The 144,179-nt window shown below is 43.8% G+C and overlaps 2 protein-coding genes across 2 annotated transcripts; both read right to left on the reverse strand.

Annotated features, from left to right (window-relative positions):
• Positions 1-14,016: 14,016 nt before the first annotated feature.
• On the reverse strand, positions 14,017-88,289 carry pcdh19 (protocadherin 19). The gene is made up of 5 exons (XM_039011756.1): positions 86,143-88,289; positions 82,056-82,392; positions 40,725-40,780; positions 38,416-38,588; positions 14,017-14,606 (listed from the first exon to the last, which is right to left on the reverse strand). The coding sequence occupies exons 1-5, from the start codon at positions 88,287-88,289 to the stop codon at positions 14,017-14,019; spliced, it is 3,303 nt and encodes a 1,100-aa protein (XP_038867684.1).
• Positions 88,290-126,373: 38,084 nt separating this feature from the next.
• On the reverse strand, positions 126,374-139,333 carry LOC120061860 (histidine-rich protein PFHRP-II-like). The gene is made up of 4 exons (XM_039011642.1): positions 139,094-139,333; positions 126,976-127,558; positions 126,625-126,890; positions 126,374-126,541 (listed from the first exon to the last, which is right to left on the reverse strand). Exons 1-4 carry the CDS (start codon positions 139,331-139,333, stop codon positions 126,374-126,376), a joined length of 1,257 nt encoding a protein of 418 aa, XP_038867570.1.
• Between the last annotated feature and the right edge of the window lie 4,846 nt (positions 139,334-144,179).

The raw sequence follows: 144,179 nt of genomic DNA on the forward strand, positions 1-144,179 counted from the left end.
GAGAATGTTGTATGTTCTCATAGGCCCCTATCCAGCCATTTTCGGAAGGTAGTAGCAGCTTTCTCGATGACACCCTCGGGTTCAATTTATTTTCCAACTGATCAAAGAGTATAACCACTTTTCCTATGCACCTCCACGCCTACGTCTCCACCTCCTCATCCCTCAGATTTATGACAGCCGTTATTCAACATAAGAGCTACTCTGCATTCGTTGTCATGTGTTCAGCTCTCACTAAAGTGCTCAAGTACCTGGCCAAAACCACTGTCAACAATCCAAGTTATTTTTTCAACGTGTGGGTGACATTCGGTTCTCCTACACACAATGAGAATAATACCCTCAGCTCGAGCTCACCTTGGGTGTTTTGTCTCCAGGCCACCTGTGGCTCAGCTGTGTGTTCGATTCCTAAAGGGACCAGTAGGGATATGTATGCACTAACTGGATAAGAGTGTCGCTAAATAACTCAAATGTAAAAAATAAGGGCCCTACTTTATCAGGGTCAATTATGTTGGCACTGTTGCATGCATTGTGTACTATGATACAGCACACAACACAGCTTGCTATAAAGATGGAGCACCTACATAACATGCATGGATGGAGGACAATGCTATCCATAACACTAGTCTTCATTGCATAATTACTGTGAGTCATTAAGTTTTGAGTAATATGCTTAATATTGGCATTTACACAATAATAAAATGTTGCAATTAACTGTCTATGGGGCCAATGTCAAAACAACTCGAATCACTGCTGTTATAGAGAAAGAGTGGAATGAACTGATATTCCAGGGAGAAAGTTATTGAATATACTGCATATTTCATAAAATTCTACCCCCATGTTTCAGAGCATACCTTCAGTATCCATGGGAACTGACATTTAAAGTGACATGCTCCTCTGATTTTAACTATCCACAGCACATTTTGGGTCTCACTTTGGACTGTGATTCATCTTTCCGAATTACTGTAGTTCCGGAACAATTGATCCGATCATTTTAAATCCCCTAGTATATTCCACTAAAAGGCTTTGCACAAGAGAGGAAGACAGGGAAACATTTGAGTTTGATCCAAAGACGGATTAAAAAAGTAGATCTCATTAAGTAGTCCTTGTTGAAGGAACTACTTTTGATTGTTTGTATCATACATCAACTGGCCTTCTATTGTCGCTCTTCTTAACTTAAACTCTGACTCCTTCTGGTGGCATTTTCTAAACGACACATAATATTGTATACTACCCGGCAGGTAGCCTAGTCGTTAGAGCGTTGGGCCAGTAACCGAAAGGTTGCTGGATCGAATCCCCGAGCTGACACGGTACAAATTTGTCGTTCTGCCACTGAGCAAGGCAGTTAACCCACTGTTCCCCAGGCGCTAAGGACGTGGATGACGATTAAGGCAGCCCCCCGCACCTCTCTGATGTGGAAGACACATTTCAGTTGAAGGCATTCAGTTGTACAACTGACTAGGTATCCCCCTTTCCTTTCTACCCTCAAAGTGCATTTCGGTTTCAAAACTATACGTCCTACAAACACACATGCTTAGTACTGTTAGAAAGGTGAAAACTGTGGGATTATAATAAAGGTATCAGAAACAATGTGACTACTACAGCGCACAAAATAAAGCAGGCCATAACCCCCTGAAATGTATTGCTTTTGTTTTTGTTCACCCAAAACGTGCAGGCCCTCTACAGGACCCAAAACAACCGCTCAGAGTTTAACAGGTTAAAACTCCATTAGGATCGGAGAGGTCAGAGAGCTTATCTGTGCCAGCGTAAAATAAATCATTGGCGGGCAGGGAGTTAAGGTCAACAAATCATCCCTCCGATAATGCACGTCCATGGAGAGACAATAATGGAGGCTTTGAAACCCCACACTCTTTACTTTCTAGTCCCGGCGATTAGCGCTTTTATCCTCCAGAGGGAGGAGGGTCAACAGCATCTGTTCCCCAGCCCCAGAACCTCGTTTTGGGGCTGCGAGAGATGCCTGGGGGTCAGTGTTTGATTGCTGCTGGAGATAGCAGATTGAGGGCAAGGGGGCTCGTGTCCAGACAGAGGATCCTCAAAGAGCCCTGTTCCTGGGTCAGCGTTATCCGGGAATCTCCAATGGTTAGGATATCATCTGTCTAGCATCAATGCCAATTACAGGGGGGGTGGAGGGTATCTGGTCTCTGGTTCTTGACGCACCATGAATGCAAGGCATTGTTTGTCCTCTTCATTTCAGAAGGCCGATCAAAGTTCGATTGTGCTCACCACAAAAGGAAGCGGCTGGGTCTATTAGATATGTAATGGGTAATGAGTTTCTCACAATCTCACTGATAGCAATGTCCAGCCCACCTCTTTGCTGTATTACAAGCAAAATGCACATCCCTTTCTTTGACATTGTGTATCTCCACAATTACAGGCTCAAATCTTAGCCGTTTATTGTCGGAAAGTAATAGTAACCTCCTCTAGAGGAAAACACACTCTTAAAATGAATGTTTCTTGTCAGATAATCTGCCATTCTTTGGCCTCGTCACCTCCAATTAAATGTGACCATGTAACAGCGGTACTGGAGATTCCTTATCCATTACTCCTGTGTGGTGCTTCTGAGCTCCACAGGCCTCATCCAGGCCCCACGCTGAGCCAAGTCTGAGTCCAATGTAGATGGGCTGTGTGTGGGCCGCATGCAGGTGTGCAGAGCACCGGCGCTGGGTCGATCTGATAACTCTCCTGCCGTGAGGATAATGGCTTCTTTTAAAGGTGTGAATCTTCAGACCAAGACCATTATCTGACTGACACCCCCCCCCTCTTCGTCCTTGCACCTTTCTAACCCCAATCTGAGGTCCTTAGGTCCTGACACTGGGCTGAAGCTAAATAGTGCTAATGCAAAACATGGAGAGTCCAGGAAGAATAAATAAAACCCCTCCCCTTTGTCCTCGCAAATCAGTCCCTTCCCACGCCCCTCGGCCCTCCATTTCAAATCAAATCAAATATAATTGTATTTGTCACATGCGCCGAATACAACACGTGTAGACCTTACCATGAAATGCTTACCAACAATGCAGTTCAAGAAGTAGAGTTAAGATAATATTTACAAAATAAAAAACTAACACAACAAAATAAGAATAACGAGAGTATATACAGGGGGGGGGGGGGGGGTACCGATGCCGAGTCATTGTGTGGGGGTACAGGTTAGTCGAGGTAATTTGTACACGTAGGTAGGGTAAAGTGACTATGCATATATAATAAACAGCGAGTAGCAGCAGTGTAAAAACAAAGGGGGGGTGTCATTGTAATTTGTCCGGGTGGCCATTTGATTAATTGTTCAGCAGTCTTATGGCTTGGGGTAGAAGCTGTTAAGGAGCCAATTGGTCCTAGACTTGGCGCTCTGGTACCGCTTTCCGTGCTGCAGCAGAGAGAACAGTCTGTGACTTAGCTGACTGGAGTCTTTGACAATTTATTTGGCCTTCCTCTGACACTGCCTAGTATATAGGTCCTTGATGACAGGAAGCTTGGCCACAATGATGTACTGAGCCGTACGCACTACCCTCTATAGCGCCATACGGTCAGATGCCGAGCAGTTGCCATACCAGGCGGTGATGTAACTGGTCAGGATGCTATTGATGCTGCAGCTGTAGATCTTTTTTAGTATCTGAGGACTCATGCCAAGTCTTTTCAGTCTCCTGAGGAGGAAAAGGTGTTGTCGTGCCCTCTTCATGACTGTCTTGGTGTGTAAGGACCATGATAGTTTGTTGGTGCTGTGGACACCAAAGAACTTGAAACTTTCGACCCGCTCCACTTTAATCCCGTTGATGTTAATGGGTGCCTGTTCGGCCTTCCTTTTCCTATAGTCCACAATCAGCTCATTTGTCTTGCTCACATTGAGAGAGAGGTTCTTGTCCTGGCACCACATTGCCAGGTCTCTGAGCTTCTCCCTATAGGCTGTCTTGTCGTTGTTGGTGATTAGGCCTACCACTGTTGTGTCGTCAGCAAACTTAATGATGGTGTTAGAGTCGTGTTTGGCCACGCAGTCGTGGGTGAACAGGGAGTACAGGAGGGGACTAAGCACACACCCCCGAGGGGTCCCAGTGTTGAGGATCAGCATGGCAGATGTGTTGTTGCCTACCCTTACCACCTGGGGGCGGCCCATCAGGAAGTCCAGGATCCAGTTGCAGAGGAAGGTGTTTTAGTCAAAGGGTCCTTAGCTTAGTGATGAGCTTTGTGGGCACTATGGTGTTGAACGCTGAGCTGTAGTCAATGAACAGCATTCTCACGTACGTGTTCCTTTTGTCCAATTGAGATTGCATCATCTGTTGCGGCTGTATGTGAATTGGAGTGGGTCTAGGGTTTCCGGGATGATGTTGCTGATGTGAGCCATGACCCGCCTTTCAAAGCACTTCATGGCTACCGATGTGAGTGCTAAGGTGCGATAATCATTTAGGCAGGTTACCTTCGCTTTCTTGGGCACAGGGACTATGGTGGTCTCCCTGAAACATGTAGGTATTACAGACTCGGTCAGGGAGAGGTTGAAAATGTCAGTAAAGACACTTGCCAGTTGGTCCGCGCATGCTTTGAGTACACTTCCTGGTAATTGGTCTGGCCTGCGGCTTTGTGAATGTTGACCTGTTTAAAAGGTCTTGCTCACATCGGCTACGGAGTGCGTGATCACACAGTCGTTCGGAACAGCTGGTGCTCTCATGCATGCTTCAGTGTTGCTTGCCTCGAAGCGAGCATAAAAGGCATTTAGCTCGTCTGGTAGGCTCGCGTCAATGGGCAGTTAGCGGCTGGGTTTCCCTTTGTTGTCCGTAATAGTTTACAAGTCCTGCCGCATCCGATGAGCGTCAGAGCCGGTGTAGTAGGATTCAAACTTTGTCCTGTATTGACGCTTTGCCTGTTTGATGGTTCGTCTGATGGTGTACCGGGATTTCCTATTAGCATCTGGATTAGTGTCCCGCTCCTTGAAAGCAGCAGCTATAGCCTGTAGCTCGCTGCGGATGTTGCCTGTAATCTATGTATTCTGGTTAGGATATGTATGTACCGTCACTGTGGGGACGATGTCGTCAATGCACGTATTGATGAAGCCGGTGACTAAGGTAGTATACTCCTCAATGCCATTGGATGAATCCCGGAACATATTCCAGTCTGTGCTAGCAAAACAGTCCTGTTGAGTAGCATCCGCGTCATCTGACCACTTCTGTATTGAGCGAGTCACTGGTACTTCCTGCTTTAGTTTTTGCTTGTAGCAGGAAGCATGGTCAGATTTGCCAAATGGAGGGCAAGGGAGAGCTTTGTATGCGTCTCTGTTTGTGGAGTAAAGGTGATCTAGAGTGTTTTTTCTCCCTCTGGTTGCACATGTGACATGCTGGTAGAAATGAGGTAAAACGGATTTAAGATTGCCTGCATTAAAGTCCCCGGCCACTAGGAGCGCCGCTTCTGGAAGAGCATGTTCTTGTTTGCTTATGGCCTTATAAAGCTTGTTGAGTGCGGTCTTAGTGCCAGCTTTGGTTTGTGGTGGTAAATAGATAGCTATGACTAATATAGATGAGAACTCTCTTGGTAGTGTGGTCTATAACTTATCATGAGGTACTCCACCTCAGGCGACCAATACTTCGAGACTTCTTTAATATTAGACATCGCGCACCAGCTGTTTTTGACAGACACACACCCCCGCCCCTTGTCTTACCAGACGGAGCTGCTCTGTCCTGCCGATGAATGGAGAACCCAGCCAACACTATATTATCCGTGTCGTTGTTCAGCCACGACTCGGTGAAACATAAGATGTTACAGTTTTTAATGTCCCATTGGTAAGAGTCTTAATCGTAGATCTTCCAGTTGATTTTCTAATGATTGCACGTTGGCCAAAAGATGTATGGTAGTGGAGGTTTACTCACTCGCCTCCGGAATATCACAAGGCACCCCGACCTCTTCCCCCCAGCAAAACGGTATCCACCAAGCACCGCTATTTCTTTGGTCACACAAACGACTGGAGAGGCGTTTTATGCAATGTGTGTATTTGTTTGTATCTGATCTTGAGGCGTGACAAATGCAGTAAATGAAATACCTCCCACATTAAATGTTTAAGTGTTAATATCTTCTAAAACAACATGGGGAATATGTTAATTTGAATTGAATCCTTGTTTTATTACTGAACTATGGAACATGAATTGCATCATTCAAATCAAGAGTGTATCCCGAAGTTGTTGGGTTTATTTGATCCCCTCGCCACACTCAAAGTCACCCTCTGAGTTTCGTTAGTTACACGTGACAACGGAGGGCCCTCCAAACGAGTTGGTAGGGGCGAGGGGCAGGTTTGGGATTCATCGCATTAGCTTTAGATCTGTGATCATTTTTGTGTAATAGAATGGTTGCCAAAAAAGAGCGGGAATGTGGCGTTGTTTTTCTTTGTCCTTGATAAGGACCAACATCTACTGTCCTTCTTTTGGTCATGGCTGAGTTCCTTCTCTCCTGGTCGTGGTTGGTGGAGCTCCAGCTGAGATGTGACTAGAGAATTAAATAAGAGATGTGGGATGGGAAGCGCCTGAAGTAAAGCCGGAGCAACACCTAATGAGTTTGGCAATTGAGAAGTGGAGAAGAAAGCACATTAGACCTTTGATATTTATGGCCCAGACACCTCCCCAAAACAACTTATGGAGCCACTGGTAGTCCACTGTTGACTGGCAGCAGCTTTGGCCTTTAAGTCAGCTTGAATAGCTGATGCATTTCAATGGACTAAATGCCTCCATTGTCCAGAGCTGAAGACAAACGTGAGGTCTACACCCATTTTTGTCTCTACAAAAGCATATATACTGTATTCATGATCCCTAATTCAGTCCATAATTCATGTGTCTGAACTGAGATCTGATGTTGCTTTAGTGGCAACTCAAGCCTTTGCTATTTGATGGTGCTGGACTCTCTGGGCAGACATTTTGTTAGCTTCCAAATTAATCCCCCTGTGAAAGTGTTGTGGGGTTCCTGAACTGGTCCCATGGTCCCATAGGATCCAGTTATTGGAATAGGGGGCCACAATGAGGCCTGTCCCTCTGCAGGAGAAGCAGCTGCAGTTCCTTTTGAAAGAATGAGGTCGGTGCAGAAATGGAGATCGGTGGCCGTGATTGGGGAAGGGAGGAGGGGGAGGCTGGCGCACCCAAAAGGACAGGCGACAAACTGTTTTGTATTGGAGGAATTTTGGGCTGTCGAAGGTGGTGCCCCCCTCTACAGTGCATGGCTGTGTCAGAATTAAATCATTTTAATTGTTCAATGATTTCCCCTCTGGCAATTTCACTAAATGATAATTGAAACATTAATAGGACATTAATAGGACGTGTGTCCCGGTAACCTTTGATATAAATCTCTGCGCCGTAATGGGGGACAATTCACCCTGACCAATGGGAATCAGAAGTAATTAAATATGAGACAAGTGCCATTTGGGGATGGCTTAAATTACAAATACGGCTAACGATTTGCAAATACAGCTAATAAACTCGGGACTCGGTTGATAGAAAAGGGCACTTTTTTCACACACGGCTGTGAGTCTGTGTGTGTGCTATTGTATTGTGCTACATACTGTAGCTTGTTTGTAATGGTAAAAATATACGCTGAGTGTACAAAATAATAGGAAAACCTGCTCTTTCCATGACAGACTAACCAGGTGAATACAATGACCCCCAATAGGGGCCCCAAAAGGTCCACAGACGATGCAATCGCCATCACACTGCACACTGCCCTACCCCATCTGGACAAGAGGAATACCTATGTAAGAATGCTGTTCATTGACTATAGCTCAGCATTCAGCACCATAATACCCTCCAATCTCATAATTAAGCTTGAGGCCCTGTGCAATTGGGTCCTGGACTTCCTGATGGGACACCCACCAGATAGTGAAGGTAGAACACAACATCTCCACTTCGCTGACCCTCAACACTGGGACCCCACAAGGGTGTGTGCTCAGCCCCCTTCTGTACTCCCTGTTCACCCATGACTGTGTGGCCATGCACGCCTCCAACTCAATCATCAAGTTTGCAGAAGACACAACAGTAGTAGGCTTGATTACCAACAATGAGGGCTCTGCCATTAGAAATGGACACTTTGGCCTACAAGGAGGAGGTGAGGGCTCTCAGTGGCTTGTCAGGAAAATAACCTCTCACTCAATGTCAACAAAACAAAGGAGATGATCTTGGACTTCAGGAAACAGCAGAGGGAGCACCCCCCTAACCACATCGACGGGACAGCAGTGGAGAAGGTGGAACGTTTTTTATTACGTTTCTCGGCGTACACGTCACTGACAATCTGAAATGGTCCATCCACACAGATAGTGTGGTGAAGAAGACGCAACAGCGCCTCTTCAACCTCAGGAGGCTAAAGAAATTTGGCTTGTCACCTAAAACCCTAACAAACTTTTACAGATGCAAAATTGAGAGCATCCTGCCGGGCTGTATCACCGCCTGGTATGGCAACTGCATTACCCACAACTGGATAACCCCCCCGGTGATACGTCTGCACAACGTATCACCGGGGGCAAACTACAACACCCCAGGACACCTACAGCACCTGATGTCACAGGAAGGCCAAAAAGATTGTCAAAGACAACAACCACCCAATCCTCTGCCTGTTCACCCTGCTAACATCCAGAAGGCGAGGTCAGTACAGGTGCATCAAAGCTGGGACGAGAGACTGAAAAACAGATTCTATCTCAAAGCCATCAGACTGTTAAACAGCCATCACTAACAGAGAGGCTGCTGCCTACATACAGACTTGAAATCATTGGCCACTTTAATAAATGCAGCACTAGTCACTTTAATAATGCCACTTAATCATGCTTACATATGTTGCATTACTCATCTAATACGTACTGTATATACTGTATTCTGTACCATCTATTGCATCTTAGCCTATGCCGCTCTGTCATTGCTCATCCATACATTTTTATATTTTTATTCCAGACCTTTACTTAGATTTGTGTGTATTAGGTATCTGTTGTGGAATTGTTAGATATTGCTGTGCTGTTGGAACTAGAAGCACATCTGCTAAGCATGTGTACAGTATGTGACTAATAAAATGTGTTTAATATTGATCCCTTATTGATGTCACCTGTAAAATCCACTTCAATCAGTGTTAGATGAAGGGGAGGAGACATGCTAAAGAATGATTTTGAAACCTTGAAACAATTGAGATGGATTGTGTGTGTGTGCCATTCAGAGGGTGAATGGGCAAGACAAAATATTTAACTGCAAGGGGTATGGTAGTCAATGCCAGACACACTGGTTTGAGTGTGTCAAGAACTGCAACACTGCTGGGTTTTTCACACTCAGTTTCCTGCATGTATCAAGAATGGTCCACCACCCAAAGGACATCCAGCCAACTTGACACAACTGTGGGACACCTTGGAGTTAACATAGGCCAGCATCTCTGCGGAACACTTTCAATACCATGCCCAGATGAATTGTGGCTGTTCTGAGGGCAAAATGGGGTGCAACTCAATATTAGGAAGGTGCTCCTAATTTTGTGCACTCAGTGACGTTCACACTTTGACCTTAAAGACAATAGCTGCTTGCTCTAAGTTAAAGGGAATGTTATGGGATACCAGGGTAGACCCTATTAGGCATTGAGTGTATACAGTATGTGTGTGCTACTGTATTGTGGTTTTAGCTGGTTTGTAATGGCAATTATGACGATATGCACTCTCTTTGAAGAGCAGCCTTTGACCGTAGTTACAACCCTTTCCTGCAGTCAAATGACCAAAGTGCCCTCTAGTGGCCTCATGGGTGGAATGTTATTAATATTCCTCATCATTTCATAATTAATACACTTTTTTTACCACCCAAAATCCTGTGTTTCTGTGTCAAATGGTTCTGTTAATATTCAGTTTTCTGTGATGTATAGGAATGCAAACTCAAAATGGAACACATTTCAACTCTATATCTGACATGGTACAGGTGTTTTTTAAGCCCATAAGCATGTGTGAGAGGTGTAGATTTGTTTAAGACTACCAAGAAACACTCTGTTCGATCCTGATTCAGCCCACTGCAGTAAAAGTAAAACCTGGCTAGCTCCAGGTTAAAGACACACTCCAGCTATTTTCCTTTTGAAAAACAATATCCCATGTATAAATAGAGTAATGTACACACACTTATTAAGGGTACGAAAAATATGTTTTGAGCAAAATTATGTTTCCTTAGACACAAGTCCCGAATGGCGCAGCGGTCTAAGGCACTGCATCTCAGTGCAAGAGGCGTCACTACAGCCCTTGGTTCGATTCCAGGCTGTATCACATCCGGCTGTTATTGGTAGTCCCAATTGTGGCGCACAATTGGCCCAGCATAGTCCGGATTTGGCCGAGGTAGGCTGTCATTGTAAATAAGAATTTGTTCTTAACTGACTTGCCTAGTTAATAGAAAATATTTAAAAATAAACTTCATGGAGTAGGCCATTCAATGAGTTGGCCTGATGGTACCCTCTGGTGTCATCAGCCTCCTCCATGCTTGAGGAACAATAGAGGTGCAATAGAGAACAAAGAAGAAAGCCCTCCCACCCTGCTGTCAGAGGACACCAAAAATGTAGATGTCTTTTGTTAAGTAAATCGGTTGATGAATGAGCTGAAAAGGATACTGGAGTAGGACTGTAGATGTGAAGAACCCAGGGGTCTAAACAGTATTAGAACAGCATGAATCATCTAAATGAATAGGGGCAGGGCTACTGCTAGCATGCTACTGCCTGTGACGTAGGGGAGGAAAAGTAAGCTGGAGGAAACCAGATTCTCCTAATAGATTAATGGGACTGTAAGCGAGTACGTTTTAAACTACTTTCATGTTGGCTTGACCAGAGGGTAGAGAGGCAATGGCAAATTAACTAGAGAATATAAAACGACCCCGCTCGCCACACTTATCTGCGAGGGCAGCTGTGTGGCATCAATTTTATCCCCATGCTTTGGGGGTTCTTTTCTTTGTCTCCTCCTCCTCCTCTTCCATTAAGCTGTAGTTGTAGAATGTCTCCTTGTCAATCTGCATTTTCTCATTTGGAGCATCAATCCATTACAACTCACCCAAGGGAGTCATCTGCACCTATGGGGGAGGTGAAGAGTGGAAGCACCATTGAGTGAATATGTCAAGGATAGAGAAAGAGTAGGAGTGGCAGATGAGTGAGGTCCTGACATAGCTTTTCACTTATTTCATAGCTTCAGGCTCTTCAGTGCATCAAAGGCAACTAATCAATTAATAAGGTTTGTAAGGAGAAAATACTGTCAAAAGGATATTATGTTGCTGGGTACGAATGTGCATTACTCACTCACCTAATGCAAAAGGAATGGCAACGCAAGGCTTCACATGCCTCAATGTCTGTTTCGTGACATCTAAGGAGGAGTTGGTGAATGTTAAATGCCTCTAAAATGGCATGGGTGACCCACTCCTGCAAATGAAAAGGGCTCTGCCATTAGAAATGGACACTTTGGCTGGAGCAGTCCCAAAAGACTGGTTTGCTTTGCAAGCTTGAGGTGTATCTACCGTCCGTCGCCTTATAATGGTGGGCCTTCCTCATTTATTTCCTCAAATTATTCAATCAAAATATCAAAAAAATGATGTCACAGAGCACTTATAACGAGAGAGCAGCACCTGCCTGAAATGCTAATTGCGACCAAAGCCTGAACAGAAACTATTAATTTCCATGTTATCATGATAAATATAATAGTCATCACTCTATGCACTAGCATGACATTTTCAAGGAATGCTTCCAGACGATATTAAGATCACATTATAGATTTGAACGAATTATGGTAAGACAAAAGATAATAAAAAAATGGATCATTGCAATATGCTGGGAGGCTGTCACGCTCATTAATTTACAACAATGCGCACACACTCTCTCATATCGTTACAACACACATATATGTCATTATGAGCTATTTGATGGTCATTTTGAGGAGTGTTAATCAAAGACGACTTTCCTTCTCATACTGTACATTCAGGAAAAACAAGGAAACAAAGTGGAGAACATTTAATAGTTTAATAATAAGCTGCTGTATACATTCAGTGATTATTCAGATTTTCATGTTGCCAGAAGCCATGGGGTGAGACCAGCAAAGACATTCAGCTACAAGATCTATTTCGTTGTATGCAAATGTGTCCTTTTTTCATTTACAATTTTCCATGTTGTACATAGTTTAACTGCAAAGCAACTGAAAACCGCATTGCTGATTTGCAATACGGTTCTTCAAAGACCTTAACTTCCTTCAAACATACAATTCCCACCAAATCTGTTTTGGTTGTGATTGTAAGATTTGACTTGTTCTTAATTATATTTTCAAACTCAATTCAAATGAGATGGTACCTGATGACACAACAGCTGAGCATTCCTTCATCCTTAGTCTCTTACTTGAAGTGTCAACAGGGTCCTTACTCTGGTTCGTATCACTAAGGCCAGTTCCGAGGTGAGGAACTTACGGGGAACCTTAGTCCAAAAACAGACACAGAAATAGTTGGAATCATCTCAATAGCTGAAAAAACTATCTTAAACCTCTTCATCTCACTTAAATAAATTAAGCGGTATTTAAGGTTTTGTTTGTGTCCTTTTTGGTTCATTTTGCTATCTCATTCAAAGCTCAACTGGCACACTGCTGTTGCTGCTGAAATTGCTTTTTTTGTTTTTACATTTTCTATTTGCCCACACAAAAACTTCATGGCACAAGAACTGACCAATAAGAAACTCTTTACAACAAGGTAGACTGCAAGTCAACAGTTGCCAGGGGTAACACAGTAAACAAAAGAATCCAAGTTCATTTCAAAAATAAAAAAGAATCATGATCAATAAAAAAGCAAAAATAAATGAATCAACAAAAAGCCAGTTAATTTCAAGTTTAACTTACTGATAAAATAACTAAAATAACTACACAGCATTAAATATTCTCATTATACATTTTTAAATTATTTATAAAATATATTTTGGCATATGTTTTTTTCTTTTTGTGTTTGTGTAACAAACGCTACCGTAGCTTCAGCTGAACACCGATGTTTATTATTATTATTTTTTACTCTTGAAACAAAACATTAAAGGGATTGTCACATAACAACAGGTTATTAAAAATGATACTAGTATACCCTATACAGAGGTTCACATAGCAAGACGTGAGTGACGATCCCTCTATTCTAGCCCCATAGTCAAAACTCAGAAAAAGTACAAGACCAGAGCACAAAGTTCCTAACTGTGCTCCACTGGCTACAATCAAGATTGGGCACAGGAGATTTCTAAAGCAATGTTTTTTCCCCCCTCTCCCATACATCTCGGTCGTGACGGAAGTGCCTGGGCAGATAGCGAGTTCATTTAGCTCCATCGGTGATAAGCCATAAATACTGTTCCCCCCCTTCCATTTCTTTCTCCGTCTTTACGACTGAGCACTGTTCAAGACGCGCATGGAGGCAATGGTTCAAAGAAGAACAATCCTGTGTACGTCTGTCAGTTGCCATCTGTTGCGCTGTGGTGAGCTCACTCTACAAAGGAAACAACAAGTTGATTTGACAGCCCGAGCCAAACTGCAAACCAAATGAAGGCAATCTCAGTTAGTGATACAAAAAAGTTCAAAAGGCATAACTGTACTTTTATATCTGTCAGTGTAGGTGTCCAATCCACAAAAATCCGAACGGTGCCAGCCTCGGCGGGGAAAGAGGCCGAATCCGGCCGAAGGGGCACGATTGGGCGTGTCACACAGTCAACAGTAACCTGCCTGTCCACTGGCTGCAGACGGGGTGAGCAGCAAACAAACGGAAAAACAAACAAGAAAAGTACTGCGACTACAACAAAGCCACATCCAAGGCCTTCACTTTTCTTGAGGAACACAACACAAAGCTCAGCATATTCCAGTACGGTTCCATATCTGGGCTGTGTCAGACCTGGTCGTTAGGTACTGTATACTATGCTCAAGATGTCTCTCTTTCTTTCTTTCTTGCCTCGGCTTGAGTTTCTCCTGCGTACACACAGCTATGGCGGAGTATATATATACGTGTTGGTTTATAGTGTGTGTGTGTGTGTGTGTGTGTGTGTGTGTGTAGGCTCCCCTGAGGCCCGTTAGAGCACAATGTCCTTCAGGCGCTTGCTGCTGGGAGACTCCTTCTCAAGATGGCCGCTGTCGTGGAGGAGCGTGTTGATCTCCCGGACGGCCGGCTCGCTGTCCTTTCCCTCGGGCTGTCGCAGCATGCTGTGGTTGGCGATGCGCTCAGCGTCGCGGCACTTGAGCGTGTTGTAGCCGGATGGCGCTTTGGCCAGCGGGCTTTTCAGGTGCACAGGGGAGGTGATGGGGCTGGCTGCCTCGCGCCCGTTGCCTGCCTCGCGCACAGCGCCGCCGTTGGCCTTGGGGCTGTATGCCTGCGACTCCATCATTGTCCGCTTGTTGCCCTTTAGCTCGCCCCGCTCTGGGTCCTCTGGGCCGTCCTTGCCGAAGGTGGCAAAAGTCCGTTTGATGGTGCCGGTGCCGCAGTCCTCATAGTGGGGCACATCCACGGTGGTGGCCTCGATGGACAGGGCAATGACGTTATTACGTGGGTGGCCATGCTCAGGAGACTTGCCACGGGCTGGGCCGGGCACACGGGGCATCCAGCAGCGGTCCGAATGGCCCAGGATGCGACACTCGTCCTGGCAGTGGAAGCCTTCGCTTGAGTCTGCAGAGAGGGGGAAGAAGGGGGGGGGGGGGGGAAGGAAATCATTAGGTTTGTCTGTTGAACTGGCCTATTTTCCAGCGCTTTAACTCATTCACGCTTTGCTTTCATGGATTTCACCATGGTTTGTTTCTGGTACTTTCATCTTATTGAAAGGTGTCAGAAACCTGAAAAAAAATGAAGAAAAGTTTGTGTCAGCCCCAGTTTATATTTTTCGTGGGTAATTTGCTTTCTCTTTCATGTATGGCGTTTCTGCCATCTACACAAGACTCTTCTCCTGCTGCCTTGCCGTTGCTTCCAGACGACTAGAGATCTGCACGTTTGAGGCACTTTTAATGCGCCAATTAAAGGAAGTATTATTAAATCAAAAGTCAATTTCCAGCTCATGCACCATCAGGTTTTCTATAGCAACACTTGATGAATGCCGGGGTTTAAAAAGTGCAATCAGATATTCCCACGAAGAGAGACAGCAGCCACGTTGCCATATTGGTGCCTAGTTCATCTAGCTCAGTCTCTGTCATCTGGCACCAAGTTATAAATATATAATGATGCTTAAATGCTGAAAAAAATATTTGGCTGAGTCTGCATAACTGCATATCCTTTGTGTCAAATGGAAGGGCTTTCAAGACGATTTTTGTAACATTATAAAAACAATAAAAAAAGCCAAGCGCTCTAGTTTTGAGCTGTCGTCCTCTTTTCTGTCGTTTTGTTATCTAAGTGAAAATTGTCTGTAATTTTGACATGACCTTTCTTTTTTAAGATGTATTTTTTTTTATATCCATATGCCAGTCGAGTGAGTTCTGGATGCTGAGGCCTTTTGAATCCATACATTCATTATTGGCCATCTGGACAGATAACCTAACAAGGGCACATGTAAGATGCCGTGTTTACGAATACCATCAAAGAGTGTGAGCCTCTCACCAAATCACACACCCATCACAAAGCAGGCAAAGGATGGCTTTATACTGACATGTTGAACGCAAGTGAAGAGCAAGTTCTGTTATGAGAATGAAAAGGATGTTTGTGGATAAGTAGCATCTCACTACAATCGCACTCGTGAAAAAAGACTGAATAACATCTACAGTAGAGCTACCATGTTAAAGCCCAAATATACACAGTCATTCATCTTAACCATTCACAATGCCACTGCTGTGCCTCCGAGTTCTCTCTGTTGGCCTCAGCCTTGTAAAAGAAACTGACACGCAGATGTTCAGTGACCACATTTCTAAGCCTCACGATTTGGTCCTCGCCTCCTAAGGGCAAGGGGCCCTCCTCCCACACGAGAGGCCCAAGGTGACAAGAAGGGATTGTGGGTAGGAATTGCCGCGCGCCACACATTTACATCTGGTACTCGCAGCTTGACAGATCACCTATTTAAAATCACTAATTACTGTTTTCTTCCCCTCTTTTCTGCACTCTGAGGAACACCTCTGCTTTGGGCAATCAGATCGATATTTAAAGATCGCGTTCCAGGGTCAAGGCTGCCGGAACTGTCTCCCTCTTAAACTGTGATCCTATGAGATTGAAAGATGACTGAATGGCTGGCTGACTTGCTAACTGGCTGGCTGGGTTCGTGGGCCATTTAAACCATGCTATGGCTGATCTCAGTATAGGATTACGTGGGTTTGCTCAAGGCCAGGGACAGTGGAGCTCAAGAGGCCAAGCGGGCAGCCATGACCATGGGTGACCGACGTCAATTCCATCATGAATGTTTCATGGAAGGGCTGTGCTGAAGGATTACCTTGAGCTTTGCAGTGTGTGTGTGTGTGTGTGTGTGTGAGGGGGGGGGTTTGTGTACCCTGACGCATATTGCCTGTGTCTGCAATATGCACACAGACACCACACACAGACACACACCCTCCCTCCTTCCCTCTCTTCACACGCTTGTCCATACACACTCCCGCCCACACACTCTGATGTGCACAGGGGAACATGGCGAAATTAAAATGGAATAGAAAATAAAGCTCTGGATCGACTCTGGTGGCTCAAATTTAGTATGTAATTACCAGGGCCTGTGAACACACACGACTACATCTTGAAAGGGGCTTTTCATCACCTAAAGTCAATGTTATCACCATGGAAACGAGTGGTTGAGCTTTACCATTATCCATACTGCTCTCTGTGGCAGAGACTGGCTATAGAGCACCTGGCATATTGTACAATCCCAATCTCCTCTTCAGAACTTCTGCTCTCCTATGAGGATCTTCCTCCTTTTCCAGGGAAGCTAGATTTAACTGAAAGATCTCAGGACACAAAGAAGACATATTTAAAGCCTATGCTTTATACTGAGCCATCCATGCAACATGCAGTGAATATACCCTTTCTCACCCACTTCCTTTAGGGGACCTCTGGAGAGAGAGAGCGGTTCTGTTGCAAATGACATCGTTCTGAAAGCCGGAGCGCTATTAACGAAACGTTCACATCCTGACTCCGCTTAGAGGTTCACAACACAAGCAGATGTCATTCTCAAAGGTCCCCCCGAAGACGACAAAACAACATTGAAAATAAAGAAAAATTAAGAAGAACGACGGGTCTTCGGTCGACCCCTGACAAAGCCGAATCTCTTGTGGGGGGGGGGGGGGGGGGGCTAAATCTAATGCTCACAAATGAAGCAATTAAATGCTCTTTATAGCCGGGATCTGAAACGCCACAAGCTGAGAGGAAGAGCAAGGAGGCGGCACCCTCCTGCTGTGAATGCCTATTGAAAGTCATCAGGAAAATAAGCTTGCCAATCAGTTCCATGAAAAAAACTTAAAGTACAGACAGAGCCGTTCGTTCTATATCATTTCCTATCTAGGATTTAATACCTATTAATTACTGAGGGCACTCCATCGGGAGTCGGAAGCTCGCATGTGTTTTCAATCATTCCAGATTTGAAATAGAAATCGAGTTAAATGGAGAGAAGGGGGGGGGGAAATCACAACGATTCAAGTCCCTCAGCACTGCTGACAATTCAGAAATGTTGTGCCTTTTATTCCGCATTGGGGCGTCAACAGAATACCAAAGGCTTTGGGGAGCACTTTAAATATGTATGCCCTTATAAACGTAACACATAGTGTAGGCGAATAATAAATATTGGCACTTCAAAAGCCAAAATCTCCTGGTAGATATCGCCTGTGTTTTACATAGAATAACATTGGTTTACATCAGCATGAAGAAGAGCCCACCTGTTCCCCCTCGTTCCTACTTTCTCTGCTGTATTCATTCACTTGGAGCTCGGCTTATTCAGCCACGTCACTTTCTGCCCCCTTCCTCATTCACGGGAATGTGTCACAGCCTTAGGTCACGGCAGATAGGAAGTCAGCGGGTAGCTCTTTGAGCCTGGCACAGCCATCCCTCAGTGTACCGTTGCTAGCAGACCTTTAATGATCCACCATAGTTGCGCACCCGGAGGTGCTATTTGTTTGTGGCTAATGTAGCAAAAGTGAGAGAGTCGGCTAAATTAGCAAACGGCTGAGGATGAAATTGCCTAACAGTGAGCACAAAAGGGGAGTATTTTGCTCATATGTAGAAAAGACTCTACCCCCAAAACTCAGAGCTTGCGCCAGCAATCTGTTGTCTTGTTTGGCAGGGTAATGTGCTTTCACTTGGAAAACAAACACTGTTTTCCCTCTAAAAAGTACAACAAGAGAACCTCCAGGTAATCCTATAAAATGAGGGGGAAGAATGTAGAGTAATGTCTTAACGAATGAGGCGGCTTTGACTAGAAAGCCAGGGGTGACTCGATGCAGGCCCAAATTCTGGAGGCTACTCACACTCGGTTTCTATTGGGGGGCTTAATTGCAGCCATGGGGCTGTGAGATTCTCTGTATGACATCATTCAGTCAGTTTGGGTTCTCTGAACTATGAGCCCTAAAAATTATTTAGAGCAGTAAGACTCTTTAAAAAGTAGTATTAGAAAAAGGTGGATGAGGATATATTCTTAAAGATAATTGTATATAGTCATATACCCTATGGTTAGGACCATGTACCATTTTATTCCACTTTATTTAGCAATGATTAGTGCTATTGATAATGATTATGATAGCCCAATAATACCGTAACAACACTGTGCTGCCCCAAAATAAAGAACATTGTCAGACGATACCATGTTGAGATCATTCATCAGACGCTACCCTGGCAAACATGATTTGGAGAGATGTTCAACTTTTCATTTATTTCGCCCTCAAAAACTTTACTTTTCTACTGTCACACTGTTTGTTGTTTCACCCCCCCCCCCCGTCATCTTCGATATTGGTCTGTGTCCAATGGCTGAAACAATGAATTTACAGCTTGTTTGTGTGAGAAGAAAAAAGTGATTGGCTCTGGGAGAACGAAAGACCAAACCGCTATTGCTGATATTTTGTTTTGTCTCTTTCACTTCGCTGCAAGAGTGGTGCTGCCTGTAGATGACTGGTACTGAAATCTGAGCAGTTATCCAGCCACTGACCCCTTTAACCTTTAACCTTTTACTGCAGTGGGCTAAATCAAGGTAACACAGAGTGATTCTTTGTAGTCTTAAACAAATCTACTTTGAAACAAAGTATACACTTCACACACATGGTTATGGGCATAAAAAATAAGTCACCTGTACCATGTCAGATATAGAGTTGAAATGTATTCCATTTTGAGTTTATATCCCAATATTACACTATATACATCACAGAAGATTGTCTATGTCAAAAGGTTTTGTTATATTTCAAAGACACATAGACAAAGACATAGACATATTAATGATGAAATTGTGAAAAAATATGAATACCATTCCACCCATGAGGCCAAAGAGGGTGCTTATGGTCATTGACTGCAGGAAAAGGCTACGGACAAGGCTGGTGGCAGGCCGCCTCTCCGAGTGACATCACACCTCATGCACCACAACAAAGCCCACACGTTGCTGCACTTGAGGTGCCAGTCCCTATCTGTGACAGTGGAATTGCTGTTTTGTAATTGCTCTCCATATTCATTTTCCATTCTACCAGCCAGAGACTAAATTACCAAGATTACATCTAATTTGTCCCACAGTCTCTCAATGCTCAACTGCTGATGCAGAAGCTCCCTCAGCAGAAAAATCTGAGAGAGACATTTCAGAAATGGAGAACTAGGAATTTAGTGTCTGTGTGGTTGCTTGGTGCTAGAGCTAAGTTGAATTCTCAGGCAACCCTGGACTCTGCTGAAAACCTGGGTTGTGTATATTAGGCACCAAATGAAAGAAAAGGGACTGAAACAGGGAGGCACTACCTTAAACAATGATATATGCACATTTTCCATTTTTTGCAAAATGTTTAAACCCTGTGCCCCAATGAACACAACCCTGATTAACTTGGTCATGGCTTACCCAGACATAGTGGGTCAGGGGCTTTACAGTCTGGTCATGCTTTAGCTAGCTCTAACGCTATTTGCCATCCACTATTACTGGGCTTGAGCGGGGCCAGGCCTGCCAGTGAGGCAGCCTCCTTCCACTACAACCCACCAGGGAGAGTCCAAGCGCTGCTGTCATCCCAGCCAGCCAATTCAGTCGGCCGGTGCCATTAATCAGCCGTGAGCCCTGGTTCCTGCGGGAGTGCAAGATGGAGTGTGATGGTCTTGTTTTTACAAACATTGGAGGGGCATCCTTACCGTGCCGTGCAAGCCCATCATTCTCCCAGCACCGCCACAGCAGCCGAGGCCTCTCCATCCACTGCCTCCTACTCCCAACAGCATCTGGTTCACTCAACCCCCTTCCTCCTCCCAACCGCGAGTCTATCCCTCCTCCCCATCCACGCTTCTCCCTCCCTCTTCCTTCCTCTCAACTTGTCTCTTGTCTTCTCTCGTCTTACATAAAGCGCATCACTTTTATTAAATCTACCCTTCTTCCCAAAAATCTCTCTCTTTTTTTGGTGTCGTTATCCGACCCCTCCAGACTTCCTTCTCCTCTCTTCCTCTCATCCTCTTTACCGTCAGTCAGATTATTAATTATGGAGGAAATTAGAGTCGCTGGGAAGCCGTGTTAAGACTGTCATACGGATGGGGAACTGAGAGAGCGGGGGGCCCTAAGCTGCCTCCATTTCGGAGCATTAGTAAATTTATCAGGGAAGTGATTTGCTATCTAGTCCATCGAGCGGCTGGGTGTGTGTCTGACAGGCCAGTCTCTTCCGTGAAGGCCCTGGCTGTGTGATTTGTTGGCGGCTAACGTAAACTGACAGGCTTTCTTATATCTCTGGTCAACACCACCAACCACTACCCTTACCGCCTGTTTATTTTACAAGTACCACTGTCATTAATTACTTTAAAAGCTAAACTTTAAATCATGCCAAATTCCAGAGAACGTTTTTCTTCCCTTCTCCAACCACCCCTTCTCCTCCTCCCTCCATTCTCCCCCTCGCTCTCTGTTTTGCTGCCCCATCAACTCCTGGCGCGTGTGCATTCCATCGCAGGTTCCTCTTTTTTTAAAGAATGAATCTCCAAACTGGTGCTGACAAACAATGCGATGGCTTCTAAATTGGTACAAACAGCATATGTTTAACAGCTGTGTAACTGCGACGGGGAGAAGAGAATAGTTTTTTTTTTGCTATGCTGTTTTCATAAATCACTTTGACCAAAACACTGCAGTAGGCAGCGATGACAAAGGCAGAAGTGGCGAGCCAATGGACTGCTTTATATAGTGGTAACGAACGTGAGCTGGTTGTCATTATGAAATATGCCCAAGTGGGCTGGCGGGAAGTTTTTTCCAAGTGCCCTGGCAGGCGACTAATTCTATTTTCCTGGGAGGCACCTTTCCTCACCCTATCAAACAGTGGCTCTATTTAGGAGATATAACCATCAATGGCAACTAGAGGTCACAGAAGCCTGGTTAAAGGTTCTAAAAATGCCATCACTGGCTCCAGGGGCTCAGCCTTTACTGGGAACATGGCGTAGGGAGATAGGGAATGCTCAGAGGGGCAGGTTTCAAAGTGATCATGACTGATCTTGTGTGAGCTAGTGGGATGTAGGATGTAGGCGGCTTGGATCACAGCGTAATAATTCCTAGGATGGGAGGGGTCGGCTCACGCCCGAGGCTCTGATTTGACGACAGCCTGACACACACACTCTGCCAGCTCAGGCCAACATATCAACAAGAGTAGGATCTATCCTGGGAAATCCTCAACGCAGTCTGTACTGCATCCTAGGCGACCGGTAAATTAGATGAAGAGTGACACAGGATACCATTCTAGGGGTGCTGCTCACCCACTAAAGTGTCCTCCTATTGGCAGACCCTCAAATGAACCTGGCTCATTGCAGGGCCACAACAACAGTGGCACGCACCCCCAGAACACTCAATCCCCATTTTCTCCACAGTCCCAATCCCTGACCTGCCATTGGCTCTCTCATTTCCTCTCTCTGTAATGGCATGGGCAGAGGAAGGAATGACATCTTTAAATACATTGTAACAAATGCTGCATTTCTGCTGTGTTTAAGCTTGACCGAGCTAGCGAGCTAATTTGCTTTGGCAAAAACCCTTGAGTCTGAGAAAGGGATCGAGGAGGGACAAACGCAGACAGTAAATTACATCTGTGATGGGGGAACAGGGACGAGCTGGGCTTTTGGGGTTGAGGGATGGAGAGGGGGGAGTAGGCAGAGGCAGGAAGACGCAAATCCCTTCGACGAGGTAAGCAGGATATAATCATCGCTGAGGCTTTCTACCCATCTCCAGGGAAGCAGTCTTAGCTAAGGAGTCCCTTATGGGACAGTTCTCAAATGAGTCTATTTGTGGAATTTGTAGAACCAGAGTTTGAGTCTGAGAATATTCGAAGAGTAGAGTGGGTAAAAGATGCGCTGGGTGCTCTGCCATGTATGACAATAACTTTAAATGAAATCCCAAGTTCAAGAAACAGCAACACTCCAAAAGGTTTCTTTAAAAAAGCCACCCCACTCTCACCCCAGTGCTACCATAAACCAATTCCCCTTACATTTTGTATTTTTATTTCCAAGTGTGGTGTTTTATTCACTCAGGAAACCCAACACAATAGCTCAGTTCCCATCTGACCACGAACCCACCTGGACATCCGGCAGCCCGAGTTCAACAAATCAATGTGTCTTCCTCTAAACAGCTGGGCCCAGCATGCCGAGACATTGAATATACTAACATCGCTAGACTCCATGGCATTCCCTATATAGTGTACTACTTTTGACCAGAGCTCTATGGCTCTGTCTATGAGCCACGGTCAAACGTAGTGCACTAAATAGGGAATAGGGTGCGATTTGGGACTCTACCCATCTCTGTCTCTTCCCAGTGAGACTCGGCACTGCTTGAACAGAGGCCCCTTACATAATTAATGTAATGTGCCTTCTCATTCAGTCATGTTCACTCTGTGTCTGCTGGGACTATGTGTTTTATATTCCGTTTTATCTCTCAGCAGAAAGACGCCAGAGCATTCTCTCTCTCTCTCTCTGTTCCCTCTTTCTTCCCTGTATCTCACTCTCTTTCTCACCCTTCCCCCTTTCTTCCTGTTACTATTTCTCACATTGTCCTTCTTTTCCCTCCATTTCTTTCCACAACCCCCTTTTTTTCATGCTCACTTGAACAATCTATGGAAGTAGAACAATGTGGGCGAGGTTGGTTTGGTTGTGCATGTAGAAACACAGTGAAGCAGGAGGTGGGCCCCCTGGGGAGAGCCTAGTGGTCCGGTAGAAAGGCTTGATAAGAGGTCTGCTGCAGGTCACCCTAACTGTCACAGCTCTGGCTTACTGGAGCAACCCCTAGCCAAAATAAAGTGCAGGTGACACATAGAGGCTAATGTTGCACAGGGGCTTGTTGTGATTTTCTCCAGTCACAAAAAGGCATTTTTGTTTGGTGTCTGGAGGCCTGCTGTTTCTCTGAGGGTCTCCATTATTCACAGCTGAGAGGGCCCTGGCTGTGATGGCACTTAATAGCACCGAGTCCGAGCCCATCTCCACACCACTCTGTTTCTCTAGCCATTGCCTCTACGGCGGAGAGGGGATTGTCAGCAGTACAGCAATCCCGGAGAACTGCGGTGGGTTGGTATCACCCAGACAGACAAATTGGGGGAAGAAAAGAACACCAGTGAAGTAAGAAAGGAAGAGGGAACCAATAGTTATGTATTTTCTCGACTATGGCAGGTGGTGGGGAGGGAGGAGGGGTGGGGGCTTCTTACTGGATGCTTTATGGTTCGTACATTGGGTACGGTTACATGCACACAATAATACGATTATTATGAATACTCAGAAAAATAAACTATTTTGGTTTACATGCTTTGCAAGAAGATTTCCCTAATAATCCTGTTTACATGGGCACATCTAAAATCAGGCAACTTGATGGGACTTTGATAAATTGCCAATCAAAATAAACTTTCTACCACAGCGACCATGTTATTTTTGGGAAGACTAGTTTGATTCTGGGGTCGGACATATAAAGTTTATGTGAAACTATTTCTAAGATGACTACTTTCAGTTTTCCGAACTCACTTCACTCACGCAAAAGAGGGAAGCTCCTTCGGCTGGTGCTGGCACATGTGCAGATGAAATACACAGCTGGAACGGTGATTAAGGTGTTTACGTGTCCTAATAATTTGAAAGATTGCTCAGAAATCCGGGTGTTTTAATCGGCGTATTCTTACTTTGATTATGACTTTACTCCGATTAAGCTAAGCAGAGTAAGTTATTTACATGACTAGTGCCATACTCCTCCTACTGCCATAATCAGTTTAATATTGAATTATTAGTGTGCATGTAAACATACTCATTATGATTAAATGGCCTATATGTGACAAAGAAGCAAGCACTTAGCTTGGCACGCTGCCAACCCCCATGCAAGTTAGAATGCCCCATTTAGGGATGGGGCCACACACACACATAACAAGGTTTGTAGCATGGGGGTGGGGGTAGGATAGGCCCATACATATCCTCAAGGAAACCCGTGTCATAAACTCATAATCTTGTGTGGTGGGATATTACATTAGACGTCTACTGTGAGTGCTGAATGATATCAGTGTCATCTGAGACTTATTAAGTTGTTTAAGATCTCTTTGTGATGCTAATGAGAGCCGAACTGGGAGAAGGTGTCCGTCCCAAATGGCACCATATCCTCTACATAGTGTTCTACTTTTGACAAGAACCCTATGGGCATTGGTCAAAAGTAGTGCACTATATAGGCAATAGGGTGCCATTTGGGACGCAGCCACGGAAACACAAGATTCCCATTATGGTCATGTGTGTCAGTCTTCTCCAGGCCATATTAATAAGGGGCTTAAGTCCCCTATATACGGTGGCTCTTGTGTGTTCATTGTCTGGGGTATGACGATCAGTCTCTCTGCTGTCTATGTGCAGTCTGGCTCAGATTTAATGGGGAATGCATGAGAACAGGACGGCGCATCATAAAAAAAGCAATTTTGTGGGTTTCCTGTCTGCCATTAAACTTAACAGCCAACCTCTCCCATTACTTTTTATCCTCCTTTTTTAAAGGGGTGGAAGAGGAGTAAGGGCTGAAAAATCATAATTGGCTCACCAAGGAGAATTAACTGATTAAATGGAATTTCTTCCTTTCCAAGGGATAGCCTATTTGATTGGCATACCTTGAATATTCTTGGGATTTTAGTTAGTTTTCTCGTGGAGGAATGGAGGTTGCGTGCATTGAGTGGACAAAGATGGTTGGAGAGAAGGAGGCATGTGCAAATGATGGTCTGGGCTGTGTGTGTGTGGTGGAGGGGGAGTCGTCAGTTTCAGCAGGGCACTGGTTTATCAGTAGCGGCCAGAGGCCTTCTGGCAAGGTTGGGGAGGTGAGGGGGGTTACAGGTGTCCACAGGCCATTTTCTGATCCCCTCCCTCTGTCTGTCCCTTTAATCTTTCATCAATAGCTAATAATCTGGACCCACCTGGCCAACAGGCTTGCTATAGCTGCGGTCATTCTGTACCAAGGGAAAGTCCCTCCCTACTCCTTCTACCTACATTTTTTCATCCTGTTTAAACTGGGTGAATTCAATTTAAATGCTGTGAGCTTATCCGGCCGAGGTCATCATTGGGGACAACCAAGTGGACTTCAAACACTAATCAATGAGGATAAGAGAGAGAAAAGAGGTTTGTTTCGCGAAAACACCGTCTGCTATTATGCATGTTTTATAGGTGGGTTGGCTGGGCTGGTGTGCTAGTGTTCCTTCATTGAAAAATGGGGTCTGCATTCCCGAATGATTGAATGTTTAAAGAATAAATAATTTGCTGCTGAATATACATGAAGCAGAGTGAGAGATAAAGGAAATGCCAGCTGCCCAGGGTAGTAAACGTTTGTCACCACCTTAATTACCGTAGAAGGAGAAGGAACTGGCTTCTACCACAAATTCCATATATTTTAAATACACTAAGTGTACAAAACAATAAGACCACCTTCCTAATATTTAGAGGCACAGAAAAGCCTCAATTTGTCGCGGCATGGACTCTACAAGGTGTCGAAAGTATTCCACAGGGATGCTGGCCGATTTTGACGCCAATGCTTCCCACAGTTGTGTCAAGTTGGCTAGATGTCCTTTGGGTGGTGGACCATTCTTGATACACACGGGAAGCACAAGAGAAGGTGAGAGCGAGGGGTATCTCACACAGTTAGAGGAGGAGAAAAGCTTTCTCCTATCTGTCAGGAAGTGTGAGACCCAGTTAAAAGCAGAGATGCACACATTGCAGCAGTGGAGAGATGTGCCTCTCCCTCACTCACTCTCCCTCTTTTCTCTTCTCCTCCCCTGCTGCAGTGATAAATGTCTCTTTGTATTCTGGACAGAAAACTGCAGGGCTACAATGTACTTGTCAGTAGACAGCTCATTTTCTCTCCCTTAAACAGAGCACAGTATATGCTTAATCTTTCCCTTTGGGTGTAGGCAGGAAATAAAACAAACGCCTATTGCCAAGGACTGGAATGCCCAGAAAATCGAACCCCATTCATTGCGTGTGTGTGTGCATGTATGCGTGCGTAAGCATATTATGGGCTTGCCTGTATGCACACATGAGCGTGTGCATATGAGCGTGTGCATGCATGTCTGTGTGAGAGAGTAGCTGTCATGCCCTGACCTTAGAGATCCTTTTTATTCTCTGTTGGTTAGGTCAGGGTGTGACTAGGGTGGGTACTCTAGTTTTTGTATTTCTATGTTGGCCTGGTATGGTTCCCAATCAGAGGCAGCTGTCTATCGTTGTCTCTGATTGGGGATCATATTTAGGCAGCCTTTTTTTCCACCTGTTGTGTGTGGGATCTTGTTTTTGTATTGTAGCCTTTTTGCACTACAAAGCTGCACGTTCGTTTTGTTACTCTTTATTGTTTTGTTGCTGGTTCACATTAATAAACATGAAACACGCCTTCCACGCTGTACCTTGGTCCAATCCATCCAACCAGGAGCGTTACAGTAGCATATTAAATCAGTGCTGCGACTGCATGGCTGTTCATATCTTTGTGCCTCTATACCCTATTGAGATGTTATGACTGTAGTACTGTAAAGAATTCCTACATGGGAGTCTGCAGTGTAGCAAATAGAGTTGATTAGAGCTGGCTCATTGCAGGCTAGCTGCCAGGCTTGGCCCGGTCTAGACCGAGCGCATACAGGCTCGTGTCTGATACCCAGGGATCCCTGTAATACGAGGCCCAGCTTTGCTTTGGCAGCCACGCACGCACACGCAAGCACACAGACACGTGGATTCACAAGCACATACATACACACACACAGCCTCTCCCAGAGATATTTGTCCTGTCTGCTCGGTTATTGCCACACAGACAGCCTCTCCCAGAGATATTTGTCCTGTCTGCTCGGTTATTGCCACACACACAGCCTCTGCCAGAGATATTTGTCCTGTCTGCTCGGTTATTGCCACACACACAGCCAATGCCAGAGATATTTGTCCTGTCTGCTCGGTTATTGCCACACAGACAGCCTCTCCCAGAGATATTTGTCCTGTCTGCTCGGTTATTGCCACACACACAGGTCCCAGTAGTATAGTTCCAAATCATCATCATCAATAAAAAAATGAAATTCTCTCAGACAGTCATTCTAAGATTAGGATTATATGTTATTTCAATCAAGCCAATATACACTGAGTGTACAAAACATTAAGGACATGACATAGACTGACCAGGTGAATCTCGGTGAAAGATATGATCCCTTATTGATGTCACTTGTTAAATCCACAATCAGTGTAGATCAAGGATGACCAACCGGTCACCCCCTTTTTGTAGGCCAATTTCAATCTGGGGGGAACTCAGTCGGGGTCTCAATTTACTGTTGAGAGTTAGAATACATTAGGTGCAATTTATACATTTTGTTGTGCAGTCACTTAATTAGCCCATGTCTGCAAAAAAATAATATTGGTAAATTAGTCTAGCGGACAGCTATAGAAACTTCTAGTAAGCATGATCGAATTACCGATCGGGGTGGGGGCAATTGATGATCAGCTATCATATTAAAAAAACTGCAAACAATTGCCTTCACCCTATGAAAAAATGTGTAGAATCGCAGGAAATGAAGATTAAAACCCCAAAAAGTATCTTCGCTGTCACGAGTGAAGCCGCTAAAATGTTTTGCCCGCAAGGTGTGGGGTGGGGGGGTATGGATGTGGGTACGCAGACCCATGACACACTGTGGCCCCTCATGATAGGATCAGTTCTTTTGTAGACCCCACCACCATCAAATTTGCAAAGGTTGCAAAAGTGTTGATGAAGGGGAGGACACAGGTTAAAGAAGGATTTTTAAGCCTTGAGACAATTGAGACATGGATTGTGCCTTTATGAGGGTGAATAGGCAAGACAAAATATTTCAGTGCAAGGGGTATGGTAGTGCCTTTGAACGAGGTGTGGTAGTAGGTGCCAGGAGCACAGGTTTGTGTCAAGAATTGCAATGCCGCTGAGTTTTTCACACAGTTTTTCAACAGTTTCCCACATGTATCAAGAATGGTCCACCACCCAAAGGACATCTAGCCAACTTGACACAACTATGGGAATCATTGGAGTCAACATGGGCCAGCATCCCTGTGGAACACTTTTGCCACCTTGTAGAATCCATGTCCCAACGAATTGAGGCTGTTCTGAGGACAAAAGCGGGGGGGTGCACATCGCAATATTAGGAAGGTGTTTTGTACATTCAGTGTATAATCATGCCAATTCCAATGTGTTTCGATTAGTGATCCAGGACAGAGCATCCAGTAGGGGTTGAGACCTAGATCTGGAATTTACCCCCAGACAGAGCAGAGATGGTCAGGTCATCTCCACTGGGCTCAGCCCCTGGTTCCAGTCTATGGTTTCCTGGCCATTATTTAGTGTCTGATTAGGCTACAGAGATCTAGCCTGCAGACCTCTAGCGATACCCCCTGAGCCTTGTTAACGGTGGAGACTGTGTTGGAATGTAAATGGGGCTTTGCCAAAGCGAGGAGTCTGGAGGTACTAGGACAGGAGTAAGGGGGAAAGGGGAGTACCCAGTGCTGTCACAGGCTTCCACAGTCGAAAAACACAATCATTCCGAACCACAATAGCCTTCACAAACGGTAGACTGCAGACAGCTAGCACGAGGCCCGGGATGGGCTACTCACATTTCAGTCTGTTTTCTCTCTCCTCCAAGCATAGTTATCTCCTCTCTCGCTCTACCCCGCTCTCTCTCTCTCTCTCTCATTAACCTTTGAACACACACTCATTCGCTTGATCTATCACACAGACACAAACACACAGATACAGACACATGCAAACTTGCCCTCTCACACACACTCACACACACATCCACACATTCTCTCCTTTTCTCTTTTTCCCTCCCTATTAACTCGTCACATGGCCTGTTCTTTAACCTCTCCCCCTCTGTTCAGTACTGCCCTGATCCCCCCCCTGTGCCCTCCTTCATTGGCTACTAGCTGTGTGTTCGACAAACAATTGTGATTCTACTTGGTTTCTGAGGAGATTATTAACACACCTAGCCTAGCATGCCTAGTAGCTACAGCGGGGTCATGAATAAGCAATGGGAAGAGGTATCCAAGAGCCGTATTTTCTCTCTTTCTCCCTCTCTCTCCCCCGCTCCCAATGAATGCAAGGGATTGTGTGGAAAATGAGCTGTCAGTGGAGGAGATACATCAGGCTCATTGGCGAAGCCCTAGGAAATAATGAAGGACTCCACCATTTCTCCCTCACACGTTCAATATGCTCCTATCCATGACAAGTGCAGGGGAGATGAGCTGATTAAACACATTAGGTTTATTGAGGAGGGCTGGAACGTTAGGGTAATGTAAGCCGAAGGTTCAGGGGACGTTGATACAACATTAGCGCAACGTCTTGTGAGTCACAGGATGGAGTGGAGGGGAGGCGGAGAGAAATATTTTGTGCGTGTGTGTGTGCGTGGTGCAGAGCGAGCAGCTATGTCACGGGTATAGAAAGAGAGGAGAGGGCCTCAAGCCCGAGTGGAAGCCGTTATTCTTCCCAACTGAATCTGCAATTACCTACATGGCACACTGACTGACTGAGGGGCCTGCTTGAGGCATATACTGATAATAACACGAATGCACCGGAGCCTGGATTCCCAAAAGCATCTTAAGGTTAAGTTAATCGTTAGAACCTTCGTAGCAGCATCTGTAAGTATCCAAGCTGTTTTCCAAAACCCTTGTTTTTTACAATGCACTTGAAAATGTTCGAAATCTAACGCCTGCCTCAGACCAAATTTAGAACAGCTAATGTAACTTCAGAAGGTATTCACACCCCTTGACTTTTTCCACATTTTGTTGTGTTACAGCCTGAATTGTAAATTGATTTAAATTGAGAATGTGTGTCACTGGCCTACACACAATACCCCATAATGTCAAAGTGGAATACATTTTTTTTGCGAATTTTACAAATTAATTTAAAATGAATAGTCGAAATGTCTTGAGTCAATAAGTTTTCAACCCCTGTAAGGCAAGACTGAATAAATTCAGGAGTAAAAATTGCTTAACAAGTCACATGATAAGCTTCATGGACTCACTCTGTGTGCAATAATTGTTTTTAACATGATTTTTGAGTGACTACCTCATCTCTGTACCTCATCTGATCTCTGTACCCACTCATCTCTGTACCCCACACATACAATTATATGTAAGGTCCCTCAGTAGAGCAGTGCATTTGAAACACAGATTCAACCAAAAAGACCAGGGAGGGGTAAAAATAAAGAAAGCCAAAATTGAATATCCCCTTGAGCATGGTGAAGTTATTAATTACACTTTGGATGGTGTCAATACGCCCAGTCACTACAAAGACACAGGCATCCTTCCTGTGATACAGGCGTCCAATGGTGACTTTAAAACAGTTACAGAGTTGAATGGCTGTGATAGGAGAAAACTGAGGATGGATCAACAACATTGTAGTTAGTCCACAATACTAACCTAATTAACAGAGTGAAAAGAAGGAAACCTGTACAGAATAAAAATATTCCAAAACATGTATCCTGTTTACGAGGCACTAAAGTCATCCTGCAAAAAATGTGGCAAAGCATTTACATTTTTGTCCTGAATACAGTGTTATGTTTGGTACAAATCCAATACAAGACATTACTGAGTACCACTCTCCATATTTTCAAGCATAGTGGTGGTTGCATCGGGTTATGGATATGTTTGTAATTGTTATGGACTGGAGTTTTTCAGGATAAAAAATAAACGTAATGGAGCTAAGCACAGGCAATATCCTAGAGGAAAACCTGGATCAGTCTGCTTTCCACCAGACACTGGGAGATAAATGTACCTTTCAGCAGGACAATAACCTTAAACACCAGGCCAAATCTTGCTTGCCAAGACAATATTGAATGTTCCTGAGTGGCCTAGTTACAGTTTTGACTTAAATCGGCTTGAAAATCTATGGCAAGACTGTCTAGCAATGATCAACAACCAACTTGACAGAGCTTGAACAATTTTTTAAAGAATAATGTTTTTCTGACTGTCTTTCCTCTGGCATTTATGTAATTCTAGTTTCTATATTAATTCAGTTGGCTTGTTGTCAGCCATTTTGTCTACAGTTTTTCAAAAAAGTTAGGACTATGAAAATCAAAATGGACGCTCCCACTTCATGTCTATGTCTGTTAATATAATAACAGACGACATGGACTGTGGACGGGCATAAACAACTGCAAGTTTTCGGAGTTTGATTCAATCAAATGTTAATATTTGGTTGAGCAGCCGTCGGATCCTCTGACACATTCATGGGGGTATTTTGCCTTCTGAGAGGGAGAGAGGGAGAGAGAGAACGAGAAAGAGGAGAGAAAAAAATACTCCTACCTGTCAGAGATTTCTTCTCTTCCCTTTTTATTTTCCCTAGTCAAGTCTGCTTACTAGACTCTCAACTCCTCTCTCTCCCTCTCTCAGGTTGTCAGCACAAACCCTGTTCCTGTTGCTGTCCTGATTCTGACACCTGTCAGCATTTTCATTAGTAGATCAGAGGAGTAGCAAACTCAAAATGTTCCCTGTGTTGAATTTAGGGCATGTTTTGCGGCATAAACACGCAACACTGCTTTACTGTTTCTTTAATTCAACAGGGGAAGGGAAGTGCTTGACTGGCAGGAAGTTGACTTGGCAGATGAGGGTTTTGTGTGTTGAGAGAGAGATGGCGAGACTAGGAGAGCGGTGAAGTTAAGATGGGGGAAGCCTCGTGAAATCAATTAAGAGCAGTGGGACCCTGGTGGATCTGTGCTCCATGGAAGAGCTTCATTCCTGGGCTTCTGCTTCGGGAACACACCCATGGGGCATGGATGGGATTAATGAGTGGAAAACCCCCTCAGGGGTGAAGGATATGGAATATGTGTGGAATGAGACTAATGCCCTGCGACTGCATATGTAGCTGACTTGAGTCTCTCTGGTGCTAAAGACCGGAAAAAATGGTTTTCTGACCAACACTTTTCCCCCTAGAGTCATAATCCAAGAACCAAAGACCTCTGGTAAACTAAACCCTCAAAATGGCCACCAAGAAAAATACACAAAAAGGTAAAAAAGGACATGGAAAAGTCGAGTTTCCGTGCATTGATCATTTTTGCACTTAACTAGAGAATCCGAGAATCTCGAGCCCTTAAAAAACCCATGACTCGTCCGTGTCTGCAAGGAATTAAGTAAGAGCTTCGATAATCAAAGGATGTGGGGGTAAAAAAAATGGCCACTTCTTTTTGTTACCAGAGCCCTGTGCGGCTGTTTGTCCACTTCTCCCGTGAGACAGTAATGGTTCTCTAGAGCCAAAGCTAGCACATTGTATATTTTTTCAACAAAATCCCCTTGACGTTCACAGTCACGCCTATAGAGATAATTTTATACATTTTTCCCCAGCTCCTCTCCCTTCCCTCAACCGTTTATAGCTGGGCGATATCATCCATAGTCACTGCATAAGGGAAAGCATTAATAGTTGACGATATGGGGCCTATATATTTAATGTAATATGATTAAGATATTTTATATATTTCCCTAGTGTAATCCATTGGCAGAGTAGATTTCAGACCAAGTTATTCTTAGGAAGAACAGTATCTTCTTACAATGTTTGGTCTCGTCTTAGTGTCACTCAGGTAGACTCTGTTGATTATGGACAAAATACCTCTCCACTAAGTCAAACTATAGTTTAGCTACTGCTGGATTCCAGAGACACAATCCATTATCAAGTATCACATTTCAAATCGAGAAGGATAAATAGAAACGCAGGAAATGGACAAACAAGTCAGTAACATAATCAAAAAGTGCAAAACGGAAGCCTGTAACAAAGGAAGCCTTTGTATTGTGCGAGAGAAACCCAGAGCCTCGGAGAGAGCTCCATGTCTCATAGGAGTGGATTCCCACACTGAGACTTTTAAGGAGGGGTGGGGGGTTGTGTGTGTGTGTTCCTCTTTGTCAAAGGTAACGGTACGTCCCACTGTGCAAACACCACCTTTACATGGCGCCTGTGAGAATGGTAAACATTTGCACTGTAAAAAGCTTAGGGAACCCACATGAGGGGAGTTTACTGTACTCCAACTATCCCCCTCCATTTCTTCCTGTTTGCGTTTTGCTTCCGAACACAAGAAAACATCACAATAAAATCACTTTTGTATCCAGAGCCTGTGTTTGTGTCCTTTGGGGCAATTGCAGTGTGTTTTTATTTGAATTTTTTGGCTGTAGTACCAGAAGGAGAGGCAAACTGCAGATCTAAGTCATTCCCTATAGAAACATATCTAAATGGCGGGGTGTTTTGCGAACACGACTGTTTGTTTTGTTCACACAGTTCCCTTTGCCAAACAGGGCTACTGCATGGTCGGCGCCCGGCCGGTGCCCGCACACATTCAATTAAGACGGATGTGTCTGAACAAAACCGTGTTTTCACCTCCCTCGGAACCATCGTGGCTCTCACATCTAGTATATGTTGCTGCTGTAACTTAGCTATCCTGATCTGCTCCTACTTCTGTAAATATATAGGATGCATCTCAAATGGCACCCTATTTGGCCAGCAGATAGCCTAGTGGTTAGAGCATTGGGCCAGTAACCAAAATGTGTTGATGTGCCCTTGGGGTTACGCAAGGCACTTAAGCCTAATTGCTCCAGGGCCTCCATTGATAACGGCACTCCCTGAGGGCATCTGAGTTATGCAAGAAAAACATTTCCATTGAAACAGGACACATTTAAGCATCCACCAAATAGTTTTTATATTACTTTTGACCAGGGCCCATGGAGACTCTTTGGTCAAAAATAGTGCATTACGTAGGGAATAGAATGCTATTGGGACACAGGCATATTTCAGCAAAGTATCTTCTCTGCCTTTTCATATTTTCTTAGGGCTGTCACAATACACAAACCACTATTGTCTGACTTGTGTCTCCGTCCCTCAAGTCGATGAGCTTCAGCGAATACGTGACAGCGATTTCAACTAGTTAGCGACAATCGTTATTCGTTGATGCTGGCGGAGTGGAACTAACCTTCCACAGAGTTGCATTATTTTCCAGAGAACGCATAGAGCCACAAATTAATTATCCCTTTCATACCATGACTATAATGTAACACATTTGCCGCGAGAAATTGTATTCAACATCCACTGAAGTAGCTAGCAAGTTTACTTGATGGCGAAGGTAGTTGCCTAGGTAACCAAACCATCAGTCCTAGCTTGCTATTATGAAAATAGAGTCAAACAAATTCGACTTAGCTCAAACATGAAACATGTAAGAATGAAACATTGCCATGGAATTCTACCGTGCAAATGCATGGTGCGTTATAAGTAAATAATGCACGCTCTAGAACGCCCTTCAAGCCAATCGGAAATGGGTATTCAGCAATAGCTAATATCCTCTTGAAAAAGGTAGGAGGATGCAACAAGGGCCTTGTCTGAGGGGTCGCGGAAGAAGTATAGTGTGGCTGTGCCGATTCTGTCGAGCTTATAGCCCCGGCCCCATCGTACTCTTTAACTGTGTAATTAGAATGCTGAGATGGTAATGAAAGGACAATTCCATTTGGCTATGTCGTTACGTTCATGCATGTGTAAGGGTCTTTTGGTCAATTCATTTAATAATTATGAACAAGCCCTCAATACTGACGAACCCTCATGCTGATTTACTGCCACAGACTCCCTTTAAAGACAGACATTGCCTGCATGCCATATGGCACCCTATTTCCTACATAGTGGACTAATTTTGTCCAGGGCCCATATGCCCACTATATAGGGGATAAAGTGCCATTTGGGATTCAAGCTTAGAGAAAAATCAAGCAATTTTGTTCGGTGCTTTTCCCTGCTTCTTTTTCAACAGAGGGAGAAATTGGCCTGTAGCAAGACCATATTATAACTAGGTCTGGAGAAGGAGTGAAATAACAATAAGGATCCAATTGCAAATCCAAATAGATATTTTGTCCTTATCTATTGTCTGCCTGGTAGCGGTAAATAGTCCCCGTCGTTCTGTTGACCAGTAGCGTTTATTTGTTTACATACATTCCAGGAGTTAGCATCCATCTCGCTGAAACAGATCAAATTAAGGCGAGTGTTAATGAAAAAAGAGCTGCATCTCAAAAAAGCCTTTCTCTCTTTCTTTGTCTCCCCCATTCCTCTCTGTCTATCCCTTTCTCTCCACTTGTAATATTCTTCATGTACATCTTTTCTAATTGTCTCAAATAATGACTTTGCTAGACTGTTGGACCTGTCAGTATGCATGTTTTGGAGAGGGTTGTGAAATAATTACGGCCAGCTAACCAAATAGGCAGTGAACTCACTAATTATTGTTCATTACTGTCTGACACTGCCAAGGCAGCAGTCCAAGGCCTTTTCAGGCAGCATTTCGATGCAGGACGTCACAATTGGCATGTCCCAATCCGAAGGAACCGTAAAATGCTGCCTTCAAGGTGCCTTCATTCGGGCGTTTTTGAAGCCGGCATCCCATGTAATCCTTTGCTGGACAGGCTGTACCATAAAATCTTGCGGCGCACCGAAAATTCCAAACAATTCTGAATTAATAGAGGACACAAGTCCCAGCATAGGAGAACATTTTACAGAAGAATAAGGAATAGCTGAGAAATGCAAGTAAACTCAGCAAAAAAATAAATGCCCTTTTTCAGGACCCTGTCTTTCAAAGATAATTCGTAAAAATCCAAATAACTTCACAGATCTTCATTGTAAAGTGATGAAACACTGTTTCTCATGCTTGCTCAATGACCCATAAACAATTATTGAACATTCACCTATGGAAAGGTCGTTAACACTAACAGTTTACAGACGGTAGGCAATTAAGGTCACAGTTATGTAAACTTAGGACACTAAAGAGGTCTTTCTACTGACTCTGAAAAACACCAAAAGAAAGATGCCCAGGGTCCCTGCTCATCTGCGTGAACATGCATTAGGACTGCAGATGTGGCCAGGGAAGTAAATTGCAATGTCCGTACTGTGAGAAGCCTAAGACAGCGCTACATGGAGACAGGACGGACAGCTGATCGTCCTCGCAGTGGCAGACCACGTGTAACAACACCTGCACAGGATCGGTACATCCGAACATCACACTTGCGGGACAGGTACAGGATGGCAACAACAACTGCCTGAGTTACACCAGGAACCCACAATCCCTCCATCAGTGCTCAGACTGTCTGAAATAGGCTGAGAGAGGCTGGACTGAGGGCTTGTAGGCCTGTTGAAAGGCAGGTCCTCACCAGACATCACCGGCAACAACGTCACCTGGACCAGACAGGACTGACATTAAGTGCTCTTCACTGATGTTCCCGTGGAAAAAAACATAAATCCCTCATAAATAATTTGGGTTAAAGTGTGATTGTTTCATTTTTCTTCATCTGTTAGTCCTTCATTCATTAGATTCTCTTTTTCGGAGCAAGGCTAAGAGGAGTGAGCAGGGAGCATTAAAATGGAAGACTCAGAAAATGTGCACATGTAGCTAGAGAGGCTCACTAGAGGGGTTTTGAGAAAATTGGAGGGAAAAATCACAGAGGGTTAGCATACGGTGTGTGTGTGTTTGTTTGTTTGGGGGGAGGGGTAAAGGCTAGGGTTACGGCTAAGAAGTGCCTAACACTGGACGCCACACTTCGACTAGAATTTCAACATATTTCACCAAACCTGTCCTAAATTTTCCTCCATAGCAGAAGCCAATGACCAAGGAGTAGGCGAATTCAAACCAAAGACAGACTGCAACGTGAAGCCTGCTGGGTAATATGCAGATGTGGTTTTCCCTATTGACCAATGGAGTTGTTTGATTGTTTCAAATTGCTAAGATGAAAGGCCTAGTCATCAAGACTGAACAAAGCAAGGCAATTCACTAGCTTCCTGTCTCTTCAGAAAATAAAGCAATTGTTAACTGGAGTAGGAGGCAAGCCAGTGAAATGGCTGCCGTTCATTTTGAGTTCATGCACTGAATCCACTGCTCTATGCTCTCCCAAGTCTGAGCACCCGTGTGTGTTCCCTTTTGAGCTGGATAAACACCCCCATGTGCATACAATGGTAGCACACAGGTCTGTGCCAGTTTCTATCCACCTAATTCTCGGTCTCACTCATTCTTGTTCTCTCACTCTCTCTATCTCCGTCTACAGGCATATCTTTAATTCTCTCTCACTTCAATTTATTTCAATTCAATTTCTTCACAGGTCGGTGCCAGGTCTACCCACTACCTTTTTCTCAAACACACTCACTCTCTCCCTCCCTCTCACACTCATTCCCTCTCTCTCCCTCATCCTCTCTTTCTCTATGACCCTGCTTCACATAAGCTCCCCCTCTCCACTACTCTAAAACCATGGAACCAGGAAACACTAACATGACCACCTCCACTTCCCCTGCCAGGGAATCGGATGTCTTCTTAACCGTTGGAAGTCGGCAAGGAAACATCAACATTAATTCCTCTGCTAAATAATGCATGAGAGTGGTTACAACGCGATATGTAGATTTCAACCCACCTTTGTCAGCCATTCAAGCGCGTCAGAAGTTGGCTGCCACCAAATACTACCAGACAGACATGGCTAGGCCTACAATCAGTCAATAATGTTACCAGAGCATCATATAAAGGGTAGCCTTGACAGGGAGGGATCCCTCTACATTAGCAGCCTTAGTGGAGTTAGCACCGGGACTTCAAATGTGCTAAGGTGTTATTCACAATCAACAGATCTGAGGGGCCTTATCTGAGAGTGGGCACAATGCTACCGGTAAATGTGTTCTGCTTGATGTAAACACACAAATACACACCCAGGAATAGAATTAATTCAAATTCTATACACACACACAGGTCTGAGGCCTTATGTAGGAGTGGGTATAATGGACTGCTAAAGCTGCTCTAGTTGGAGGTGTAAACAGCAACACACAAGCTTCGTTTTACATACACGAGCTTTTACCAAGTATCTGATGGGGTAATTCAAAATCTAACACTAAGGGATGAATGATGAGTAACACAAAAAGCTTTCCACAAACCTTTTCTCCTACCTTGGTCAGGCAGCTGGCAGACGTTGGGGGGTACGGTCATATTGAGCACGTCGTTGACAGCCGTGTCTATGTAGTGGCCTCTCTGGACGTCGTGCTCACTGTCCGTCTGGTCGCTCTCTTCGTGCCCGCTGTCCTTCAGACTATTGCCCTCCAGGTCCTTGAATGTTGATGTGCTACAGAGGGACGGAGGGAGGGAGAGGGGGATGAGAAAGGAGAGAATGTTGATTTACTGTCACATCAACTTCTATCAGATTCTCTCCTCTCTCCTTCATCACGTCTCTCCCTCGATCCATTTCTCTCCTGTGTCCGTCTCTTTTTCACTCTTTCTTTCTTAGTTCTATTTTTTTTTTAATCAAAAAAACATTTTCTTCATATTGTCTCTCTTTCACTATCTCATCCTTGACTCTCGAACATGCGTGTCTCTCCACATCCTTCTCTCTCACACATTTCTCAAGACGAGGAGAGGGATAATGGGAATCTTCAGGACGACTCTTAACTCTGGCCTCAGCTGTCCAGAAGGACACGACTTCACGGTGTTCCACATTTTATTTCTGGAGGGAACAGAACCGTGCTACTTCTGCAGTAAATCGGAGGGTTGTGGTGGTGGAGGCACAGATTAACTCTGTTGGAGATTTTTGGGATTAAGAGGCCATTTTCAAACTCTGCTGATAGTGGAGCAAAGAGGCTGCAGGCTGTTTTAGTCTGTTCTAAAAGGGACCATGTGGATGACGATGCACTGACTTCAAGGGCATCTCTAGGGTGAACCGTTGTGGCTATAAAGGGCCTGTCCGGATATTTACATCCTGTTTTTTGATCATTTAAATGTATGTAATTATATACCCATTGACTAATTAAGAATATCAGACGTAAATGCCTCATGAGCCCTGTCCCTCAGCTTTATAGCAAACCAAGTGTCGGGGCTGCCGTTGTGTTGTTTTTCAAATAACAGAGTGGGCCTTTAAAACGTCATGCAATTACACTCTACTGTTCAACAATCAGATGATAAATCAAGCATTCCAGGAAGGAAAGGAATATAGAAAATGCTATGAGCATGTACGTATGTGCACAGATTGAATCTGTCTTGTTTGGGGTTTAAAGTCAATAGAGGCAGGCAATCAACAGCTTCATAGTGTATGCATGATTTCCGTTCATTTGATTGCCACCCCACTGGAACAAATTGTGCTATACAAACAAGACTGCTATTGAGGGAGGAGGCGAATGTATACATCAAGAACCTCACGTAGGAGAAGAGAGGAGAAAGGAGAAAATAAAAAAATATAAGAGAAGGAAAGAGAAAAGACAAAAAGAAAAGAAACCGTAGCAACAGCAGTTCCCAGCTTTTCTTTGAGAGGCTTGCCTGGGAAAGGGGGAGAGAGGTACTGCAGTGACGGTAATGCTGGCTTTACCTCTCTCTGATGTTATCAGTGTAATTGCACCTGTCCCAGACAACAGGCCCACAGGCTCCTAGGGGATAGCTTTGTAGTGTGCTGCAGAGGCCCCTCGCTTAAATGTGCTTTGTTTACATAAACATAGGGACTTTTTGGGGAGGAAAATTGCCATAATGGCTTTTCAAAAAGCCGGGGACGGCCTCAAACAAAGGGAGGTTGGAATGTTCCGGAGCTGCAGGTAAAAAGTGAGAAATTATAGGCCTGGCCGCAAAAAAAAAAGAAAAAATGCTGCAGGGCGTTATTAGAGTTGTCTACACTACCCCGCCGGAACCACGAGCTCACCTTATATCCTGCTTCAGGTGGACTCAGGAATGCACCATGAGTCCCATACCTCACAAAGATAACCTTTATGCTCTGCTCAATATTCTCAAAATGGGCAACTCAAATTAACTAATTCATGAATTAAGCATTGAGCTGATGTATTTTTTTTACACACTGAGATCCAATTGTGCCACGAACCTCTTGCAATAATGTTCCCGGCCCAAATTCTATTTGATTTCTTTAATCTTATTCATGATGTGTAAGTCGTTTTACGAGCCGTGTTTTAGCAGGAGCTTTTGCATATTGCTCAACGTGTCTTGATTTTATTTTATGGGAATGGATGGAATTATTCATGATAATGTTAAAATATGTGCTTTGAAGATACAGACTTGAAAAATGTACCTAATATAATAGCGAGGGATCATTTTAGAGTCTAATTCCAAATTAGTTTATTGATTGTGTGAATTTGTAGTGAATACACAGAACAAACACTGGTTTTCACAACATGCACACTCATGCATTTGCAGCCCATAGCATCAGACAATTACGGATCACAACGGGGGATAGCGGAAAATATCAAATTGCCTAATCAAGACATACCTTTTGATAAGATGTGCTCGGCTGTTCACATAGCTGGAGTCGATATAATTATCCGTCTGTAACAGAAGATTGGGGGGAGGAGGGAGAAGAGGGGGAGGAAAGTAGAGCAAAAACAGAAGAGATGCATTTAATTTCGTAGGGAACCAAAAAATGTTACAACGGTAATTGCCTTTCAATAGAAATGTTATTTTACACAAAGTGAGCGAGCCTCAGCTTTCAAAGGACCTACACGGAGACAAGGAGAGAGAGAGGGCCGGCTAGGAACTGAGAGAACTAAGGAGAGTGCTGCAGTGAGCAGAGACACTCCTCCATCCCTCCCTCAGTCCTCTACATCCCTACATCAAACCAAAGTCATAAAAATGTGATCATTAGGGATGACAGTGCGTCATGCAGAGAGATAAAATGACAGAGAGAAGGAAGAAAAGTTTTCCTTTTTCTCCTCTCCAAATCTCTCTTTTCTCCTCAACCTTTTTGAGTGGATCTGAATCTATAAATACGTGTAAGAGGAGAAGAAGAAATTGAGAGCGTACCAGGGGGAATTCTTAACTTTTAGCAATTGCAGATTAAAAGCAAGCACGGAGGAATCTGCATGTGATGGATCTCTGACCCGCATAGTTCAAAGGCATTGTGCATCATTCTTGGACAGGGGAGAGAAGGTCCATTGAGATGTCCCCTCGTGTCTGGTGAGCATCTACTCAGTCAAAGGCATCCTGTATTCAACGTAAAAAATAAAATCCCCCAACATTTATAGAAAGACTGTTATAGTAAGTTAGACAGGAGAGTGACAGGGGAGAGAGGGGACATTGAACAGGTAGTCCCTTGTGCCTGGCCAACATCCACTCACACCCAGATAACATGTCAAGAGGGTATCAAAGGCCCTCTCAAAGGACTTCCCCAGCCTGCCCATGAAAACTCCATGATCCGACCCTTTCAACATACTTTGATGAAGGTGTTTTCCTGTGGGAAGAGGGAGAAAAGGACATCACTCCTCTTAAATTCCACTCTCATAGACTCAGATATGCTATCTCAGATAAAGGATAAGGGATAGGGGGATAGTCAATGGCTCACGTCCGGTGATGAAGTGTTACCTCTGACAAAAGAGTCACCCCTATGATAAGCGATGTTAATGCAGGCGGTGGCACGAACTCACTGATTATCAAATGAGGGACAATATTTGCCAGCTCGGTCCTGCTGTTCAGGGGAGTGGGGAGCCGTGTGCGACGGTGAGGAAGTGAGGCAGGGTGACAAAATGTAGCTTGTTAGCTGGTGATGGGGTTGGCTTTTTTGAAAAGTGAAACCCTTCCTCAATACCCACCCTATTTATTCCAACCTGTGTAGGTTGAGGCAGAAACCATAATGCAAAACCACAATGTAAAAGGGAGATAGAGCGAGAGAGAGGCTTTTGATGCTACTTATTGAGACATCCTGACTTTAACACCCTATGAAACAACCCCCCCCCCCTCATTAAAAAGGCAAGAGTGTGTGAGAGAGAGGGGAAAGAGAGGCAGAGGACAGGAATGTAGATGCAACACTTGCCCTTGTGTTCTTGTATGTTGATTTGCACTACACAAGAGCAAGGAGGCAGGCTGAGCATGGTCTAAGAGCAAAATGTATTATATTTAACTAAAATCTGCGCCAGTTCAATTAGTATGATACGTTATTTGACCCGTTTAGTATGACATATAAAGTATTACATTTGACTGCTTTAGTATGATATGTTACATTTGGTATGTTTACATAAGACAGTGAGTTACTTTTTTGTAAGATGGCACCGGCTGATATGGAAGCTCTGCTTCTAGCTCCTAAGCAACTTTGCAGTATTTCATTTTTTTTCGCTTTCAGTTTTACGCGAGGTAGGAACAATTTTTTTTTGCTACATCCACTTAAATGTTGACTATTTTGTGCATGTCCATTACATGAAATCCAAAGAAAAATACATTTAAATTACAGGATATAATGCAACAAAATAGTAAAAACGCCAAGGGGGATGAATACTTTTGCAAGGCACTGTATTACATCGGTAGGCCTAATGTAACTATATGTAACATATCTTTCTAAATGAAGTGGTGTGGATTTTGGTAAAATATAATTAAGTTTTGCTTTGAGACCAGGTTGATGCGGACTTGATGCGGCCTTCCAGAGTCGTGTTAACCTCTGGCAAATAGCACCCTGCTATGGTCTTTGAAACAATGGAACAACATTTTAAAACAGTGAAATGCTTACTTACGGGTACTTTTTCAACTATGCAGAGTTAAAGGTATAGTTAAAGTGACTAGGCAACAGGATAGGTAATAGACAGTAGCAGCAGAGGGTAGCCATTTGATTTGCTATTTAGCACTCTTATGGCTTGGGGGTAGAAGCTGTTTAGGGTCCTGTTGGTTTCAGAATTGGTGCACTGGTACCGCTTGCTGTGCGGTAGCAGAGAGAACAGTCAATGGCTTGGGTGGCAAAAAGTCTTTGGTAATTTTTTAGAGGTCCTGGATGACAAGGAGCTTGGGCCCAGCGATGTACTGGGTCGTACTCATCACCCTCTGTAGCGCCTTGTTGTCGGGTGCCTTGCAGTTGCTGTACCAAGCGTTGATGCAGCCAATCAAGAATTCTCCATGGTGCAGCTGTAGAACTTTTTAAGGATCTGAGGGGCCATGCCTCTCTTGAGGGAGAAGCGGTGCTGTCGTGCCCTCTTCACAACTGTGTGGGTGTGTGTGGAACATGTTATTAATTCCTTGGTGATGTGAACACCGAAGAACTTGAAACTCTCGACCCACTCCACTACAGCCCCATGGATGTGGATTGGGGCATGCTCGCCACTCCGTTTCCTGTAGTCCACGATTAGCTTCTTTGTCTTGATGTTGTTGAGGGAGATGTTGTTGTACTGTTGTGTCGTCAGCAAACTTGATGATGGTATTGGAGTCTTGCGCGGTAGTCATGGGTAAACAGGGTGTATAGGAGGGGACTAAGCACACACCCCTGAGGGGCCCGTGTTGATGGACAGCGTGGCAGATGTGTTGTTGCCTACCCTCACGCCTGGAGGCGGCACATCAGGAAGTCCAGGATTCAGGACTTCCTGATGGGCTGCACCCAGGCGGTGAGAGTAGCCAACAACACATTCGCTATGCTGACCATCAACACAGGGGCCCCTCATGCGTGTGTGCTTACTGTTTATTAATGCTAGGGAAATGCATGTCTGTGTTTGTTTTACTCTTTAGTAGCCCTGCCATTTTCTCTCCTAGCTTCAAGGACAAACACAATGCGTTCAAAAATATAATAATGTCATCAGCACTAGCATTGTTCCCTGAGGAACTCGCAAGCCGAAACTCACCAGCTTTAGCAATGTACTGTACTATAGGTTAAAGAAGTAGTAAGTATTTTTGAAATATCACGTTCCCCCCAACAACTTACATACTAATATATCAGCTATACTGCAATGGTTAAATGTCAAAATTTTGACATATTGTGGTTGAAATATCATGTTCCCCCAGCAATATAAGTCACAGTTGTTATTGTGGTTGAAATATGTTATTTCCTCCACCCCCTCTCTCCAGTAGACTAGGCCCGCCAAAATACCTCAATCACTGACCAAATAAGGCCATTGTTTTGTCGTCTCACCTCCACACCGGCTAATTACATCCGTGACAAGATAATATTGTAATTAGCGACGGCGGCGGGGCAGGCGGCCTCCTGATTGCACCGTCATCTCACAAATTTCAATCTTAGCTCATTGTTATCAAGGAGATCATTTGTAAAGATCATCATTTAAAAGCTATTTTAATTAACATTTTATTAGCCGCCCTTAACTCATCTGTAATTATTGTTGATAGTTATTTTGTGGTTGGATGTGTATACACTGTACATAGACATATATTGTATCATGTTTTTTTGGGGGTGGAGCGTGCCACCTGTGCTCCACTTTGGTCCCAGTGAGCACTCATTATAATGCCTGGATCACAGAAATATAATGAATTTATTATATTTCTATGGCCAGGATTTCCATCTAGCCCGGGCATTCAGTGAGCGGCTAATGAATGTGCATGGCGGGAGTAACAAGGGGAAAACTTAGTATACATTTCCTGATGAATCTCACTTTGGCTCAAGCCCTGTAATTGGTTTGGAATAGTAAGCTCAGCGTTGAGTGTAGTCAGTCACCCTGGGAGTAGCGATGGTGGGAGGGATGATGCTTAAGCACTATAGTGCTTTAGTAGTCTACACACTGGGCTACGTCATCAGGACTGCATTTCCCCAAATGCACTGCTCCGTATTCACCACAGGTCATCCTATTGTAATCCCTTAAAGATACCCTAATGCCCCCTTATATTCGTCTAGGTTTTCTGCCCTTATAATGATTTGACCTGCCATTCAACTGTACAGTAGAGTAGCTTCAATGGACCTGTGTTCCGCCAAGGGACTCTAGTCATCAGTAAAATCAGAGCAGCAATAAAGCGAGCACATTTTCTCTATTATCACATAGTCAATGGCAATGAGCAAACACAAATCAGAAAAGGGCACAAACTTGCCTATTGCGTTCATGAGGAGGCACTCTGGAGAGGGCTTTTCTGAGGGAGAATACGGCCAGATAAATTAGCAGGGCGGCTTCCTGTAAAGAAATGCCCTCCGCCTTTATCTATCTGACCAACTTTAAAAAGCGGAGGAGGAAATGTCGATATTTCTTGCGCTGAGATCGAGTTTCAGGCCGATGGAGGACGAGGAGAGACTTTCTTAACTATCGGTAGGCCACCGCAAATGGCTACTTAATCAAGTTGGACAATGTGTTGTTGTGATCTGAGTGGCCCCAGTTTGACAGCCAGAGTCACTCTATCCCTATAATTATTGTTCCGTTTCATCTGGAGAAGAGGAGGAGAGGAGGGTTAAAGCGTTTACGGGAGTATAAAAGACGATGGGTTGAATGAAAGTGGTCAACGAGGGAGGGTACAAGGGAGGGGGGAGATAGGTGAGACTTCTCTTTCTACTCACCCTCTAGCCCCAGCCTTAAGGCCTCCCCTTTCCCCTTCTCTCTTCCTCCCTCTTTTTCTCCCATGAAATTGGCACTAGTGGGATCCTCCTCGGTGACACTCTTTCTGCCACAGCAGAGAGAGGAAAAGCAATCTCCTCGCTTAGTCTCTGCCATGAGATTTGATTTACCTTCCTACCTAGCGTGACAATAGGTATTCATTGTATATGGGAGTGGAGGGGCACCCAGTGTGTGATTGTTTGTGTGTGTGTAGGAGAGGACGGGTTGGGAGCAGACACAAGCACCTAGCAAGTTCTGGAGTTGTCGGGAAAATAGAATAAAAAAAATTGAGGAAAAGCTTGACACAACGTCACAATTTTGCTTTCTTAAAAAAAAATCTCCACCGAGGCCCGATATATCAACCAATACAATTCAACTTGCATTTACAGAGGAGGGATGCAAAAAAAAAGCAAATGACTAACGCTTAAAACTCAAATGATTAATTATCGAAAATAAGGTCTGGAAAGAGGAACGCTCAATGCCCGTCGTTGATGCAGGCCTCTAATCATGTCAAGTTGTTCTGCAGAAACACTCAGCTGAGGCTGCATCAATTAATTGAGCCACAAAGCCTCTGGCTACACCATTCCCTCTGTAATCTACAAAATATGAAAATAGTCCACAATATCATCAACATCGGAAAAAAACACAAAGTCCCACGATTAAAACAGACTGAATTTTCATGCCTGATTTGGTCTTTCACACTCTGTTTGCAGTCTTGAAGTCATCTTATAGCTGGGCTTACTCATACGGTCCCTTGACTCCTGGGAAGGAAATGTTACCCATAATGAGCCATGTTGTTTCTATACTCTTCCCCAGGAAGGGGTCAGATAGTAGGGCTCAGTGAGCGAGAGGGAGGGGGGGCAGGAGGAAAGCTTAGTGTCTGAAGAAGCAGCTGTTTACACACGTATGTATTCCTCCTTGTATAATGTTTCAGTGAAGCTGCAGAGGAGATGCTGTGTGTGTGTGTGTGTGTGTGTGTGTGTGTGTGTGTGTGTCCTATCATCGCACACCCCGCTCTTGCACATTCCGATCGCGAGTAGAAACGCTCACCCATAAGCCTCTCACACTCTCTCTGTCATCACATCTTTCTCTCTTTCCAAAAAATGCTGCTCTGACAAACTCTGATTTGCACGCCTGTGCTGGTGCCCCTGCCACAACTGCTACTGCTAACATTGGCCGCCACACCAGACCTGCCACTGTATAACCCGCTTCGCGCTGTGTGGCACTACCCGTGACAGCACACCAGATCAGCACAGTACCTGCTAGCATTGGGATTTATGCAGCATTTACCAACGGGAGAGGGTAGAAATGCTCAACTAGCCTGTATGGGGTTGACAATATCCCCACATTCACCACTCTCCTCCTATTTCCCAACACACACACCTATAGAATGTCCTATAGATCCTCTACATCTGCTAGATTATAGATGTCCCTTTTCCCAGCCAGGAGGCTCAACCAGTAAACAGGGGTGAAAAAGCGCCCAAGGTACCACACCCATGGAACTAGTGGATGAGACTACACATTCCATTTCTGTAGCCCTCCCCATGATGAATACGAGGGAGTACCATTTAATATCAATCGGCACCCTACAAACTCTAATTACGGCCGATCCATCGTCACAAGTGGGCACGTGTAATGTTCTCGGCATCATTTCACTTCATCACCTGTCAATTCAGCCCCCAAACTCAATTTGCCCCAATTTGGAATCAAACTTATTATGAAAGTGAGTGACTTTTTGCGAGTAGTGAATGTAATAACGGCTTTCTGAAAGCAGAACTAAGCAATGCATTTTCCCCATTCTTAATGTCTGCAGGCACTGTGGTCGTGCTACTATGTTCACACAGAGCCTGTGTCCCAAACGGCACTCTATTCCCTACATAGTGCACTACATTTGACCTGGGCCCATAGGGCTCTGGCCATAAGTTATGTACTATGCAGGGTATAGGTTGCCATTTGGGACACAATCACAGAAACATTAATAGCAGACAGAGTGAATCAAACGCTATCACACGACTGCCCTTGACCACGTGTTGGTGTCGTCGGCACTGTTTGAACCCGACTATACAACCCGTCCGCCGAGGGAGGAAACACAAATGTCAACACAATGCTCCTACTTCCTGATTCCAGTCTTTCTCTCGTTCAGTCTCTTTCTCTCGGCCTTCCCGTGTGAAACGGAAATAGTTGCCCATTCTGTTCATAAACAATTGCCATCTGCTTGTTTTAATAAACGGAGGAAAAGATAACGGTGTGTGGATACTTTTTGAGTACTTTTTTCCTGCCTTGGCACCTGTAGTTACAAAAAGCGAGAGAGGAGGAGGCTCTCATGCCCTTGAGTTTTGAACCAGCAATAATGTAATAGCCTCCGTAGCCAATCCCAGGATATAACATCCCAGTCAGGCCTTATAGGCATCGTCTCCTTCGGCTCCATTTGTGTGCGAGTGAGTGGAGATGTGACTAATTATACATACATTAACAGCATTCATAATTCATGAGGTCGTCAAACGTTAACGCTACTCTCCCTCCTTTTTCCGTGTGATTAAAATATTTTAAATAATAGGCCCACGTCGAGATGTCTGTTGCTGCATTCTGGAGGAAGGGGCTGAGAGTGTTGGTTTTAGCCCGGGTCTTGTTGTTGTTGTCTTACTAGAGAGAAGCATTGTTCTAGCCCACCGCACCCCCTGTTTCTAAGTGTCAGTCAGAGAGAGTCGGAGAGGAGCGGAATAGCACCTGTGTTGTGCTTTGTCAGTGTATCTGCCTTTGTGGTAAAATGCAAATGAGACAGAGACAATGTATCCACTGAGAGTAGCAGGCTATCAGTGTAACATCCCGCTCAGTAGATTCACACCACTGACATAGAGAGAAGGGAGTATGGGGAACTGTGGTCACATCTCACAACTGTGTGTGTCGTGTGTGTCATGACGATATGTGTGTGCCTGTTTGTGTATGTCGGTGTGTATGTCGCGTTTTTTTTTAAAGCTATCTATCTGCCCGTCTGCTTTGAGTGAAATCCTGAAGGAATGCGTCAAGATTAAGATTTGGGGTTTTACATACTTAAAAGGGGAGGGAGAAACTCTTGGCTATCACATACTAGCTTTTTCAAAGGGATAAATAGGCTTACTTTTCTCTTAAGCCTGCGAAACCTAATCAAACCCACATGGCAGGAACTTCCCCTGAGGCAGTCCCAGGGGATTTTCCTTCATTTGGATGTCAGGATAAAAAAAGAAGAAGAAAAAGATACTTTTCACACCCTCATCCCAAACTGGGAAAGTCTGCTCGGATGTCAACTGGGACAGGTGGACATTTGCGTCGAAATTCCCTGAACAGGCCCTGGAATTCCAGAATGATCATTCAAAGGAAGTCAGAACATCTAATCAGAATGACGAACCCACGCAGATTTCCTCAGTTTTCCATTCTTCCGGTGGTAGGCGTGAAACTGGTGTGGTTACTTACCAATTTAGCTTTCCAAGTTGATTAACCTAGTGAGGATTTCGGCGGGCTTCATCTCAATTGTGGATTTTCTCTGTTCACCAGTGTAAAAGGGGAGATGGGAGACTGTAATTTAATGTTCTTATCATTCCCACCGCTCCTGGTGAACATTACGTCCCTGTCACTAATCCCAAGTCTCCAATAGGAGCCCCTTTGCAGTATCTCCCACATTCTTAGGTCTAATAATCCTACATACTTAAAAGTGGCACTGGAAGTAGGCTGAGCTTTCATGATTAACACAGTCAGAAGACATTCAAACTGTGCTCATTTACACTCTAATGTAAATATACAGTAGAGTAGAAAAATACCTATTGTAGGATACAGTTGTACTAATACAGAATACTACCGTAAAACTTCAATGAAACGCCAAGTGTCAAATGGCATATATAATTATGAAAAATATATAAAAATAGCCTCCTGTCCCTTTAAATAGCCAGGCAACAGCACATATAGTAAGGTTATTTATACAGGTTTTTCTCATTGAGATAACATCTCTTTTCCAAGAGAGACCTGGTCCAATAGCAGCAGGGGGAACAACGTTTCAGACGAAACAACTTACATACACTAACACAACATTAAACAAAACTATAAACACACATACAGGACAACAAAACATTTTACGTAAAAAAAAACAGAACGTCTGGACTAAAAACAGCTGTTCTAAAAACAATTACACTCTTATATGATATATACATCAATCAAGTGTTTAAACTCCACTAGATCATCAAATTTTAAAATGTTCAGGAGAGAATTCCAGGACCACGGAGCTAAGTAACTAAAACTATTTATACCATGACCTGTTCTAATTTTTTGGTACTGTTAGAAGCAAATGAGAATGGGACCGTAATTGATATTTATTTACAGACCTGACTAAAAATGAACAGAGATAAAATGGCATTTTACCCAATATGGCCTTATAAATCAGTGTATACCAGTGTTTAAGCCAACTCAAGGTCAATGACGACCAGCCAACAGCGCTGTAGAGATCACAATGATGTGTTAGACGTTTTTGATTTGTAATGAACCTGAGGGCTGCATGATACACTGAATCAAGTGCTCTCAGGGTAGTGGTTGAGGCCTGCATATATATAACATCACTATTTCATCAAATAAACACCGGGACTAAATTAACTGTTTATGAGGTTAGCATGAATCATTTACAAGTTTCATTGTTTGATTTGTTACATGAAATAATTCAGTAATGACTAAAAAAATATATGTTAATCACTACTTTTTATCACCAGTAAGAAACTGCTAGCCATTGGCTGCTAACAGCTGAGAACTGCTGGCTAACTGGCAAGAATGAAAACAGCCAACAACTTCGTAAGTACAGACCCTGTAACGCTCGTCGGAAGGATGAGACCAAGGTGCAGCGTGATACGTGTTCATGCTTCTTTATTAAATACGAACACCAAACAAAACAAAAGAGAACAACAAACGTCACGTTTCATAGGCTACGCAGAGCTAACAAAAAACAACATCCCACAACCTAAAGTGGCAAAACAGGCTGCCTAAGTATGATACAGAGACAACGATAGACAGCTGTCCCTGATTGAGAACCAAAACATAGAATCACAAATCATAGAAATAAAGAACATAGAATGCCTACCCCAAATCACACCCTGACCAAACCAAATAGAGACATAAAAAGGCTCCCTAAGGTCAGGGCGTGACAGACGCCCCCCCTAAAGGTGCGGACTCCGGCCGCAAAACCTGAACCTATAGGGGAGGGTCTGGGTGGGCATCTATCCGCGTTGGCGGCTCTGGTGCGGGACGTAGACACCGCTCCACCTCTGGCTCACCACACTTTGGTGGCGCCTCTGGTGCGGGGACCCGAGGCTCCGTGCCATGGATCATCACTGGAGGCTTCGTGCCATGGATCATCACTGGAGGCTTTGTGCCATGGATCATCACTGGAGGCTTCGTGCCTTGGATCATCACTGGACCGTGGAGACGCACTGGAGGTCTGGAAGGCAGAGCTGGCACAACCCGTCCTGGCTGGATGCTCACCCTAGCCCGGCAACTGTGGGGCGTTGGCACAGGACGTACTGGGCTGTGAGAGAGCACCGGAGACACTGTGCGTAGAGACGGCGCAGGATATACTGGGCCGAGGAGGCGCACTGGAGGTCTGGAGAGCAGAGCTGGCACAACCCGTCCTGGCTGGATGCTCACCCTAGCCCGGCAACTGCGGGGTGCTGGCACAGGACATACTGGGCTGTGGACACGCACCGGAGACACAGTGCGCAGAGCCGGCGCAGGATATCCTGGACCGAAGAGACGCACTGGAGGCCAGATGCGCTGAGCCGGCACCATCCGTCCTGGCTGGATGCCCACTCTAGCCCGGCCGATGCGCGGAGCTGGAATATAGCGCACCGGACTATGAGTGCGCACTGGAGACACACTGCGCAGAGCCACATAACATGGGGCCTGACTAGTCACACTGTCTCCACGGTAAGCACGAGGAGTTGGCTCAGGTCTCCAACCTGACTCAGCCAATCTCCTCGTGTGCCCCCCAAATGTTTTTTTCTCGGGCTTCCGTGCTAGCCGTGTCCCCTCATAATGCTGGGCCCCCTTTCTAGCTGCCTCCACCTTCCTAGCTGCTTCCACCTGTTCCCATTGGAGGCAATCCTTCCCCGCCAGGATCTCCTCCCATGTCCAGGATCCTTTGCCGTCCAGGATGTCCTCCCATGTCCAGTCCTCCTTACCACGCTGCTTGGTCCGTTTGTGGTAGTATGTTCTGTAACGCTCGTCGGAAGGATGAGACCAAGGTGCAGCTTGGTACTTGTTCATGCTTCTTTATTAAATACGAACACCAGACAAAACAAAAAAAGAATAACGAACGTCACTTTTCATAGGCTACACAGAGCTAACAAAAAACAACATCCCACAACCTAAAGTGGCAAAACAGGCTGCCTAAGTATGATTAAGAGACAACGATAGACAGCTGTCCCTGATTGAGAACCATACCCGGCCAACACATAGAATCACAAATCATAGAAATAAAGAACATAGAATGCCAACCCCAAATCACACCCTGACCAAACCAAGTAGAAACATAAAAAGGCTCTCTAAGATCAGGGTGTGACAGACCCCTATAAATCGTCAGATTGCCCTCTAGTGGTGGAAGTAAGAACTGCTGAAAATGCACAGTCGAAGAGGAGAATATTTATTCTGCCAAGGAAAAGTTTATAAATGTGAGACAGTTTGTAAATTAAATGAAGAAATTGATAAAAATGCTGGAATTAAACAATTAACTACGCAAATGAGCAAAAGCTGTGTGCATTAAGAAAATAGTTGCCTGTCTCTAATAAGTGCCTGTTGTGTTCAGTGATTTAGGTTTCACGGTAAGTACAGTATAGTAATACGATTCACAGTACAGCTGTGCCACAGGATTGCAAACGACCCAAAAATTGAATGTGTACATTATTTAATTATAGGATAAATACTTCCCTATGACATAACATTCGATGTCTCCGGGTCCTATCGGGCGTAGGGAGAGCTATCAATCCAAGACAGTGAACATTGTTGTGAACGCTTGACACAACAAAGTGAAGTAATGAAATGGTTCATTTGGGGGGGGGGCTATATTCCCCCCCCAAATATCTAGCAGGCAGGCGACTGCTATGTTTGGTTGTCTCTTCAGATTCCACCCCCCCCTCTCTATCTCTCTCACTCGCTCTCCCGTCCTCGTCAGACTGACAAGGTATCTTTCCAGACATTTTTGTTGGATTAAAAGCCAATTCATGCTTGATCTGAAAATGTGGTCTGAAGCACCGTATGGATGGTTTCACGCAATTGCGGAGCCTCCGGAGGCATACAGAGGCCAAATTGAGCTCCGTACCGCATCGTCGAAAGTCTCTCAATTTTTTTAACTATGCGGTAGGTGATGGTGGGAGGTTCTGTATCTAGAAGAGACAGAGGTTCTGTATCAACACAAACAACTTCCTTCACAACGGCTCTTTGCTGCTCTTCGAAGCGCAAAAAGTATGTTTGCTCAGACTTCTGTCGGAGGCTGCATCACGGGAAATGATGTATGGCAGACGTCGGATTGACCATGCGGCGCCTTTAAGATTTGCGGCAGCTCATTACAGACTGGGGCTCGGCGAGCGGATGCACTCACTCTGAGATGGATTGAGTGGGTCTCGTTATTGACATACGTTAATCTGACACTTGCTGAAGGATGAGTCACACACACACTGGCTAAGGGAGTAACAGTCCACATACAAACACACTCTCTCTGCCTCCAGAGGTTGCGGCTGATTTGGATACAGGAGGAACTTCATCAGTGCTTATTAATCCTTCTATCCCTGAATACTCACTTAAACAAACCACATTTACACAATGGGCTTGGGCTGGCCACTCTGACAGGAGGGGTGGTGGGGTTGGACTTGATCTAAGGCACGTGTGCAGGTGCTAAGAGCTTCACACACACGTCTACACCTACAGTACACAGTTCCCATTCACTCACTCACTCCCATTCCAAAGAAAACACACACACACACACACACACACACTAGCTGTACCACACCACTACGGATGCTCTTTCGTGTCACAGAAGTGAAAGCCAATATATGTGCTCAAAGCACTGGGTGAATGGTGGATATGATAGGGCAGGCTCACTAACTGGTGAAACATAGATGGGGGGGAGGGGGTGGGGGGGTTTAATAGACAGATGGGCATGTATCGGTGGCTGCTAACCACAGCAAGGCTGCTCCAATCACGGCTCCCATCCAGTAATGGAAGGCCCTAGTTAGCTTTGAGTCCACCTGTTGCCGACGGGGCACATCCGGTCCTAATTTTTTGTATTGGTCTTTCTAGGCAGCTGTCAGCTAGCGGTGGGATTGATGGGAGCCACGTTACCACCTCAAGCACGTCACACATCTGTACAGCCAGGAGTAGCAGCTTGGTCAACAGGGGCCATCGGGTCATCATAGTCATACCAACAACATTCTATCTCTCACAACTCGACGGTGAGTGTAATTCACACTGTCATGTTTGTTTTAGTTCAACCACCTTATTTCAATAAGCAAATGTCATTTTTTCCCCCGGGGAAGCTAATGAATGTAAGTGATAGAATAGAGGAGTCTGCCAATGTTGCCCAATAACATGGCTATAGGAGTGCAAATATATACATAGGAACATGCATGCACTTCGAGAGAAACATACACACACATACACAACCAACACACACACTCTCAGTGGTGGGGTGGGGGTTCAGCAGGGGCCTGCTGTCATCTCCAGTCAGGGAGCGAACGGTGAGCAGCGGAGCAGCTTGAGAGCGCGGCCAGGGCCGAGAGCGGGCCAGATGCAGCGGGTTTGACCCACTAATTCAAGGGGGGGGGGGGGATTTCAAACCGCTGATACACACAGGGATTAGCCTAGCCTGCACTGTCTTGATTTAATTTGTACTAGGCCCTGTCTTTTGGGGGCAAACAGGTTTTTACAGAGAGAGAGGAAAGCCAGGGCCACTGATAAACAACAACAACAGACGGGCCGTCTCTCCGGTGCTCCCAAACCCCGTGTCTCCATGCTGCAGGGAGGCAGGAGTCACCAGGACACGGTGTGCTGATGCCCCTGGCATGCCTGATAGCATCTTGTTTACGGCTTGAATAGGCCTGCTGCCTGTGCTTTGACATAATGAAATCGCTCGCCCGCCTTTAATACACACCTTGGCTTCCTTGAAACGAAAAGCTCAAACCCTTTTGTTCTGCCGGTGTAAACAACTTGTCGTAATTGTTGTTGACTTATCAGCTGAGCTGTCTGTGTGTGTGTGAAATTGTGCGTGTGTGTGTGTAATTGCGCGTGTGTGCGCACTTACACTGCACACAAACATTCTCAGTGGTTATCTGATGAAAACATATCTTGGGGGTTGATGTTTATCCATTCTGATGCAGATTGGCTGAAGTTAGTCTTTGTCTCAATGCGGTAGCTATGGCAGGATAATGTAATTCATCTTATCCTTATTCATGGCTTCCTGATTAACAGGCAATTTTATTCGCTGCAGGCTGATGTAGTTTGATATCCTATAGCGGATAGAAGAAACATTCTGTTTACCCCGTAGATATCGAAATGTGCTTTTATTTGTAATCTTGGGAATTAATTAAATGAAAAGAGGTAGGAATCTGCACACAATATAATAATTTTACATTCCCCTTTGTCCACGACTGGTGAAGTCGACAGAAGACGACTTACAATGTTAAGCAGAAGAGAGAGAAAAAAGGATACTGTGGAGCTGAACTGCGGGCCTAGTAAAATGAAAACCGAGCAGCCGGAGAGTAACAACAGAGAGTAGGCAGAGTACGTGGGCTATTCCAGTGAATAAGTAGACATACTAGCGCCTGACCATCTACAATAGTGTGCTGTGAAAAATATGCCAATGCTGTGTAGCCATCTAGTCTGTTAAAACCCAAAGGCATGATGGTCTAAAAGCCTCCTTTATGTCTTCTCGCTCAGGTGACAGGCTCCATGAGAGCGAGCTAATGTACCATGCACGGGGGAAAGTTGTTTTATTACAAGGCAGATCTAAACAACATTAAAGGAAAGAGAGAGAAAACCTTGGGAGAGCTACAAATGCATTTGGAGGGTCCTTCTGACAGAAAAAGAAAACACTTTCGGAGTTCCTTCATTCGAGACTATCAAGCGGCACTCAGAAAATAGATGCTTTTTCATCCTTCCCTGCTCCTATCGGAAGATATTACGGTGGGAAATGTCAAAGAAAGAAAGAGAAAAAAAGGGGAAGAGAAGTATCCTGGTTCTATTTTTTTGATCGCAAGTAGAATAATTGGGCCTCAGACTCTTTACATGAGTAGCACGCCAGCCAAAAGAGGGCTCCGACTGTCCCCGTTCATTCATGTGGGACGCTTTGAAAATATTGCTTCCTGTACTAACCTGCTCACTGTGAGATGCAACAGATCTGACACCTGCGGTAGGCGCTACTCTGACCCTATGTTGATGGGCAATTTCACAAATCTTTGAAAATGCCTCTTTCGTACCATCCCATTCTTAAAACATCTATGGCGTGGTGGTGAGGTAGTAGAGATGAAAAAGACAACGATCTGACTCGGTAATAAGGTCATTAGAATGAGCATTACAAAACAATGTTTTCACATTCCCTCTCCGTGTCTGTGTCTCTCTCGTTATTTGGCAGTACATTTTCCCCTCATTTGCATCTAGTATTGTAATGCATGTACCCAGGCTAATTCGGGCCCTATTACTAATAGCTAATAGCATGATCCTTATTGTTGTTCTAACTACCCATGTTAATGATTGTAACTCTAATTACTGTTGCTGTATTACCCAACTTAACCTATTCCGGGGTGTAGATCACCCGCATTGACGGCAGTTCTGTCCCAAATAGCACCCTTTATATTGCAATACTTTTGACGGGTGCCCATAGGGCTATGTAGGGAATAGGGTGCCATTTTGGACGTAGACCATGACAAAGCCGCTGAGGAATCGCAGATTTGTCCCTTCGTTCAAACCTAATTAGCAGTGTGGTTTACGAGAGAGAGACCGAAATGGTGGCACACCGTAAACAAGTATCCACACACAGGAGCACCTTCTATTTCTATCCCGTCTCTTGCGCCCTCTTTGCCCTCCCTCTACCCCAACCCTCTCCTCACCCAAGACCCAGAGGCTCTCAGGCTGTACCCACGAGGGATCCAGTCCAGCACCTGCTTCGCACTTTCAGAGCATCTAAAATAACACATCAGGTGGCAAGTGCTAGATTGGTGCCAATTCCCTTGGCAACTGTGTGACAGCCAGTCAGCCAACCAAAAAACAACACTTCATTAGCAAGGTAGTGAGACAAACAGGCTTAAATTGGAAGAAGACTGCTATCACTCCTATTCCTGCTCCATTTCCTTAAAACAACTCTTCTTTGTTCCTAGATAACACCCAGATCTGTGCGATAGCAACTTCACAGCAGCTATAGTTCACTGGATGTGCTGTGCTTATTAGTGTAGGCTGTAAAAGTAGAGAAATAACAAGATAAACTTTCTGCAAATGTGCTAATTTCAGAATGCCTTTTTGATCCTGTTTGCCTCTGACATGGAAGTATTTAAGCATTCCCATTTGGCTTAAATCCATATTTTCCTTTCCATAAACACTCAGGCAGTCATGTCAAATCGAGTAACTAAGTGCATGTGTTGAATGTGATTATAAAGGCGTAAACCGTACGGCTTAAACAGATCAGCTGGACACGCCATTCTGCTGCTAAATTTAACCGATTTTTCTTACTGCTGTGCTTATTAGCGGCGTAAAATAACACACCACCACCTGGTACCATCTTTTTTAAATAGGGGAGAACAATTAAAAGAAAAACCTCAAAGCCATGAACAAAGAAGAAGATAATCAAGGACCTCAGTCACCCAAGCCACAGACTGTTCACTCGGCTACCGTCTGAAAGACTGAGACAGTACAGGTGCATCGGAGCTAAGACAGAGAGACTAAAAAACTGATTCTATTACCGGGCCATCAGACTGTTGAATAGCCATCACTAGCCGTTTACCAGGTGATGCACACTCACTCACACAAAACACACACACAAGCTATCACACACACACCTCATGCACGCACGCACGCACACACACACACTGTACACAGCCAATGCTGCTGTCCCATGTTAGAGAGACGTGACACCACAGGACACTTCCTGTTTCACACTGTTTATTTAAATAATGTATTATAAAAGGCACGAACCATACAGCTTAAACAGAACAGCTGGACACGCCATTCTGCTGCAAAATTGAATAGATTTGACTTACTGCGTTAGTTGTGTGTCAGCATGCGTGTGTCTGTGTACACGCGTGTTTACATGACTGTGCTTATATTAAAATCCATATAACTTTAAACTTCATAGGTAAAAAAAACCTCAAAATTGTGAATATCACGATTATCATTCATATTACTTGTCAGATGGCATAAATAAAACTGCCAACAAACTATTACGTAGCTATCTCACCATATTTGCAAAGTCGCTGTTAGAATGTTAAATCCCAAATGATACCCTATTAACGATATAGTGCGCTACTTTCAACCAGAGCTCTATGGGCCATGGTTAAAAGTAGTGCACTAAATAGGGTGTAATTTGGGAGGCAACCAAAGTGTTGAGGGAGGCAGTGATAAGCAGCCCCTTATCCGTTTAAAGACACCACCCGGTAATCCAGCCGATGGGAAACTGCAGCTTTAAAAGACTTAGTCTGGATTAGGCCTAGTCCTTCCAAATTAAACCAAAAATCTGCTTTCTAGCCGTTGCTCTTGCAAGCTGCTGCTTTCCCTTGATGGCCTTTGTCCCACCAACCAACCACAACAAGGAAATCGGAAAAGGATTAGGGCTATTATTAGAATATTAAGAATATTCAAATGATATTGCTCTGTTGTCTAACGCTGGCCCCGGACACCCAGGTACTAGGAGGGTCGGCCAAGCCTTGTCCCATCCTAACCCTACCCCTCAGTATTGACATGTATTGTCACAGGAAAATAATCCTGCAGCAACAGTATTTTAGTGTCTTGCCCATGAAGTTGCTTGATTGGTGGTTAGGCTATTAGCTGGCCAAAAGCAGGCTACATGAAAAGTGCAATATTCTCAATATAACCATGTGGTAGTGTGGGTTTTCTATGAATTTATGTAAATGACAAAACTCATCTGCATTTCCTGCGGTGCAGGATAATTCTAAGGAACAAAAGAGTGATCAAATTAAGATCCAACATCTGTACATCAACCATGGCTGTGCAGTAGGAAAACAGCAGAAAGCAATGATTTGTAATATATCTCTTCCCACTGCTGGAAAAAAAAAAGTGAGAGCAATGTGCAAAATCCTTACTCATGGACTTGTAAAAACCCTGGAGAACACAATGTCTTGACTCATGTCATGACATGCCCAAAATGTAATTATTAGAATCTGATGTGGCTCAGATTAAGACAGTTGTGAGTAAAAACCACATGAACCCCCTTTCCCCTTAACTACAATACAGCTGTACGTGTGTGTGCTCACTCGTGTGTGCGCATGTTGTGTGTGTGTGTGTGTGTGCTATTAATGGCCCTGTCAGGCTGCTTTAGGATAATGATCCCTCAGCGTTAGTGGGTGTGATCAGAGCACCTGAACACAACTCCATGGTGACCCTTCTCCCATAGGGAATATTCAATCCCAGTTGTTATTACAGCAAGCGAAACAAGTCACAATTTCCACTGCCTCCACCAGGGCGGCGCCACTTCTTCCCCCACTCCTTCTCCCGTAAGGCAGGTCTGGCAACAGCTGGCGATCAGTTGGGAGTAGGGGAGCTTAAGGCTCCTGCTATAAGCACTGCACTCAGAACACCCCAGAATGACCCAGTGTGTCAGAGCCCCGGTGCTTTCATTCATTAACTAGGCCACTTGTGCAGCGGGATGTCAAACTTTGGACGTGAGAGGAAACTAAAAGCTTTACTTCTATTGTGTTTCCACCGACACTGGCAGCTGGACCCACGAACATCGTTTTCTGACTGAGTAATGGTGGTATAGTGATGAACTCACAATCATAGCTACTATCATTATTAATTGTTTTCTTTTGAGTGCTCAGCTAAGAGTATATAGCCCTATTTAATATACACTACCGTTCAAAAGTTTGGGGTCACTTAGAAATGTCCTTGTTTTTGAAAGAAGCACATTTTTTGTCCATTAAAATAACATCAAACTGATCAGAAATACAGTGTAGACATTGTTGATGTTGTAAATGACTATTGTAGCTGGAAATTACAGATTTTTTATGGAATATCTACATAGCTGTACAGAGGCTATGTATATATAAACTCAACAAAAGAATAAACGTCCTCTCCCTGTCAACTGCGTTTATTTTCAGCAAATTTAACATATGTAGGGGGGATTGGAGGGACGCCATGTGCGACTGACGTGTTCTCCGTTTGCTCCCGTGGTATTTTTAAAGTTTATGTGAATTTTGCAGCAGAACCGTATTTATTTTCATATATTATTTTGGTGATCCCTTCCCGTAAAAACCAAGACTACTTTACTTCCAAATATCAGCATGTCGACGAAACATAAGGCCAAAAGCATGACTTTGAGAAAACCCGGCCTACAAGACACACTCTCATCACCGCCCTCCCCTGAGCCTGACGGCCCGGGGACTGATACTTTACCCGGGGGGGCGGCTTGGCCTGGCGGCGCTGAAGTGAACATTCTCGAGGCCATCAAACTACTACGCTCTGAGATAGTTGAAATGAAAACGGAGGTGGTTGCTACGATTGAGGCCCGAATAAAGGAGGTTTCTGATACTTTAAAAGCAGATCTAACCATCCTGCGGAACGAGACGGTGCCGGCAATCGCATCACTCAAAACAACAATGGAGTCGCACACTACAACGATTGCAGCACTGGAGACCTTCGCTACAAATGTCTCCGACTTAACTACATCCCTGGAGGCTGACGTGAAACGCCTAGCTGCGGATTTGAAAAAGGTGAAGGAGAGCTGTGTAAATTTGGAGGGATTCTCTCGCCGCAATAACCTGAGACTTGTATCAGTCCCAGAGTCAGCGGAAATGCCTCGCGCCACGGATTTCGTTTCTGGGCTGCTGAAGGATGTTCTTGCCTTAGATGAAAAGCCCCTGATTGATCGTGCCCACCGGTCGCTGCGCCCAAAGCCCCGGGATGGGGAGAGGCCCCGTGACATAATTCTTCGAGTGCACTTTTTCCATGAGAAGATGGAGATTCTCCGACGAGCCCGCAATACCACTCTGAGCTTTCAAGGACAGAGCTTCTCCATCTACCAGGACTACTCCCCCACTGTTTCCAGGCAGCGCGCAGCTTTCGGACAGGCCAAACGACTACTTCGGGACCATCCAGGTGTGAAGTACGGACTGCGATTCCCGGCCCGTTTATGGCTATCTCATGATGGTAAAGACTACACATTTGAATCTCCGGATGAGGCTCTCTCTCACATTCAACGTCACATCAAGAAGTCTTGAACTTGCTCATAGTTCAGCAACTGTTGCTTGCGAACTGTGGATAGTAAGTAACCCACCTGTGGTACAATTATGTTTAGCTACAACATGCTAATTTTGTATAGTTGGGGAGTTGGCGTACCCATTCAGGCTTATTTGATGTGATCTAATGTTTTGATCATCTAGTGTGCTTGCCTTACAAGCATTCAGTCATTTTAATTTCATTGTATTGCGGTTTTACTATACTCCTGTGTTTTCTAGGCTGTCTTGCTCACCTATTCAGTTTGTTTACATAGTGTCTCAGTGACTCAAAATATTCTTGGTTATTTGCTTACTGCATCCGTTTGCATTGACCCAGTAAACAGTAAATGCTTCCCGAGGCGACACGTTTTTTGGGGTCTTCACTTAAATTTTAAAAGTTCTGAGCGTCATTTATGCCCAGCAAGCGTTCAACGTTGCGCACACGTAGTTTTTTGGTCTTGGTTGTAAGCTGTCTCAGCATTCAACTAGACAACTATTATAATAATAATAATTATTATTATTTTTGATTGTCTTACTACGATTTCCTTACTTCAAATTAGGTTTTCGGCTGAGAGCCTTTATACATTCTATTTATTTTCTTTATTTTCTCTCTCAAATGCCTGTTATAAGACTGGGAATATAATTATATACATCTACAAGTGGTGCTTTTGTAATTTCGTCTGCACAAGGGATTCACTTTAATTTTTTTTATTTAAAAAATGATTATCTCTTTTTGCTGTTTGATCCACTAACAAAACACGACTTTAAAGAGCGGGACTGTGGGTTTAGGTTTAAGACCGCACTCTCACAGACATACTGTGCGAAGAGAACATGTTCTATTTAGGCTTGTACCTCGTTTGGGGAGGTACTGTCTGGGATGGGGGGAGGGGGTGGGGGGAGGGGTTGAATTGTTCAGTTCTAATGTTGTCATTCTGTCTTTTTTGTGTTTTTTTCTGTACTTTTTCCAAACATCTACCACCGTACATTATTACTCTGAGACAAGTTATTCTGGGGTTTTTGGGCGCTCATTGCTTTTCCATTCTATGCTCTAATGACAGGGTTGTATAACGGGAATGCCCAGAGGGGCCGAAACAATGCGATCAAGTACATTTCGTGGAACACCAAAGGGGTTAATAACCCAGTGAAGCGTAAGAGGGTGTTGACACACTTAAAGGGTTTGAATGCAAATGTTGCATTTCTACAAGAGACTCACTTGAGGACTGGTGAGCACTTTAGGATGCGTAGGGACTGGGTTGGTCAAGTGTTCCACTCTAACTTTCATAGTAAATCAAGAGGGGCTGCCATTTTGGTTGATAAAGCCACTACCTTTGTAGCTTCTGAGGTTATCGCTGATCCTAAGGGACGATACGTCATAGTAACCGGTAAACTGTTTTCTACCCCTCTTGTTTTGGCTAGTGTTTATGCTCCCAATTGGGATGACACAAGTTTCATTTCTTCCTTTTTGTCTGCTATACCCAATTTAGATTCTCATTTGTTGATTTTAGGGGGGGATTTCAACTGCAAAATGTCCCCAGTTCTTGACAAGTCCTCACGAACAACTACAGGCCCATCTAAATGTGCCCTACTTATTCAAGCCTTTCTTCAGAAATATGCCATGTTTGAGGCCTGGCGTTTCCTACATCCTACAGATAGACAGTATTCCTTTTACAGGACGTTTTCTGGTCTGCTTTGCCCATTCTTGTCTCGACTATTTGCAGAGTGCCTTAATACCTCAAAGCTACCGCCTAGTCTTTATCAGGCTTCAATTTCATTACTATTAAAGAAAAACAAAGACCCCCTGGAATGTGGATCCTATCGCCCAATCTCGCTTTTAAACTGTGATTACAAAATCCTAGCCAAGCTTTTAGCCATCCGTATGGAAGGCTCGCTGCATCAAGTAATACACTCTGACCAGACTGGCTTTGTGAGAAATAGGCATTTGTTTTTCAATATTAGGCGCCTTATGAATATACTGTACTCCCCTGCGTCGGAGGACCCAGAGGTGGTGGTCTCACTTGATGCAGAAAAAGCGTTTTACCGCGTTGAGTGGGATTACCTAACAGCTACCCTTTATAGATTTGGCTTTGGCCCCAAATTCATTGCGTGGATAAAGATTCTTTATTTTTCCCCCATGGCTTCGGTACGGACTAACAACTTGTCCTCTGACTATTTTCCCTTGCACCGCGGATCCAGACAGGGCTGTCCACTCTCCCCCTTGTTGTTTGCTTTGGCAATCGAACCTCTCGCCATTGCACTACGCTCTAATGATGCCATTCAAGGAATAATCCGGACGGGCTCAGAGCAGAAAGTCTCGCTATATGCGGATGACCTCCTTTTGTTTATCTCTAACCCTGATACCTCATTGCCACGCGCCTTATCTGTTCTTAAAAGGTTTGGATCAATCTCAGGGTACAAGCTGAATCTAGGCAAGAGTGAGCTTTTTCCTGTAAACAAGGCTGCTTTAAAGTGCTCTTTTACAAGTTCTCAGTTTAGGATTGTCCGGGATCAATTCACCTACTTGGGAGTTAAAGTGACAAGGAAATATTCAAATCTGTTTCAGGAAAACTTGGTTGCTCTAGCAGACAGTTTGAAACAATCTTTTACTTTTTGGAATGCGCTACCTCTTTCTCTTATCGGAAGGATTAATGTCATTAAAATGAGTGTGTTGCCCAAATTTCTATATTTATTTCAATGTTTACCCATTTTTATTCCAAAATCTTTTTTTATTTCACTGGATCAAACATTCATGCATTTTATTTGGGATGGCAAGGTACCACGGATTGGTAGAAAACATTTACAGAAGCCTAAGTCATTGGGGGGTTTAGCTCTACCAAATTTTCAGACATACTATTGGGCTGCAAATTTCAGAGCCCTTCTGTACTGGCTGCAGACTGATCCTACTGGCCCTAGACCAATCTGGGTCCAGATGGAGTCTGAATCGTGTAAACCTGCTGCACTTTCTTCTGTGTTGTGCTCGTCTCTCCCAGTGTCCCTAGGCAAAAGGTGTGTCAACCCAATTGTAAAGCAGTCTCTTAAAATTTGGAATCAGTTCCGTTTAGCCTTTGGCCTCCGAGGCTTTTCTCTATCAGGCCCAATCAATCAGAACATTTTATTTCCTCCATCTTTGAATGATGGGGCTTTTGGCATCTGGCACTCACTAGGCCTCTCCTCACTAGCCCAATTATTCTTTGATGATACATTTGCCTCTTTTGCTCAGCTACAGGAAAGGTTCAACCTCCCCCAATCCCACTTTTTCCGCTATCTCCAGACTAGGAACTTTGTCAGAGCTAACACACCTGAATTTCCCCATAGGCCTGTGAATACAGCTATAGAGAGCATCCTGGAGCTGAACAAGCTTCCTAGGGGCGCAATTTCAGATGTATATGCAATCATTCATGACTTACAGAACCCTTCTTTGGTGCCTTTAAAGACTCGATGGGAAAAGGATTTGGGGGAGGAACTTGGGGAAGACACCTGGGAATCTGTGCTGCGCAGGGTGCATTCGTCCTCTTTTAGCACTAGACACAGCCTCATTCAATTCAAGGTGGTTCACCGTATCCACTGGTCTGGGGCCAGACTTGGAAGAATATTCTCTGATTTTGATCCTACCTGTGTCAGATGTAAAATTGAACCAGCCACACTGTTGCATATGTTCTGGGGCTGTCATAAACTGTCAGGTTTCTGGGAATTAATATTTAAATGTTTCTCTGATATATATAACACTGTTATAGATCCCTCTCCCCTTACAGCCCTTTTTGGAGTACTGCCCATAGGCACCCCCCTGTCAAGAATCCAGTCGGACACTGTTGCTTATACAACTCTTTTAGCTAGACGGCTAATACTACAGAACTGGAAGATGGCAGCTCCCCCATCTTATAAATATTGGGTGAGAGATGTGTTGTGCTCTCTGAAACTAGAAAAAATTTAATTCAATTCACGTGGGAACCCCAAACTGTTTATAGAGGCTTGGGCTCCATTCCGGTCTTACTTTAAACAGTCCATCCTCTGATGGCATTCCTATTAAAACCAAAATAAGTCTGTATTTGACCCCCCTGTGACTTAGAGGTTGGATGAGCATTTCTCTGTGTTTTTTTCTGGGGTGGGGGTGGGGGGCATTAAGGTTGATGTGCTTATTGATTGTGACCTGCGGATGCCTTGTTCATCTTGCCCGGGCAGAGACTAAGGTGTGAGCTTGTTTTTCCCAGTTATTTTTATTTTTTAATTCTGTTCACGCCTACATAAAATGATTATTATTCATTTTTTATTTTAAAGCATTGTAAACTTTTTATTTTTGGTCCAGTGGATGGTTGGTCTGTGGCCTTGACTGTCTGTGAGTGGTTGCATTTCTCCACCCCATCCCTTGACTGTTTACAGGAACAATGGTGAGGTGTTTGCTCTGTCCCTATACTATAGATTGCCCTTTAACCTTTTGTAGCCTTCTGCCTGGTGTGTTTAACTTGTCTAAAGTATGGTATCTTTAAAGTTATTTTTTTTATATGTATTATTTGTATTTTTTCTAGTTGAGTATATTATTTATATTGCTTTGTCTTGTCTGTGTGTGTGTAAAACTTAATAAACAGAGTTTTCAAAAAAAATAAATAACATATGTAAATATTTGTATGAACATGACAAGATTCAACAACTGAGACATAAACTGAACAAGTTCCACAGACATTTTTTTTTCTGAGTTTAAATATATATATATAGGCAGACATTCTTGTCTTTCCAAGTTGACTGCTATCAGTCAACCAAATAAATGACTCCTCCGTGTCCCAGGAAACTGTCTGTCTGTAGCCTAATCCAAGCAAAACAAATCGGAGGGAAACAACCCCACCTGAATCGTTTTCAGGGAAAACCGGATAATCAAAATGCAAAACAGTCGAAACACTGGAGATCTAGTGCAAATCCCTATACCTATAACATCTGCATTCATCTTCATAAACTTTGTAGTCATCTGTTTTTTTTTAAATGTAGTATAATATAGTATCCCAGACCCTACCAGTCAATGTACTACATCTATTATCTGAAGTCTCTTTATGGCCAGCAGAATAGAGGATTGCCTGCTCTGGGGCCTTCCAGGCATCATGAATACAAAAGCACTAGAGGCATTGTGACACATTGACACATTAGGGGTCCCACCATCTCTTTAGACAGGGGGACAAAGGGAGGGGAGGAGAGCGAAGGGGGAAAGAAATGAAGGGAATGTGGGTAGGGGCAGGGGCAAGAGGAAGATGAGAAAGGGAGATAAAGCCCTGAGAAGTAAAGACAGAGGCATTGGCGACATGGGATGGAGAAAAGAGGGGAATGAGGGTAGGAGGAGGAAGGGGAGGAAATGAAAGAGAGGGTAGGGCAGGGGAAGATAAGATACGCACAAGAGAAAGAGATGAGACCCAGAGACAGACAGATAAAGAGGCATTGTGACATGGGGTAAAGAGATGCATGTGGGGGTTATCTCTGAAAGGCCTGTGAGTCCTATTGCCGGTCATAGCCCATTAACCCGGCGCGGGGAGAGAGTGCTACAGCTCATTACATGCTCTGACTCCTGTTCTGGGGATGAACAATGCACAATTACGCCGGCCTGCTGTTTCCACAGCCCTACCGCTGTGGCTATAGCATGCCAACAGGCTTCTGTGTTCATTAAACTACCCCTATAGCTACTAGCTATGCTAATGCTAAATCTATGAAGAGGTACAAATGGCTTACTATGAAACGAGGGGACGTATGGTATACCATTCAAATAGATAATAAAGTAATACATGAAGGAATGTGTTGTGTTTTATCATGTGGTTGTTCATATGATTTCTTTCATTTTTCTGGGTCAGCTCGATCTTTAAAGATGCACTATGCAGAAATCGCTCCACCATTTCCTGGTTGCTAAAATTCTAATAGTTTGCGACAAAACAAGCAAGTATAGTACCATCTAAACCCCTGTGCAATATATTTTCCATAACCCAAAATAAGTGTATTTTCAGCTGTTTGAAGCTGGTGAACAAAAACCGAAAGTAAAAGACGAATAAACTAAACTTAAGAATGGGAAGCATGGAAATAGCGCACATAGAACAGATCTACAGCTTCATAGACTTGCTTTCAACGAGAATGACAGATCTATAACTCCCATTTCTATGTGAATTTGGTCTGGTCACCCAAAAAGCTACATATTTCAGCTTTAATAGATATCAAATTCAGACATTAAAGTAAGATGACATGTGAGGAGTAAATGTGAGCCTAATTCCTTTATTTTCAATTGACTTAGGGAATGGACAGCCAAATGACATCTATCTCTTATTATATGCAGATTCAATGACATTAACATGGGCCCAGTCATGCTTAAAGTGTATGACTATAATATAACGATACACATAATTTATCACGTTATCCTCTACAGTGCTATTTTCCTAGCACTGCTGAGAATAACAAGACAAATCCATTTCACCAGCAAATTGGTTCATCTCTCTCTCTTTTTTTCTCCTCATTCTTTCTCTCCTGTACCATCCAACAATTACACATGCAGAAGTTGACATTTAATCGGATGGTGGGGAAATGCTAACTAACTAGCATCCTCCCTACTTCCTCTTTGTTTTAGGTCATTCTCTACTAGTTGTCTGAGTTGGATGCCTGGAAAAATAATGTTTCCAATTACCCTCCTTCACAATGAGCATTGTTGGGTTCTCACCACGGTCCTCCCCCATCACTCAATCACTTTAACCACCACACAGTATCACCACTTCAAGCTGAGGTCGTGAGAAACCTTGTCAGCCAGCGCGGTGGGAAGTCTGGTGGTGTAACTAGCAATTCAGCTAAGCGTGTGGGACACCGAAAGAAGAGCCACACATAGTTATCCATCAATTTTAATTAATACCTTTCCCACTCCTGCATTTGGGACTAAATAGATTTGTGTGCACTCGAATAATAGCGGTCATTATATAAAGTCGAAAATAACTATGTTTTTCCACGATGGGAATGGTTAGGTTTTGTTGTTCCTCACACTTTGGTAGAGAATTTACAAAGATTTCCCCAAAGAGGAAGTCCCTTGTCAGTCTTATCACCAACAGGGACAAACATATTGGAGGGATGGCTACTTCCCCAAATCCCAAACAAAACACCCATCACTCAATATTTGTCAGCCTATATTATGAGGGGCAATGGAGCTAGCAAGATATCACGTCCCTGACCAAGGCCCTTCACCCCCGATTGCTCAGTTTGACCGGGCAGCCAGCTCTAGGATGAGTCTTGGTGGTTCCAAACTTCTTCCATTTGAGAATGATGGAAGCCACTGTGTTCTTGGGGACGTTCAATGCTGCAGAAATGTTTTGGAACACTTCCCCAGATCTGTGGCTCGACACAATCCTGTCTAGGAGCTCTACGGACAGTTCCTTTGACATCATCGCTTGGTTTTTGCTCTGACATGCACTGTCAACTGTGGAACCTTATATAGACAGGTATGTGCCTCTCAAAATCATGTCCAATCAACTGAATTTACCACAGGTGGACTCCAATCAAGTTGTAGAAATAGCTCAACGATGATCAATGGAAACAGGATGGACATGAGCTCAATTTCGAGTCTCATAGCAAAGGGTCTGAATACTTATGTAAATAAGGTGTTTCTGTTTTTTATTTTTAATATATTTGCAAACCTTTCTAAAAAGCCTTTTTTCGCTTTGTCATTATGGGGTATTGTGTATATATAGCTGAGGATGTTTTTTAATTTAATCAATTTTAGAATAAGCCTGTGATGTAACAAAATGTGGAAAAAGTCAAGGGGTCTGAATACTTTCCGAAGGCACTGTTTAATCAAACACTGGCAGTAGAATGGCCTTATTGATGAGCTCAGTGACTTTCAACGTGGCACCATCATAGGATGCCACCAACAAGTCAGTTCGTCAATTTTCTGCCCTGCTAGAGCTGCCCCGGGTCAACTGTAAGTGCTGTTATTGTGAAGTGGAAACGTCTAGGAGCAACAATGGTTAAGCCGCGAAGTGGTAAGCCACACAAGCACACAGAACGGGAATGCTGAGTGCTGAAGCACGTAGCGTGTAAAGCGTCGGCTCGAGTGGTGTAAAGCTCACCGCCATTGGACTATAGAGCAGTGGAAACACATTCTCTGAAGTGATGAATCACGCTTCATCATCTAGCAGTCCGACGGACGAATCAGGGTTCGGCAGATGGCAGGAGAACGCTACTTGCCCCAATGCATATTGCCAACAATAAAGTTTGGTGGAGGAGGAATAATTGTCTTGGCTGTTTTTCATGGTTCGGGCAAGGCCCCTTGGTTCCAGTGAAGGGAAATCTTGATTCTATGCTTCCAACTTTGTGGCAACAGTTTGGGGAAGGCCCTTTCCTGTTTCAACGTGACAATGCCTCGTGCACAAAGCAAGGTCCATACAGAAATGGTTTGTCAAGATCGGTGTGGAAGAACTTGACTGGCCTGCACGGAGCCCTGACCTCAACCCAATCAAATACATTTGGGATTAATTGGAACACTGACTGTGAGCCAGGTCTAATTGCCCAACATCAGTGCCCGACCTCACTAATGCTCTTGTGGCTGAATGGAAGCAAGTCCCTACAATTATGTTCCCACATCTAGTGGAAAGCCTTCCCAAAAGAGTGGAGGCTATTATAGCAGCAAATGGGGGACCAACTCCATATTAATGCCCATGATTTTGGAATGAGATCAACGAGCAGGTGTCCACATACTTTTGGCCATGCAGTGTACCTTGATTTCAACTGAGTGTAAGCTACTATGTGAAAGTCAATAGCCTTTCCTCCCTAACCCATGGCATTAACAAGTGGTTTAGCTTGTGTCGAAGAATGTAGGCCGACCTTTCCTATCCCATTAATTGAACTGCAGGCGTAAAAAAGGAAGCTGGCAGCCAAATCTGTGTTAATGAGAGAAGAGGCTAAGAGAGGCAAAAATAATTTAATGAAGTTATCTTTTCCTCCCTCTCTCCTGCAGCGTTTGACACCAAACACTTCTTCCCTGAGACCAGTGGTATTTTATTAGGTGTTCTTCCGCAGCCACCTTCCTTTGAATCGTTTCCCACCAAAGACAGTAAGAAAACTCGCACATGAATTGTGTATGATATGAAAAAAGTGTGTTACGTTTCTTGCAACCCTCAGGGATGGTTTCCAAAGGCTTGTCTTAAAAATAAGAGGAGATGTGAAGCCTGCTGTATATTGAATTTCTCTCACACCGACAGACATCCACGGGAGATGCTACACTTAAAATCTCACCCAAGATTAAGATGAGAGTAGCCCTTTCCTGCAGTCAAATGACCCAGTGGCCTCATGGGTGGAAGGATATTAATATATTTCAGTCTTCTGTGATGTATATAAAGTGTAATATTGGGAACTCAAAATTGAAAACATTTCAAGTCGATGACATGTTACGGTGCCTTATTTTCTAAGGCCATAACCATGTGTATGAGGTATATACTTTGGTTCAAGATTACCAAGAAACACTCTGTGTGACCCTGATTTAGCCCACTGCAGTAAAAGGTTATTATTTTAAGATATTTAATGTATATGAATTTGTGCAAATCATCTCTTTTTTTCTAACCGTGGCAAACTGTGTTGGAATACCTGGCCTGGTTTCATGCAAGACATAGTGGGCTGTATCTTTGATTGCCCACTATTTATACAGTACCTCAATGACCTTCAACATCAATGTACCTCAAACTGCCAATATTACCAACATTGGATGCAGTTGGCCTACATATGCAGAATACATATGCTTAAATGTATTGTTCCATAACAGACAGTGGAGTAGATTGAAAATGCTAGCGTTGGATCTGCTAAATCAATGTACCTTAAACTGCAAACATTACTGACAGTTAGTGGTAGTACAGATCCTGACTAAACATGCTCAAAGGTATAATTCCACAACATGCAGTAGTAACGTGCAAATGCTGGAGGTATAGGCCTATCCACTATAGTCCAAGGGATTGCAGCAAACCGAGTGTGGCATATTTGTGTCACAGGCTTTAAAAAAATAAAACAGTGGCTGCAGGAAAGTCCTTTAAACGGGTAATTACGTCCGAGGCTCGGCATCGCTGGAAGGGCTTAACAAGGTGCATAATGATCGGGGATAAACCTCACCCTTCTCTCGCCCTTTCTCCCTCTCTCCATTTCACTCACTTCATTTATTTGTGGTGGTTTCGGTCTCGCCTTCTCTCATTTACCCCTCTACAACCTTCAGTCCAGACCCAAGGTCATTATCTCTTTATGGCCTTTCTGGGATCTATGGAAAAGCTTGGCTGGTTTATGTTGCTAATGTACGGCTTGTAATGCTCTGATTCCATTGTGAAACTAATTTTGTTTGCGCACAAAATGTGTTTTGTTGTCAGTAATGGATCACGGTAAATATAAGTTCAGCTTTAATTGAGAAGTAAGTGTAATATATTTCACATTGCTCTGCATTTATAATTGAGGTGGTTGTTTTTGTTCTGCTGGTCATGACTGCTGGATGATGTATTGAAAAGTGAGATAGGAATTCAATAGGTGAATTGCATTTTGGGATGTGTGGTAGGATGTATATTCGTTCATATTATTTTGTTTTACAAGGGGGGGGGTTTCGGGTACAGATTTATAAGACGATAGTATTTATTTATTAGCATCATATTGCAAGAACACCACAAGATTGTGTAGCATGCCTATTGTTAAATTACTGGGAATATAACCCTCGAAGGGAATTCATGTGCTTTCTTTTCAACGTTCTATTTTTAAAGTTTGACTCGGCTCAAAGCACATTGGTGCTTACCTTTTCGTACCATCTAAGGTTTACAGTCTGGACATGCCATTGCTGCGAGGCAAATTGTACACATGCAAAAATAAACATTCTGGTGAATGACTACAGTATCTTCATGATATGGATATTTTGTTTAGCAGACATAGTGCACGCTGAACCAACACTAAGAGAGCCATTTTCTTTCCCTCCTGCTATATAGTTTCACTTGGGTTATATTTTGAACAAAGGATGAGGCTTTCAGTATAATAACTGTAGCTGTACTTCACAATAGAATTACATTTCAGAGGGAAGAAGAGGAAGAGAGTGTTTTGGAGTCAGACTAATACAGGTTATGGAAAATCGTTCGGGGTCCTATAAATAGACGTACAGATAAAGCTGAGGTTCTCTCTTTCTCTCTCTCCCTCCCTCTTTGGAGACTGTGTTGCTCTCTCTCTCTTCTTTCCTCCCTCCTCTCATCATAATTCCAGCCTTTTTCCATGTCCACAGTATCCCTGGCCCTGATGCACAGACAGAGTGGCTGCTCAGCTATCACATGTGGTTACAGGCGGGCTTCAGTGACATGCATATGACAGGCCCTCTCACTCATGTACTGTATGTTTTGACACCTCAGCTGTTGCCTGCAACCCCCGATCCCGAGAAGAAGGCAGAAGCCTGGCGCTTGAGGAGGCTACCATTGGCTACTAATGTGACATATTTATTGTACATCCTCCACATACGAAGCAAGGAATAGTGTTTCAAGGCTATATATACACTGAACTGGCATTGGCTTGTCAATCACGTTAACTATTGCACTCTATAGTGTTGACCAGAACCGTCCTGTGCTGGCATGGATATTTTCTTTTCATATTGTTATTTGCAGCAAGTTGCCAGGAATTATGGTGGATGCGCAATCAGGCCAGTCCAGTACAGGTCAACTTGGCTAGACTATGTAGTAGGAACAGGGTAGGCATATCCCTGTGAATTAAATCATCCCATGGGTTAATGTTACTCATCCATAAAGGCTCAAGTGCAACCCATTTCAGTGTTCATCACAGCATAATTTCAGTCACCGAAAATGAAATGGCCCGACGTGACTATTGGTTGACACATATACAGTACCACTCAAAAGTTTGGACACACCTACTCATTCAAGAGATTTTCTTTATTTTTTACTATTTTCTACATTGTGGAATAATATTGAAGACATCAAAACTATGAAATAACACTTATAGAATCATGTAGTAACAAAAAAAGTGTTAAACAACCCAAAATATATTTTATATTTGAGATTCTTCAAAGTAGCCAGCCTTTGCCTAGATGACAGCTTTGCACACTCTTGGCATTCTCTCAACCAGCTTCATGAGGTAGTCACCTGGAATGCATTCGAGGTAGTCACCTGGAATGCATTTCAATTAACAGGTGTGCCTTGTTAAAAGTTAATTTGTGACTGACCAACTCAAATCGGTCTTATGTGTCAAAATTTGAATTTTTTTTAACATTTTTTTTTTTACATTGGATTAAAGTAGACTCAGAGCTCCAAAATGGTATATCATACACAACAGTTGAGGAACAATGGGAAAATAATTTTGCTTTGAAAGTTGATAAACTTGTAAACTCACTTTTGAGAAAGTGCCTACTGAAGAGCTCTTCTTTGTCTACACCCATTCAGCATTGTTCACACCCTCTTAAGCTTAAGCCCCAACCATCTCTTTAAGGGTTAATCCGAGCGTTCTGTACTAACAACAGCAGTCAAGCACTCAAGCTAACTTGCTAGCTACTTCCAGACACAAATGAGAGAATAGCTCACTGAACGTTACTCGCCCTAGCAGAGCTGGTTAGGCTGTTATGTTATCCGGAGTGTTGGTGACTGCAACTGTGCTGTCAGATTGTCCGTTCGTAAATTCAGAGCGGTTCACCCTCGGAGCGTTCAGAGCGCACAATAGATGCTCTGGCCGCTAAGTAGGGTTGATCCAAACATTCTGACCTCACAACGGCAGTCAAGCACCCAAGACGACTGGCTAACATTGCTAGCTACGTCCAGACACATAATGAGAGAACACACCACTCTGACCATTTTACTCACCCTAGCAGAGCTGGTTAGACTGTTTTCATGTTATCCAGAGCGTTGGTGACTGTAACTGTACTGCTGGCAACAATTTAAATTGTGCTTTTTTGCTGACACCGGCCATATTCAACAGGTGTTGAGGATTCGTAAATTCATTAGTTATTCTGCGCTCTGGCACACTCAGACAAGTCTTTTATTAAGACATGTAGCTAGCTAGGTAGGTAACAATTAACCATTATCCCAACTCGTGACGTTACTACCCTGCTAACCAACCAGGTTTAATGTTAGCTAGCTAACATTAGGCTATAAATAGTCAAGCAAATGTCTCTCAGATGCGAAAAATAAGATCATACACGTAACGTTAGCTAGCGAGCCAGGCATCTAACGTTAGCTAGCTAACAGTACACTTTAAGTTGAAATGAAACCATTTTCTGTCAAAATTAGAAACGTGTAATATCTGAAAATTTTGCTAGCTAGACTATCTTACCCATACACATCATGGATGGATGTGTCTCCTGTCGGATGCCGTGGTTTCTTAGTTTGAAGATGTAATCCGGAGACAGGTCAATCAGGAACATTTCAAGAACTTTTAATGTTTATTTAAGTGCAGTAGCAAAAACCATCAAACGCGTGATGAAACTGGCTTTCATGAGGACCACCACAGGAAAAGAAGACCCAGAGTTACCTCTGTTGGAGAGGATACATTCATTAGAGTTAACTCCATCTCAACATCAAATGTTCAGAGGAGACTGCTTGATTCAGGCCTTCATGGTCAAATTTCTGCAAAGACACCACTACTAAAGGACACCAATGAGAAGAAGAGACTTACTTGGGCCAAGAAACACGAGCAATGGACATTAGACCGGTGAAAATCTGTCCTTTGGTCTGATGAGTCCAAATTTGAGATTTTTGGTTCCAACCGCCATGCCTTTGTGAGACAGAGTAGGTGAACGGATGATCTCGGCATGTGTGTTTCCCACCGTGAAGAATTGAGGAGGAGGTGTGATGGTGTGGGGGTGCTTTGCTGGTGACACTGTCTGTGATTTATATAGAATTCAAGGCACACTTAACCAGCATGGCTACCACAGCATTCTGCAGGGATATGCCATCCCAACTGGTTTGTGCTTTGTTTTTAAACAAGACAATGTCCCAAAACACACCTCCAGGCTGTGTAAGGTCTATTTGACCAAGAAGGAGAGTGATGGAGTGCTGCATCAGATGACCTGGCCTCCACAATCCCCCGACCTCAACCCAATTGAGATGGTTTGGGATAAGTTGTGCCGCAGAGTGATGGAAAAGCAGCCAACAACTGCTCAGCATATGTGGGAACTCCTTCAAGACTGTTGGAAAAGCATTCCAGGTGAAGCTGGTTGAGAGAATACCAAGAGCGTGCTAAGCTGTCACTGTGGCAAAGGGTGGCTACTTTGAAGAATCTAAAATCTCAAATATATTTTGATTTGTTTAACACTGTTTTGGTTACTAAATGATTCCATATGTGTTATGTCAAAGTTTTGATGTCTTCACTATTATTCTACAATGTAGAAAATAGTGAAAATTAAGAAAATCCCTTGAATGAGTAGGTGTGTCCAAACTTTTGACTGGTACTGTACATGACTGTGCATGAATGTTGAAATATTTGTCTGTTTCGCTGTCTGACTAACTGACTGTCAGACTGACTGATGGTTTTGCAAGAACGTTCCCAAATCCATGGCTCACTCACAAATCAAACCTTTCTCGCTATAATTCCTGCGCTCATCTGCCAGTTACTCAATCAGGGGCTTCAGATAAGATGCTTCACATCCCTCTGAAGAGGAGACATTAAAGCACGCAAAGGTTCGCCCCCAACTCCTTCAACAGATAAAACACACTAGCATTTCAACAGTTCAACTTCAAGCAGCCAAGAATCTGTCAGTTGCCACTCTGTAAAATCTTTGTTTCGCTTTTTCACCACCTGATTATTCTCTTTTCTTCTTCCTGAGCTTCGAAAATCCCCTTTTGAAATTGTTTAAATGGTACTCCCTCATCAGAGCTTTTTCCTGGAGCCTGACAGATTTCTTCTCAGCATAAAGCCCCTCAACGAGACAGCATGCTTTGACCTTTACTTTATCGTATGGATTTAGGGATGATTAATTGGATTAGGCTGATGAAATTTAGAGAAATACAAACGCCCTAGTCTGTTGCCTCGATGGGCGTCATAGAAAATGTAAAAGTCTGTAATTCGCAACATATTAGCCCGCCATATGTGTTGTCACATGTATTAGTCAGTGGCTTAAAGAGGAAGGCAACCAGATTAGAGAAGACAGACATTTTTCTCAGAGAAAGCTAAGTGAGATGGAGGGAGGGAAACAGGGGGCTTGGATCGTCAAATTACAATGGAAACATCACAAGACCAAAGACTAAACGTAGAGCGGCTTGAGTTTGTGTTGTGCCAGTCAAACCAGACCCAACACTCTAGTAAGAGGCAATAGGTCAGGCACAATCTGATTAGCAATAACTCAAGATGATGATCAAGACTGCTAACTGAAATTAGCATACTGACTAAGTAGCATTTGATCCAGCATCCAAGCCTGAATGACCAGAGACACGACAATGTGCTTGGAATTGAGTTTTTTTTCTTGATTCCTCTATGGCTTTCATCGGTAATGTCATTATATTTTTCATGGCAGAGCTGCAGTCTTTGTCTGTGTCTCAAATGACACCCTAATTCCTTTAAAGTTCACTACTTCTGACCAGGGCACATAGGCCTCTGGTCAAAAGTAGTGCACTGTATAGGCAATAGGGTGCCATTTAGGACACAACCAAAGACCGCAGCTCTGCCATAAAAAAAGATAATGACGTTACCGATGAGAACAATAGAGGAATCAAGAAAAGGCCCTGAATTCCAAACACATTGTCGTGTCTCTGGTCATTCAGGCTCGGACGCTGGATCAAATGCTGCTTAGTAAGTTTGCTAATTGCAGTTAGCAAGCTATATGTTTCAAGGAGACATGATGACAACCCATTAGAAGTGAGGAAGAGGGAGGGGGGTGGGGGTGGAAGGTGATTGGCAGGCACAGCGGATGTGTAGTATGTGTTGACAGCATGACATCGACTTTGCATCCTCAATATGGCATGTTGGAATGTGTTCTGTGCATATTGTCCTGATGTGAAGGGATTGCATGGGGGGTGGGATGATGTGCAGGCATGTAGAATATGGAACCCAGTACCACTCCCCATCGCCTCTCTTGCAGCAATATGTAGGCTATCTTAGAAGACAGTTAGTGATTGACAAATTGCGGTAGCTAGCAACCTTGGGTTTTGTTTACAGCGTGGAGTTCTGTTGTTGACTGGGAGAGGAACAAATTCAAGACACAGTAAAAGAAATGCCTTTTGTTTTGCCAAATGCTCCAAGTGCCTAAACTCGTCACACTGCAGAAAGCCCGAAATTGAACTGTACGCCATATGCCACATGCTTGCCATCTTTCAGGTAACAGAATGGGAGCATCTGGATGTGAATTTACCTCAATTAGCATTGAACTAAACTTGGCAAAAAAAATATAGAACTGGAGAATAAAGGTCTGCTAGTTTCTCCACAGAAAGTCTCACACTAACACCAGGGAGCACAAAGACTGCCTCCCTTTTTTCTATTTCATTGAACACCATAATGAAACCCAATAAAAAAAAAAAAGATCCAATCTGTTTCCCGCATAAGGATGAGCGTAAACTGAATCAATACCAGAGATAAGTTATTTTCTTCCTGCTATATTCATTATCTGGAATCACAGGTGTAGATATAATAAAGCCACAGTAGTACACGTTACACGTTATAGCCAAAGGCCATTCCTTACTGTCTAATTGTCTCCCCCACCAACTGATCTGCTACAATTAAGCCATGGAAGAAGAAGAAATTAAACCAGCGACCTGTTGTCTTTTAATCTGCAACCACAACCACAGGCAGGTCAACCAAACATCTCTCAGCTGGTAATACATAGGTTATTCCTGTTTAACTACCATTTCACCATGTCGTTTCTTAGTACACCTAGCTTGAAATATAATACGATTAAAAATCTCTCTCTCTGAAGTAGGATAATACAACCCATGGCAACAGCCTTGGTTTCTCTAATGACTGCCTCGCCTGGTTCACTAACTACTTCTCTGATAGAGTTCAGTGTGTCAAATCGGAGGGCCTGTTGTCCGGACCTCTGGCAGTCTCTATGGGGGTGCCACAGGGTTCAATTCCCTGGCCGACTCTCTTCTCTGTATATATCAATGATGTCGCTCTTGCTGCGGGTGATTCTTTGATCCACAAATACGCAGACAACACCATTCTCTATATATCTGGCCCTTCTTTGGACACCGTGTTAACAAACCTCCAAACGAGCTTCAACGCCATACAACACTCCATCCGTGGACTCCAACTGCTCTTAAATGCTAGTAAAACGAAATGCATGCTCTCCAACCGATCGCTGCCCGCCCGACTAGCATCACCACTCTGGACAGTTCTGAATTAGAATATGTGGACAACTATAACTACCTAGGTGTCTGGCTAGACTGTAAACTCTCCTTCCAGACTCACATTAAGCATCTCCAATCCAAAGTTAAATCTAGAATTGGCTTCCCATTTCGCAACAAAGCCTCCTTCACTCATGCTGCCAATCTTACCCTTGTAAAACTGACTATCCTACCAATCCTTTACTTCGGCGATGTCATTTACAAATTAGCCTCCGACACTCTACTCAGCGAATTGGATGCAGTCTATCACAGTGCCATCTATTTTGTCACCAAAGCCCCATATACTACCCACCACTGCGACCTGTATGCTCTCGTTGGCTGGTCTGTATGCTCTCGTTGGCTGGTCCTCGCTACATATTCGTTGCCAAACCCACTAGCTCCAGGTCATCTATAAGTCTTTGCTAGGTAGAACTCCGACTTATCTCAGCTCACTGGTCACCACAGCAATACCCACACGTAGCACGTGCTCCATTAGGTATATTTCACTGATCATCCCCAAAGCCAACACCTCCTTTGGCCGCCTTTCCTTCCAGTTCTCTGATGCCAATGACTGGAACGAATTGCAAAAATCACTGAAGTTGGAGACTTATATCTCCCTCACTAAATTTAAGTGTCAGCTGTCAGAGCAGCTTGCCGATCGCTGCAGCTGTACACAGCCCATCTGTAAATAGCCCATCCAACCAACTACCTACCTCATCCCCATATTTGTTTTTCTGCTCTTCTGCACATCAGTATTTCTACTTGCACATCTTCATCTGCACATATATCACTCCAGTGTAAATTGCTAAATTGAAATTACTTCGCCACTATTGGCCAATTTATTGCCTTACCTTTTTACTTCATTTGCACACACTGTATACAGATTTTTCTATTGTGTTATTGACTGTACGTTTGTTTATCCCATGTGTAACTCTGTCGTTGTTTTTATCACACTGTTTTGCTTTATCTTGGCCAGGTGGCAGTTGTAAATGAGAACTTGTTCTCAACTGGCCTACCTGGTTAAATAAAGGTGGAAAAATACAAACGACTTAGTACATGTGAGACCCATATACACCAATAACACAAATCCTATAACATTAATGAATCTCCTAAACTCAAATCCTCATTATTACATATGAAGTCTTTCACTCTCCTGTTTTCGATTATTCTTTTTTTTCTGTTAAGTCAAATCCTAATGCCATTATTCCATGTGGCTCGGCTTAGAGTTCATACAATAAGTTGGAAATAAACAAATATGATGCCCTCGTGTAAAATTGTAAAATGGTGGTTGACTCACAGATGATTACAGGAGCGCCCTCGGGCCAGGGTGAAGATGAACGTTTTTGAGGATAAAGCATGAACCTTACTAATCACAAAAGTGCCCCTGTGTCCTAGCTAGACCTTGTGAAAATGTGGACTTGTGGAGTCAAGTGGGCTTGCTCACCGTTACAAAGCTATTATTGGTCATTTCACAGATGCACTGTTTGTTTGCGCTCTACATTAATGGCTATGCAATTGCACTTGACAACAGTTTTTGTAATTTAACAGCAATGTGTGAATATTTAGCTACTGTCTTCTAAATGTCAGAATGGAGAATAAATATTTGGCTTTAGCTGCAGCCTGCTCGAGGGGGAGAATGCAAACACACACATGCACATACTCCCTCTCGCCTCTCTCTCTTTCTTCACCCAGCTCATCTATCTTTCTTCCTCTTTCCCTCTCTCCCTCTCTCCCATTGACTAACAGTCAGCACCTCCTCTCTCCGTCTGTCCACAGGAAATATGCACAGGGTCGCGGTCAAAGGGATGTTTGTCAACGTCATGTGGAAGGCGGAGCTGCGACAGAGCTTGCATGTTAAGCAGACCCTCTGCCTTTATCAAGCCAATCACAAACGCTAAAAAAAATTACAAATGCGGTGGAGCCCAGACACCTGGCATTAAGACACTCTCCCTTCCTCCTTTCCTCCATCCCCTAACGCATCCCTATCAGACACCTCCAAGCTTTGCATATCAGAATCTCAGACCTTATTTGTCTCCCTCTCTTCTCTTTTTCATTAACAGAAACAAATAAAGGCCTCCCTAATCCCACAGAAAATGTGTTTTTTTTTATTGGATGCTTAAGCCTTCAAGACAGGCTACTCCACCTGGATTTTACAACCACACAGTCATTTCTTTGTGCCTGCCGGACTGAAGTTTTTTTCCTGTGTTTTGCTCATGGAGAGGTCTGTGACCTGAATGCTACCTGCGGGTACATAAAGGCCTGGGCACGGCATGGCGGCATGCACTTGTTCCCCCCTACCAGCGCTTGAATTTACAGGACCTCTCTTTCTCTCCTTCTTCCTCTCCCTCCCTCTCACTCCCCTTCTCTCTGGCTCCATCCGTCCCAGACAGTCTGCAGTAAATCAGCGTGGCTGTAAGTGGGGCCTCATCGACCCCGCGGGATCCGATAGGAGCTCAGATCCTCAGTGGATCAGCCAATCAATGGCTCAATAACTGTTCTTATGTTTCTGGTTTTGTTTTTAGGCATTTCCACCCTTCTCACTGAATGCCAAACGAGGATTGGAGTCATCAAATGTGTGATGGGTGGGGTTGCTTTATTTGGGACTGAACAGGATTGTGAGAACCCCCTGCCCCCCTGAGGGCCGTAGAAGTAGGTCAAGCTAGAGAGGATGTCCAAGGAATCCAATAGACTAGGGCATAGAGGCAAAAATCTATACTCTAAAGACCAGCTAGTCGGTGTACACTCTTGTCAGCTTAAATAGCCCACTCGAGCGAGGCCTTTGCTGTCTTCAGCCATACATCGCTACGTCAATACAATCAACCCTATGCATAGTGAGTTGACTATAGCTCTATAATAGCTGGCTGCGTGGGGTGCAAAGCTGCAGCCTTGGCCTTGACTGCATGACTAACACTGGAGCCTATTGGGCCGTTCGCACTGTTTGCACATGGAGCATTTAAGCAATGATTATTCTTCCTTCTACCACATGTGGGGGAGCTGATTAGCTGGGTCAATGCGTCTGGCAGGTGTTCAAACTCCTGTTCTTTTGCAATAGCTCAGCTCACATAAAACAAGGCAGGTAGGTGGAAGCCAAATAATCAATTTTGTCATGCCTCCAAATTCGCGCTTGGCACGGCTCGCTCTTATCCACAGGTCAATCCCTGTACCTGGGTAAACCTCTGAAATGCCGTGATTTATTTCTCTCAAATGCCGCTTCTAACGCACAAGACCACACATGGCTGATCAGATTCGATTTCAAACGAGTAGGAAATGTACCGTTACACTGAGGGTATAGAAGTGTGATCTGGTACGTTTCTGTTGAGGAACATACCTGGTCAACGTGACCATTCATTCACATGCACCAAGTGAACCCACAGCGACTGTACTCCCTACTATTTTATACCCCAAAATGACTATACTCCCACTGGAAGCTGAATCACAATGCAGTCATGACTAGTGAGACTAAGTCAGAGTTGACCGGACATGTCTTAACCATCACTCTCCCCTGTCCCATACACCCAGCCCCGTACATCCACCCTCTGTCCCTCCTCTTCCCAAGGGCATTGGCACAGATTGGCACAGCAGCAACAAGCCGCAGGGACAGATCAGAGCGAACTAAGCGTGGTCTCACCTCAGGCAGTGGCATGCCGTTGATGATGAGGTCAGGCTGCTGGGGGCCCTGCCCGCTGGCGAAGGAGTGCTGCTGATAACTGCCGTGGTTGGGTGCAGCATTGCGTGAGTTCTGGTTGTCCACGTTGATGAAGGTGCTCTCGGAGCGCCTGCAGCCCAGCGGCAGGCTCTGCTGGTGGTAGTCGAAGTAGTTGAGGGAGGAGGTGAGAGACGAGCAACTCACCACGTTCATCTTGTCCGTCTCCTCCACGTCGCGCGGCACGAGGCGGATGTCGTTCTTGCTCAGCTTCTTCTTCTTGCTCGACTTCTTCTGGCTGCCGTACGAGTACTCCGCCACCCTGCGCAAGTAGAAGAAACTGAACAGACTCAATAAAGCAGTGCTCTGTTGTATCTGCCCACAGGCAAACGCCGTTCAGTCAGAGGCGCCCCGCCCGGCCATGCCAGGGTGCTGACCGAAAGGTCCCGTGGTGGTGGCCAGCTCATTGGTGGGCATTCGGGGTAGAGAGAGAGAGGAGCCATGCTCAAGTGACCCCAAGCCTGACCGCCTTCCCCATGCCACCAATGGAGCCATCAACCCTCATTTGTTTGCGTTTGCATGCTCGGCACAGTCCACATGTCTCACAAACAACAAGCACACACAATGCAAACATGCCAAACCACAAAAGCACACACACACACAGCAACAACAAGACAACACTGAAGAGCACCAACCAAATTTTGCAATCAAATTTAAAGCACAGCCCCACTGCTAACATGAATTCCCCTTTTTCTTTCATTACCAAGCCATGCCCACTGGCAATATGGAGTACAGGAAAACTGTAAAATCAAATTCATTTAGAAACTAGTGTCTGTGGCCGTTCCCTGACTGGAGCAGAGCATTTTGATTCTAATCAGCCCAAATGAGAAAGCCGGAGATTCTTTATTGAAAGGATGCTGCTGATGCTCGGGCTGGATGAAGACAATTTTCATTCTCCATCCAGGCTTGCAAATTCTTATGAGGGGAAGTTTTATTTTAAGCAGAATCCCTCCTGACCCGAGCGTATTCCTCTGAGTTTTTAACATGTCGAACATTTGCATGGACTCCCACTCTCCAATAATCTATTTTTAGCCCTGGTTGGATGGATTGTGTTATTTACTCTTGTTTCTACCCTGCATCTAATAAAACTTGAGGCCCTGGCTGCATATGCTGAAATGTACATGTAGGACTCCCCCTGTCCTTAGTATTTATTGGATGGGTTCTCCTTTTCATTTAAGATGCTTTCTGGGTCTGTTCCTCCTTGCCTTCATTCTGGAAAATAAAAATGTCAATAGCAGCCTCTATCTTTTTCGGGGCATCTCAAAACTGTTATTTCTCTCTCGCGCGCGCACGTGTGCTCTCTCGTCTGAGTAGGGGCGAGAAGAGACTGTGAGGGTCAAAAAAGAGAGCCCATCGTTCTCTCTAGTACTCCTGGGCCCAAAATCAAAAAATGGACAGGAGAAATCCTCCCGACTCAAAGAAAATTAGCAATAAATTGCAGATAAGCACTGCATAGGTTTGAGGTGGTAGCTAGCTACTCAGGAGCACTGCACATCAATATAGATTAAAGTACCCAGCAGGAAGAGGATTTTTATGCCACAAGACAATATTTTTTTAAGGTGAAGGTTAGGTGGTGTTGGGCAGATATTATTTGATTTAGCCTAATTTTTTGTTTGATTGTTTTCTTGTGTATTTTTATTACAGAAATAGAGCATTGTGGGTCACATCCAAATGAAAGAGTGTGCTGGGAAATCTAGTAGGCTATGTTTTTCCCATGTGACAATGACAGACATCTTTGAAAAAAACAAGATATAAAATGCCCTAAATCCCCTTAAAATTGGCTTAATAAAATAACTTATGTCCAGAGTCCTTTGCCTCACTCTCTAAGAGCATTGGTTTTTCAGAAAACAAACAGACGTTTTTATTCCAATGTCATTATTTACTGTCTGTGTGCTGTTTGTGTTGACAACAATGTGACTTTGAAACTAGAAGCTATGTGACATAACAAGTGAGGCCCTAGGGTTGCTATCCATACCGTACATAGAATATTGAATGTAAAAGTGATCTTCTACTATGAGAAACCCTGATCAAATCTACATCTCTGAAGAATAAGGGTTGGGGAAACATGATGTGGATATCTCACTAACCCTCACTTGATATTGCAAATCCATGAGTGCTTTAGATTTTAAATCAACAGTGACCAATATTAACCATAATCCATGATCATGTGTGCCTGAGAAGGTCCACACTTTTTTTGAAAAATAAAGTTGTCTGCACACCTTATGTGATTCTAGGTGAATAAAGGAGAAGAAACTCAATATTTGACAAGAAACTGCAACACAATGGCATTCTTGTAGGCTATGCTTCACAGCAGGGGTTCCCAACCTTTTTTTCCCCAAAGGTCCCCTCAATAATTATTGTTTATTGATATAGCCTATATTAAATGTAACACTAATTTGATTTGGTTCAATTTCAGGAACATAGGAAAACTTTGTTTTGAAGCTCATTTCCTGCAATTCTACGTAGTTTAACATGACCCATGACATATTTTAAGAAGGCTATTTAATGATTATAATAATAACATATAAGGAAAATAAAGTATAGACCCGATTTCCACAAATATTATTCTGTAAACAGATATGTTTTATAATTATAATTTATATGAACCCTCAACTTAATTTTCTGTATTCTCTTTGACAGAAAGTGATTTGATCAATTGGTAGTGACAGAGTCACACATTGTATAAAATTACTTCCCAAGCAAAGTCCCATTTCTTTGACTCCTGGACTTTAGAAGGTCATAGATCAGCTTCTGATTGTCATAGAGACAAACCAATACTCCCATGTGCATCAGAGTCCCATCTTCCTCTGGCATTTTACAGCTTGTTTCTAGCCTAAAGCATTGCAGATTTATGCGTCGTTTTCGATCAAGGATGGTCAAGGAAGGTCCCGAGCATCCCATGAAACGTTGGCGCCACGTTTTGGGGGGCACACCCCCTGAGTTGGGAACCCCTGCTTCACAGTGTGTTTAATGGATCTCAACCCAACATTTTCGTCAATAGTCTTTTATCCGCTAGAGATTACTGAGAGATGTGCATTTGCCATACTTTATGGAAGAACCATACACGGTCAGCCAATTGCCACACGTTTGAAACGGCCTGATGTAGCAGCACAAGTAAAATATGAAATATGATAATAGCTTCAGGTTTAAATCCACAAATGCAATTTATATGGACATTTTAAGTGGTAATGTAGCACAGTGGTAGGTGGTCGAGCACAAGGAAATCAAAGTGGGAGCTGATGCTTTACAGATTGATGAAGAGAAGCATATTTTTATTATGATGATCAAGATGATAATGTGCTACATAATAGTGTCTGTCTCCTTCTGAGGCATAGTCATACATAGAGTAGAGGCATAGTGGGTTCAAAGGTGGATGACTTATTAGTTTTAGTAGTATTAGTAGTAGATCCCTCTAGCATTAATTGTATTATTATTATTAGGCTATCATTATTGAGTGTATCATTATGATTAGTAACAGTAGTAATATTATTTATATAATTAACATAGTAATAATGATAATGATGATTATTATGTCATCGTTCTTACAGAATGGTAGGGTATGCTGTCTCCTTTAGAACCTTTGGGAATAATATGCGCCATAAATTCGATAGCTGTAAAATGCAGCTAATTGACCTAATCTAGCCAAGATTATTAGTCCTAGGTAATGGTGAGGATTTGCAAAAAAGGAGTAAGGCAAGGACGCTTGGTCTAGGAGTCCATAAGCCATTTTTGCTTACCAATTCTGAGCACCTGCATTCCTTAGTAGCGCCTAACATTCGGGCCCCTGGACATGCACTAGAAATACAGCTACGTGCACTCAATACCAGCCTGAACTCACTCACACACACACACACACACACACACACACACACAATTATGCGCACCACTGAATGGATACCAAAATGTGTAAATGTAGGCCTATATGGAGGAATAAAATAATCAATAGGCCTATAACCATGACTGACTGAAACACCAAACTAATGAGATGGATATGAAGGGCTGTTTTCAGTACCTGCAGTTGTACGTTCGGATCTCCTTGTTATCCCTTTTGCACTTGACTGCCACAAAAATCATAGTGACAAACAGGATAGCAGCAATAGAGCCCAGGGCAATGATGAAGATCAACGACAGGTTTACGGGTCCAATAGATTCCTGAGCGTTCAGGTCCGGTGAGAGGTAAACAACAATGTATGCCGAGGCCGACAACGACGGTTTCCCGTGGTCGCGTGCCACCACTGTGATCTCGTAGGTCGACTTGACCTGCTCTCCGAACATCTTGGTGGACCGCACCTCTCCATTCACTTGGTCTATCTCGAAGAAAAGCCTGTCCCCTTCCGAGATGGTATAGGTCAGCCTTCCATTCTCCCCCTCGTCATAGTCGTCGGCCTTGACTTGGGTCACCAGGTAACCCACTCCTGCGTTTCTTGGAATGGATACCTCCGCGGTACCATTTACCAGGGATGGAGTGGTCATAACAGGTGTATTGTCATTCACATCCAAAACGACAATGCGCACCGTCGCGTTACTGGATAAGGACGGATTCCCCTGGTCCCTGGCCAAAACTTTGAAGTCAAAAGTCCTAGTGTACTCGTGGTCGAATGATCTCATGGAATAAATACGCCCTGAAGGATTTATGCTGACATATGTGTTTACGTCCATGTGTTTAATCTCACTGGGCACGATGGTGTATGAAACTGTGCCATTCATGCCCAAATCGGGATCTACAGCTGACACAGCCAGCAAACATGAGCCAGGCAGGTTGTTTTCTAGGACCATCTCTTGGTAATGTGGTTTTAGAAAGTGGGGAGGGTTATCATTTTCATCTGTGACTTTCACTACAAACGATTTAGTGGCGCGTAAAGGGGGGGTGCCACTGTCCTCTGCTTGGATAGTTAGATTGTACGTGTCCCTCTGCTCTCTGTCTAGCCTGCCATCGACAAGGATGGTTGAGAAGCTCTCGTATTCCTGGAGCCTGAAAGGGACGTTGCCTTGTAGTCTACACTGCACCTTGCCATTCGCGCCCGCGTCCTTGTCTGAGACCCTCACTAATGCAATAACGTATCCACGAGGCGCGTTCTCACTAACTTCAATCAGCTCCGTGTTCACCGACAATAAACTAATGACAGGTGGGTTATCGTTCGCATCCATCACATTGACAGTGACTTTACAATGAGCCGGAATCGAATTGGGACCTAAATCTTTGGCTTGGACATCAATCTCGTAAATATGGGTTGCTTCATAATCCAAAGGGCCATTTACAGTGATAATACCGGTTCTAGGGTCAATTTTAAATACGTCTCTCGTTTTCTCGGTGACGTAACTGTTAAACGAGTACACAACCTCACCATTAGTTCCCTCGTCAGGGTCTGTTGCATTCAAGTCAATTACAAGTGTATTAATCGGAGAATTCTCCATCACGTTCACTGTATACACAGGCTGGTCAAAAACTGGATTATTATCATTCGAATCTATTACTTTAACATTGAGCTGGACTGCGCCAATCTTTGGGGGGTCTCCACCGTCTTCTGCACTGATTTCGTATGAATAGTGAGACTGGGTCTCCCGATCTAAAGATTTTTGAACTACGAGCTCTGCAATCTTGGACCCGTCCCCCCTAGTCTTAATCTCCAGCCCGAAGAGCTCATTCGGGGTGATCGAATATGATTGCACACCGAAGATCCCCGAGTCCGGATCGCTTGCCCCCTCTAGGGGGAACCTGGTACCAGGGGAGGCGTTCTCTGAGATTTCAATGTCAATGTGGTTTGTGGGGAATCTGGGCGCATTATCGTTCAAATCCACAATTTCAACTTTAATGACACATATCTCCATAGAGTTTGACATCACCTCCAGAGAGACAGTGCACTTTGTCGTCTGTCGACAAGCCACGTCCCGGTCTATTTTCTGATGTGTGAGGAGAAGTCCAGCCGGGCTGAGTTCCACCCATCGCGGCTCTGAATTCGAGATGACCCGCAAGTACGGCGCCCGCGGTGCAATGGCAAATCCTTGCGTTTGTGCGTCCTTTGTCACGTTTCCAATGATATACCCAGCTTTCTGCTCTTCGTTTATCGAGTATTTCAAATTAATAACAGAATCAACCCCAGTCCAGCATAAAATAACTATCCAAATAATTTGTATAAAATCCATCTCCCTGGCGTACATTGTACCTGTTGATTTTCCTTATATTTAATTGGGACCTTGTATGATCACGCACACATATGCATGTCAGAGATAACGGGCAAAATCATCCAGTTATCTCATCGAAAAGTTATCCAGGGAATACGTTTTGATAAAAGAAAAGGTTCGTATATGATATAAATGTTACTTGATTATATCGATATGGTCTACTTCATTGTACTCTTCTGATAAAAACCACATTCTCCAATCTGCTGCAACGCGTGAGGTTTTGGGGAGGATAGAGCTTGGAAAACATTCTGAATGATCTCAGAACACTGATTTACCCATATCAGGCAGTTCATATCAAGCAACAACTATAGCGATTGACACGATAAACCCAACCATTTCGATGCAGGGTGAAAAACCATGCAAAAAATAATAATCAAAAAGGGAGGAACAATCCGATGAACAGGTATATCAAAGGATAACGTTCAATGGAGATAAAATAATTGGCTAAACATTTTCCAGTTAAATTCTTCCCAGCGTCATGATTCCAGTACCAAAACCGCAAGGCGCATTTTAGACAAACTGGATTTTACGCATACGTTCCATCCATTCATATTGACGATTTTTTTTCAAGTTGTAATGACTTTTCCTCTTCACTGGGCAATTATATCACACCACATATCCGATTGAAACGTAAAAATGAATCCGTATTGAGAAAACCCCTGAATAGCCAAAGTCCAGTTATCGAACGTAGACCAAGGATGCTGTTGCCGGAACTAGTCTTATAATGCTATTAGTGAAGACCACAGTTACCTTTTTATTTCCAGGCAAGCATTTAGAGGTTTTACTTTCTCTCTCAAAGTCTTGTAGCTTATTTTACTAATTAATTTCCTTGGATCTCACACATGGAGACACCGAACACATTCCGCGGCGAGATATTGTCCATATCAAATCCATTGTGAAAATATATAGAGATAAAAGGATGTTATACCGTCACAATAAGAAGCAATTCGTTTCAAGCTTGCAGCAGAGCAAAATGCATGAGCTAAAAAGCACCACTCGTTGTCAGTAGGCTGCTAGTTGACTCCAATACGCGCTCCCGGCTCCGCTCGCATCAACAGTACACACTGCCCCAATGCACAGCTCAGCGCCTAGCGCTCAGTCTCAGGACCCGCAATCCCCTCAACCAATCAGAGGTTACACAGGAGGTTTGGATTTGCTGGTGGGTGGGGCAAACTACAGCAACGAAAACTCGGCCAACTACCTGCACACTTCTACAGCTGTAGATGGAATGGGTTAAGTAGTGTGGATATAAATAGGCTACATTTGTTTACTTATCACTCGATGTTTATTATGTATTTAAAGAGATTGAACAGGATCCAAGCCTAGTACCGTAGTTATAATTAACTAACACAGACACACACACGCACGCACACACATATATATATATAGCCTAACGGTTAGACCTCTTGGTATGTTTACTAGATTTAATATTTCAGGTTCTCTTTGTGTTTCTTGTCATTGCAATGCAATCGGAGTGTTTACATGCTTTCTTTTGAAATACCGTGTGTGTATTCAGGCTTTTCCCAAAATGTAGCTGCATTTTCTATTGGGATCTGAGTCCAATCCTTCAATGATGCTATGGCTTTATGTATCGAAATAATATTTGATTTACACGTGATTGCTGATGACATCCGGATGATATAAGCTTTATTTACATAATGGACGTAGCATGTAGCCTATTTTGTTAAAGTGGGTAGATTTGATCATGAAACGCTGTAAAGCGGTTCATTTTGGCGGCTTCACACTGCTTTAGATGCGCGAAATGTAACACCAACCTTTCTTGAGGATCAGGTAGGTGTAGTTTGCCATGTAAAACGAGGACAATTTGTTAACGATATAATGAGGATAAGTGTCATGTTGCATGTTATTTGTGGAACATCGTGTCCGTATTGCCGGACAATGAAACAAATGTGCTTCTAGTTGCAGCCTGCAAACTCCCCCTCTTTCTCACACTCATTCAGTCAGAGTGCGCGCCACACGCACGCACACACACAGACACACACACTGCATTCCTTAGATGTGAATAAAACGACATGGTCACTAAAATGTATAATTAGGCCTACAACAACAAAACAATGCGATTGCTTTGATGTAGCAGCATGGCATGCTCTAATTAAAATAATTTGCAATTATTGTTTATGATACTGCAGTCCTTCTTTCTCTTGAAAGGAACACTTTTGATGTTTCATACCAGTCTATCTCTGATAAGACTAGGCTACTTCGATCTGCTTTTGGGTGCAAACAGCAATATAACTTCCCACGTCATTGCGTGGAAATGTAGGCTATCCTACTACCTGAGTGGCAATAGTTGATTGTTGTATTAATAGCACAGAAAGCATACATATCTTTGTTTGCGTCATGTCTATACAAATTGGCCAGGTCTTATTCGTAAAATGACAATTTGTTTGAGGATACGATAGACTGCGTGCTATCCGTTGACACAAATGTAGGTTATTTACTTGAATTGGTCATGCAGCCTATATATTTTTTGGGGGGCGGGGGGGGGGGACGAGTAGGCCCAGCATGTCTGTTGTAAGGCATATTTGTCCCTCGTGTGTTTTGCTGCCTTCTCACTTCTCCCCTCTGGTAAACATGGTTGCAGACAACCCAGACCATATCGAGTGCTAACCGGTTTCAAAGTCACAAGGGTGACACCTAGCGTCCTTTTGCTGCTTGGCTCGGTTATTGACATTGACCCAACTACATTTATGTCAAACATTTTGCCTATTGTTAAATTGCGGCATAATTTTCTCATTGTCGCAGACCAACTTGCTCTGAGATATGCGGTTATTTTTGCTTTTCAGTGTTTTATTCAGTTTGGAGGTAATTTGTTTCATTTATTGTTTGTATTAGGCCTACAGGTGTTTATTGTTTTGTCATGATGGTTTTTCATTATCGACATATTTGTCCACAAGTTATGCTTGAAAAGACATGTTTTGTATTCCTCATATCTTACTTGAGATGTTCTGAAAATTAAAAATAGCCAAACATCAAAATACTATTAAACCATCTTTCTGGAATACAACACACCCCAACAGTTGTGGCTATTTTACATTTATTTTCATATTTATTATTCTCAAGCCTCAAACAGCCATCCGATTCCAGAGTGGGATAACTGTTATATTCGAATTACAGGCTGTACATTCCATTGTGGAAGTTGCCAAAACACTGGTTGCATGTGAAATACAGTATGAATCACAGTACCTGTCACAGTCATATGCCATGTGAAAAAAAGAGCCTCTACTAACACACTAATCCCTATAGATCTGTAACATTATGTGGATATAGAAAGTGCTTGATGGATAGATTTTAATTGGAGTTATTTTACATAAAAAAACTGCCAACTGTAGGCTACTCTTTTCTCTTTTAGTCTTTATAAGCAAAACAAGCTTTCAGAAAAAAGTACCTTCAGATAGTATTCATACCCATTGACTTAGACAGCCATTTTCAAATCTTGCCATAGATTTTCAAGACTATTTCAATCAAAACTGTAACTAGGCCACTCAGGAACATTCCATGTCGTCTTGGTAAGCGACTGCAGTGTACGGTTGAAGTCGGAAGTTTACATACACTTTAGCCAAATACATTTAAACTGAGTTTTTCACAATTCCTGACGTTTAATCCTCGTTAAAAAAAACCTGTCTTAGGTCAGTTAGGATCACCACTTTATTTTAAGAATGTGAAATGTCAGAGTAATAGTAGAGAGAATGATTTATTTCAGCTTTTATTTCTTTCATCACATTGCAAGGCATTGAACAACTTCCCTGTTCTTTGTGGTATGAATCTGTGTTTGAAAGTCCCTGCTCGACTGAGGGACCTTACAGATAATTGTATGTGTTGGGTACAGAGATGAGGTAGTCATTAAAAAATCATGTTAATCACTATTATTGCACACAGAGTGAGTCCATACCAACTTACTATGTGAGTTAGTAGCCCTTTCCTGCAGTTAATCACCAAAAATGAACTATTTGGCCTCAAGGGTGGCTTTTTATTAATATGTTTCATAATTAATAAAGATTGATCAAGAAAAACTACTAAAATCCAGTATTTCTTTGTCAGTCTTCTGTGATGCATATAAAGTGTAATTTTGGGATGCAAACTCTAAATTGAATACATTTCAACTCTATAGCTGCCATGTTACAGGTGTCTTCTTTTCTCAAGCCCATAACCATTTGTGTGAGGTGTATGCTTTTGTTTCAAAGTAGATTTGATTAAGACTACCAATAATCACTCTTTGTGACCGTGATGGCTAAGGGCTGTTCTTAGAAACGATGCAACGCTGAGTGCCTGGATACAGCCCTTAGTCGTAGCATATTGGCCATATACCAAAAAAAGAAACAAGGTGCCTTATTGCTTTATAAACTGGTTACCAATGTAATTAGAGCAGTAAAAATAAATGTTTCGCCATACCCGTGGTATACAGTCTGATATACCATGTCTGTCAGCCAATCAGCATTCAGGGCTCAAACCATCCAGTTCATAATATGGTACATTGCTGGTGCTTTTACAAGACATAAGACACTGGGTGGATACTGAAGCTAGATACAATACATTTTTAATGGACACGGAATTTAAACAACCATAGGTGATGGTGGGGCTTTTTAACTCAAGGTTTTTATTTAAAACATGTTGCATAGTAAAGGTCTGCATATCAGCCAGAGGATTTTATACTGTATAATATTCCATTTGAAATTGTGCACAGGTTGATAAACAAAGTTGCTGTGTCATAGGAGAGTGGAAGGGAAACAAATCAATAATTTCAGTAGGCTAGCCACTCTGTCTCCATGAAAGTGGTGGCATATAACATAGGTGATGAGTAATAGAGGGGAGGAGACTACCGAACAAATTATATTCATTTGTTTGTCCTTTTGATTTTAATGATTTGAGTGCTTTTTTTAGTGGTTGTAAACATAACTCTTTACATTTTCTATGCTAAGTATCGTTGTATCTGTATAACTTGGTCAAAGCAATATATTGATTTCAGACACTAATCTACTAATCTACTGTATATCCTTCTCTATCATCTAAGAGGAGATGATGGCGATTGACTAGGCTACTTCTCCCTTCATTATTAGTATGACTTTTTATTGTTTCAAAGTATAATTACCCAGAAACCTCCAGCTCTCATGAACAAAGTGGCCATGAAAATGTGTTTCTCCACAGCCACAAATATTGGACCACATGTGGAGCACAGTTGGCACACCCCTACAGTGCATGTGTGGGGGGGGGGGGGGGGGTGTTACTTGTTTGCAGTTAAAGGAACCATACCTGATGGTCTTGGGTTCTGTTTACCTATGAGTCATGACGCACACCTAGATTTAATTAATTTGTGCTAATAATAGATTGGAATACATACCTTGAGTCCCATTCAGGCTTTCATAGAGATAGATATGGGTCTTTGTCGCTCTCTGTTGTATTAAAAAACACATTTAGAAATGTGTACTCTCTCTCTATCATACTTCAAAATGTGCTCTACCTTTGACAGACAGACTACAAGGGTTTGGTTGAGCTTGCGATATGTAGTGATGCATACGAATTGGGTTTTAATCCATCTTGGCTCTATTATTTTTAATGGAACAGAAATGACCATCAAAGGGAGCGAGGTACACTTGCTGTTGTGCGGAGACTTGAGACAGTCAGATGGGTTCTGCTGTGACGATAGACTGAAGTGGGGAGATGAGATGGCTCGCTGTCAGAAAATGCAGAGACTTGACTGCACCTCGACGCTTTGAAGCCGGGGAGAAGAAAAGTTTGCTAATCAGAGATGACAAAGGCTTGTTACGGTCCTTCTCAAAGGGTTGGAAGTGTTTGAGGCAGCTCAGAACTTTTTCTTTGTACTTTTATAGTGTACCACCATTGTTGACATTTGTTACTTGCTCTCTGCACTGTTATCACCTCTTTCTAACCCTATGTGAAGTAAAGCATTGTGGAGGAGCATGATGACGGACAGATGGTAGCAAAAGCTAGGCTAGTTAGGGTGAAGGGGAGCATATCTATACTTTTTTTGCCCGGAAGACTTGAACCTCCACAGTTTCAAAGTACAGAGAGAATGATTGATTTTGTCTCTCTAAAAAAAATTTCTCTCCACCAAGACATGTCTGCATGGCACACGCTTCTGTAGGCTGACTCCTCTGTCCCTGCTGCTTGGTTCGAAAGGAATAGCTGAGTCCCTCTGACGCTGCGTTGGCACTATCCTCACCCCTCGCCGCACAGCCCACCCCACCTGTCCATGCCGGTCTGCCCGCTGAAGCTTGGCCTGCACTCAGACACACGCCTTACAGGTAGCTAGCGGAAGACAGAGACCGACAGTGGAGCGTTGATTCGGAACGAGCAAGATGGTTGTGCTTGTTTTGGCTTTTAGAACGAGCTTATTATTAGTCTTCATCCACATGGCATAGCGAGAAATGTATTCCCCCTCACTGCCCTGGCCAGATGTTGAAGGCAAACGAAGTGACAGGCTTATTCTGTCTACGGGCCCTGTCCATTAATAATATGATGCCTTCCACTCCACGCTATGGCGACTGTGATGATACATCCGTTAATATCTCCTCTACTCTTTTTATCAGAGGGCACAGTTTTAAAAGCACTGGTATAAGTTGGAGAAAAATGTTTTTTTCTTATGCTAATATAACCAAGCATGTTGTTGGTTTGCCACAGTCCTAGAAGCACTGCTAGGTGGATTCCAGTCGGAAACTATATACACTGAGTATTCGAAACATTAAGAACACCTGTCTTTCCATGACATAGACTGACCAGGTGAAAGCTATGATCCCTTATTGATGTCACTTGTTAAATCCACTTCAATCAGTGTGGATGAAGGGGAGGAGACGTGGTTAAAGAACGATTTTTAAAACTTGAGACAATTGAGACATGGATTGTGTATGTGTGCCATTCAGAGGGTGAATGGGCCATACAAAAGAATTTAAGTGCCTTTGAACGGGTTATGGTAGTAGGTGCCAGGCGCACCGATTTGTGTCAAGAACTGCAACGCTGCTGGGTTTTCACTCTCAACAGTCCATGCCCCGAAGAATTGAGCCTGTTCTGAGGGCACAATGGGGGTGGTGCAATTCAATATTAGGAAGGTGTTCCTAATGTTAGGTATACTCAGTGTATGTCAGCATAACAGTGATGTTGTTTGGCCACAGACTCCAGTTAGATAACAAAATACTTTTATTTTTCTCAATATGTCACTATACCTGGGATGTTGTCCTTTGTCAATTTTCTGATGTTTTCTTTTAGTATTATGAGGTTGACAATAAGCCATGGTCTGGATGGAAGCTCGTTGATGATGAAAGGCACATGGAGTTCATCCTGGCTTGGTGTCCCTCACCCAACGGTAATACCACCCTTCTCTCACTTCTCTGTGTGGCACTCAGGGTGGGAATGAAGTGGATGTATTTGTGTTTGATGGCATGTGTATTTGTGTTTGATGGCATGTGACTATTACATTCAGAGTAGTATATGTGATGCAATCTATTTCTGGTCTTTGCACCGTATTCCCTATTTTCCAGGGGTTTGTTAGCATCCCATCCCACTGGGCAAAAACTGGTAGCATCACCATTGTTTCCATGTAATACATTATTTATTTATTTTTTACTTTGAATTCATGTTTGTTGACATCTCAGCCAAATGTACATCAAAACTATATGTTGAAATGACGTCTAATGCCCAGTGGGATGGCTGGCGTTGACACACAATGTGGTTTTCTCTGCCCGTCATTGGCACGGCAACCAGCAAATTTGCATTTCAGTTTGATTTGGATGTTTCTCTTATCAAATATGTCATGGATTTCTGGAACCGTTTTCTCGCAGATTTAATGATCCAAATGTTATCCCCTCTATCCCCTATTGTTTTGGCACAGGATGGGAATTATGTGCAGATGGTATTTGTATGGGAATGGCTCTATTGCTCTTTAGATTGGGAATGAGATCCAAATGAATAAAGAAATATTGTTGAGTCTGTGTGTTTGAAATGTCCAGGAGGGTTGGTAGGGTTCCTGGTCATCAAACGCTTCCATGATTAAATACTGTATCTGGTTTGTCGATATTTAAGCAGTTAATAATTAGTCACCGAAAAATCTATTTGCTTCTGAAATGAAACATGTTTAAGAGAGATATGTTCTATTTGTGCATGATTCATCAGAATATTTATGCGTTAGATGACAATTAACAAAACTATGCAGTCTGCCTAATGGTTATGGCTTAATGTTCTCCTACAACTGCTAAACTTAGAAGATGTTGGACTAATTAACCACTATTATATCTAACCTCCTCCCCCAAATATTTGAATTAGCTCTTTCTTGTAGTCAATGTGCAAGTATTTGGCCTTGAAAGTTTACCAACTGAAAATATTGGATTTCATAACTTATTCATCTGACCAAAGACAGGTTAGAGTATAATGAATTATGTGTTTTGGCATATCGATTCACTTAAAATAAACTATTTTCATTGAAGACATTTAGTTTTCTCATCGATGTATCCCTTTTTCCTCTAACTGTTTCAGCTGGGCCCTTATTTTAGTACACATTGCAAAAAGGGAATTATAAGCAAGCCAAAATATCGTACTCTAATAAGATGATTAAGGAAAAATATATTAAAATAAGATAGTTGTTTTTAGGTTAAAATAACCAAAATTATCTGCCATTGACGTTAGATAATTTAGCTTGGTAAGAAAAAAACAACAAACACATTTTAAGTTAAATATCACTCAATATAAGATATTTCATCTGGCTTAGATTAAATTTTTTTGCAGTGCAGGTCAATAATGCCATGAATCAGGACCCAACTCAGAATGAGTTTGCCCTATTGATGTCTGCTAGCCCTGAATAGACCCCGTGTTATTGCTTTGCCTGTGTGTTTGAACCCTGATATTTTGCATTCCTCCAACCGGTTCCGTAGCATTTAGCACAATAGGCCCAATCACACACACAATGCAGTCCCAGAGATTTTGATTTTGATCAGATTACCCCTATGTGCAAAATCAGTAGGCTTTGTTGTGAGGGACACGGCACCTGAAAAGAAAGCCACACAAACACAACGTCCTGAATGCACAACGACCCGGCTCTATAGTCATATAGGGTGCGTTGTTCACCTGGTGCACGCACAATTAAATTTGCTTTGTGCTCTGTGTGTATATTCAGTGTCACCCTCCCTGAGTAATTGGGTAACATGGAGCATGGTAACACCTAAAACAGAATCGGGCCTGGGTGGGGCATGCCTCTCTGTCTGATAGCATCTCCACGACCCACCACGGGAGCGCTTATCTCCGCATCCCCTCGGGTGTGTTTTACAGCTTTTTTTCTAGTCAAGACAAATTAGCGCTTTCGCTATCAATTGTGTTCCTCTTAGATGCAGAAAGGCGGATGTTGGTAGCATAGAGATACATGTCATAATATTGCATTATTTTGAAATCTATGGAAGGTAGATACTATTATAGTCTCTCTATGTATCTGTACTGATCCATGAGCTCATGCTTCATTTAAAAGGCCACACAAGTTAAAGGCCATAGACAGGAAATGAAGGATAAAGAGGTCATTGACATGAGCCTAACTACAGTACAAGAGCAAAGTATACTGACTAGTGGCTATATCCGCCAGCATGTGTAAGTGTGTTTGTGAATTGATATGTATTTACGGCACCGGGGGACTTAAGTCTGAGAAACATATTGACTGTGTTTATTTTCCTCCCTAAATCTGTCTATCTAATCTAATATCTAAATATCTCGTTTATGAGCAGCTGCTGTGGCTGATTTATATCCTCAGTAATACTCTAAATCCCTCTCTAGTCTCAGTTGGCTATTGTGTGGCTTATCAGGAGTACAAGAGGTTATAGTGACAGGGGATAACCCACCCCTCCCTCTTTGACACCGGGGATTGTTAGTGTTTTGTTGAGAGTGGAAACCAGGGAAAAGCTTTGTTGATATTTTCTTGCCTCATAATACTTCTGATGAACTTTCACCTTTCCACTGTCCACAGCACTGTGGTTAACACAAGTGGGGGGGGGGCCCACGCCCCCCGCTTTTGGGCCACACATGTGTTTAGCACTTTTGATAAATGCGGCCGCGAGGAGGCCCTCGTGTGTATTGCTTTCCGTAATGTGCCACCGGGCTAGGCGGTAATGCGCTATGATTGTGCCAGGTTTAAATGTTTCACTTCATCACCTTTGCCGTCAGACTCCAGCAGGGCTCGAATGTACACTTCTGACAGGCTCCGTACGGCAGGTTTAATCGGAACCCCTGTTTATTTCTATAGCCCCTTATAGCCTCATCAACCAACCACGCATCTTCACTTCTCTGCTAAGAGCCTATTGGTGCTCTAAGCAATGTAGACCTCCCACACTGTGGCAATAATGGATGGTTCACTGAGTATTGGTTATGGGAGATGTGTGTGTGCACAGAAAATAATGTCATGTTATTTTATCCCCATAAAACCTGACAAACCACCCCAGAGACTGATCTGGCTTAGCATTCAGTGGCGGTGGTGGGGATTGTTTGCGCTGCTAACTTGGCCTCGTAACAGCGTTAGCCCCAGCAGCACTGCAGTCTTTGGGAGGGCTGGACAGTCCCATTTTGTCTTCCCTGAAGGAGGGTTATTAATTGTCCCTATGTTGTATGTCGTCTGCCTGCAGAGATGCCGCCTGCGTTTCCCTGACATTCTGAATTCCGAGCGTGTATCCCAGAATGCAATTAGTCTTCCGCCATTGGATAGAGAGACACACACGTCTGCTAGCCTGGCACCCGGCGCTGGAATTAAGGTAAGTGAGGAGAGAAGAAAGAAATTAGTATGGAAATTTGCCCCCTGAAATGCAGCTGGCGAATAAAAGGTGGTTTAGGGAGCAAGCCGAGAAGGTGGAAGTTCCCTTTGCAGATATCTGAGGTGTAGAAAACAGGAGGATACAGGGAGATTGCTTTCCTTGGGAGACCCATTTTTCCTCCCTTGAAGTGCTGGGGGATTAAGGAAATAGCATATGAAAGGCATGGCATTCTGTTTAGTGTAACCTAATTGCACATGCAATATATTGAAAAAGTCTGGGGCGGCCAGATTGTATTTTACATCATTGTTTTTTTTAGATGTGTCGGGGCTCAGCTTAGCTCTAATATACGTATGCTTCGGTCTGAACTCAGATGATCCACACAGTTTTATCTACACTGCAATTGCATCCTTGACCTCATTTCTGTTTGCTTCTGTTTACATAGGGATGTATATGGCCAGGCCAGATGAGGTAGAACAGATACAATGACTGTATTTGATACGTTAAAGAGACAAACATCCCATTTTTGCATGCATAGTTCAACAATAGGTCAGAATGCCACAAAGTCAACCCTGCTCTCCTAGATTGTTCTACCTCTTTATCCCCTGTTTTCTCTCCCAGTCGCATTTTAGTTCGCCCACGGTGTGATGCTCTGCATCCTTGAGGCATTTTCTAAACGGCTAAACTCACTAATACCCATCTCCCTGGTTTTGGGCCCTCTGGAAATTGCTGGGTCCATTCCTATTGGCTTCAATATCTGAGGAAAACACAGTACCGCCGACGCTCTCGTTCTCTGTGGCCGACGTGAGTAAGACATTTAAGTGTGTTAACCCTCGCAAGGCTGCCGGCCCAGACGGCATTCCTACTCATGTCCTCAGAGCATGTGCAGACCAGCTGGCTGGAGTGTTTACGGACATATTCAATCTCTCCCTATCCCTTTGAGTGCTTTGAGAGGCTAGTTAAGCGATAGTGCAGTCGCCATCATACTACACACTGCCGTATCCCATCTGGACAAAAGGAACACGTAGGTAAGAATGCTGTTCATCAACTACAGCTCAGCCTTCAACACCATAGTAGCCTCGAAGCTCATCACTAAGCTCAGGCCCTGAGTCTCAGAGGTGAAAAAGTATTAAATTGTCAAACTTGAGTAAAAGTAAAGATACTGTAACAGAAAATGACTCTAGGAAAGTCACACAGTAAAATATTACTTGAGTAGAAGACTAAACGTAATTTGGTTTTAAATATACTTTAGTATCAAACAATTTTCTTAATTTTTTACGGATAGACAGGCACACTCCAACACTCAGACATAATTTACAAACAAAGCTTTTTTTTGTGAGTCCTCCAGATCAGTCAGTAGGGATGACCAGGGATGTTCTCTGGTTAAGTGTGTGAATTGGACCATTTTCCTGTTCTGCTAAGCATTCAAATGTAAGGAGTACTTTTGTGTGTTAGGGACAATGTATGGAGTAAAAAGTACATTATTTACTTTAGTAATGCAGTGAAGTGTATTGAAGTAAAAGTATATATTTTTGAAAATATAAATAGTAAAGTACAGGTACCCCAAAAAACTACTTAAGTAGTACTTTAAAGTACTTTTACTGAAGTACTTTACACCACTGCTGGGTCTGAACCCCGCCCTATGCAACTGGGTCCTGGACTTCCTGACGTGCCGTCCCCAGGTGGTGAAAGTAGTCAACAACTCCTCCGCTACACTGATCCTCAACACAGGGGCCCCACAAGAGTGCATGCTCAGCCCTCTCTTGTTCGCCCTGTTCACCCATTACTATGTGGCCATGCACGTCTCCAACTCAATCATCCTGTTTGCAGATGACTCTCCAGTGGTAGGCCTGACTACCAACTACGATGAGACAGCCTACAGGGAGGAGGTGAGGGCTCTGGCAGAGTGATGGCAGGAAAATAACCTCTCCCTCAACGTCAAAAAAATTAAGAAGCTGATTGTGGACTTCAGGAAACAGCAGAGGAAGCACGCCCCCATCCACGTTGATGGGGCGACAGTGGAGAGGGTAAAAAGCATCAAGTTCCTCGACATGCAGAGTGACGGCAACCTGAAATGATCCATCCACACAGACAGTGTATTGAAGAAGGCTCAACAGCGCATGTTCAACCTCAGGAGGCTTTTGAAATTTGGCTTGGCCTCTAAGACCCTCACAAACTTCTACAGATGCACCATTGAGAGCATCCTGTTGGGTTGTATCACCACCTGGTAGGGCAACTGCACCGCCCACTACCACAAGGCTCTCCAGAGGGTGGTGCATACAGCCCAACGCATCATCGGGGGCACACTGCCTGCTCTACAGTGTCACAGGAAGGCCAAGAAGATAATCAAGGACCTCAGCCACCCGAGCCACGGGCTGCTAACCCCACTACCATCTAGAAGGCGGAGACAGTACACGTGCATCAAAGCTGGGAATGAAAAACAGCTTCTATCTCCAGGCCATCAGACTGTTAAACAGTCACCACTAGCCGGACTCCACCCAGTACACTTCCCTGAACTTCAGTCACTGTTTCTAGATGGCTACCATGCGGTACTCAACCCTGCACCTTAGAGACTGTTGCCATATGTACATAGTCCTTGAACACTGGTCACTTTACTAATGTTTACATACTGTTTTACCCACTTCATATGTCTATAATGTATTTTAGTCAAGGCCTATACTATAAAACTACTGCTGTACACACCTTTTCTATTCACACGATGCTCGTTTTAATATTTCTTACTTCCTTTCTGTACATTTTTGGGATTTGTATGTATTGTCTGTTATTACTGCACTGTTGGAGATAGGAACATAAGCATTCATTTTAATTCCAAAACGCTATGTATCATTTTTCAGAAATGTTGATAAATTAGCTTTTATTGTCGGAGATTGGTGTGTTTTTTCACTATCTAATCATGGCATGGGGTTTTTCAATGACAGACATGTAATTGTTTGAAATCTATCACTTGATGGTTTCATTTCAGAGAGACTAATATATATTAACGCTATATATAGTACCAGTCAAAGGTTTGGACACACCTACTCATTCAAGGCTTTTCTTTATTTATACTGTTTTGTACATTTTAGAATAATAGTGAAGACATCAAAACAATGAAAAAAACACATATGAAATCATGTAGTAACCAGAAAAGTGTTAAACAAATCAAAATATATTTTATATTTGAGATTTTTCAAAGTAGCCACCCTTTGCCTTGATGACAGCTTTGCACACTCTTGGCATTCTCTCAACCAGCTTCACCTGGAATGCTTTTCCAACAATCTTGAAGGAGTTCCCACATATGCTGAGCACTTGTTGGGTGCTTTTCCTTCACTCTGTGGTCCAACTCATCCCAAACCATCTCAATTGGGTTGAGGTCAGGTTATTGTGGAGTCCAGGTCATCTGTTGTATCATTCTCCTTCTCTTGGTCAAATAGCCCTTACACAGTCTGGAGGTGTGCTGGGTCATTGTCCTGTTGAAAAAGAAACAATAGTCCCACTAAGCGCAAACCAGATGGGATGATGTATCGCTGCAGAATGCTGTTGTTGCCATGCTGGTTAAGTGTGCCTTGAATTCTAAATAAATCACCGACAGTGTCACCAGCAAAGCACCCCCACACCATCACACCTCCTCCGCCATGCTTCACAGTGGGAACCACACATGCGGAGATCATCCGTTCACCTAAGGACAGATTTCCACCGGTCTAATGTCCATTGCTCTTGTTTCTTGGCCCAAGTAAGTCTCTTCTTATTATTATTATTATTGGTTTCTTTGCAACAATTCGACCATGAAGACCTGATTCACGCAGTCTCCTCTGAACAGTTGATGTTGAGATGATTCTGTTACTTGAACTCTATGAAGCATTGATTTGGGCTGCAATTTCTGAGGCTAGTACAGTAACTGTACATATCCTCTGCAGCAGAGGTAACTCTGGGTCTTCCTTTCCTGTGGCGGTCCTCATGAGAGCCAGTTTCATCATAGCACTTTATGTTTTTTTGTTTACCTCATTTTTTCTCCCCAATTGGTAGTAGTTACAGTCTTGTCTCATCGCTGCAACTCCCGTACGGACTCAGGAGAGGCGAAGGTCGAGAGCAATGTGTCCTCCGAAACACAACCCAACCAAGCCGCACTGCTTCTTGACACAATGCACATCCAACCCGGAAGCCAGCCGCACCAATGTGTCGGAGGAAACACCGTACACCTGGTGACCTGGTCAGCGTACACTGTGCCCGGCCCACCACAGGAGTCGCTAGTGCGTGATGAGACAAGGATATCCCTGCCGGCCAAACCCTCCCTAACCCAGATGACGCTGGGCCAATTGTGCGCCGCCCCATGGGCCTCCCGGTCGGGGCTGGCTGCGACAGCGCCTGGGCTCAAACCCAGAATCTCTGATGGCACAGCTAGCACGATGCAGTGCCTTCCGCCACCCGGGAGGCCCAGAGCGCTTGATGGTTTTTGTGACTGTACTCGAAGAAACTTTAAGCATTCTTGAAATTTTCCGCATTGACTGACCTTCATGTCTTATAGTAATGATGCACTGTCGTTTCTCTTTGCTTATTTGAGCTGTTCTTACCATAATATGGACTTAGCCCTTTTGGTAAAATACCATCTTCTGTATTCCACCCCTACCTTGTCACAACACAACTGATTGGCTCAAACGCATTAAGGAAAGAAATTTCACAAATTAACTTTTAACAAGACACACCTGTTAATTGAAATGCATTCCAGGTGACTACCTCATGAATCTGGTTGAGAGAATGCAAAGCTGTCAAGGCAAATGGTCGTTACTTTGAAGAATCTCATATAAAATATATTTTCATTTGTTTTACAGTTTTGGGGTTACTACATGATTCCATATGTGTTATTTCATAGTTTTATTTCTACATTGTAAAATAATAGTGAAGACAAAAGTAAAAAATAAAAACCCTGGAATGATTAGGTATGTCCAAACTGGTACTGTATATCTGCCCCAGAGAAATAAGTAGTACTGCTAGGTTTTACAGTCAAAGTAACTACATTTATAAAGCATGTACAAATGATACATTGGTGACATAAAAAAAGTTAATGAATCAATACAGTAATATGAGATCTGTATGTAAACATTACATTTACATTTAACATTTAGAAGATACAGTTCGTGCATTGAGATTAAGATAGCTAGTTGACACAACCACATATCATAATCAAATATACCATTCCCAAGTTTAAGAACTAGACATTGAAATGGGTTTAGAATATTTATTGAGGAAATGGAATGGATGTGAGAATGAGGATGGACCGAATGAAGGCGACCGATGGCTGCAGATGAAGGACCCAGGTTTTTTTATTTATTATATTTTTTAGGGGCCAGGGGGTTGATTTTGTAGAGTTAGGCTTGGAATCTCAAGTAGACAGCATTGTCAGGCTGTGGTGACAATCCCCACAGGAGAAGCTTGGAAGAACCTAAACGACAAAAGATGGGATACGAACCTTGATAAGGCTCGTAGCACACAGTGCCGTGCAACGCAACATGCATTGCAGAACAAAGAGGAGGAATGTTCATTTGGACAGGTTAAAGTAGGGCGGCAGTGGTGCTCAGGAGAGTGAGGACAGGCGTGGAGGCTTATGAGCAACAACTTGCAGCTGATGCTTGTTGTGGAGATGCAATCAAGACAACTAGTTAAAGTGTTGCAAACAGGTGTGGAGGCTGATTGCCAATTAGTAGCAGCTTGTTGAGTTGCTAGGGAGCTGCATTCAAGGCAACTAGTTAAAGTGTTTTAAGTCTGGTCCTCTCCTGAATTTTTGTACATTCCATTCCAGCTAAACAGTGGATATATCGTGTTTTGCAAAAAAACTAATTTTAATACACATCTAAACTCTATTAATAAAAAAATCTGAGAACAGTTATATATTACACACACATGAACGTATCCATAAGGAATGATTTTTTGTGAAAAATTGGTGGATATAGCATTTTGGAAATAAACTCTTCGTCTACTAGCTAGTAGTCAGTTAGCCATTGCTAGGCCCATCTGCTAGGCCCATTTCCCGGCTAGCCGTAGAGGACCATCAGCCACTCATTGGGCTACAATACCTGGACCCCCGCCGACCCATCACGACTGGACTGCCGACGTAATTCCGGCCGAGGGGGTTTTTCAACTTACTCCTCCGTCGCGATGTCCCCTGTGTGCCCTCCCGCTAGCCGTGGCCCGCTAGCTGTCTAGAGCACATCGGACTGCTAGCTTAAGAGGCCCATCGGACAAATTCTTTGGCCACTATACCTATTTTGCCAATTGGCCTGGTTTACCCTGTTGATCCGTTCTCTGAACCGGAACCCCCCAACAAGAAGCTAGTCAGCTAGCCACTGCTAGCGGTCATCGGCTACTTTTAGCCCGGACAACTCTCGCCAGTCTGCACAGCGCGACTCAAACCAGAGCAAATCTGACTTATTTTTCTCCATATCTCCGCAAGCTCTGAACCTTTTTTTTTTCTCACCTGGATCATCGCAGCTAGCTAGCTGCTATCCGAGTGGCCACTCCTGGCTAACGTCTCTGTCCCGAAGCAATAACCAATTAGCCTGGAGCTAGCCTTGCTAGGTCCATCTGCTAGTCTGCTAGCTGTCTAGAGCACATCAGACTGTTAGCAGCACGAGGGGGCCACAACAGACCTTCTTCCGTCACAACGTCCCTCAAAGGCCCTTCTACTAGCTTGTTAGCCCCGGCCCGCTAGCTGCCCGAATCCACTTACAGGACTCCTATGATCACTTGGCTACGCATGCCTCTCCCTAACATCAATATGCCTTGTCCATTGCTGTTTTGGTTTGTAATTATTGCCTTATTTCACTGTAGAGCTTCTAGCCCTGCTCAATACGCCTTAGTTAACACTTTAGTTCCACCTCCCACACATGCGGTGACATCACCTGGTTTAAATGATATTTCTAGAGACAATATCTCTTTCATCGTCACTCTATGCACAGGTTTATCCCCACTGTATTCACATCCTACCGTACCTTTGTCTGTACATTATGCTTTGAATCTATTCTACCGTGCCCAGAAATCTGATCCTTTTACTCTCTGTTCTGAACGTACTAGACGGCCAGTTCTTTTGGCATTTAGCCGTACCCTTATCCTACTCTGTTTCTTTGGTGATGTGGAGGTTAAACAAGGCCCTGCAGTGCCTAGCTCCACTCCCATTCCCCAGGCGCTCTCATTTGTTGACTTCTGTAACCGTAAAAGCCTTGGTTTCATGCATGTTAACATTAGAAGCCTCCTCCCTAAGTTTGTTTTATTCACTGCCCTAGCACACTCTGCCAACCCGATGTCCTAGCCGTGTCTGAATCCTGGCTAAGGAAGACCACCAAACACCCTGACATTTCCATCCCTAACTATAACATTTTCCGACAAGACAGAACTGCCAAAGGGGGCCGGAGTTGCAATCTACTGCAGGGATAGCCTGCAGAGTTCTGTCTTACTATCCAGGTCTGTACCCAAAAATTTGAGCTTGCCGCTTGCTATAGACCACCTTCTGCCCCAGCTGTGCCCTGGACACTACATGCGAATTGATTGCCCCCATCTATCTTCAGAGCTCGTGCTGTTAGGTGACCTAAACTGGGACATGCTTAACACCCCGGCAGTCCTACAATCTAAGCTTGATGCTCTCAATCTCACACAAATGATCAATGAACCCACCAGGTACAACCCCAAATCCGTAAACATGGGCATGGGAATCCTGGAATGATATTGACCTCATTCCGTCAGTATAGGATAACTGGTTATTCTTTAAAAGTGCTTTCCTCACCATCTTAAATAAGCATGGCCAATTCAAAAAATCTAGAACCAGGAACAGATATAGCCCGTGGTTCACTCTAGACCTGTGTGCCCCTGACCAGCACAAAAACATCCTGTGGTGTACTGCATTAGCATCGAATAGCCTCGCGATATGCAACTTTTCAGGGAAGTTAGGAACAAATATACACAGGCAGTTAGGAAAGCAAAGGCTAGCTTTTTCAAACAGAAATTTGCATTCTGTAGCACAAACTTCAAAAAGTTCCGGTACACTGTAAAGTCCATGGAGAATAAGAGCACCTCCTCCCAGCTGCCCATTGCACTTAAGCTAGGAAACACTGTCACCACCGATATAAACCGTGATAATTGAGAATTTCAACAAGCATTTTTCTACGGCTGGCCAAGCTTTCCACCTGGCTACCCCTACCCTGGTCAGCAGCCCTGCACCCCTCACTGCAACTTGCCCAAGCCTCTCCCATTTCTCCTTCACCTAAATCCAGATAGCTGATTTCCTGAAAGAGCTGCAAAATCTGGACCCCTACAAATCTGCAGGGCTAGACAATCTGGACCCTTTCTTCCTAAAATTATCTGCCGAAATTGTTGCAACCCCTATTACTAGTTTATTCAAACTCTCTTTCGTATCGTCTGAGATCCCCAAAGATTGGAAAGCTGCCGCGGTCATCCCCCTCTTCAAAGGGGGAGACACTCTAGACCCAAACTGCTACAGACCTATATCTATCCTACACTGCCTTTCTAAGGTCTTCGAAAGCCAAGTTAACAAACGGATCACTGACCATTTCGAATCCCACCGTACCTTCTCCGCTATGCAATCTTTTTTCAGAGCTGGTCATGGGTGCACCTCAGCCACGCTCAAGGTCCTAAACGACATCATAACCACCATCGATAAGAGACAATACTGTGCAGATGTATTCATCGACCTGGCCAAGGCTTTCGACTATGTCAATCACCACATTCTTATCGGCAGACTCAACAGCATTGGCTTCTCAAATGACTGCCTCGCCTGGTTCACCAACTACTTCTCTGACAGAGGTCAGTGTGTCAAATCGGAGGGCCTGTTGTCCGGACCTCTGGCAGTCTCTATGGGGGTGCCACAGGGTTCAATCCTCGGGCCGACTCTTTTCTCTGTATACATCAATGATGTCGCTCTTGGTGCTGGTGATTCTCTGATCCACCTCTACGCAGACGACACCATTCTCTATACTTCTGGTCCTTCTTTGGACACTGTGTTAACCAACCTCCGGATGAGCTTCAATGCCATACAACTCTCCTTCCGTGGCCTCCAACTGCTCTTAAACGCAAGCAAAACTAAATGCATGCTCTTCAACCGATTGCTGCCCACACCTACCTACCCGTCCAGCATCACTACTCTGGACGGTTCTGACTTAGAATATGTGGACTACTACAAATACCTAGGTGTTTGGTTGGACTGTAATCTCTCCTTCCAGACTCACATTAAGCATCTCCAATCCAAAATTAAATCTAGAATCGGCTTCCTATTTCGAAACAAAGCATCCTTCACTCATGCTGCCAAACATACCCTCGTAAAACTGACTATCCTACCGATCCTTGACTTCAGCGATGTCATTTACAAAATAGCCTCCAACACTCAACTCAACAAATTGGATGCAGTCTGTCACCAAAGCCCCATATACTACCTATTACTGAGACTTGTATGCTCTCGTTGGCTGGCCCTCGCTTCATATCCGTCACCAAACCCACTGGCTCCAGGTCATCTATAAGTCGTTGCTAGGTAAAGCCACGCCTTATCTCAGCTCACTGGACACCATAGCAGCACCCACACGCAGCACGCGCTCCAGCAGGTATATTTCACTGGTCACCCCCAAAGCCAATTCCTCCTTCGGCCGCCTTTCCTTACAGTTCTCTGCTGCCAATGACTGGAACGAACTGCAAAAATCACTGAAGCTGGAGACTCATATCTCCCTCACTAGCTTTAAGCACCAGCTGTCAGAGCAGCTCACAGATCACTGCACCTGTACATAGCCAATCTGTAAAAAGCCCATCCAACTACCTCATCGCCATGTTGTTATTTATTTTTCACCTTTGCACCCTAGTACCGCTACTTGCACACTCATCTTCTGCACATCTATCACCCAAGTGTTTAATTTGCCATACTGTAATAATTTCGCTACTATGGCCTATTTATTGCCTTACCTCCTCACGCCATTTGCACACTGTATATAGACTTTCTCTATTGTATTATTGACTGTATGTTTGTTTATTCCATGTGTAACTCTGTGTTGTTGTTTATGTCGCACTGCTTTGCTTTACCTTGGCCAGGTCACAGTTCTAAAGGAGAACTTGTTCTCAACTAGCCTACCTGGTTAAATAAAGGAGAAATAAAAAAAATAACAAATCTAGCCTCACCAGGTAGACGGCAGCAGCACTGCTTATTGAGCCAGGAGGAAAGCTATCCTCGGCAGGGGAATGGCACCAAAATCATGTGTTTAATGTATTTGATACCATTCCACTCTAGCCATTACCACGAGCCCACCAACCTCCTGTGATCCCCAGGGCTATGAGGATTCCTTGCGTCAGCTAATGTTTACTAAGCTCTGAGGGACCGGGGAGAGCGGGGCAGTGTCACAGCGTTTCACAATCCAGTGGCCCCGTGCGTGGAGGCAGGGAAGAAGAATTCTCCTTGTGTCAGCAGTTGTTTCGTTCATGGGTAATTTCCCATAACCTAGGCTAGAGTAACACTGGAGACTTGAGGGAGAGGGACCCACACTCCAATACTCTCACCTTTCACTCTGTCACTCTCTCTCTGTAAAAGATGCTCTATGATTATGTAACGGCAGATTTCCTCCTCTTCGTCTGAAGAGGAGGTGTAGCAGGGATCGGACCAAGACGCAGAGTGGTAAGTGTCCATGTTTTAATATAATCCACTGAACACATGAAGGAGTACAGGAGCTCTTGAGCACCGAGCGTGCCCAACCTTACCTGGTTGAATGCTCCCCGTAGCCCGGCCAGTGCGGCGAGGTGGAATAGCCCGCACTGGGCTGTGCTGGCGAACCGGGGACACCATGCGTAAGGCTGGTGCCATGTACGCCGGCCCGAGGAGACGCACTGGAGACCAGATGCGTTGAGCCGGCTTCATGGCACCTGGCTCGATGCCCAACCTAGCCCGGCCGATACGAGGAGCTGGAATGTATCGCACCGGGCTAAGCACGCGTACTGGGGACACCGTGCGCTCCACCGCATAACACGGTGCCTGACCAGTACGACGCCCTCTCTCTCCACGGTAAGCGCGGGGAGTTGGCTCAGGTCTCCTACCTGGCTTAGCCACACTCCCCGTGTGCCCCCCCCAAATTTTTGGGGCTGACTCTCGGGCTTCCAACCTCGTCGCCGTGCTGCCTCCTCATACCAGCGCCTCTCTGCCTTCGCTGCCTCCAACTCTGCCCTGGGACGGCGATATTCCCCTGGCTGAGTCCAGGGTCCTTTGCCGTCCAGAATCTCCTCCCAAGTCCATGAATCCTGTGTCTTCTGCCGCTGCTGCTGCTGTCCTTTACCACTCTGCTTGGTCCTTGGTTGGTCGGTGTTTCTGTAATGGCTGATTTCCTCCTCTTCGTCTGATGTAGCAGGGATCGGACCAAGACGCAGAGTGGTAAGTGTCCATGTTTTAATATAATCCACTGAACACGACAAAAAATACAAAATAACAAAGTAACCTAACCGAAACAGTCCCGTGTGGCATGAACACAGACACAGGAAACAAACACCCACAAACCAACAGTGAAAACAGGCAACCTAAATATGGTTCCCAATCAGAGACAATGCAAAACACCTGTCTCTGATTGAGAACCATGTCAGGCCAATTGACAAACCTAAACATAGAAACACATAACATAGACTGCCCACCCCAACTCACGCCCTGACCAAACTAACTAAAGACAAAACAAAGGAAAATAAAGGTCAGAACATGACAGGTTCTGTAACGGCAGATTTCTTCGTCTGAAGAGGAGGTGTAGCAGGGATCGGACCAAGACGCAGCGTAGTTAGTGTTCATCATGTTTAATAACGACAAAACCGTGAACACTACAAAATACAAAATAACAAATGTGGCAAAACCGAAACAGTCCTATCTGGTGCATAGAACACAAAGACATAAGACAACCACCCACCAAACCCAACACAAAACAGGCTACCTAAATATGGTTCCCAATCAGAGACAATGACTAACACCTGCCTCTGATTGAGAACCATATCAGGCCAAACATAAAAACGGAAAACTAGACACACAACATAGAATGCCCACTCAGCTCACGTCCTGACCAACACTAAAACAAAGAAAACACAAAAGAACTATGGTCAGAACGTGACAGATTAGGTTTAAACCCTTATTGGGATTTCAACTGCATTCTCCCCCATAGTCACTTAACCATGCATTTGCAATTCCAGTCATTTATAAGAACTATACAAGTCAGGCTGTGTTTATATAGCCACTGTAAGCATTTCTTTAAGCAGCTCTCAAATCTTTTGCTCACGGTTTTTGTTTCACAGTTCCAAAATATACAGGTTAGGCTGGCTGTCTGCACATTACAGAACTGTAGCAGGCAGGGCTGGGAGGTAAGCAAGGGCATTGTTGACTCTGCTGCTCTGCTTCAATTTAATATGAAGTAGTTTGTTTACATCTCAGTGGATCACAAGGGCTGTTAATGTTTTCTACCCCAAATTATAAGCAATATCAACCCACAAACTACAATTGGGTTTGCATTAAAGTATATTTGTATTGCAAACACTAAGAAATTGTGTATTCTCATGGACATTGTTCAGAAATGTGGTGGGTACTCTCTTCGTTCGCTGGACTTTATCCTGCTAACTGTTCCAATTGTCCGAACTGAATTTGGTAAAAGGGCTTTTATGTACTCTGCGCCATCGTCTTGGAACACCTTACAAAATACTTTTAAACTGGAAGAACTTGTCCCGATTGGTGTTTTTAAATCACTGATGAAGGATTTTGAGGCGGATTCCCTGACCTGTCAATGTTTTTAATTTGCTGTTTTTGATTTTGTTATACTCTTGTGAATTCAATGGTTTTTACTAGTTTACTTGTAGTTTTTCATGTTGTCTGTAATTTTTGTAATGACTTGGTGCTGCCTATCTTGGCCAAGACGCTCTTGAAAAAGAGATTTTAAATCTCAATGAGCCCTTCCTGGTTAAATAAAGTTTAAATTAAAAAAAAGACAAACACACTACAGAAAATCTTTCATTATGGAAGTGAATGGGCTTTATCACATACTGTACATACAGGGTTGCGTGTTTCTGCAACACATGAGTTACTAGTCCACGGCCCCCATCCACTTCTACACTAGCCACCTCATTAAGTTTGGCCAATGGGCAATTTAACCCGAATGGAAACAACTGTTCCCCTATGGCCTCTCCCCTGCAGCCACTCAATACACATTTATGCCGCTGTCAGGGTGCTAAGCTGAATGGGCCCGGCTGCTCTGATTAGTATGAGAGAACGCTTGTAAACGTGGGGACCGACGCAACTAGCAACCACCGGCACACTCGTAAGCTACAGAGGTGACGCGCGAGTGACCTTGGTCGTAGATCCTGCGAATACTCCTTTGCTTTTCTCCTCTACTCTGCCTTAGCCCTGATATCTTCCCTTCCCATAAGAGAGGACTCAGGAGCAAGGCACATCTTAAGCTGGATTTCAAGGGAGAACTTTCTTTATCGAAACCCTGTGGATTTACCAGATTTGAAAATACATTGTGTTCCTGGTGTGTTAACCCAGCGGATGCATTCATTGTTTTGTGTAATGTCTGTCTTTTTCTCACAGAGGACATGGAAATGTACAGTAATGTTTTACCAGTGGACTCAAACAGGTGCACAGTAGCCCACGAAGTCGTGCGAGATAAATAATGATTGTGATATATTGGCGTAAGAGCAAAAAGGAGTACACTCGTATAGCGATCCTGGCATAATGTACGTGATGCAGTATAGAGTAGAGAGACACTTTCCGTGTTTTCATGGCCTTTGAGAATCCGCCGTGGGGACAAAATCATTGATTAGACACCCTATGGCATCTTATTTCTCATTAACTGTTGTAAAAAAAAAATTGCTTCCATAAAAGTGTGAGGGGAAATTCAGGGGAAAGACGATACGTGTAAATTGAATCTAGGCCCTAGCTAGGGAATTGTGAATATGTGTGGGAACGGCTGTGAATAATAAGTAAAATTTTGTTAGTTTTGTTTTGGCTTGGCTAGCTAATTCGATTTCTATGATGCAAGAACTCACGATAAACAGCATCGGCTTTTTGGGCAACTGCTCTGGTTCCTAGAGGGAAGTGGACTGTGGTGTGTAAGGATGTAGAGGCTCGCCTCATAGGGGGATTTTCTGGACTACTGCTGAGGTGTGGTGGTCCTACCCTTACACAAAAACAACATGAAAAAATCATGTAAAAAAAACCACAAGGTGTGAGCTTTTTTATTTAGGTAAAAAAGAAATACATTCACATGGGAAAGTTTAACGAGTCAAACAGGTGGTTTGTGGGAAACGTGAAGCTTCACATGTCAATTTTTCAGGTGTCTTTCCCTCGTGGAAAAAACAAACCCCACAAGTGAAAAAAATTATAATAACTTTCAGCTACATCTGGTCTTCCATCCAGGGACCGACCAGGATCAACGCTGTTAGCTTTAGTAACCAGCAATGGGATGCAGCGTTCGATGTTGCTGGAATCAATGTGCCAAAAATTGCAACTAGAAAAAAGGCAGCGAAGGCAAAGGCCATGATAACATAACCAAAAAGATGGAGTTTTTGAAAAATACATTATCATAAAAAATGTATCACGAAATAACATTTTTGCATCCATTTACAATTAAATTTGCTCTTGCATTTAAAAATTATTTACTTGCAATATTTTGTTTTGCTATCAATACTTCTGGGTTTGCTTGCAATACTCAGCATTTTGTTCTCGACTTCAGAAGTTTTGCTTGTGTTTAATTAATAGTACAAAAGTAACTCACTCACTAGAGGATTGCACCACTGAGTGTACAAAACATGATGTACTCCTGCTCTTTCCATGACATAGTCTGATCAAGGTGAAAGCTATGATCCCTTATTGATGTCACCAGTTAAATCCACTTCTAACAGTGTAGATGAAGAGGACGAGACAATTGAGACATGGTTTGTGTATGTGTGCCATTCAGAGGGTGAATGGGCAAGACAAAAGATTTCAGTGCCTTTGAACAGGGTATGGTAGTAGGTGCCAAGCGCACCGGTTTGTGTCAAGAACTGCAACGCTGCTGGGTTTTTCACGCTCAACAGTTTATTTTGTGCATGAAGAATGGTCCACCACCCAAAGGACATTCAGCCAACTTAACACAACTATTGGAAGCATTGGAGTCAACGTGGGCCAGCAATGTCCCAACGAAATTGAGGCTGTTCTGAGGGCGCGGGTGCAATTTAATATTAGGAAAGTGTTCTTAAGTTACACAGTTTACAGTAACAACACTATTACTCTATTAAAGTTGTTTAAAGCAGCAATCCTTAATTGAAACATTAACAATGTGTTTTCCCTGCCACAGTTTTGAGAAAAAGCTGAGGGATGGGGCTGGAGAAATGCAACCACTCTCAAACCCATAGACTACAATATGGATGCAAGGACTGACCATCCATGATATCATAATGATAGTTTTAATCATGTTTTTAGGCTATACCGTGTTTGTTTACATTCACTGTTTTACAAACATTGAAGTAAATGTGGAGTTTTCTTACATGTGAAACTGCAAATTTCATTTTCACTTTCACTTGTGGAATTGCAAGTTCAAGTGAAAAACAATCAAATGTGAAAGTTTTTCACATATGAACCTGCAAATTAGATTATTTTTTTTGTTGACGTGGTTGATTTATGTGATTTTGCAATTCCATATGTGAAAGGGAGATTTTCACATGTGAAAGTTTTTAGCATGTGAAAATGCACATTTTATATGTGAAACTGCAATTGACATGTGAGGTGGAAACATGTTATTCTTCTCATATGTGAAAAGGTTGTGTTAACATGTGAAGTCTAAATTTAATACGGTTCCACTTGTGAGATTTAAGCTCAACATGTGAAAACAGCTATTTCACATGTGAAAATGTGTTTTTGACTTGTTTTTATAGTCGTTGAAACATCACCCAGTTGGGTGCTACATTTCAGCAGTGGACAATCCAACCTACCTATGGAGGAGGAGCTGTGAACATCAAAGATGACGAGATGCCCGATGAAGACCTCCGTGGCCTAGTTGCCAGATGTTTGTATCTGTACTCCCTCTGCTCAAAATACTACCTTTCCAAAGCCTATAAAGCTGTGGAAGACGATCACCCAAGAACTGCCAGATCCCTAAATTTGCTTTGTAAAATGTATTTTTGTTTAAAGTAACTGATAAACGAATAATAATAATAATAATTATTATTGTGGGTGTGTTGTGTACTGTTTGTGTTTAAGCCTACATGTACGTGTGTGTGTGTGTGTGTGTGTGTACGCTTGTGAGCAAATGTCTATCTGTGTGTCTATGGTCAATGTGTAATGCAGAGATTCCGCATGAAGGCATCCCTCCCTGTGTCAGATATGGTGAAAAGGTAGCCGCCATCAGGGTTGGGTACAGTAGGTTACTTTCTAAATGTAATCCATTACAGTTACTAGTTACCTGTTCAACATTGTAATCAGTAACATAACTTTTGGATTACCCAAACTCAGTAACGTGATCTGATTACTTTCCCCTTAAGAGGGATTAGAAGAAGACAAAAAGGATCCATCAAATGCATTATGTGTGTGATCACAGTGGTGTCTTAACTTGTGGAACAAACTTAAACTTGCATCTTTTTTTCCAATGCTGAATTGAATAGGGGAGAGTGGGGGTATGTTGAGCAATTATTTTTTACATTCAGCATCACTACGTCAAGGGAAATATAGTATTCTTTCTAACAAAGATATCTACATATATTTCAGGATGTTGTGTATCCCTGGAAATAATCAGAATTAATGTAAACATAGCAGTTTTTTAAACAAAGGAATAGGGTAAGTTGAGCTTTGAGACACGGTAAGTTGAGCCACCTTGGGGTAAGTGGTTGATGGTGTCCTGTGACGGTAGGTCAAAGTTTAATTAACGTAATAAGAAATACAGGTAACCGAGGGCCTCCCGGGTGGCGCAGTGGTCTAGAGCACTGCAGCGCTAGCTGCGCCACCAGAGTCGGGGTTCGCGCCCAGGCTCTGTCGCAGCCGGCCGCGACCGGGAGGTCCGTGGGGCGACGCACAATTGGCTTAGCGTCGTCCGGGTTATCCTTGTCTCATCGCGCTCCAGCGACTCCTGTGGCGGGCCGGGCGCAGTGCTCGCTAACCGAGGGGGGCGGGTGCACGGTGTTTCCTCTGACACATTGGTGCGGCTGGCTTCCGGGTTGGAGGCGCGCTGTGTTAAGAAGCAGTGCGGCTTGGTTGGGTTGTGCTTCGGAGGACGCATGGCTTTCGACCTTCGTCTCTCCCGAGCCCGTACGGGAGTTGTAGCGATGAGACAAGATAGTAATTACTAGCGATTGGATACCACGAAAATTGGGGAGAAAAGGGGATAAAATTTATAAAAATAAAAAATAAAAATAAAAGAAATACAGGTAACCAAAATAAAGGAAACACCAACGTAAAGTGCTACCACGAGCCAGAACAGCTTCGATGCATCTTGGCAAAGATTATACAAGTGTCTGGAACTATTGGAGTTACGTGATACCATTCTTTCATGAGAAATTCAAGCATTTGGTGTTTTGATGATGATGGTGGTGGAAAAGGCGCACCACCAAAATCAATTGTGTTCAATTGGGTTGAGATCTGGTGACTGAGACGGCCATGGTTTACATCCTTTTCATTCTCATCAAACCATTCAGTGACCACCCATGCCGTGTGAATGGGGGCATTGTCATCCTGTGGGGGAATAGCCATGGTATCCACAATAATGGCCTGCCCAGCATTTTATACATGACCCGAAGCATGATGGGATGTTAATAGCTTGATTAACTCAGGAACCACACCCGTGTGAAAGCACCTGCTTTCAATGTACTTTGTATCCTTCATTTACGGAAGTGTTTCTATTATTTTGGCAGTTATCTGTAGATCTCTCTGATCAATGTCACTTACCCTTCCATTTCTTGACCAGTTGTCCGGGACAGGGATATTGTTTCGATGTGCAAATTCGTAGGTGTGCGTCTGCTTGTGTGCGTCTGCTACTCTATCATAGCCTCTCTTTTGCATAGGTACATGTTTGTTTTCTTTTTTGTCAATGTACCTCTTCTTTGTAATTCAGTTTATTTGTTCATCCCTTGTTGCTGATCAAATGGACTTATTCCCTTCCCCTTAATAAGGGGTCCCTGCTTGTTGTACTTTTGTATACACTTGGCATGATGATGTCTTCTCTAACAATACAAATGAGTTCATATGCATGACACATTGTATAAATACTATGCATAATATGCATAAGAAATGACAAAATGAAATCAGAATTTGTATGGGATGTGGTGGCCAATGACTCAACTTACCTGGGCATTGGCTCAACTTACCTCAAGGCAGACTTTGACTATATTAGACCACACAGCTACAAGGATGCACTTTCATGCTAGGTTTAGGACCGCATATTGTAGCTTATAGAGACCCCAACTTATGTAAAAAACTATCTACAGTACTTTAGTTTAGATACAAGCATCGTGAAACCTATAGCATTTCTTTGGTACAGTTTTTTGGACCTAACTTGCTTACCACTTTTTACATGTGGTTTCTTCCTTCAGACACCATGAAATCATGACCTCTTCCTAAATATTTGGTATCATGATTAATTATTTTGTGTATGGTTTTCAGGAAACAAAGGGTGGCTCAATTAACCCTTTGGCTCAATTTACCCCACTCTCCCCTATCATTGTGGAAACAAAGGTGTCATAAATTCATAAAAATCCTTTCTGAATTTAAGGTAATCCAAGAAGTAATCAGTTACTCTCCAACCCTGCCTGCCATGTATTCAGGGGGATGGCTAATTGGCTAGCGTAGCATGGTGGGCTCCCTGATTGGCCTTACCTTGAACGCTTCTACCGCAGAGCGCATTGGAAAACTACAATATGTGCAGACAAATGGAGAGGGATTCATTCCTAACTGCCACCTCAGTGGTGGGAAGGGAATTATTTCTGTCAACAGCATTGTAAACAAGGTATGCGTGGAAACATAATCCACCCGATGCCTGCAAATGACAGGATATGAATTTTTTTGGGGGGGGACTAACTGTAATTTTTTATATTCCTATAAAACGACCAACTTGCCGAAGTTGATGCTTGTGCCCATCCCCTGCAATTCAACCCCACTACTCAGTCAGTCCCTCAATGTTAGATAAGAATGTAATATGATATTTCACCTCGGCAAGAGAGATATGAAAGATATAAAAACGTATTAGGAGTGGGCACTATGAAGATTAGCGTATGGAAACGGATGTGTGCCTGCATTTTCAATCCACTCACGCTTAACCGTTATCAAGTTTCCTAACCTGCCACCATGCAAAATAATGATTCTTTAGCCTTGTTCACACGGCAGGTCTCAATGATCAAATCCATTTTCGACTACCCAAACAGCAAGTTAAAAGTGACCAAATCGGATAGTGTGTTCAGACAGCCGTCATTTACTGACAAGGCTATGTTAGTTGTCATAGTAACGACGGGTGTATGTGCAGTGGTGTAGGCTGATTGGTGGTGGTGCTCATGTTTCCTAGTCATGTAGCAAGCTAAGATGCCAACAATGCCCGCCATGGACGTTTCACAGTTTCTTTGAATGTTCAAAATCATAGGGTAAGAACACTTTTAAAGCCTCAAAACAAGTCCTAGCTAGGTAGCTGTTTAGCTTTTATGAATTGAATTGAATTGATTTTGGGTAACAGACATATACAACAAAATGTACAATGTGGACCCAGAGTATATCACTTGAAAGTATTCAGTATAACACTCGTTTCCCAAGTGGCCCTCGATGGTAAAAACAATAACACATATAATGATTAAAATGCAAGACAAAATAAACAAATTTATTGACATCGTAAAAAGTTTGCAGTATTCACTGCACTTTTCCCTAATCTTAAAAATCAACCATATTAATTTCACATTAAAACAATCTATTAATTGCACATCATACCGATCCTTCAAATAAATACACCTGACCAGCAGTAGCGCAAGGGGCAAGGGGCAGTGGAGTGGCTTCTCTTACTCAGACAAACTTGTCCAAATGAAAACCTTTGCCTGCTTTTTAAAGCAAATTTTACTTTTTATTTGCTTGATCTCAAGGGGGAGGCTATTCCGTATTCAAATGCCTGTATAGAAAAACGTGCTCCTCGCAGTACTCCTCGCAGTACTCTTGGGATTTTACAAGACATAACACTAGCTCTGGTATTGTGACTGTGTTGGTTATAGACCATATCAATGTGTTTTTTCATGTAACCAGGGGCACAATCATTTAAGATGTCAAATATATGATTAAGTTTAAGTTGGTCCCCTCTGGACTCCAAAGGCAACAAGCCCACCGGGAACTCCTGTACCCCTATGTGGGTCCTAGGGGGGACATTCAGCATATACCTGATGATAACATTATTTTGCATGACCTGCATTCTCGTTAAGCTTTTTTGATTGCCCACTATACCAAGCAGAGCAGGCATAATCAAAATGACACTGAATCAAAGTTGAGAAAAGCAGTTTCCTAACTTTGATGTTAAAATATCTAGAGTTACAATATAAAAATGTACATTTGTTTGCCATTTTCGAAACAATTTTAGCAGCAATCAGGTCTCCAGAAAGGGATTGATTTAGGGACACACCGAGATAAGTTACACTTGTTTTAGATTCAATCTCCTTGCCTGCACAGTTTACCTGTATCTTGTTTCAAACAAAATTGATTCAGTTTTTCCCAAATGTAGCGACAAGTTGTTGTCAGTCTCTAACTAAATGCAATTCCTTACTCAGGGTCTCCTCTATGTAAACTGTATCCTTCCCTAATACCAGTATGGCACTTTACTGTATCTGGCATTTGATTAACGTATATAAAAAAATAAGAGGGGCCCTAAAATTGATCCCTGCGTTACTCTTTATTTGGCCTCTGACAGAACATCACTGTCACGTTCTGACCTTAGTTCCTTTTTTATGTCTCTATTTTGGTTTGGTCAGGGCGTGAGTTGGGGTGGGCATTCTATGTTTTGTTCTATGTTTTGTACTTCTATGTGTTTGGCCTGGTATGCTTCCCAATCAGAGGCAGCTGTCAATCATTGTCTCTGATTGAGAACCATACTTAGGTAGCCTGTTCCCACCTGTGTTTGTGGGTAGTTGTTTTCTGTTTAGTGTTTTTCACCTTTCAGGACTGTTTCGGTTTTTCCCTTTTGTTATTTTTGTATTTAGTGTTCAGTGTAAATAAACAAACATGAACACCTACCACACTGCGCTTTGGTCCACTCCTTCTTCCCAGGACGATCATGACAGTCACCAACATTACATACTCGTGTTCTGTTGGTCAGAGAAGACCAAAACCAATTTACTGCCACATCATTTAGACCCATGCATTTCAGTTTCATCAGGAGAACAGTGTCAAAAGCTCTCTGCAAGTCTAACATGACCCTACGTGTATAGATCCCCTTCTCACTTTCCTGCTTCAATGTGGTCAAAAAGGTGGATAAGGCAAGTATTACTGGAATGAGTTGTTATGAAGCCAGATTGGAGTTCATAAAGAAGTTTGTGCTCTAGAAGGTATCCCTGAAGTTGATTAAAAACTACTCTTTCAACATCTTTGGATGAGGTTCTGAAGATCGACACAGGCCTGTAGTTTTCTACATTTGTTTTACTGCTCTTCTTGTGGAGCGGAACCACCCGGGTTGTATTGAGATCATTGGGAAATGTACCACTACCAATAGATATGTTTTCAGTCTGCGTTATCATTTTAGCAGTGACACAAGCACTATCCTTTATGAATCTTGCAGGAAGGTTATCCAGTTGCTTTGTTTGCGCTCATTAAGTTGCTTTGTTTGTGCTCATTAAGCATCGTATATTGGAAATGTTGTTACAATGCACAGCTCAAACAAATCCTTTGATACCTTTGCTATGCTAAAAGTTCTTAATGGCCAGTGTCCAGAGCAGGTCGGTAACTTCTTAACCAGAGATGAGGCTATAGCAGTAAAATATTTTTTTTTTTAAATGAACTGCTACATTTTCTACAGTTTATGAGGCTGATATAAGTTTTCAATTACAGCATCTATGTAAGGTTGGGATTTGGCCTTATCCATTTTGTATCTTGCCTGGTTTCTACAGTTAATATAACCATCATAATCTTGTTTTAGATTTGCCCTTCTTAATTTGGCCAGGTAGCGATCCCTTTTCTTTATGAGGTCTAAGATCTCGGAAGTGATCCATTTCCCTGACCGCCGTTTGATTCAAATTTGTTTCATCGGAGCCAGAGTCGAGTGCAGACAGAAACAGATCAATCAACATCATCATAGTTTAATACATGAGACCAATGCTAAATTCCAAGTACTTCTACAAAACGTTCATTTGAGTATTTTTTCATAGGCCGTCCCTTCATGTAGTTATTACCTGGCTCAAGTAGCATTTTGGATTTCTTACGGGTACGGTAGGTTACCATATGATCACAAAAAACGATATTTAAGACTCCTGACTGACAGACGTTCTCTTGGTCTGATACACTAATCAAATCCAAAGTTGATTTGCTGTCAATACACACCCAGGTTGGCTCAACAGTCAGTTGTTTTAGTCCAAATAACTGATTCAAGTTATACAGGGCATTTGCTAGTGTACTTTTCTTAGGTGGTAACTGCACATTTGTATTAAAATCTCCAAGCAGAATACATTCCCTATCTGCAAATACATTGTGATCACAGCAATTCAATTCAAGTAAATCGTATAAATGATTTGACTTAGGAGGCCGATATCACACACCAACAAGTATAGGACCACATTTAGGAAGAAGTATATCTATCCATGCAACCTCAAGACCATCCATTTTCAGATCTGAACAAGGGTTAAAATGCCCATCGTTCCTAGTAAAAGCACACACGCTGCCACCGTTTTGGTCAATTCTATGAATGCTATAACCCGGAAGCTCAACCTCATCGTCCTCAATTGACCTATTGAGCCATGTCTCAGTCACAGCAACTACTGCAGCCCGTGTGTTGGAAGCCAGGAGTTTTAATTTGTCTAATTTCGGCAGCAGGTTCCTTGAGTTCACATGGATAAAGTGAAGTCCTCTCCGATTGAAACATGTCATTTTCTGTGCCCACTGCTGATACATCGACTATCTCATCTAGATTACACTCATCATCCCTGCTTGTGTCCAGCATCCCAATGTTTGGCACTGCATTTAAACAGCATACATTGCAAACAAGCAAAATGTTACTTTGAGACTTTACAGCTTCATCATATGACAAGGGTTGGCAGCTCCACACTTTATGTGAACAAACAAATCACAAATGTTGCAAGCCACAGCTTTCTAGCACATTCACTAATTTGTTTGTAAACAACTAACAAGCTAGTCAGCTACCACATGTTCTTGTCAAACTGCCAACGTAGTAGCTAGCAAGCAACAAAATATGCCAAATAACAGTAAAATCCGCTTGAGGAAAAACAAAGAGGTGGGACCAAGTCACTATTTTTCTGAACTCTGCGACCTCACAGCGAACACAGGAGTCCAGGTGACCCTACAGAAGGTCCCCACCAGCCGTCAGTAAAGAGCCACTCATGTTGTGGTTGTGAAGAGGTTGTCATGGTAATAACAGGTGTCAATTTTCATTACCTGCGATCCAACGCCTCTCTGACTTCCAAATGATTCCCCGATTAAGAAGAAAGATTTAAATGAGGGCGCTCCTTGAATTTGACATCCTAATTAATTAGGCCTTCCTCGATGAAGAATTGACTCACGTTTCATGTCACCTTGGAACTCTCTTATGTGTTTTGTATTACATAATTAGTCCAGAGAGCCTCCCATATTAAAAAAAATATATAAACTTGCATATAGTTTGTCTCCCAAGATAATAGCTAGTATAGAGTACTTTTGAAAGAGTAAGTCCCCATTCAATAATTAGCAGATATAGGCTGAGCAAGTTCACTCAGAATGTTTACTTTACTCTGTATTGTAAGGATAGGTGGTTTCGAGTCAGTATCCAATGACAATGTGCGCTAGACGAACAGCTTGCGGGGTGTGTCAGTTCAAACATGGTTAACATCCAATATAGCATAAACATTCTGAGAGAACATGCAGTACGGTTTCATTTATCTATAATTCATTGAATTGGAGCCTATGTTCGAAAACAGGCCTTGGTTTTGAATAGAGTTTTCGCCGCGATCACTCTGGAGACCTCTTTCTCAAAGCTACAGATACAGGTCACGTTTTGCACATGTGTTATTTTACAAAACAAATTATACGTAGCTACTGCTCACACTTGATGTAGCCAAGGTCTATGCCTCATATTTCTGGACAGCTGAAATAAAAAGCCAGCAGCAATTTGAACAAACATTCAAGGCCATTATGAAGGCTACAACCTTCTCTGTCGTAGTGGATATTGCAGTTGCACAAGCAGGACGCAGTCCCTTCACATTACATTTGAGCAAAAACAAATCAGCATTTTGTGTGATGATGTAGGCTAATCTTTGTAGTTGCTGCCATATCGTAGTCACTACCCAGAAAAAGAGCACTACTGCTTTGTTTGCCTGCCTGCCTCGTGCTTAGCCAATGTTTGCAATGATGATGAAAAAATAACATTAAATCGCTAATTAGACTGCTTGTTTGTGTCTTGCTTGTGTTTGATATGCTGCATGTAACTCCCCACTTTAGTTTTGCAGTGGGACAAAAAACTATCTGCGAGTTCTTACAAACATTTTGATCATGTCTTTCGTGTATAACACAAAATCGCACTTATGCCTAGCCTACAGTGGTGTGTATTCATGGGTGCCAAGGAAAGCCAGGCTTCTCCTAAAAATGGACAAAAAATAATCATAATTTATCTTTCGTCTTTCGGTGTTTCATAATTTTCTTTCAAGTCACGAGAGGCTGAATGTATCTCACCGGAGCGAGCGAAACAGCGCCCCTCTGTCGCTGTTTGTGTAGCCCATCTATCTTTTTATTTCTATTTATTTAACTAGGCAAGTCAGTTAAGAACAAATTCTTATTTACAATGACGGCCTACCCCGGCCAAACCCTCCCCTAACCCGGGCGATGCTGGGCCAATTGTGCACCGCCCTATGGGACTCCCGATCAATATCTGATGCTGTTTGGTCAAAAAGAGTGATATTGTTTCCGCCGGTAGCATTTGATGTGAGGAAAAGTTTGCAACTGCAGCCCGCAATTCAGGGCGTTCCTGCATGTGGGCATTCATGCATCTGCAGGAACCCTTCTTTGTACTTCTATTGTTCAATTTTTAAGCTATGACTCCAGTAAATAGGCGGGAGGCAGGGGCGCTCCATTTCAGTAGATGGCGGTAATGCACCATAATGTTGGATGCCAACCGCTGATAAACTCCACAGAAGACGACAACGGTAGCTAGCTACAGCTAGTACACACTGGTAGAGTGTTCTTCCTGTCGGGCACTGTTTTCCAGCAGTTCTGTTAACGAGGGCAGGTGGGAACGAAGGACACTGTGTGCTAGCTTTGCCAGCTAAGGATGACTCAGGTACACAGCAGGAGGGAGGCGGGGACGACACCGTTTGCTAGTACTGCTAGCTAGCACACAGTGTCGCCCCCGCCTGCAGTAGCTAGTAATAGGTGGGGGCGACACTGGTAGACCGTGTCCTTCGCCACCGCCTGTCGGGCACAGTTTTCTCCGGTTCACAGTAGGCGGGAGCGACACTGTGTGATAGTTTAACGAGCAAGCTAGCACACAGTGTTGTGTGCCCGACAGCCAGCTTGCTAGCTAGTTAGCACACGATGTTGCCCCAGCCTTCCGCCTGCTGTATTAGCGGGATGCGGGGGTGACCGGTAGACAGTGTCCTTGGCCTGACCTGTTGGGCACAGTTCTCTTGGGTACACAGCAGGCGTGAGGCAGGGGCGACACCGTATTTTAACTAACTAGCAAGCTGGCTGTCGGGCACTGTCGGGCACTGTTTTCCTGCAGTTCTGTTAATGATGATGAGGGCAGGTTTTTGGCAGGCGGGAGCGAAGGACACTGTCTACCGTTAGCTAGCAAAGAGGACTCCAGTATACAGCAGGCGGTGGCGAAAAAACTCAGATAATACTTTTATTTCCCTTGTGGCCCACATTCAAAAGCATCACACAAGCATGAAGATGTTCAAGGGGGGGGGGGGGGGTATTCATGAAGGAACCGTTGGGATACTCGAGGGCGGGAGTTCCTGCAACGCAAAAATGTCCACACGCAGGAATACCACAAATTGCGGGATGCAGTTGTAGACTATTGAATGCAAGGGAAGCCAGCAAGCATTTGATCTCACTTGATAAAAAAATAAAAAAATAATAGTAGCCAATCAGCGTCGAGCTGCACTGAGTGAGCTCAACTGTGAATGGCCCTGGCGCACCAAAAGAATGTCAAGGGAATCCAGTTTGGATTTGGCTTCACACCAATCACATCACATTAAAAGCCAAACATTGTTGACAGAAAAAAACTCATTGTTGAATTTCGTTGTTTTGTTGTCCTCCGGTGGCTAGCTAGGAAAAACTGTCCCTTTCCTAAATTATCCATGGATGGAGATAGGGATTTGGAATTGTGGTTTTCCATAATACTTCGTATTGGCCAATGATTATAACGGCGATTCTGATCCAACTATAATTCATACATTGTGCCCCAGGCATGAGAGGATGGAAGTTCAATATTTAGCTAATGTTAACTAGCTGGTTCATCAAAAGCAAGTTAGGCTAGCGAGCAAGCATTTTAGCCAGGTAGCCTAGGACAACTTAAACTAAAATCATGTACTGTATGACAGGAAAGATAGGAGGATGGGATTGGCATTTTTTTACACGTAGGGTGAGTCAACATTTATTTTCTACTTAAACACACACACAGAAATCAGTACCATGGACAGCCACATGATATTTAGCTTATGTTGATTGGACTAAATTGTTTTTGGTATCTTTTAGTTGTCACTATATTAGACTAAGCATAGGCGATTTGATGAAGTTGAAATGGTGCTAGAATAGTGGAGGAAGTTCCTGTTTTCTTAGCGACTTGCGGTAACTCTCCGGTGTTCTTAATCAGTAGTTGTTTAATAGTCCCAAAATGTTGGAAACATTAACTTGATTGACCATGCTGTAGGTCATGTAACTGTTTTTTACATGCAATATGCTTTGTGGACTCCACCGGACAGATGTTGCTCTTCGGTATTGTGATGAAACAAAGGTGTGGGTGAATTTATTCTTATTGTCTCGGCCTTAGGCTTATATATTACGGTGGCAAGGCATATGAACTAACAGGTTGTAGAGCAATTAACGCAATTATCACAACACATTATTACTATCACAACATACAGTATTATGGCTTTTTTTCCTGGCTTGGCATCCCCTGTGATTTGTGCAGGCTACAACAGACAAAGGCACTGAGCAGCAGCTACGTAGGCAGCGTAGTATACAGCAGCTACGTAGGCAGCGCAGTGTACAGCAGCTACGTAGGCAGCGCAGTGTGCAGCAGCTACGTAGTGTGCAGCAGCGTAGTGTACAGCAGCTACGTAGGCAACAGTGTGCAGCAGCTACGTAGGCAGCGTAGTGTACAGCAGCTACGTAGGCAGCGTAGTGCACAGCAGCTACATAGGCAACAGTGTGCAGCAGCTACGTAGGCAGCGTAGTGTACAGCAGCTACGTAGGCAGCGTAGTGTGCAGCAGCTACGTAGGCAGCGTAGTGTGCAGCAGCTACGTAGGCAGCGTAGTGTGCAGCAGCTACGTAGGCAGCGTAGTGTACAGCAGCTACGTAGGCAGCGTAGTGTACAGCAGCTACGTAGGCAGCGTAGTGTACAGCAGCTACGTAGGCAGCGTAGTGTACAGCAGCTACGTAGGCAGCGTAGTGTACAGCAGCTACGTAGGCAGCGTAGTGTACAGAAGCTACATAGGCAGCGTAGTGTACAGCAGCTACGTAGGCAGCGTAGTGTACAGCAGCTACATAGGCAGCGTAGTGTACAGCAGCTACGTAGGCAACAGTGTGCAGCAGCTACGTAGGCAGCGTAGTGTGCAGCAGCTACGTAGGCAGCGTAGTGTGCAGCAGCTACGTAGGCAGCGTAGTGTGCAGCAGCTACGTAGGCAGCGTAGTGTGCAGCAGCTACGTAGGCAGCGTAGTGTGCAGCAGCTACGTAGGCAGCGTAGTGTGCAGCAGCTACGTAGGCAGCGTAGTGTACAGCAGCTACGTAGGCAGCGTAGTGCACAGCAGCTACGTAGGCAGCGTAGTGTACATCAGCTACGTAGGCAGCGTAGTGTGCAGCAGCTACGTAGGCAGCGTAGTGTGCAGCAGCTACGTAGGCAGCGTAGTGTGCAGCAGCTACGTAGGCAGCAGCTACGTAGGCAGCGTAGTGTTCATCAGCTACGTAGGCATGGTAGTGTGCAGCAGCTACGTAGGCAGCGTAGTGTACAGCAGCTACGTAGGCAGCGTAGTGTACAGCAGCTACGTAGGCAGCGTAGTGTGCATCAGCTACGTAGGCAGCGTAGTGTGCAGCAGCTACGTAGGCAGCGTAGTGTACAGCAGCTCTGGGAAAGAATATCCTGCACAGAAATCTGTTCTTTGAAACGGGAACAACTCAGGTTTACAGAAAATCCAGAACTGCAGCCACTCCATAGCAAATGTACTGCAAGCAATTCTATAGGGATGGACTGTGAGTGTGTTTATCAATACTATTTGCTGTAACTGATTCGTTTTGTACGTACAATTTCAGTAAATTTTGATCGCCTGACCACTACTTGAATAGTATTCAAACTCCACCAAGGACATCTATTTCACCAGTACCGTGAAATCTTAATGAGATTTTCATTATTCAAATCAGTTGTGGTGAATTAAAAGTGGTCTTTGATCCATTGCTATCTTTTGAATATTCAGCAGTTCCCACTCACCTATTTCAGTCTAGCGCTGAGGCAATTTCATTTATTACAATCAATTACAGGTTAATTGGGAATTATTCACTGTGAGAGAGAAAATGGAGAGAGAAAAATATGAAATTATGATTTTCACTCCACTGGGAAATTGTGCCCTTTATGAGCGGTTATTTTGCTCAAAGAGATACAAATAAGTGTGTGTGTGTATGTGAGAGCATGCACAATCGTGCGTGTGTGCCTGTGTGTGTGAATGTGGGCAAACACACACAATCTATTTATTATGCGTCATCTCATGTCAGTGTAAGTGAGTGTATCGCACTGTAACTGATTTGTTATGAATCAAATATTCATAGAATGACTATCCAGATGACTTGATGAATGACATCCTTCATTAAAATGTTTCTAAGCTGACGAGGAAAGGGGAACCTTTCACATCAGACAGAGATGGACTGGTTTGCATAGTTTCTCCCTCCCTATCATGAGCATCAGCTGCTGTGAGTAATGCCTGTGGTATATACGTGTGGGTCTGGCTTATAGCGAAGGCGGACACACACTTATAATTTTTCCACTTGGCAGAGTGATTAATGTGTGTGATGTGTTTAATCTGGGTTACCTAGAAAGCAACAGACAGCGCTAGATGGAGCCGAGCTTGAGTCGGTCCCCATTTCATGCCTTCCTGCCTTCCCAGGCGTATACTTGCTTCCATCTTGTTTTGATCATTATGCCATGTATTATTAAATGGATGCCTCTCAAGGTCACCTGAAGCCGATCCATACTCTACTGGCCCCTGAGGTTTCAAACCTTGGCCATGTTCATTGTAATCTGGAGATCTATACACATTACACACAACACAGCTCTTTGTGTGTGTGTACTTACATGTGTGCACGTGAGTGTAAGCACGCCTGTCTTCCTATAGACAGAAATAAATGGACGATGGCAAGCATCTCCAGCTGTTTGTGCATGGAATGATTGTCAGTAAAACTCCCAGTTCAGTGAATTGAGGTTGAGCTACAAACTGCTTAGCAAATTGTCAGGCAAACCTTCAAAGATAATTATTGGCCCTGAGGGCTAGGTACTGGGGAAGCTTCACCACTGTCAGTTTTCTCCGGCAGAGCTGCGGGTTCTAGACGACGCTTCACTTAAGTGTGATGATAGCCTGAGGGGAATATGTCCAGGCAGGCCCTAGGTTGTATCCCAAATAGCACACTATTACCTTTACAGTGCACTACTTTTGACGCAATTGTAGTGTACAAGTATTAGAATCCCAGGAGCTCAAGCGACAACTCAAGGCTTCAATAGCCAGAGACATACACCCAACAGGCAGGCATGTGCACAGATAGGGCTGGACCTGTGCAGAGCACATGCCTCTTTGACCTTCCACCCTCCAAAAAGTGTCCTTTTCGGTGGTGGTATAATTTCCTCCCAAAATGTTTTTGACATTGTTGTTCTGAACCAACTGCCCGCAACTCGTCGTCAAATTCTTATCAATGCTTCAGAACCAAAAAACTGCTCGTCTTGATTGTTGACCAATGACCAGTCATCAGCGTTGGCGTGTTCGCATATACAGATTAGTGACCAGGAAGAACTTATTTCACATCCACATCCTACACAGAGTAGGCCTATGTTTATCATCCATATTAAATACAGTTTAGCAATCTACTACTGACTCATCTTTGCCAGAACAATAAGCTACCTGGCTATTTCATTGCTAATTTTCATATTTCAGATGTAACATCGCACTTGCTTCAATATTATGGGATGAAGATGTAACATTCTAGCACATTTATGATATTTGTAAGGAAGAACAGGGCAACCTGGCTGGCAACGAGCACTCTGCAGGCAGGCTATCCTCCAAAGTGATGTTGCAGTGTAGACAGAACATGCTTTCCATACAATCCTGCAACCTCTGCTACAAGTACCCAGTATAATTCTGCTTTCTCTGCACTCCAGAGAAGTGACATTATACAGAATATCCCAAGTTGATATTGGCCGTTAAAATGAACAACTTTCAACTCCAAATGCAGGTGTAAAAGGAAGTATAATTCTGTAGCGTATCTTGTGCTTTGAAAATGCATCACTGTTTATGACTGTAATGACAGGCGAATGTGTGCGCGCATGTTCGTGTTTGCACACGTACATGAGCGAGCGCGGCTGTTGCACGTTTTGTACCACTCCTTTTTGGGGGTCGCGGGTCAAAAAGTTTGAAAACCAATGGGATACATGATAGTGGCAACAAATAGAGTTGGGTTGGCTATACACTGAACAAAAATATAAACGCAACATGTAAAGTTTGGTCACATGTTTCATGAGCTGAAATAAAACATCCCAGAAATGTATTATTTTCACAAAAAGCTTATTTCTATCAACTTTTGGGCACAAATTTGTTTACATCCCTGTTAATGAGCATTTCCCCATTTGTCAAGATAATCCATCCACCTGACATGTGTGGCATATCAAGAAGCTGATTAAACAGCATGGTCATTACACAGGTGCACCTTGTGCTGGGGACAACAAAAGTTCACTTTCAATTGTGCAGTTGTCACACAACACAATGCCACAGATGTCTCAAGTTTTGAGGGAGCATGCAATTGGCATGTTGACGACAGGAATGTCCACCAGAGCCAGAGAATTGAATGTTCATTTTTTTCGAGCATAAGCTGTCGTTTTAGAGAATTTGGCAGTATGTCCAACCGGCCCAGGACCTCCACAAGCGGCTTCTTAACCTGTGGGATCGTCTGAGACGGGGACTGGGGGGGGGGGGGGGCCTATGCCCTCCCAGGCCCCCCATGGCTGCGCCCATTCCCAGTCATGTGAAATGCATAGGTTAGGTCCGAGTCTTGGTGGTTCCAAACTTCTTCCATTTAAAAATGGAGGCCATTGTGTTCTTGGTTTGTGGCACCTTAATTGGCTAGAACGGGCTCGTGATAGAGACTGGAGTGGAATCAGTGGAATGTTATTTTGTCAATTAAAATAACATCAAATTGATCAGAAATACAGTGTAGACATTTTTAATGTTGTAAATGACTATTGTAGCTGGAAACAGCAGATTTTTTATGGAATATCTACACAGGCGTACAGAGGCCCATTAATCAACAACCATCACTCCTGTGTTCCAATGGCACGTTGTGTTAGCTAATCCAAGTTTATAATTTTTAAAGGCTCATTGATCATTAAAAAAACCTTTTGCAATTATGTTAGCACAGCTGAAAACTGTTGTGCTGATTAAAGAAGCAATATAATTGGACTTTATAAACTCAGCAAAAAAAGAAACGTCCCTTTTTCAGGACACTGTCTTTCAAAGATAATTCGTAAAAATCCAAATAACTTCACAGATCTTCATTGTAAAGGGTTTAAAAACTGCTCCCATGCTTGCTCAATGACCCATAAGCAATTAATGAACATGCACCTGTGGAACATTTGTTAAGACACTAACAGCTTACAGACGGTAGGCAATTAAGGTCACAGTTATGAAAATTTAGGACACTAGAGGCCTTTCTACTGACTCTGAAAAACACCAAAAGAAAGATGCCACGGGTCCCTGCTCATCTGCGTGAACATTCCTTAGGCATGGTGGAGGAAGGCATGAGGACTGCAGATGTGGCCAGGGCAATACATTGCAAAGTCCGTACTGTGAGACGCCTAAGACAGCACTACAGGGAGACAGGACGGACAGACGGTCCTCCTCGCAGTGGCAGACCACGTGAAACAACACCTGCACAGGATCGGTACATGCGAACATCACACCTGCGGGACAGGTACACGATGGCAACAACATCTGCCCGAGCTACACAAGGAACGCACAATCCCTCTATCAGTGCTCAGACTGTCCGCAATAGGCTGAGAGAGGTTGGACTGAGGGCTTGTAGGCCTGTTGTAAAGGCAGGTCCTCACTAGAAATCACAGGCAACAACATTACCTATGAGCACAAATCCACCGTCGCTGGACCAGACAGGACTGGAAAAAGGTGCTCTTGACTGACGAGTAGCGGATTTGGCTCACCAGGGGTGATGGTCGGGTTCGCGTTTATCGTCGAAGGAATGAGTGTTACACCGAGGAGCGGGATCGATTTGGAGGTGGAGGGTGCGTCATGGTCTGGGTCGGTGTGTCACAGAATCATCGGACTGAGCTTGATGTCATTGCAGGCAATCTCAACGCTGTGCGTTACAGGGAAGACATCCTCCTCCCTCATGTGGTACCCTTCCTGCAGGCTCATCCTGACATGACCTTCCAGCATGACAATGCCACCAGCCATACTGCTCGTTCTGTGCGTTATTTCCTGCATAACAGGAATGTCAGTGTTCTGCCAGTGCCAGCGAAGAGCCCGGATCTCAATCCCATTGAGCATGTCTTGGGCCGATTGGATTGGAGGGTGAGGGCTAGGGCTAGGGCTAGGGCTAGGGCCACCCCCCCCCAGAAATGTACGGGAACTTGCAGGTGCCTTGGTGGAAGAGTGGGGTAACATCTCACAGCAAGAACTGGCAAATCTGGTGCAGTCCATGAGAAGGAGATGCACTGCACTACTTAATGCAGCTGGTGGCCACACCAGATACTGACACATTATTCAATTTCTGTTAGTCACATGTCTGTGGAACTTGTTCAGTTTGTCTCAGTTGTTGAATCTTCTTATGTTCATACAAATATTTACACATGTTAAGTTTGCTGAAAAAGTTTGCTGAAGTATCTGGAGCATCAGCATTTGAGAGTTAGATTACAGGCTCAAAATGGCCAAAAAAAAAAACTTTCTTCTAAAACTCATCAGTCTATTCTTGTTCTGAGAAATGAATTCTATTCCATGTATGAAATTGCCAAGAATCTGAAGATCTCGTACAACGCTGTGTACTCCTCCCTTCACAGAATAGAGCAAACTGGCTCTAACCAGAATATAAAGAGGAGTTGGAGGCTCTGGTGCACAACTGAGCAAGAGGACAAGTACATTAGAGTGTCTAGTTTGAGAAACAGACGCCTCACAAGTCCTCATCTGGCAGCTTCATTAAAAAGTACCCGCAAAACACCAGTCTCAACGTCAACAGTGAAGAAGCGACTCCGGGATGCTGGCCTTCTAGGCACAGTTTCAAAGAAAAAGCCATATCTCAGACTGGCCATTAAAAAGAAAAGATGGGCAAAAGAACACAGACACTGGAAAGAGGAAGATTGGAAAAAAAGTGTTATGGACTGACAAATCTAAGTTTGAGGTGTTCGGATCACAAAGAAGAACATTCTTGAGACGCAGAAAAAATGTAAAGATGCTGAAGGAGTGCTTGACGCCATCTGTCAAGCATGGTGGAGGCAATGTGATGGTCTGGGGGTGCATTGGTGGTGGTAAAGTGGGAGATTTGTTAATAAGGGTAAAAAGGATCTTGAAGAAGGAAGTCTGTCACTCCATTTTGCAACCCGATGCCATACCCTGTGGACGGCACCTAATTGAAGCCAATTTCCTCCAACAACAGGACAATGACCCAAAGCACAGCGCCAAACTATGCAATAACTATTTAGGGAAGAAGCACTTAGCTGGTATTCTGTCTATAATGGAGTGGCCAGCACAGTCACCGGATCTCAACCCTACTGAGCTGTTGTGGGAGCAGCTTGACCGTATGGTACGTAAGAAGTGCGCATCAAGCCAATCCAACTTGTGGGAGGTGCTTCAGGAAGCATGGGGTGAAATCTCTTCAGGTTACCTCAACAAATTGACAACTAGAATGCCAAAGGTCTGCAATGCTGTAATTGCTGCATAAGGAGGATTCTTTGACGAAAGCAAAGTTTGAAGAACACAATTATCATTTAAATTAAGAATCAATATTTATAACCTTGTCAACGTCTTGACTATATTTCCTATTCACTTTGCAACTCATTTCATGTATGTTTTCATGGAAAACAAGGACATTTCTAAGTGACCCCAAACTTTTGGACGTCAGTGTAAATTATTTGATACTTCAAGAGGTCTTAAAATTCAAAATAGCTAAATGATCCTTGGTACGACCTTCTTAAAATAATTACATATGTTAGCATAGTATGTTGCATATGTTAACCTTCATTCTCAAAGGCTACCAACACAGAGCCACATTGGAAAACAGAAAAAAGACAGAGCACGGCAATGCTATCTCCCATCCGCAAGACCTAACACTGTTGTTAAATTAACTCTTGCAAGTGGGAGCATGTGACCAGAGTTTCGGGCTTGGCCCCACACAGTAGATCTTTCCAACTGTGCAATGTCCAAGTACATAAGCAACCAAATTCTGCAAAGGGCAATACCCGGGTTCAAACCAACTTAATCAAAAAATAATAATTGCCTGCTAAGCCCCGTATATGGTCAGGAGAGTCTGGTCACAAATTTGAATTAGCTTGCCAGGATCGGCTGTATTTTTTATGCTGTTTGTTAACATAATGTGCATGGTGGCGCAGTTCTGCTTCTAGCTCCAGAGCAATTTTGCAGTATTTTGTTTTGTGTGTGTTATTTCTTACATTAATAGCCCAGGAAAAGTTGTGTTAATACATACAGCCGGAAATAACTTTTGGATATCAGCGCGGCGGTAACTCACCAGCATTACGCCTGGGAATATGACTTTCCCGAATTCGATCCTTTGTTCGTACCCCCCAGGGCAATTGAACTGATTCCAGAGGCTGATCCAAAACACTGCCAGCAGAGAAGAGGTATTTGGAATGGACTTCTAGTCCGACTCAGGAGGAGCGCACAACATTCATTGCTTTCGAGTATACTACTCGCTAATGTTGAGTCTCGGGACAATAAAGTAGATGAGCTCAGGGCGGGAATCTCCTTCCAGAGAGACATCAGAGGATTGTAACATACTCTGTTTCATGGAAACATTGCTCTTGGGATATACTGTCTTCGTCCCTACAGCCAGCTGGGTTCTCAGTCATATCGTGCAGACAGGAACAAAGAACTCTCCGGGAAGAAGAAAGGCGGTGGTGTATGTTGCATGATTAACCACTCATGGTGTGATTATGATAAAATACAGACTCTCAAGTCCTTTTGTTCACCCAATCTAGATTACCTCACAACGAAATGCCGACCGTATTACCTCCCAAAAGAATTATCTTTGGTCATAGTCACAGCCTTGTATATTCCCCCTCAAGCCGATACCACAATGGCCATTTACTTTATGTAAACTGGAAACCACATATCCTGAGGGCTCATTTATTGTAGCTGGGGATTTTCTCAAAGCAAATTTGAGGAAAATCCTACTTAAGTTCTATCAACACATTGACTGTAGTACTCTCGCTGCTAAAACACTTGACCACTGCCTACAAGGCCCTCTCCGGCCCTCCCTTCGGCAAATCTGATCACGACTCCATTTTGCTCCCGCTTTCCTATAGGCAGAAACTCAAACAGGAAGTACACGTGCTATTCAACACTAGTCTGACCAATCAGAATCCACGCTCCAAGACTGTTTTGATCATGCGGCCTTGGATATGTTCCGGGTAGCCTTTGAGAATAACATTGACGAATACACGGAGACGGTGACTGAGTTTGTCAGGAAGTGTATAGGAGATGTTGTACCCACTGTGACTATTAAAACCTACACTAACCAGAAACAGTGGATAGATGGCAGCATTCATGCAAAACTGAAAGCGCAAACCACTGCATTTAACCATGGCAAGGTGACTGGGAATTTGTCCGAATTCAAACAGTGTAGTTATTCGCTCCGTAAGGCAATCAAACAGGCAAATGGTCAGTATAGAGACAAAGTGGAGTCACAATTCATCGGCTCTGACACGAGACATATGTGGCATGGTCTATAGACAATCACGGACCATAAAGGGAAAACCAGCCTCGTCTTGCTTCCAGACAAGTTAAACACATTCTTCGCCCGCATTGAGGATAACACAGTGCCCACGATGCGGCCTGCTACCAAGGACTGTGGGCTCTCCTTCTCCGTGGCCGACGTGAGTAAGACATGTAAGCGTGTTATGCAAGGCTGCCAGCCCAGACGGAATCCCTAGCCGCGTCCTCAGAGCATGTATAGACTAGCTGGCTGTTGTGTTTACGGACATATTCAATCTCTCCCTATCCAAGTTTGCTGTCCCCACGTGCTTCAAGATGTCCACCATTGTTCCTGTACCCAAGAAAGCAAAGGTAACTGAACTAAATGACTATATCCCCGTATCACTCACTTCTGTCATCATGATGTGCTTTGAGAGGCTAGTAAAGGTTAAGGGTCATATCACCTCTTCCTTACCTGACACCCTAGACCCATTTCAATTTTCTTACTGCCCCGATAGATGCACAGACGGACAAGAGGAATACCTACGGAAGAATGCTGTTCATTGACTATAGCTCAGCATTCAACACCATAGTACCCTCCAAGCTCATCATCAAGCTTAGGGCCCTGGACTGAACCCCGGGGCCCTGTGCAAGTGGGTCCTGGAATACCTGACGGGCCGCCCCCCAGTTGATGAAGGTAGGAAACGATACCTCCACTTCGCTGATCATCAACACAAGGGTCCCACAAGGGTGTGTGCTCAGCCCCCTCCTGTACTCCCTGTTCACCCATGACTGCGTGGCCACGCACGCCTCCAACTCGATCATCAAGTTTGCAGACTATACAACAGTTGTAGGCCTGATTACCAACAATGATGAGACAGCCTACAGAGAGGAGTTGATGACCCTGGGAGTGTAGTGCCAGCAAAGTAACCTCTCACTCAATGTTGACAAAACAAAGGACCTAATCATGGACTTCAGGAAACAATAGAGGGAGCAAGCCCCTATCCAAATCAATAGGACTGCAGTGGAGCAGGTGGAAAGCTTCAAGTTCCTCGGCGTACACATCACTGACAACCTGCAATGGTCCACCCAAACAGACAGTGTGGTGAAGGCGCAACAGCGCCTCTTCAACCTCAGGAATCTGACAAAATTTGGCGTGTCACCTAAAACCCTCAAACTTTTACAGATGCACAATTGAGAGCATCCCCTCGGGCTGCATCACCGCCTGGTGTGGCAACTGCACCGCCCCTGCAAATGCAGGGCTCTCCAGAGGTTGGTGGTGTCTGCCCAACGCATCACCGGGGGCAAACTACCTGCCCTCCAGGACACCTACAGCACCCAATTTCACAGGAAGGCCAAAAAGATCATCAAGGACAACAACCACCCGAGGCACTGCCTGTTCACTCGGCTATCATCCAGAAGGTGAGGTCTGTACAGGTGCATCAAAGCTGGGACCGAGACACTGAAAAACAGCTTCTACCACAAGGCCATCAGACTGTTAAATAGCTATCAGTAGGTGGCTTCCACCTGGTTACGTAACCCTGCACTTCAGAGGCTGCTGCCCCATATACATAGACTTGAAATCACTGGCCACTTCAATAATGGAACACTAGTCACTAATAATGTTTACATATTTTTGCTTTACTCATCTCATATGTACAGTGGCTTGTGAAAGTAATCATCCCCCTGGCATTTTTCCTAAATATTTTCCCTTAAACTACTCGAGTGTTGCTTTAGCAGTATGCTTAGTGTCATTGTACTGCTGGAAGGTGAACCTCCGTCCCAGTCTCAAATCTCTGGAAGACTGAAACAGGTTTACCTCAAGAATTTCCCTGTATTTAACGCCATCCATCATTCCTTAAATTCTGACCAGTTTCCCAGTTCCTGCCGATGTACAACATCCCCACAGCATGATGCTGCCACCTCCATGCTTCACTATGGGGATGGTGTTCTTGGGATGACGAGAGGTGTTGGTTTGCGTCAGACATAGCGTTTTCCTTGATGGCCAAAAAGCTGAATTTTTGTCTCATCTGAACAGAGTACCTTCTTCTATATGTTAGGGGAGTCTCCAAGATATATGCCTTTTGGCAAACACCAAACGTGTTTGCTTATTTTTTTCTTTAAGCAATGTTTTTTTTCTGGCCACTCTTCCATAAAGCCCAGCTCTGTGGAGTGTGTGGCTTAAAGTCGTCCTATGGACAGATTCTCTGCTGTGGAGCTTTGCAGCTCCTTCAGGGTTACCTTTGGTCTCTTGGTTGCCTCTCTGATTAATGCCCTCCTTGCCTGGTCCGTGAGTTTTGGTAGGCGGCCCTCTCTTGTCAGGCATGTTGTGGTGCTATGTTCTTTCCATTTTTGAATAATATATTTAATGGTGCTCTGTGGAATGTTCAAAGTTTCTGATATTGTTTTATAACCCAACCCTGATCTGTACCTCTCCACAACTTTGTCCCCTGACCTGTTTGGAGATCTCCTTGGCCTTCATGGTGCTGCTTGCTTGGTGGTGCCCCTTGCTTAGTGGTGTTGCAGACTCTGGGGCCGTTCATAACAGGTGTATATATAAGGAGATCATGTGACAGATCATGTGACACTTAGATTGCACACAGGTGGACTTTATTTAGCTAATTCTGTGACTTCAGAAGGTAATTGGTTGCACCAGATCTTATTTAGGGGCTTCATAGCAAAGGGGATGAATACATATGCACGCACCACTTTTTTTGAAACCAGTAATTTTATTCATTTCACTACACCAACTTGGACTATTTTGTGTATGTCCATTACATGAATTCCAAATAAAAATCTATTTAAATTACAGGTTGTAATGTAACAAAATAGGAAAAATGGCAAGGGGGATGAATACTTTTGCAAGGCACTGTATATACTGTATTCTATTCTACTGTATTTCAGTTTATGTCACTCTGACATTGCTCATCCTAATAGTTATACACTACCGGTCAAAAGTTTTAGAGCACAGTCAAGGATTTTTCTTTATTTTTACTATTTTCTACATCACCAGGCTGCTCGTTGTGGCGCACACCTGTCACCATCGTTACGCGCACCTGCGCGTCAGACTCACCTGGACTCCATCACTTCCCTGATTACCTTCCCTATATATTTCACTCCCTTTGGTTCCTTCCCCAGGCGTTATTGTTTCTGTTTCATGTCAGTGCGTTGTTTGTGTTTTCTTGTTTTGTAGTATGTTATGTTCATTTATTAAAAACACTCACTCCCTGAACTTGCTTCCCGACTCTCAGCGCACTCGTTACAGAATAACGCCTCACCCAAGGGAAACACCAGCGAGTGTTTTTTTGTTGTTGGTGGGAATGAAGTCGTGTCTGCGAGCCGCTTCAGCTGGATCGTCAGGCTCCCCTGCCTCAGCCGGCTCGCCGGGCTTTCATGCCTTCACCGGATCGCCATGCTCCCCTGCTTCCACCGGCTCGTCAGGCTCTCATGTCTCAGCCGGATCGCCAGGCTCCCCTGCCTCAGCCGGTCTGTCAAGTTCCCGCACTCCAGCCAGCGACCGGTTTCCGCGCATCAGCAGGGGTGACCAGTCCGCTCCTGATCCCTGGGATCGTCCCTTTGGTTGGCGTCCTACAGCTGGAGCCGAACGCGCCGGGCAGGGGGTACCGTCATGTATGCTCTCTCTCCGGCACTCTAGGTCGCCATGCTCCCGCATCTCAGCCGGATTGACAGTTTCCCGCTCCTCAGCAGAGGTGACCGCTCCGCTCCTGATCCCCAGGATCGTCATTTTGGTCGTGTGCTCCATCTCCGGCCTCTAGGTCACCAGGCTGCTCACTATGGCGCACACCTGTCACCATCGTTACGAGCACCTGCACGTCAGACTCACCTGGACTCCATCACTTCCCTGATTACCTTCCCTATATATGTCCCTCCCTTTGGTTTCTTCCCCAGGCGTTATTGTTTCTGTATCATGTCTGTGCATTGTTTTGTGTTATGTTATGTTTATTTATTATAACACTCACTCCCTGAACTTGCTTCCTGACTCTCAGCGCACTCATTACATGTAGAATAATAATGAAGACATCAAACTATGAAATAATACATATGTAATCATGTAGTAGCCAAAAAGGTTAAACAAATCAAAATATAATATATATTTGAGATTCTTCAAACAGCCACCCTTTGCCTTGATGACAGCTGTGCACACTCTTGGCATTCTCTCAGCCAGCTTCACCTGGAATGCTTTTCCAACAGTCTTGAAGGAGTTCCCACATATGCTGAGCACTTGTTCGCTGATTTCCTTCACTCTGTGTTTCGACTCATCCCAAACCGTCTACATTTGTTTGAGGTCAGGGGATTGTTGAGGTCAGGTCATCTGATGCAGCACTCCATCACTCTCCCTCTTCGTAAAATATCCCTTACACACCCTGGAGGTGTGTTGGGTCATGGTCCTGTTGAAAAACAAATGATAGTCCCACTAAGCCCAAACCAGATTGGATAGCGTATCGCTGCAGAATGCTGTGGTAGCCATGCTGGTTAAGTGTGCCTTGAATTCTAAATAAATGACAGGCAGTGTCACCAGCAAAGCTTTACGTCCATGCTTTACATTGGGAAATACATATGCTGAGAACATTCCTTCACCCACACCACGTCTCACAAAGACATGGCGGTTGGAACCAAAAATCTCTAATGTCCATTGCTCGTGTTTCTTGGACCAAGCAAGTCTCTATTTCTTATTAGTGTCCTTAAGTAGTGGTTTCTTTGCAGCAATTCAACCATGAAGGCCTGATTCACACAGTCTCCTCAGAACAGTTGATGTTGAGATGTGTCTGTTACTTGAACTCTGTGAAGCATTTATTTGGGCTGCAATTGGGCTGGTAACTCTAATTAACTTATCCTCTGCAGCAGAGGTAACTCTGGGTCTTCCATTCCTGTGGCGGTCCTCAAGAGAGCCAGTTTCATCATAACGCCTGATGGTTATTGCGACTGAACTTGAATAAACTTTCAAAGTTCTTGAAAAGCAAAGCTGTCATCAAGGCAAAGGGTGGCTATTTGAAGAATATCAAATTTTAAATATATTTTGATTTGTTTCACACTTGTTTGGTTACTACATGATTCCATATGTGTTACTTCATAGTTTTGATGTCTCACTATTATTCTACAATGTAGAAAATAATAAAAGTAAAGAAAAACCCTTGAATGAGTAGGTGTTCTAAAACTTCTGACCGGTAGTGTAAATTCCTTAATTCCATTATTTTACTTTTCGGTTGTGTGTATTGTTGTGAATTGTTAGATATTACTGCTCTGTTGGAGGTAGACACACAAGCATTTCGCTACACCCGCAATAACATTTGCAGAACATGTGTATCTGACAAATACAATTTGATAACATGATATAATCCCATTTTGATTCAAATAACTCTTCTTACTCTCACCCCGCGTTATGTTCCCTCCCAGTTAGAATATGTATGCTGTACTGATGCTCATACACATGCCGAATGGCAATGGTATTAGTGGGTAGGGTATTTTATCAGCCCAAATAAGTGAACCTTGTACCTCCCGTTATTTCAATACAGAGAGAGAGAGAGTGTATGCATGCATGATGTATGTGAATGTGTGTGCATGCGTGGATGTGTGTAAGAGAGCGAGAGAGCGATAAACAGCGAAATGAGGAGCGTGTATACTGGAGCCTCACACCACAACCGGATCCTTTCACTGGGAGATTCATATTTAATGAGCAGGGCAGGAAGAAGCAACCATTCAGAGACAGTTTTCTGATGAACGATCACTGGGCTCCACTGAGTTCATATTTGCATAAGAGATTAACACGTTGGAAATGATTCAAGGCGCAGGGTATAGTGGGGACTGGATACTGTAGCATGTGTGACTGCTTTGGTTTGTCATGGGAGACCACACACACAAGGAGCAAGAGGCGACCTGGGGGAGGGGGGAGTGGGATTTTATATGTAACACGGGTATTTCAATGGAAATGTATTTACTTCCTAAATTATTGGCTTCATTGTCTGGTTCAGTGACATTTTCTGAAGTATTTTCTCAATTTTACCCCACTCCGTACAGCTGTTCGGTTAATATCCACATTCATTACAAAGTGACAACTATTAACAGAGTACCTAAGCTCTGAAACAGAAGTGGGGAGATTTCAACAAATCCTCCTCACATAATGTTCGATTCGAATAATGAGGTTAGAGCTACTGATTACTGGCGCTGTACATTTCTTACCAGAGTGAACAGTAACGTTGACTCTTGTCTTCGATGCCAATAGAATAAATAAAATCAGAGGCAATTTCCGTGTAATGGAAACAGCAGTAAGCTATTTACAAACAGGAAGTGGTGGAAAAAGTACCCAATTGTCATACTTCAGTAAAAGTATGGATACCTTAATAGAAAGTTACTCAAGTAACTATTGGATTTAAGAGCAACGTCAACTTACCAACATTACGACCAACATTACGACCAGGAATACGACTTTCCCGAAGCTGGTCCTCTGTTTTGACCACCAGCAGGACAATGGATTTAATTCCAGTAGCCGACCCAAAACAACGCCTCCTGGGCAGGCTCCGTAGACGTGCACATTGCTCACGGTTCCCCAATGTCTAGTCTCTTGACAACAAGGTAGACGAAATTCGAGCAAGGGTTTCCTTCCAGAGAGACATCAGAGATTGTAACATTCTCTGTTTCACGGAAACATGGCTCACTCCGGATATGTTATCAGAGTCGGTAAAGCCACCCGGTTTCATCACACATCGCGCCGACATAAACAAACATCTCTCTGGTAAGAAGGGCAGGGGTGTATGCCTTATGATTAACGATTTGTGGTGTAATCATAACAACATACAGGAACTCAAGTCCTTTTGTTCACCTGACTTGGAATTCATTACAATCAAATGCCTACCATATTATCTACCAAGAGAATTCTCTTCGATTATAGTCACAGCCATGTATATTCCCCCCCCCCCCCCCCCCCCCCCCCCCCCCAAGCAGATACCTCGACGGCCCTGAAAGAACTTAACTGGACTATGTAAATTGGAAACCATACATCTCGAGGCTGCATTTATTGTAGCTGGGGATTTTAACAAAGCTCATCTGAAAACAAGGCTCCCTAAATTTTATCAGCATATCGAATGTGCGACTCGAGCTGGCAGCATTCTGGATCATTGCTACCCTAACTTCCGGGACGCAAACAAAGCCCTCTCCCGCCCTCCTTTCGGCAAATCTGACCACGACTCCATTTTGTTTCTCCCTACCTATAAACAGAAACTAAAACTTCTAAAACTTTCACGCTTCAAGATTGCTTCGATCACGTGGACTGGGATATGCTCCGGATAGCCACAGACAACAATATTGATATATACGCTGACTCGGTGAGCGAGTTAAATAGCAAGTGCATCGATGATGTTGTACCCACGGTAACTATTAAAACTTCCCCATACAGAAGCCGTGGATTGATGGCACCATTCGCCCAAAACTGAAAGCGCGAACCACTGATTTTAATCATGGCAAGGCGACCGGAAACATGACCGAATATAAAGTGTAGCTATTCCCTCCTGAAGGCAATCAAACAAGCTAAGCGTCAGTGTAGTCGCAATTCAACGGCTCAAACACGAGACTTATGTGTCAGGGTCTACAGTCAATCATGGATTACAAAAAGAAAACCAGCCCCGTCGCGGACACCGACGTCTTGCTCCCAGACAAATTAAACAACGTCTTTGCTCGCTTTGAGGACAATACAGTGCCACTGACACGGTACGCTACCAAAACCTGTGGGCTCTCCTTCACCGTGGCCAACGTGAGTAAAACATTTAAACGTGTTAACCCTCGCAAGGCTGCTGGCCCAGACGGCATCCCTAGCCGCGTCCTCAGAGCATGCGCAGACCAGCTGGCTGGTGTGTTTACGGACATTTTCAATCAATCCCTATCCCAGTCTGCTGTGCCCACATGCTTCAAGAGGGCCACCATTGTTCCTGTTCTCAAGAAAGCTAAGGTAACTGAGCTAAACGACTATCGCCCCGTAGCACACTTCTGTCATCATGAAGTGCTTTGAGAGACTAGTCAAAGATCATATCACCTCCACCCTACCTGATACCCTAGACCCACTCTAATATGCTTACAGTCCCATTAGGTCCACAGACAACACAATCGCAATCACACTGCCCTAACCCATCTGGACAACAGGAATACCTATGTAAGAATGTGGTTCATCGACTACAGCTCAGCATTTAACACCATAGTACCCTCCAAACTCGTCATTAAGCTCGAGACCCTGGGTCTCGACCCCGCCCTGCGCAACTGGGTCCTGGACTTTCTGACAGGCCGCCCCCATTTGGTGAGGGTAGGAAACAACATCTCCACCCCGCTGATCCTCAACACTGGGGTCCCACAAGGGTGTGTTCTCAGCACTCTCCTGTACTCCCTGTTCACCCAGGACTGCAGGGCCACGCGCGCCTCAAACTCAATCATCAAGTTTGCAGAGGACACTACAGTGGTAGGCTTGATTACCAACAACAACGAGACGGCCTACAGGGAGGAGGTGAGGGCCCTCGGAGTGTGGTGTCAGGAAAATAACCTCATACTCAAAGTCAACAAATCAATGGAGATTATCGTGGACTTCAGGA

Source organism: Salvelinus namaycush, chromosome 17, assembly GCF_016432855.1.
Source record: "Salvelinus namaycush isolate Seneca chromosome 17, SaNama_1.0, whole genome shotgun sequence".
In the NCBI taxonomy this organism is placed as follows: Eukaryota; Metazoa; Chordata; class Actinopteri; order Salmoniformes; family Salmonidae; genus Salvelinus; species Salvelinus namaycush.

Excerpts from the sequence above, each read along its gene's own strand:
- pcdh19 (XM_039011756.1), bottom strand. The coding sequence starts at position 88,289 with ATGTACGCCAGGGAGATGGATTTTATACAAATTATTTGGATAGTTATT. Across the intron at positions 40,781-82,055 it reads ACGGCATGCCACTGCCTGAG|ACGGATAATTATATCGACTC; the intron begins GTGAGACCACGC and ends CTTCTGTTACAG. Across the intron at positions 38,589-40,724 it reads CGAGCACATCTTATCAAAAG|CACATCAACATTCAAGGACC; the intron begins GTATGTCTTGAT and ends GTCCCTCTGTAG.
- LOC120061860 (XM_039011642.1), bottom strand. The coding sequence starts at position 139,333 with ATGACGATCCTGGGGATCAGGAGCGGAGCGGTCACCTCTGCTGAGGAG. Across the intron at positions 126,891-126,975 it reads TGCTGCACACTGTTGCCTAC|CTTCTGTACACTACGCTGCC; the intron begins GTAGCTGCTGTA and ends CTGCCTATGTAG. Across the intron at positions 126,542-126,624 it reads CTGTACACTACGCTGCCTAC|CTGCTGCACACTGTTGCCTA; the intron begins GTAGCTGCTGCA and ends CTGCCTACGTAG.